The 144,179-nt window shown below is 42.8% G+C and overlaps 1 protein-coding gene across 1 annotated transcript; it reads right to left on the reverse strand.

Moving 5' to 3' along the window:
* Positions 1-16,993: 16,993 nt before the first annotated feature.
* On the reverse strand, positions 16,994-83,176 carry SYT14 (synaptotagmin 14). Its single transcript, XM_066623468.1, has 6 exons — positions 82,615-83,176; positions 80,662-80,880; positions 43,112-43,380; positions 41,885-42,328; positions 22,768-22,957; positions 16,994-17,307 (listed from the first exon to the last, which is right to left on the reverse strand). The coding sequence occupies exons 1-6, from the start codon at positions 83,174-83,176 to the stop codon at positions 16,994-16,996; spliced, it is 1,998 nt and encodes a 665-aa protein (XP_066479565.1).
* Positions 83,177-144,179: the final 61,003 nt, after the last annotated feature.

Raw genomic sequence — 144,179 nt, forward strand, 5'->3', positions numbered from 1 at the left:
AATTGCTCGGCTTCAGCTTGTCAGCTGCTCAAAGATCGCACGGTGCCGGTGGCCTCGAACTGGCGACCTTGTGGATGTTATCTTCAGGCAGACGGAGGCTCTACCCTCTAGACCAGGCCCTCCTGGCCCTCCTGTGAAGAAGGCCAATTCTATGCTTGAAATAATTAAAAAGGGGATTGAGAATAAAATGGCCAATATTATAATTCTATTGTACGAATCGACGGTATCTGGAGTATTGCATACAGTTCTGGTCACTATATCTTTAAAAGGTGGAATTGGAAAAGATGCAGAAGAGAGTGACCAAAATGATTACTGTGCTGGGGAATCTCCCTTATGAGGAAAGACTACAGTGTTTGGGGCTCTTAAGTCTAGAACAGGGCGCTTCATACCCTGTCCTGAGGGCCAGATCTGGTACAGCCGAATCTGTCCCCCAAGTGAGCAGAACACTCCATAGCACTGGGACATCTCCATACCATGCTGCCAGTCTCTCCCAAACTGCATGCTGGCCAGCTGCTTCTGGGGTCAGTCACCCCGGCAGGCTTTGCACGTGGAATTCTGGGCAGACGTAGCTGGCCCGTATGCAGTTTTGGGGGAGACCAGCAGTATGGTAAGGAGGCTCCCTGGCAGAATGGAATATTGTACTGGGGAAGCCTATTTCAGAATGCAGCGGTCTCCAGTTTGGAAACCACTGGTCTAGAAAAAAAGGTTCCTGAGTGGGAACATGATTGAGGGCACAATCCTAACCCTTTATGTCAGTGCTTTCCAGCACTGACATAAGGGCAATGCAGCTCTGCTGTAAGGGAACAAACATTTCCTTACTTTGAGGAGGCCTCCGTGAATGACACCCAACTGCAGGTTGCAGCACATGTCCCATTGGCACCGTTGTGCCAGTGCTGGAAGGCACTAACATAAGGGGTTAGGATTGTGCCCTGAGATGTATAAAATTATGTAGGGGATGGATAGAACTGATAGAGTGATTTCTTATCTCTCTTAACACCAGAACAAGGGATCATCACCTAAAATTGAATATCAGGAGAGTTAGAACAGACAAAAAAATATTTCTTTACTCAGCATGTAATTAATCTGTGAAACTCCTTGCTACATGATGTGGTAAGGCACCTGGTCTAAATGCCTTTAAAAGGGGATTGGACAATTTTATGGGGAAAAATTCCATCACAAGCCATGATGATGAAAATTCCATGTTACAAGCCAAGATGGGTATATCACCTGGTTCTAGAAATCGGCTATATCTGAAGGCCAGATGCAAAGGAATCACAGCAGGTTGCGGGTATATTGTTGTCTTGTGTGTTCCCTGAGGCATCTGGTTGCTCACTGTGGGATACAGAAAGCTGGACCAGATGGGCCTTTGGCTTGATCCAGTGGGGCTCTTATGTTCTTATGACAGAGGCCACATACAGATAGCTGTATGTGGAATTTTTGTTTCTATACAGCAATCGTTCCTACAATATCCATATTCATTTCTTCACTCCAGCCATCTCTGGTCACACCAGTGCTGCAGTTTAACAAGAATGCCTTAAGGGGTATCTGGAGAAGCCTAAACTAGCTTCCAGCTGTCTAAGCAGTGCTGCTGCAAAAGCAGTACATGTGGCTGCCACAGATACTTATCTGATACTGCCCAAGAGACTGTGATGAGCATACTCTCCCCACCGCATACCTGGAGCATTTATATGAAGTGTTTACTGCAGTAAATGACATGTTGATATCCATTATTATATTGCAGTCTCTTAAAATAAAGAAAAAAATAGTGCCCCAATATCCCTGATGATATCATCTTCTATCCCAATTTCAAGTTTACCCCCAAATGTTATCCATATGTAAAGGATATGTGGATATTCACTATCCATCATGCAGGCCTTAAAAAACAAAGGTCTAGGTTACCTGCTATAAGTCAGTAATAAAACTCATGTTTTTAAACAAAAAAGCTTAGATTCATTCCTTGACATCTCCAGTTAAAAGGATCAGGTGACAGGTGTCTGAAAAAGAGCTTTGTGGGAGGGCCAAACTACACATTCTGTTACTAGCATGATGGACCCTAATGTACTTGATGTTTCTTCCCTAAATAGCAGCCATTGCTGGGTGGGGAGGAATCCAGATTGGAATCACAGCATGGGGAACAAGAGTTTTAACCCCTTGCCTCTGCTGTAGCCTTGATCTGGATTGCCTTGAAAATACACACACACCATGGTTCCTACTAGGGGGAGAAAATGTGTCATTTGGTTCTGAGATTTTGGAAAGTAGTCAAAATTGGTACATATCAATGGACTGGCTCAATGTAAAGGCAGCATCATATGTTCATCAGCAATGCCCCACAATTTCAAGAACTATGCAATTTCTTTCAGTTCTTGTGAACTCTTCGCTAACACATTCAGAAATATTTTCTTTCAAATTTCCTGGCATTGGGTAGGCCAGAAGCAGTTTCACTGAGCCAGGCTGGAGACAGGACGTTTCTGGCAGTGTGCTCATGGTGTATATACACTTATCCCACTTGTGCCTCTAGGAAGTCTTTGTATTGTTTCAAAAATCTACAAAACCTGTTTGTCCTCAGGTGATAGTGGGATAAAAGAAGCATGTACTCCATGAGAAGCAAACTCTCTCTTAAAAAAAAGAACTCTTCCATTAGAAAACAAAAAAAACAAACTAACCATTGGCTATGTCTAGCTTTACCGCCCAATCTTATACTTACCACAGGTCCTTGGTGAGGATCTTCTTTTGGTGCTGGCTGCTGTGAAGATCTAGGATGCAGTTCACACAATCTGAATGATTCGAATCATATAAGCCAGTTAGGAATTCTTAACCATTTGTCAATCCTAATCTGCAGACCTGTCTACTCTTATGCACCTGCACACATTCCCCCCCCCCCTTTGGTCAATGGGCCAACACAAATGTTTGCACGCTCCCCCTTTGGAAGTGCACAGATGCAAAGTAGGAGTTGAGCAGTTCCACTTTCTCTCTGCCACCAGTCAACATTTCACCATCCTTACTAAGCAGCTATCATACCACTTCGTTTTTCTTTCTCTTCCTATTAATTTCACCCCTCTGTGAAATTTCATCCTTCGTTTGTACTTGTGTGGGATGAAGGACAGCAGTTGCTATGAGGAATTATGAACAAGAATTTTCCCCTGCAGTGAAGTTCTCTTCACCCATTACATTTGTACAATTATCAAGCTATTGGATAAGGGCTTGTTTCATCCTAGCAGAAAGGTGGGAGATGCTTTCAATGCTCGACTGAAATTATTGTCTGTATACAGCCTCTGGTGGTATTTGAATGTTACACTTAAAAAAAATCCATCCACTACTTATATAAAGGCTTACACCTTTTTCTCCATCAAAGCGCTCTGTAGGTCCTTTTTCCTGGTGTTCCTGGATATGTGCTTTGTAATTGCCACTGCCTCTCTTCACAGCTTTTGTTCTTTTTGATTGCAGCATTTACGTTGCATCTAATTTAGATTGCCTGGAATGACAGCGTACCATTGAAATGTATTCTGCACTTCACACTCTTGTAACAGATCCCGGGCAGCATGTGCATTCTTCTGAGAAAACTTCCAGAAATATATTACCTTAGAAAAGGTGGGATTTACATCAAGAGAAGATAACAATACTCTTGAAATGTTTATGCTTGCAGAGACTCTTGCCCTGATCAGCACCAGGTCTGGAAACAGACACTCAACTACTTGCCAGTGTTGACTGTGATTCACCTTCAGGCAACCCCACAAGACGTTTTCTAAATGTAAAGAGAGTTGATTCTTCCTTTCAGGCTGTTAACATGCCACAAATTATTTAATGCAGTGCTTTTCAAGCTTTTTCCAGCTATGATCCCAATAAATGAAATAAAGTATGAGACTGGGAACCCACCATCAATCCTGCCGCCCTCCTGGAACCCAGCCCCCAACCTGTTTACCCCTACCTCTTGTGTCTTCACTACAACACTGTGAAGTAGCAGACTGAGCAGGGCCGACCTTAGGAGCTGTGGGGCAAGACAGCATGAAGAGGATGTGAAGGATTATATCAAGAACTCAGTTTTGATAAGGCAGTACCATTTCTGGACTGGATCCAAGCCCTATCTTGAACAGACTTTGGAAGGTGGCTGCAACCCCCTGAATGAGGCTTCACAACCCCACTGGGGTCTAACCCACATGTTGAAGAACACCGGTTTAATGTGTTTGGGCAGGCATGCTAGTACAAATTTTGGTACCATAATAACTACTGGAGATTCAATTTCAAGGTTGATCATCTTCACATAAATGAATTTGGGAGAATATAGGAAAAGAAACATGGGAAAAAGTGTCTTATGTCCAAATTCTAACCAATTTTCCCACACTGATACAACTGTGCCAATGGGGCATGTGCAGGCCTATGGGCAGACGTAGCCTGGGAGGGGGATAGAGCCAGGATTCAGCACTAAGGCCAGATCCTAGACCCCTTCCCAAACTGCTTAGATCTGCACTACCTCTTTAGGTGGCGCAGATCAAAGTAGCTGCATTTGGGCCGCTGCCTCATTACTCAGGGTAAGGGGAATCAATTCCCCTAGCCCCAGGTTATGCCGCAACCAGCCCCAACCCTGCATTGGATACAGCACAGGTTAGGATCAGGCTGCCCATTTCATAAGTGCCATAATGGGCACTTTTGAAAATGTATTTTTGTTTACATATTAATACTAAATCACCTTTGGTTAATGCCCAATCCTATGGTGCCTTCCACAGATGGGACTAGTGTTCCATCAGTGGAAGGCTTTCTCCGTCAGCATTGCAGATGCAGCAACCATGTACACAACGGAGCCACCAGCATGAATGACTGATCAATAAGATCATTAAAAAACAAAAAAACAAACTAACCATTGGTTATACTTAACCACAGGTCCTTGGTGAGGATCTTCTTTTTGTGCTGACTGCTGTGAAGATCTAGGATGCAGTTCACGCAGTCTGAATGATTTGAATCATATAAGCCAGTTAGAAATTCTTAACCATTTTTCAATCCTAATCTGCAGACCTGCAGAAAGATCTGCAGATCTGCAGAATGATCAATAAGTCACCGGGCCCTGATGGCATCCACCCAAGAGTTATTAAGGAATTGAAGAGTGAAGTTGCTGATCTCTTGACTAAAATATGCATCTTGTCCCTCAAAACGGCCACGGTGCCAGAGGATTGGAGGATAGCAAATGTCACGCCAATTTTTAAAAAGGGAAGGAGAGGGGACCCAGGTAATTATAGGCCAGTCAGCCTAACATCTATTCCAGGTAAGATGGTGGAAGGCCTCATCAAAGATAGACTCTCAAAACACATAGACGAACAAGCCTTGCTGAGGGAAAATCAGCATGGCTTCTAAGTCTTGCCTCATGAACCTTATAGAATTCTTTGAAAAGGTCAACAGCCCTGTAGATGCGGGAGAACCTGTGGACATTATATATCTGGACTTTCAGAAGGCGTTCGACATGGTCCCTCACCAAAGGCTACTGAAAAAACTCCACACTCAGGGAATTAGAGGACAGGTCCTCTCATGGATTGAGAACTGTTTGAAGACCAGGAAACAGAGAGTGGGTGTCAATGGGCAATTTTCACAATGGAGAGAGGTGAAAAGCAGTGTGCCCCAAGGATCTGTCCTGGGACCGGTGCTTTTCAACCTCTTCATAAATGACCTGGAGACAGGGTTGAGCAGTGAGGTTGCTAAGTTTGCAGACGACACCAAACTTTTCCGAGTGGTGAAGACCAGAAGTGATTGTGAGGCGCTCCAGAAGGATCTCTCCAAACTGGCAGAATGGGCAGCAAAATGGCAGATGGACTTCAATGTAAGTAAGCATTGTATTGGCAACCTTCAGTCTCGAAAGACTATGGTATCGCGCTCTGAAAGGTGGTTCTGGCACAGCGTCTAGTGTGGCTGAAAAGGCCAATCCGGGAGTGACAATCCCTTCCACACCGGGAGCAAGTGCAGTCTGTCCCTGGTCTGTCTCCCTGGCTATGGGCCTTCCTTCTTTGCCTCTTTGCCTCAGACTGTTGGCAAAGTGTCTCTTCAAACTGGGAAAGGCCATGCTGCACAGCCTGCCTCCAAGCGGGCCGCTCAGAGGCCAGGGTTTCCCACTTGTTGAGGTCCATCCCTAAGGCCTTCAGATCCCTCTTGCAGATGTCCTTGTATCGCAGCTGTGGTCTACCTGTAGGGCGCTTTCCTTGCACGAGTTCTCCATAGAGGAGATCCTTTGGGATCCGGCCATCATCCATTCTCACGACATGACCAAGCCAACGCAGGCGTCTCTGTTTCAGCAGTGAATACATGCTAGGGATTCCAGCACGTTCCAGGACTGTGTTGTTTGGAACTTTGTCCTGCCAGGTGATGCCGAGGATGCGTCGGAGGCAGCGCATGTGGAAAGCGCTCAGTTTCCTCTCCTGTTGTGAGCGAAGAGTCCATGACTCGCTGCAGTACAGAAGTGTACTCAGGACGCAAGCTCTGTAGACCTGGATCTTGGTATGTTCCGTCAGCTTCTTGTTGGACCAGACTCTCTTTGTGAGTCTGGAAAACGTGGTAGCTGCTTTACCGATGCGCTTGTTTAGCTCGGTATCGAGAAAATGAGTGTCGGAGATCGTTGAGCCAAGGTACACAAAGTCATGGACAACCTCCAGTTCATGCGCAGAGATTGTAATGCAGGGAGGTGAGTCCACATCCTGAACCATGACCTGTGTTTTCTTCAGGCTGATTGTCAGTCCAAAATCTTGGCAGGCCTTGCTAAAACGATCCATGAGCTGCTGGAGATCTTTGGCAGAGTGGGTAGTGAGCATAAAGCATAAAGTAAGCATAAAGTCATGCATATTGGGGCAAAAAATCAAAACTTCACATATAGGCTAATGGGTTCTGAGCTGTCTGTGACAGATCAGGAGAGAGATCTTGGGGTGGTGGTGGACAGGTCAATGAAAGTGTCAATCCAATGTGCGGCGGCCGTAAAGAAGGCCAATTCTATACTTGGGACCATTAGAAAAGGTATTGAGAACAAAACTGCTAATATTATAATGCCGTTGTACAAATCAATGGTAAGGCCACACCTGGAGTATTGCGTCCAGTTCTGGTTGCCACATCTCAAAAAGGACATAGTGGAAATGGAAAACGTGCAAAAGAGAGTGATTGAGATGACTGCTGGGCTGGGGCACCTTCCTTATGAGGAAAGGCTATGGCGTTTGGGCCTCTTCAGCCTAGAAAAGAGACGCCTGAGGGGAGACATGATTGAGACATACAAAATTATGCACGGGAAGGATAAAGTGGATAGAGAGATGCTCTTTACACTCTCACCTAACACCAGAACCAGGGGACATCCACTAAAATTGAGTGTTGGGAGGGTTAGGACAGACAAAAGAAAATATTTCTTTACTCAGCATGTTGTCGGTCTGTGGAACTCCTTGCCGCAGGATATGGTGATGGCATCTAGCCTAGATGCCTTTAAAAGGGAACTGGACAAGTTTATGGAGGAAAAATCCATTATGGGTTACAAGCCATGACATGTATGTGCAACCTCCTGATTTTAGAAATGGGCTATGTCAGATGCAAGGTAGGGCACCAGGATGCAGGTCTCTTGTTATCAGGTGTGCTCTCTGAGGCATTTGGTGGGATACAGGAAGCTGGACTAGATGGGCCTATGGCCTAATCCAGTGGGGCTGTTCTTATGTTCTTATGACTGTGTGTGTGTGTGCCACCAGAGCACCTAGCTGCTGCTGAAGGAGATATGCTGGTGGTCCGGGAGAGTAATGGATTGTTTCAAGGAGGAACCAGGGGATATGTTGGGGGAGGAAGGGAATGAATCTGGCACCAGTCACACGCACCAGATCTTATCCTGATTTTTCTGACTGCCTCACTCCCAGACTCTCCTCACACTTATGCCAGCTATATAGCTGGTGTGTAGGCCATCAGGAGGCCTTTGCAAAGGTAAGAGAAAAATATTTTCCTTTACCTCGGGGAAATATTTTCCCTAAAGCAAATGGCTGCATGCTTCAGTATGGTGGGCGGATAGGACTGGGCAGTGAACAAGCTACACAAATCCTTGGCACAACTGTCACAACCCTGTGATAATGTGAGGTGTACAGTTTAATCCCTGCACTTGTTTACTGTACTTGGAAAACCCACTGAGTTCACTGAGACATCTTCTAAAGTAAGTGTGCATAGGACTGGAGCCCTTAATGATACACTCTTCTGTAATGTAAAACGTTAGCTAACACTACACAATTTGAGTCCTGATAAGGAGATCTTCGGAACTGCTGCTGGCACATCCAGTTAAAATGCTAGACAAAAAGAAAGGCATTTCTTTCAAGGATAACAACATACAAGAAGATCCTGACTGGGTAGTAAATCATGTAAACAAGTGTGTGTTAAAAATAGAGAACAAGTTTATTTATAGAAAATGCTGATTTATATTTATTCAACTGAAAGTACAATAACAGCATAAGGGAAATTAGTTGGGAGAAGCAGTAAGAATGCATAAAGTCATTAGCAGGAATCAGTTACACGATCCATGCTTTCTAATGGATATCAAAGTTTTAAAAGGAAGAGTTCCTTATGTTTCCACTCTAACCATCATCAGAAAAAGTATATCAAGGGAAAAGAAACATTAACTGGACATTGATGATTCATGTCAACAAAGTTATTAATCAGGAAGGCTTCTGGTCCACTCATGGATATTTATGGACTTAAAGGCTGTTGGTGACTTGGTCATAACATCTGTATTTTAATCTGTGAATATTACAGTCCAATATATATATATGTGTGTGTGTGTGTGTGTGTGTGTGTGTGTGTGTGTGTTCATGTGCAGCATACATTTTCCAGAATATTTTAAACCTTATTCTGTTAACACAAATTTTTATCAAGGATGCATAAGCAATTGCAGGGAAGCTGAGAAACAGAACATCAAAAAAAACCCTGTAACTCTTCAGATTAATTTTTTTTTGAATGAACACAACTGATGATTTTTTACAAGTTGAAATGTAAACATGTGTTCTGCAGATATATTATTTTTATTCATACGAAATGTACTTAATAAAATAACCATTCACTGTAAATGTAAACACACGGGACTCTATCCAATCCACCACAGTTGTGTGGCCATAGGTGGAAGGATCTCTTAAGGCATAACAGAGCTCTCAATCTGACATACATACATGCACAATACCACACACAGTACAGAAAATATGGGTTTGTTACACATCCTGGAATATATTTCCATTCAAACTACCTCCTTCACTTGGTCAAGGATGTGATCTCAGAGCTTGGATTGTTTGACTCAGTGAAGTGAGGGGCTGGATGGATATGGGAGATATAGTCAGGCCTTTCCTTCCCACGATCTCCTGCAATGCTGAGTGCTCTTGTGCTAGGCTGGGGGGACCTGGGCTCTGTTATGTTCTCTGGGGATCCCTCCACATGGAGGCACTGCACCTGTGGATTTAGCCTATACAGATAAAAGAGTATTTGAATGTGTTTAAACGGCTTCTCAAATTTGAATGCCTCTGATAAGGGGAAATATATTTCTCTATTCATATTATATTTCTGGTTGTCTTGGGCAGGTTTGAGCAATAATATATATAATTATTTTGCTATTAACACATTATGGTACAACCAGCCAATAAAATATTTTTTGACACATCCAATTTATATTGTAAAATTTGATCATATGAAAGGCAAGATTAAAACATTGCTTTTCCAATAAGTGAGGAAGAGGGCTGGCTCTTTGGTTAACATCATGTGACAATTATACATAACTAAACTGAAATTAGGATAGAAAATGTTCCTGGAAAGCACACCAAAAAGGGAACAACTTCCATCAAAAATGCACTGCGAATTACATTAAAAAGAACAAGCCATGAAAAACCTTCTGTGCCAGCCATAATTGCAAGTTACAATGACATTGATCATGTAGAATAACATCAGATTTTCCCCAAATTACTTTTCTAAAAAAGAAAGAAGGCACCGAGTGTATCGGTGGTATGTAAGCAGTAGAAAAGTAGATGAATAATATGCAACATATTAAGTCTTTAATACACACATTTGAACATCTGGTGGACATGTGCTTTCTCCACATAACCTATTGCATCACAGACCCATATTTATCTTTTAATACAATAAAAAATTACTACAAAGTGAAAAGAACACATTGATAACCTTGCTTATAACACCACAGTTTAATTTGTGAATGCTCTAAGATCACTTATTAGTTTATAGTCACCAATAAACAAGTTTGAAATAGCTGAAGATCAAAGGAATTATAATCTAAGAGCTAATCTAGAAATCCAGAAAAAGCACCCAATACAGTTCTCCTGAGACCACCACTTCAGAATATGTGGGGGAAATCACATTATTCAATGCATACCATAGCAAAAATTCCCTGCACATAGAAAATGTCAGTGAAATCACTAGGTTAGAACCCTTCCTGACATGCTACCCTACTGTGGGTAGAAAATGTTTGATGCTTCCTCTGTATTACATGATTTTTTCTGAACATGTAGATATGTGTCTTCTTGGTCATATTAATCCCTACATACATTTTAATAGCTGATCCAAACTTCCACTGAGCATTCCCTTTGGCTTCAGTGGAAAATGGATTTGGTCCTGTTATTGGGTGCAATTCTCCATTTACAGTATGGTGATGTGCACTCTGTGCATGGATTCTCATGGAAACCAATCAAACCCATATACAGTTTGGCATGAATAAACCCTGCAGAATCAAACTCTGAGTAAGGACAATGGGTTGGGTCAGGACAGGACCAGTATGGTATGGTATTGCTCATAGAGCATTTAACCTCATCTTGTTAGATCAACTTTATAAAAATAGGTAAGAAAGCTCTTTAGGAAAGTTCATAAGTTGTATAACGAGAAACTTTGCATTAAGGAAAAAAGAAGGAAAGAAAATAATGCTTCACTCATTGCAGTTTATCATTCAAATTATATTTTAGAACTAATGAATGTCTACAGGACAACAGCCTTGTAAGCAGTAGCTTGCATTGCCAATTAATTTACTCTGAAACATCTGAAGAGGTTAGAAATTTGCTTAAAATACTATAAACGAGTGCCAAGTAGATTAATCTGGACTGTCTGAGGCCACATACCTGCGCATCTATCAGCTGCTGGAGAACAAATGTACAGACCAACCAACAGTGTGAAAGCATCAGGTTGTTGTTGGCAACCTTCAGTCTCGAAAGACTATGGTACCGCGCTCTGAAAGGTGGTTCTGGAACAGCGTCTAGCGTGGCTGAAAAGACCAATTCGGGAGTGACAATCCCTTCCACGCTGGGAGCAAGTGCAGTCTGTCCCTGGTCTGTCTCCCTGGCTATGGGCCTTCCTTCTTTGCCTCTTTGCCTCAGACTGTTGGCCAAGTGTCTCTTCAAACTGGGAAAGACCATGCTGCACAGCCTGCCTCCAAGCGGGCCGCTCAGAGGCCAGGGTTTCCCACTTGTTGAGGTCCACTCCTAAGGCCTTCAGACATGAAGCATCAGGTATAGGAATCTTAAAATGCTGCCATGGGTAGGGTGGGAATAATGTGATGATTAATCTTTTAGATGTTGTAAAAAGTAACTGGAAAATAGTTTAACTTGCTAGAAGCCAACCTCTGCTTGCAAACACTCTGGATGCATACCAAAGAAATGACACTGTAAAGACCTTAATTTGGTTTGCTGTGTTCACATACTTTACCAACACTTTAATACTTGGTGTGGCTATGAATGTGTTATCATTTATTGTCCTGAACTATACATAAAATTTCTTGTGCCATGAAATGTTACAAATTCCACAACACTTTTACCTAAAAGTAGCCTTCCAAATGTAGTCATATTACAATTGTGGCCCCTGAGCACAAGTTGCAGCCGGTGAGGTGCTCAATACACTCCCTGCTTTTAACCCATTTTTGCTCACAAGTGTACAGATTTGGTCCCTATTGCGTATATGCAACGTTGGGCTGAAATTTAATGAACTGCAAAGCATTGATGTGCATCACGTATTGACTGGAGTCTTAGATTTGACAAGACTTGAACCAGGATATTAAATCTGATCATCAATACTGAGGACAAAATGCACAAGTACAAATCAATATAGGATACAGGTCTATTATTACTGATTCCAAATAACTCAAATATGAATTCCAAATAGTTTAAAATAAGCTGCCTAAGGATCTAGATTAACTGTCTTTCTAATCTAACTTGCTGGCGGCAAATCTTGAGCTAAGATCTTTAGGGTCTCAGAGAAAAGCCTTTCCTAGCCCTGTTTGCAGGGATCTATTAGGGCAGTGGATCTATTAGTGTGCATTGGGATCCAGGTGGGTCGTAAGCCCATTTCAGGTGGGTCCCCTTCATTTCAATATTTTATTTTTAATATATTAGACTTGAGGCTCCCATGGAGAAATGTTACAGACTGGTACTTTTAACAGACTACTATACTATGTATATGCTTTTAACAATGATAATCAATGGAACTTATTCCTGGTTGTGTGGGTAGGATTGCAGCCTAGGATTGTTAAAAATTTCCTGCTTGATTATGTCACTTCTGGTCATGACATCACTCCCTGTGGGTCCTGACAGATAAAAAGTGGGTCCCGGTGCTCAATGTGTGAGAACCACTGCCCTAGTATATCAGCACCACACATTCCTATACTGTAAAAAGAGGCTCAGAGCACAATTAACACATTCTAAGCTCGCTTTTTTATATTTTGCTTGTATTCTTCCTTACTTACGTTGGCTTGGATCCTAGCTTCCATACCATGAATTAATGGAAATGTTCCATCTTCCCATCCTTTTACAGAACACTGCCCTTCCTTGACATGAAGCATGACCTCAAGTATTTGACAATTTGTCACCTTGAGCACTTTGGAAGAGTTGGCATCTTTCAGTCTCGGAAGACTATAGTATTGAGCTCTGAAGAATGAAATAAAACTATATTACTGTATTATTATTATGAAGAATATTTATATACCACTGTTCAAGAGTACTATTCACAGTAAAATAAATCAAATGAAATAAAATAAATAAAATTATATATCTGTAACAGATAATATAATAAATAATTCTAAATAACAAAATAGTAAAAAGTTATCACACTGAAGGGTGTCCTAGAACTGGGATCTGATGTGATTTTTAAAATGCTTTTAAGGCCTTCCTACAATACAAGCCCAAATACATTTCAAAAAATGTTGTCCTGTGGTGCAAAAGGTAAAGCTGCAATTAATACAAGCAAAGTAATTCTGAAGCAAGGGGAAGGTTTTAATTTCTCTTACCCATCAAATAACTTACATGTATAAGGTAATTTCAAGACAAGGCAAGCTATGTGAACATTAGAGCAAGGTATTCTGGGGCAGACTGTTGCACAAAATCAAGATTCACATTAAAAATTCGGCTCACATCTACCTTGCCTTCCAACAGAAATATTTGTTGTTTTATTCTATGAGATTCTATAAAGAACAAAAAGTATACAAAACTAGAACTCTCATTAGGCAACTTTCTGTTTTAGAAATCTTCTAATTGCAAACATGACAATTCATTTTTTTTTAGTTAGGAACACTTCCATAAACCTATTGTTCATCTGCTCTTCCCCGTACAAATGCATAATCCAATTTTCAAGGCACTGTGACAGTGCAAGTCTTACAGCCCAATCCTAACAATGCTTACTCAGTTGTTTCATATAGGTTCCAATGAGTTCAACAGTGCTTTTCTCCTGCTAAGTATGCTGGAATTGCAAGCATGAAGTGCAATCCAATGGAAATCAACTTGGAAAATCCGACTGAGTTCATTGGTACATGTTGGAATAGAACAGAATCTTTAGATGTGCAAATAAATCCCAAGTGTTTCTATTTTAACTAAGAAAGTTGCTATGGAATTTTGAAACAATGCTTTATATAAGAAGATTGGTAAAAGGATGCACCATAAACTCAACAAGAAACAAAACTGGAAGAATATACCATATTGTAGTACTATTAACAATATTTCTGTTTGCAAAAGTTCCTGAATAGTTTGGTTTTAACAAAATTACATTTTTTGTGCCATAACCTCATGCAACACAGGAAGGAAAATTCATTTTGTAAATCTTTAAATTAATCAAGGCTGAAATCAATCAATTGAGCATCACATTATAGTTACAAATTTAAGTGGTAAAACATGAAAGGCACTGAATAACAATTTCAAGACAACAGCTGGAACTTTTAAAGGCGGTTGTTTAGAATTCTGAGACTGGGAACATTACACATCCTTCATATGTTGCACTTGTACTCGTTCATGCAATACTAGTAAGTCTTTTATCTCAAATATAGCAGCATTCCGAAATATTGGGAAGAAGTCAGTTTGATAAACATGTGCTTTCTCAATAGGCTCACCCTAAGTAAAGAAAGAAATGTTTGAATCCTCATTCTTTAAAATATATGTTTTTCTGTAGATTCACTTCATCCACAAATCTTAAGCAAGGATGTGAATATGAATTTTACTATGCTTTTCGGTTTGTATAATGCATACAAACAGATACAGATTCCATAGTCAGATATGCGAAACACAAGTTCTGGCGTTTATTTAAACTGTCGCATTTTTATCATGCTGCCAGCCTTATCCTTAGGGAAACCAAACAGTGTCTCGATCTTGAGGCTTCAGTGTCACCTACAATCCCTGAAAGCTATCAACAGATGAAACAATGCAATGAAACAATTTACTGCAAAAAATTTTGAGCTAGCAGACTCTGACTCTTATAAGCTTTCCTTGTGCTTCAATTCTCATAATTCTGCCTTTCCAAGACAAACAATTGTACTGCAACACACCGCTAGGGTTTAATAAATTGTTAGTAGTGTTAGCGGTTTATTCCCCAAAACATATGCCTAACCAAGTATTTGTCTCTAAACATTGTAATTCCCAGAATTTACCACTTGAAACTTCCACAAGTTTGCAAAACAGTTTTCCTGTTCATATAAAGATTCATTCAATTAGAAGAACATTTTAATAAACTTAAGAGTGGCAATCCTACACTGTTACCTTACTAAAATAACACTGGTATCAGTGAGAAACACCCAACATTTCCGCCATGCTCTAAACCAGGGGTGTCAAACATAAGGCCCAGGGGCCAGATGTGGCCTGCAGAAGCTTTTTATCTGGCCCTCGGGCTCTCAGCTGCTGAGTAGTGCTGAGGTGTTACTGCTAAAAGGGCAGACCACATGAAAATTGGACTCTCCTGTATCTTGACATATGATCAAGATTTGCATATTTTCTCTTCTGTCATTTGCAGCTAATGAGATCCTAAGTGAGAAAAAGTGTTTATTTTTGGTTATGACCTGTTTAATGACATCACTTCCTGCCTAATGACATCTCTTCCTGACATCACTTCTGGCCCTTAACAGGCATCATGAATGCTATTTGGCCCTCGGTATGAAATGAGTTTGACACCCCTGCTCTAAACTTCTGTAATATTGGGAGTAACAAGAACTGGAAGGCCAGGATCAAAAGACTTAGATGGGATTTAGGGCTTGAAACACTTTACCTTTTTCTTTTTAACTGCTGAACCTTGTTCTGTATCACAAACTGGTTTTGAAACTCCACATGGTTTCAAAACTGGCTTACCAGGCAATATTGGGGGCTGCTATTTGATAAACACAAGTCTGAAACTCCTTCAGATACAGTGTTTTCAACCTAACATGCCTGCAAAGGACTAGTAAAATGAAAAATGATCAGTACGTGGCATAGATATTATTCCTGTTGTGTCCTCTAGGAAAATTTGACCAATGCTAAAACTGAGACTTGATTTCACTAAGATCCAAGGAAGTTACACATGAATGTGAGGTGGACTCTCTAACTCGAAGGCAACTTTCTCACAGTCTGTGGGTTGGATCCAGAGAAGCTTATTCTGATGAAGGAAGCTTTCTCTTTCCTCTTGACCCAACACAACTAAATACAACTAATGAATTATCAGACCAGTGGTTCCCAATTTTTTTTGACAGGCGGCTCCTTTGACTCCATTGGCTATGGCTGTCCATTAGGGCTACAACCCTATACACTGCATAGGGCAGCGGGATTTTGGGGAGTATTCTGTGACTTCCTGGCTGGTTTCTGTACTTCCCCAAGGAGCCACAGCTTACAGTTTGGGAACCATGGGCTTAGACACTGGGCTAGATGCAGAGGATCTTCCTTTGTCTAAAACTTCCTCTTTTGTTGGAAGAAGCTCTTCTGGATCCAACCCTATACAAAGAATGGAGGCAGACAATAATCTTTAAGAGAAATGAAAGGGGAATCCACTTTGCATGGTGTATACACAGATCCCTTTCAAAACACTGTCACTTCTGCTTGATCAGGTCTTCCAGGTTTTTAAAACAATACACAAAACCTACTTAGCAGTATCTCTTTGAAAACCATTTCCATTTTCTGGGGGGGAAAAAATATTGCCTGCCTCCACCCTAAAGCAGGCACTGCAGAGGAGCTGTTTTATGTGTCTGGTTTAAAACAGCCAGCACACAGGACTGCTCTTGCATAGCAACACATGTATTCTTCAAAATTACACTTCCTGTCGGAAATATTAAACCCTTAAGGGAAAAAAAGTAATGCTCCTACTATTGCACGCCAAAATTATACATTTACTCTCTGATTGTTGTGCTTCGTTCCAGTGTTTGATCATTCCTCTCTGTCTCTCAACTTCTTGCTTCTTGATCATTCAGAGCACACCATAGCACCACTAAGGAAAACCCCAACAACAACTTCAGAGGACTTTGAAATAAAGGAGGATTTACAGAAAAATATCTATAAGTTAAACTGCAAACCTCAGTGTGAACCAAAATAATCCTGAAAGTGTTATGATCAGGTCTTGGGGTTGCAGTCTCTTCCGTGTTGGTACTTTACCTGAAGACAGTGATATTAAGTGAAGATGTGAACATTCTTCTGCTCCACAGCATTTTGTGCATTGTCAAAGTGGAATGTTGAATTTCTAACTTCTGCAGTGCCATCTCTTAGCAGTCCCTAAAGAGTAGTTGAATCCCAACATTTCATACAGTCATAACTACCCATTATGATTCTAACAATGAGTGCCATCTACATACTTGTTGTCCTTTTGATTCCTTCATCTCAGTCCAGTGGCTTAGTTCCTCTTCTCCAGAACTGTTCAAACCTAAAGAAATCCAGCCTATCATCTCCTTTCGCTTCATGCTACGTTTGTTATAGACGGACAATATAAGTGTCACATCAGAAAGCTGAAACAGTGCGACTTGAAAAATAAAGGTCTCTTTGTAGACTGGATTCGGCTGTCCTCTTCGGACTGATGTTTTGCATTTGGACATTTCTTGACCCATGGAATTTAGCAGCGTCAGTTTAACATACGTATCTGCAAAATAAACAATTTGAAACATGAGGTGTCTCTGAGAAGGAATTTCTACTACTGAAATATAGCAGAATGTCTTAAGGGTTATGGTGTATACCATAATGGATTTTGAATAGTTTATTTAATTCAGTAATGTAAGAAAAAGAAGAACATGTTCAATTGTATTTATCCTTTCAAAACATGTATATTTAAAGGTATACCTCATAATCCTTCTTCTACCCATTACCCCCTGCTTATTTGTATAAAGCAGACATGTAGCATTAACATTTAGCAAGCTACAACTGGCCACAACACTAAAAAGCGTTATCAGTTATCAGAGAATGTAAACAGGAGAACAAAATGTGAGATGAAAAAAATAAATTACAAGTTTTAAAAACATTGGGAGGTAGAGTGCATGGGAGCTTATGATGAAATGCTGGCTTTAAAACATCTCTGCATGGATGAGGTATTGTGTTCAAGATTTTGTGTTTGGTTTTTGACCACTGAAAATAACAAAATATAGTCATGCTCTGAATGATTGATGTTTACATCCGAATAAGGTTCTTTATGCCTAATTTTTTGCTCAAAGGTGTTTAAAGTATATGATATGATACATTATTTGTGCTTTAAAAAGTGCTATGTTAGAGCAATGGTTCAAATATTCAGGGCACAATGCAAAATCCTGCAAGTACAGGGGATTCCCATTCTCTTTTATAAGAGCCTAGAGCAGGGGTTGGCAACCTTCTTTCTCACAGGGGCCAGACATTGGGTCCATCAATAGTAAGAACGTATGTGCAAACCTCCTGATTAGGCCATAGGGCTAAGAAAACAGAGCTGAACACGGCACTGAGAGATGCATGCTCAGGCTGAGAATTATACTCAAAGGAAGCTTCTACCTTTGGTCTGCTTATATTGCAAGCCTTACAGAGATAGAATTACAGACTTCTTTTTTAAGACCACCATAGGCCAGGTGGGTATATCATTTTTGGGACTGTGGGCCAGATTATTTCAGCTGGCAGGATGAATCTGGCCAGCGGGCTGTAGGTTGCACCTAATCCTGCTGTAGAGAGTTCCACTGCTAATGAAAGAGAATAGGGAAGCTCCTGTCTGTATGGAGCTCCACACATTCACTGGAGCTACTGGATAATAAACAGGGATTCCTTAAATCAACAGCTGACATTAGCAACAGACCCTTCTAGCATCTGGGAAAAACATCCATCATGTTGCAGCCATCTTTTGTATTACACTCTATTAAGAAAGAGACAGTTTTTCTGCCTTTTTTCCTGGGTCTATGCAAAAAAATAGTAGTAAATTGTGTTCAGGTGGTTTGTACATCTTTGAAATACCATCATCCATAGTCAGAGATTAGGTCTATCTCCAGTATAAAAGTACAACAGTTAATTGATTTACGCTGTAGAAACCAACATGGTGAAAAGTGGTGAAGAGCTTTGCTGCTGGCAACTTTCTTTTGCATGAAAAAGACAACATCCAATTAGTCTCTACAAGAACTCACCTCGTATTATATAAACCTGTCCACCTATCAAGTGTTTTAGACAACAGAACAGTCCGTCTGACAACAGGGGGTGGAAAGCAGTAAAAGAAATAATGACCAGATGTCAATAGTTGGGTGAGAAAGGATCAAAGGTTAAAGTCAAAGAGGAAATATTATTCACCAGAGTGGAAGAAAACAAATCTTTAGCATTTCGGTTTCGAGAGAGGGACTGAACAAAAGGATTGGCAGGTACAATTAAATGAAATGATAATTTTGTAATGTCACTGCGTAATCTTTAACCCCCCCCCCCCAAAAAAAAAAAATTACACTGTTTCAGGTAATGGAATATATTACTATTAGCTTGCATTGGGTTTTAAACAAATAAGAACAAAGAGATCAACGCAAAAGATCAGGCTACAATACTATAAATCGTAGCATCATCTTTACCAGACCTCTCTCTTTTTCATGCAAACTCCAGCTTTTGAGTAAGAGGCAATTCAAAGACCTCAAACTGGGCAGTCTCCTTTGAGCTCAATGGGATTACAGTGAGGAAAGTGGTCAATGAATTGACCTGTGTATTACGAACAATACAATGAAAGATAACTGGAGGTTAATTTGGCCAATACATTCATCTTGATTTATCTACATATTTAATGCCCTTTTATTGCACCATTTGAGATAAAGTATTGAAACTAAGTCTTGGATTATCCTAAATATTATAAAAATTTAAGAGATCTATCCACAATGGCCCAGGTGCCCCTGTGTTGTTCCTTCTGAGCAGACATCTCCTATTCAAACTGCGGCATCAGGGCAATTCCAAGCCCACAGCGGAGATCAGTGCACAGAGCTGACCCCAAACACTGCACTGAACATGCACAAGACCTTCAGGTATGCATCACAGTACCATGTGAAAAGACAACCTGAATCAAGGCATAAGAGCTTCTGAACTCAGGATTGTAATACAGTATATGTATCCATTTCAAATAACTTCCAAAAATAAACAAACTGAAGAGAGGGCCGTTTTTATAGCACTGCTTTCAATAGGAAGGCACATCTAAGTCATTTTTTTTAATGTTCTCAGCGACAACCTAGCTCACCCTGGTACAAAAGATGACAATTTGGAATCCAAGATCCACTCACCCATTCCACAAGTCTGTGGTTCTCTTATCTACATGTGAAGCATCCTGTTTATCTAAGCTGCTTCAATGCGAGGGGGAACTCAATACAAGCAAGCATGTGCATGAAGTTTCCCTTTCCTTTGAAATGAATGGAGAAACTTGCAGGCAAGGAAGCTCCCTGCATGCTCTGGAATCCCCATAGCCATAGGTATCGCTCGATTTAGACATGGCTTTCTAGTAACTGGTTAGCAGTACTTACGTACCACCCACTTTGGTGATAGAGCAGAAGTAGGAAGCATTTTCCCCAGATGTTCATAAACTTCCCACTGATGACTAATTAATATTGCAAAGAACATGAAACCTGCATACTTGGGAGTTGGTGCCAAATTACATGATTGGATCTCCCTATGTTTTCAAACAAACTTAAAAGCAGCTGTATGAAGGGATGAGACTAAGATATTGACAGGTGAAAAAAGCCCATGGGGCGGGGGGGAATGTTACAGCCTCCAACCCAATACAGATACCAGACTTTTCCCCATTAGCAACTTTGGGAGCAGTTGATATTGATCAGGAAACAATGTGGAATGAAGTGTTAATTCTTCTCCCCTGATTGTCACTGCTCTGCTCCAATTGGCTCACCCACAGCTGCTTTTAAGTTTTTAGAAAAACATCAAGATATGGTAGCATCGATCTCCTGAACCAAATATCATTTTGTCCTTGTAGTACCCCTATAGCATCCTAAATCCTACTCACACACAGGAGATGTTATTAAAAATGGCTTGCTCCTGTCGTACTCTAACCCCTTTCCCCATAACAGCGAAGCCTCTTCAAGCCCAATCCGGAGTTCTTTAAGTGCCAGCGGTACAAGTGTACTGCCAGTGCTGGGTATTCCAAACATGCTCTGTAAGGCACGTCTGCAGTGCCAGGAGAGAAGGGGCCACCGGCACTACAGCAGCACCGGCCAGTGGTATCGGGTAGGGGAGTCAAGGGAAGTGGGTGGAAAGCGTGGGTAGAGGGAGGAACCAGGGAGGGAGGGGGTGGGACCAGAGGAGCTCTGCTTCACTGGATCCTGAACTCCTTGTTGGGCCAAAAGACCGGACACAGAGTCTCTCAACTCTGTGCTGGCAAAATTGCTGGTTGACTTGAGAAGCCCCACTGCAGGGCTTGGGGCTTTCCCTGCAGGAAGGGGATGAAAGTGCCCTTCCCTCAAGGAGACCTCCGGCAGCTGCCAAGGAGAAACAGGATATAGAGGAAGTTGCTTTGATGCCGCTGCATCCCGGGGCACCAATGCCTTTAGGATTAGGCTGCCCGTTTTCCTGCTCCCAGGGAAGGAGACTTGGATTGTGGGGAGCAAAGAATGACATGGGGTAAGTGTGACTAAACTTAAAGGGAAAGGAGGAGAACTTGGTATTTTGGACAGTGATTCCTTGTCAAGTGTCACACTTATTTTGTCTTTAACCTCTCTAGATTTTGACTGCTGCAGCATCTCCAAGTGATGACTTTTCTGCGCTAGATCATGTACACGCAGCTCCCAGTGTCTGGATTTGGCTTCCATAGCCATGTGATGTCCAAGTTTGGAGGGAGTATACTTTGGAATACCAACTACTGGGAAGCAACAGTCACAGATGGCTATTTGCCTGCATGTCTTGCTTCTGGGCTTCCCAGAAGCTTTCCAGAAACATCCAATGGGTACTGTGGGGAACAGGATGTTCACCTACATCAGGGGTGCCCAAACCCCGGCCCGGGGGGCACTTGTGGCCCTCAAGGCCTCTCAATGTGGCCCTCAGAGATCCCCCAGTCTCCAATGAGCCTCTGGCCCTCTGGAGATTTGTTGAAGCCCACACTGGCCCAACACAACTTCTCTCAGCATGAGGGCAACTGTTTGACCTCTCTTGTGAGCTGTGGGATGAAAGCTCCCTCCACTGCTTGCTCTTTCACATCTGTGATACAGCAGTGGCAGCAAAGGAAAGGCTAGCCTTGCTTTGTGCAAGGCCTTTTATAGGCATTGAGCTATTGCAAGACCTTCATTCGTTAATATAAGTTCATCATTAATATATTCATTTATGTAAACTTATGTAAACTTATTCAAATTTTAAATGTAAATTAATTCTTTTTTTCCCCCGGCCCCCGACACAGTGTCAGAGAGCTGATGTGGCCCTCCTGCCAAAAACTTTGGACACCCCTGACCTACATGAACACTTGTCTCATTCACTTGAGTCCTTAAGTTTGTGTACCTCTAGTGTCTAAAGGCATACATACAGGGACACTTGATTATGCCCATTATAAACACGTTCCTCTTTCAGTCTTTAGTTGTTCTTACCATATTTTTTGAGCACATTGTAGACAAGTATTTCAAGACAGTATCACATTTCTTCACACCGGGTATCAAGAATACATTTCTTTTTATTGCCACTGAGCATACCAAATCTGAATGCTACATATTGATATCATATATTTCATATACGGTCTCACACACTTATAAACTCTTCAACCAGTATCCCACAGCTGTACTGGCTTTGTGACATTTACATAAATATCCACTGGCACAGACTTTTAAAATGCATTATAAGTTTTTATATTGGCTCTGTGATGCAAGGCATTAACGGCTGAGCAATTAATCATTATGATAAAGGTAATTTATTAGTCAGTCAGTCATGAAAAATTAAAAGCGATCTTGTCAAATCACAACTAATATTTTGAATTTTAGATTTCTTCCATTTCCCCACTGACTAGAAATATAAAACATGAAACAGATTAGCTGATGATTGCACTATTTCAGTATGACTGGGTAAGACTAAATGATAGGATTGAAGTCCCCACCACTGAAATCCCCCCAAGAGTATAAGTATTAGGATAAAAAAAAATTCCACTCACTGGGTGGTCTATTTGCTGCCAAGTTTTTGAAGTGGCTGCCTTTTATCACTTCTGCTGCTAGTCTTCCAGTTGTGGCATTATAAAGCAGTCCAATGAGGATTTCTGGAGCTGAGCCATGTGCCAGAGACTGACAAGAGGAGGTACTTTCACTGCAGGACATTTCTGACATGCTCATTTGGGAGTCACAGCCCTGGAAGGAGAAGTAAAGCATTTGCAAGCGCTTTAAGTAACCACAATAACTGCAGAATCTGTTTTTAATGTATATTCCTTTCAATTGCGATTCCAATTCGATAGTAATGGCACATGGCAGCTTATTTAACAGAAACCCTGAAACAAAATCTGAAAAGAACAATACTTAACCACTGAAATGAGACTCCTCCAGAGCTAAACCCACCACCTCCTCCCTACCTTAGCATAACCAGTATCACTAGGGAAAAACTGGACTACCCAGACTTGCATTATTGAGGTCTGCTTATATTAGTTTTTTTGTTTCTATGTTTCCTGTGTTCCTAGGTATGGTCAGCATTGGCTAATCAATAGGCATGCCCCAAGGGCAAAAACTATGGCCACCAGATTCAGTGGCGTCACTAGGGTTCGCGTCAACCGATGCGGGATGCCAGCGTGTGGGCGGGGCAATATGCCAGGTGGTGAGCATGGTGATGTACTATCGCTCCCACTTTTTAGAATGACAATCTGTCCAAAACCCACCAGAAGTGATGTCATGGTGGAAGTGACATCATCAGGCAAATTTTAAAAAAATAAGTATAAATAATTAAAGTAAAACAAATAATTAAATAAGCAGAAGCCAGCCCTGGGCCATCAAGTGAATTTCCTCTGCAGTCTGCCTGCAATAACACCCCCCTCCAAAACCAGTAAGGTTTTCAGCCCTACCCAGAGCCCAATTCAATTGAAGAACTTCTGTTTAAACCAGATCACTGTCAGGATCCACCTGGCTTTGCAAGTCTCAAAAAAGTTCACCATCAGCTGAAGCCTCTGTTTTGACCCTTTTTAGTTGGGTGGGGGGGCTGCCTTCTGGAGCACTTGTTTAGCTCCTGGTGCATAGGATCAGGACCATTCTGGTAGCCTTGCATTCTCCTTCACCTGATCTTCCACACCAGCCAAGACACAATTGCTTACTCACGAGTAAACGCAACTGTGAGGCTTAGTTTCACTATCCGTAGGGCTCAATACGTTCATCTGCTTGGAGGGAGGAACTTCCTTCTCAAATGCATTCTTTGGATCAGGACCATTCTGGTGTCGTTGGATTCCTCTCAGCCTGCCCTTTCCGATGGTCTAAGGCACGTTTGCCTACTCATGAGTAAACACGTGATACGGCTCACTTTCACTTTCTAGAGGGATCCATGCATTTTTGTCTTCCGGTTTTTTGGCCATAACTTTTGATAGAAAGGGGATATTTCACTCTGGTTTTTTGCATTGCATTCCTCTCGAAATTCCACATTCAACGGTATATAACTTGATGGTATTACTTCTAACTACCGCAATTTTAGCATTTCACCCTCCCTGTGCGCGTCACCCGGTGTGGTCCACACCCCCGGCACCCCCCTAGCGACGCCACTGACCAGATTAGAGGAAGTCTCCTGTGCCATTCCCAGTGATTTGGGGGATGATGACCCATCAAACATTTCCTTGTAACTTAAATTTCAAAGAAATATTTGCCCACTTAACTCTTTCAGCTTTATTTCAACACCGCTCTATGAAGACTCTTGGATTTTTCTTTTTGGGATAACTTAGACCACTCTCCACTGCATGCAACAAAGTGAGCATTTGTATACCGCAAAAAATGTACTCTACCCTGAGTGGTGCAATCAAAGGGCTACATCCTTCAATCAGCTGTGTGCCATGAGGTGGCTAGCTGCTTCTATGATTCAGTAAAAAATAAAACAAATACTCTCTGGCAATAGCCTCACTATGTGCATCTGCTCAAGCTTTCATACAGGGGATGGCTTTGAGAAACCAACTTCCCACTCTCTATCTGATGGGCCATTGAAGTTTCCGAAAGTATGATGGGAGGAGTGGTAGTTTCCAACTCTGGGTCTTCTTCCACAGCTGACTTATAAGGACAAGAGGAGCTGTTGGGGTTGATGGGAGAATAACTACCACCTAGCTATCACCATCAGTATTGAAAAGGCCAGTAATGTCAAAATTGGCAGAACAATTGTTGATGACAACATCGTTGAAGGCAAAACAGCAACTATACTATGTTTGATAACAGACCCTAAGGAGGGGTTGAGGTGAGGGCTGGTTGCGGTCTCCATAGATGGCACAGATGCTATACTTAATGAAGGTATTTTTGGCCAATTCACTGCGGTATTCACATGATGACTAGATCCACTGCAGCAGCGATTAACCCTGTTCCAGGGCCAGCCCATCTGTGAGGGAAACTGAAGCCTGAGACATCAGACAGGGACTGCCCACTTCCATCTATCCACTTGCTTCGACTGGTCCTCCTCCTCCCCCAACTTCCTAGATTGGAAAAGGATGATGGGGGGGACGGGACGCAGAAGTGTGGAGGGAAGGAGAATGGTGAGCTAGAGTGTTGGAGAACCAGAGGCTGGCCCATCAACAGGTTGGGGTGAAGCATTTGTCATACTGTTTCAGTGTCAAGAGTGTCATGAATATGTACAGTTTAGGCCTGGTAGAATGTAAAGCCTGAACCAAAGTAACCCAGTGACAAAGAAGTGGCTTGCAGTCCTAGCTGCAAGGAATTTACAACCCAATGGAAGGTGATAATGTAGCACCTAAGCAGATAGAGAGGCGCCCATGGATTCCCAGTGGGGAGGAGAAGAACTAAGAGGGCTAGCATCCAGCCCCACTTTGGGAAGATTCTGGCCCTAAGGGTCTCTGATTGGACAGTTTAAATGAGTACAGGGTCACCTGAGTCCTGTTAGCATGTGAAGTATAAGAACAAAGCCCAAATTGGGGGGGGGGGTGTCTTGTGTCTTTTGGTGGGAAAGGGTGGGTGCAACATCCTGCAGGCCGAGAGCCAGGCCAGGGCCATGTGGCCTCATAGGTAACTTGGAGGAAAGATCTACAAAAGAAAGCTTACCCAGGTGAGAGTTAGGGAATAATAGAGATAGCCAGTTAGCTTAGTTATTTTAATGCTGATATGTTTCCTAGAAGTGTTATGCCTCTAGCATTTGCTGCCTTTTGTAACTTTATGTAACCCTATGTACTTAATAAAGTACGTAAAAATCCTTTTACTAAGTTGTTTCATTGTCTGTTGGGGACAAAGGTTCAAAATCCTGCCTAGCCGTTCAGCAAGCTACCAAATCCTCATTGAGGACTAGTAACTTGAGGACTGAGGCTTTAAGTAAAGAGAATGCTCAGTGCCTGCAAGGGATAGAATTAAGCCTCTAAAGGGCCTCAGTGTCCCTGAACTGAGACACTGGCACATACAGGGTGGTGACAGTACTATCGAACAGGGGTCCTTGAGGGCTCTAGGGTTCAAGAACCAAGAACTCTGAGCACCCCAAAACCCTGGGAGTGTAAGAAGTTTACGACAAAGAGGTCATAGTCCAGTCCTGCCGTTTCCCATTTCCATATTGAGCTATGCTGGCTCATATGAGTGCCTATGATGATGATATGAGTGGAGGGAGTGTAGATATTTATAGTGTAGGGAATGTAGGTGATAGCGAGTGTAGGTGTAAATATCTTGAAATCAAATCCCAGTCTTTTCTGGAGGAAAAGACCATCACAGGTTATAAGCCATGATGGGAATATGCAACCTGCTGGTTTTAGAAGTAGGCTACCCCAGAATGCCAGGTGCAAGAGAGTGGCACCAGGATGCAGGTACCTTGTTGTCTGGAGTGCTCCCTGAGGCACCTGCAGGACCACTGTGAGATACAGGAAACTTTTGCCCTGATCCAGTAGGGTTATGCAAATGTTCTTATGTTTATGTTCAGAGTGATGATGTGAGGCTCTTAGGCTACGGTAAAACCACTGACTTGGAGATAGCAAGATCATTTCAGGGTCAGATCACTGACAGGATCAGCCTCTGAGACTGGAGCCTTTGCCGATCAACGCATGACCAACTGAGGTGAAAGGCATTGATGTCAAGACCCCGGAAGGCTTTTCTGCAGAGTTGGCTTCTGAATGACATTTTGTCTACTTTTTAGGGAGACCCCCCCAGTACTAGTTGCCTACTCAGAGTGGGACTTATAGCATTTTCTATGCCTGTTGTGGACATTGTCTCAATCCTGACTGCTCTCTGAAGAGAGCTTTGTGCCATCTGATTTTCCTGGTTCAAGAGAGTCATTGCCATTAATGGAGAAAATTAATGCCATTAATGGGTTTGCAGGAGGTGCCCATATCACTGTCATGGGTGTGACGGCTGAGTTCCAGAGTGCAGACAACAAAGTTCCCTGTTCTTTCTTGACTGCCTGGAAATGTTTTGCAGTGGAGGCCGATGATGGGGGTGGGGATGGGGGACATTGCCTGACTATGGTGACACTACTTTAAGGGTACCAAGTAAAACATCGCTCATCATAAAATGAGGCAGGGATAGTTAACCTATTAACTACTAAAATATGTTAACTGTTTTTTATAAGAACTAACAAACTATGAACAATATCAAGAATAAAGAAGAATGTTAAGGTAATGTTAAGACTGAAATTTTTCTGAGAAGTGAAAGAGAAAGGGAAGCATTACTCATGATGCAGCTTCAACGTTGGTTGAAAGTGAATGGAGGGACTGGGCATTCTTCCTGCTTTTCAGGTATACAGTGTGCACCAGGTCAAGAGCAGGGAAAGAACACATGACACATCTCCGAATGTTATCCAAAGTTGGCTCTGCACATACATAGAACTCCATGACATGTGACTGCAGAGACCATGAAGAATAACTTCTGTCATGGGCAACAAACAATGATTAAAGTAAAATCAAATAAAAACATAATTTCTTCACTGAGTATAATCAAGAGACTGAACTCTAAAAGAATTATTGTGTACAGCTTTAATTTATTACCACAGAGTCTATAAAGTTCCATCAAATTTCCTTTCTGAAATCATAAATGATATTGAAAATATATGCATAGGCAAATTATTCTAAGAACAAAAGTATTGTGCTATTCACAGATCAGCTTTGTTCCCAAACTTAAGCTGCTGTGAATAATGTCTCAAAATGAAATGACAAAACAGAATTTATATGTTCTGGCGGATCAGTGTTCTAACTTCCTTAACAGTCATTTGGCAAGGTAAGAATGGGACCCCAGTGCCATTTCTCTCATTTTATGCATGGTGTGCAGTGTTTTAACAAGTCTTCTAATAAAAATTACACAGTACATTTTTGTGGAAAAAAAATAAGACAAATTATTTAATTTGTCTAGAGTGTGCTGTGACAAAGCTTTAAAATTGTTCTTAGACTTCCTCCATATACGCTGGGTCGATGTCTTAACAGTGTCACACTTAAGGCAACTTTCACTGACAACTTTATAGTTATAGACCAGCAGTTCTCAAACTGTCCGGGAGTTCCGGAGCCGCTGTAAGTCTTTGAGGGAAGGGGGGAATGCAGCAACGCCATCAGGATGATCACCAGGGGCTTCCAGTGGTATTTTACACTTACCTGAGCTCATGCTGGCTTCTGCAGGGCTCCCTAAGCCTAGCAAAATCTAAAAATAAAGATTGCGATCCACTTCTGGTTTTCAATCACGAAACCGGAAGTGGGTCGCAATCTTTGTTTTTAGATTTTACGAGGCTAGGGGAGCCCTGCGGGCATGAACAGAGGCTCCCCACACCCCTCAGAGGCCAGCATGAACTCAGGAAAGTGTAAAAATGCCCCTAAAGCTCCTGGCAGTGGCACAATTATCCCGGTTGCATCACTACATTCCCCCCTTCCCATCCTTTAAAGGGGCACAGGCAGAGCTTCTTTGGCTGGGGCGTTGTGATGCTCCCGTTTGAGAACCTCTGGCTATAGATTAAAAGTAGTCATGATTTGAAGGAAAACTTTTCAAACTGCTTAAATGTATCCAAAAATAGAGATAAACTTCCTTTATTACAGTGTGGTTCTATACATGCTACGCATGCCTACTCCATTACATCAAATGAGCCTGCGACATGAGCGGAGGAGGGACGATCAGCGGCAGGTTTGAGAGTGGGAGCTGCTGCTGAATCCTAGCCTTTCTGCAACCTGATCCTGTGGCATGCATCCATACGGACCTGTGCCAGCCAATGGCGTCACTAGGATTCGCGTCACCCGGTGTGGGAGGCATGCGCATCACCCCATGCAGTGGGCGGGGCAAAGCCCCATGTGGTGGGCATGGTGATGTACCATCGCCCCACCCCCACTGGTTTTTTGGCTGTACCTTTTGTTAGAACACAGATATTTCAATGTGGTTTGTTTCATTGCTTTCTGCATGAAATTACGCATTGATTGAAATAACATGATGGTCTTATTCCTCCAAACTCTGATTTTAGTGATTTTGAAAATTTGTAGAGTCACACCCCCCCCCTCCGTGTCAACTTACTAACACCTTATTGCAGCAGTTCTCAAACTTTTTTAGCACCGGGACCCACTTTTTAGAATGACAATCTGTCCAGGACCCATTGGGAGTGATGTCATGCCAGAAGTGACATCATCAAGCAAATTAAAATAATTATAAATAATTAAATAAGGGGGAACCAGTCCTGTTCCACCAAGTGAATCTACCCTGAAGTAAGTCCTATTGTGGTCAATGGGGCTTACTCTTAGGATAGTGTGGGTAGGAGTGCAGCCTGTGAGCCCAAGCCTATGCATGTCAACTCAGAAGTAAGTCCCACAGTGGTCAATGGAGCGTACTCTGTAGTCTGCCTGCAAGTACAACCCCCCAAAAAGAATCAGTGAGATTTCCAGCCCTCCCCAGTGCCCAGTTTAAAGTTCTTCTATTTCAGGCATATCAAGATAAAGACCCACCTGGCTTTGCAAGTGCAAAATAGAAAACATGCCCCTTACCAGTTCAAGCCTCTTTTTGTGTCCTTTTGGGGGGGGGGGGGGAAGGCTGCCTTCTGGAGCATTTGTTGCACTCCAGCTCCATCGGATGGGGACCATTCTGGTGTCCTCACATTCCCCTTTGCCTGGCCTGACCACCAGCGAAGGCACTTCTGCCTACTCACGAGTAATGCGACCGTGAGGCTGCTTTGCTTTCCATAGGTCTCAATAGACTCGCAGCTGGACAGACCAATTAGCCTTCTTTCCTTCATAGGGAAGCTTTACTCTAAATACTTACTCACCAGATTATCATCTTGGGCTCTTTCCAAAGCCCTCCCGGGGAAGAGAACAAATCGGCTTCCACCCAGGTGCTTCTACTGTCGATCACGCCTTTCTGCTTTCCTACTTGGCCGAGAAATATTCTGTCCACCATGGTGCCAAACGCTTTGTGGCTTTTATAGATTTCCACAGAGCGTTTGATTCTATTAACAGGGCCATACTGTGGAACAAACTGGCCAGCTGTGGGATAGATCCCCGTCTACTTTTTTTAATTTGCCGTCTCCACTCATCTAATTTTTGTAGGGTTCGTCTTGATGGCCTGGGTACCACCTCCGACAAAATCCCCATCAAGAAAGGAGTTCGCCAAGGCTGTATACTCGCTCCTCTCCTTTTCAACTTATTTTTGGCAGATTTACCCCTTCACCTCTCCAGTGGTCAGAATTCCCCTCCCTTTCTCAATGGTGTTCCTCTCCCCATTCTTCTCTATGCAGATGACGCAATCCTCTTGTCTGTCACAAGACTGGGCCTACGCCGCTTATTGTTTTCCTTCCAAGACTATTGCCTATCTAATGATTTAACAATCAATTCTGAGAAAACCAAAATCTTGGTTTTCGCTAAATCCTGGACCTCGCTCCCTTGGAAGATGGGCAATCTTTCTTTTCAACAGGTTCAAACTTTTAAATATTTGGAGATTACCTTTCACTTTCGTCACAGTTGGCTCCCTCACAGGAAATCTGCTATCTCCTTATCCTCACTTCATTTAAATGCTATTGCTTGTTTTCATTATTCTAGTGGCAACCAATACGTCCCCACTGCTCTCCACGTATTTAAAACTAAATCTTTCCCAACTGTTGTATGGTGCCCCCATCTGGATTGAGGCTGCGAACCAAGATCTGGACCTAGTGGCAGCCTCTTTCCTCAGACGAATTCTGGGGGTTCCCAACCTAATTAGATTATCTACCCTTGTGCTTGAACTAGGGATCCATCTTCCTTCCACCATCGCGTGGTCCCTCACTTTCAAGTTCTGGCTTCGCCTACACTTAAACATTCCTTCTGAGTCCCTCTTAAAAGATCTACTAAAGGACTCTTATCTTTCTAAGTGGTTCAAACTCATCGATCTCAAGCTATTATCATTAGGTTTGTCCCCTAAATCCCTTGCAGATATTAACTTCCATAGGGCCCATTCAATCATTAAATCCAAACTGTGGGAATCTGAACTTAACCAACTCTCTTCCACTCTTAACCCCACCTGTTTTCCTCAGTTTTTTGGTCTCCTCCCCTCACTTGGTCACCCTTTCAATTATTTCAGTAATCTAATTAACCCTATCAAGAGGAGAGCGTTCATGCTCGCGAGATTTAACATCTTTCCCTCAGCTGTTCATTCTGGCAGATTCTCCAATATCCCGCGTGACCACAGATTATGCCCTTTCTGTTCCCTAGAACCGGACATAGTGGACCACATATTACTTTGTTGCCCGGCTCATCAATCCCTCCGAGATACACACCTGAAACCCTTCTTGTCTACTTTTTCTGGTATTTCTACCAAACCTTTACTTGTCCTTCTGGGTGACAACTCTGTGGCTACCACCAATGCAGTAGCAGAGTTTTTTTCCATAGTTTCCAAGTTAAAACCCCCACCTTAATCCATGTCCCTCCCTTGTTTCCTCCCTTTTTTTCCTTATTAGTCCCTTGTTGTGACTTTCTCTTTGGTATCATAGCCACTGTGTTGGCCACCGTTATTTATTGTTTTTAATGCCAATAAAGGTTTATGGATGGACTCGCAGCTGGGAGGGAGGGACCTCCTTCTCAGGTGCATTCATTGGATCAGGACCATTCTGACATTGTTTGGAGTCCTCTCTGCCTGCCTTTTCTGACAGACTAAGGCAAGTTCGCCTACTCATGAGTAAATGTGGCCATGTGGCTTTGTTTCGGGCAGCTGGGAGGGGGAACCTTCTCAGGTGTTTTTTGGGGGCTGCATTAATTGGATTGGGACCATTCTGGTGTCGTTGGATTCCTCTCTGCCTGCCCTTTTTGACAGACTATGGCAATTACGCAAATAAACGTGCGATACAGCTCACTTTCACTTTCCATAGGGATCCATTCATTTTTTCTTTCCGCTTTTTGGCCATAGATTTTGAAGGGAAGGAGCGATTTCAATTCTGTTTTTTGCATTGCACTCTGCTGGACATTTCGCATCCAAGGGTGTATGCCATGATGGAGTAGCTCCTAATGCCGCAATTTTAGCGCATCACCTCCCGAGCGCGTCACCCCCCCGGCGCGCCACCCAGTGTGGCCCACACCCCCTGCACTCCCCTAGCGACACCACTGGTGCCAGCTGTTTGCTAATGCAGGCCTGGGTAGACCCCTCCATGCTGTGAAAGCTTACATTCGTTCCCTTATGCAGGGGAGACCTTTGTGACTGCCCCCCCACAGGATATAGAGCAAGCCCTTTTGGTGTTCTGCAGTGTGGGGGAAGAGGAGGATACAATTAGGCCTTGAATTTCAGATCTCCAGCTTCTTCAATTTTCACTTGAGTGAGAATTGTATACTGTGAGTTGTTCAGATAAGTCACTGGTATTATTCTAGAGATCTCATACAGTGAGCCAATGTAGCAATACAGGTGGAGCCTTATTATTCACGTGGGTTCCATTCCAAGCATTCACGTGGATGGCAAATCAATTTGAAAAACAAAGTTTCTTTGCTCTGGTGATTTAAAAACAGCCTTGCTGACTTTTGTGATGTAAGATAAAAGTCATTAAGAAGACAATCCATCAATCAGACCCCTTCACTCAGCCCCTCCCTTTACCAATGCAAAATGATCATTTTTCTTTCAGGTGCTCAGGGGGAAGGGAGGGGTTGCCTGGAGAGAGAAGGACTGATGGATTGTCAGCCAGCTGCCCCCCCCCTCTCATCAAGGAGGCTATTGTTAAAGGGCTGTTCAGTTTTAAACTGATTTTAAAGGGAAGCATTTTTCCCCTTCTCCAGGGATCAGCACATTCCTTCTCATTTGCAGAGGCCATTCGCGTTGAGTCAAATCTGTGTATAAAAAATCTGTGTATAAATAGGCTGGACCTGTACTCCAAATTGCAGTTGTTCTCATTATTCGCTAGGGTTAGATTCCTGGAAACTGTAGCAGATAGCGAATTTGCAGATAACAAACCATTGATCCTATGGGATCCATGGGGATAGGGGTACCTTCCCTGCCATTAGAAGAATCTAATAGAGACCCTCAGGAAGCCAGCAGAGTGCAGCAGGAATTGCCAACATATCTCTGAATGCTGCAGGGACCTTCAGAATGGCACCTGCAACCAGCGCAGACCTTTTAAAAATACCAGTGGAAGCTTCCGCCAGCCATTTTTAAGGGGTCCACGCTGGTCACAGGTGCAATTCTGAAGGTCCCTGCAGCCTCTGGAAGGTCTCTACATAGCAGATAACAAGAACAGAGGTGTGGATAATGAGAGAAGGTAGCGATTCTGCCCCTTGCAGATAAGCAAATTCACAGTTAGTGAATGCGCATATAAAGAGAACTGACTGTACATAGATGTTGTTTATGTCTGTGGCCATTGAATACACAACAGAATATAAAATGATGCAAAATATAGCATCATGTTCATATTTTGGGTCTGGTAAGGGTTAATTATCCAAGATTTGACACTTACTGAAAGTAACTCCTCAGATGACAGTGATGTTTTTGACCTAGTTGTACAAATACATTAATCAAAGTTTTTAACATTATTTCTCACTCTGTCTTTAGCCATATAGCTGGCTTCAAGTCCTAAAAAGAACAAACACCAGAGCTCTGAGGAAGATGTTCCCAGCAGAGATGGAATACGGTGACTAGGCTGAGTTTGCTTTAAGAATGCAGTCGGCAAAATGGAACTCTACCGCTAAGCAATTAAGTCCTCATTAAGCACCTGAAGGGTCTGCTTCTTAACTGCCCTTTCTGGCTTTTTCTCTAGCAACGTGTCCTCTCAAGGCTTGTTTTCCTGATGAAGTTCTGGAAAAGTCACAGAATGAAACATTGGGTTTCTTAACAGCATGGATTTTAATCCTTTGACACAATCATGGTCTTGTGATATGATAAACTATTGGACTACCCATATTCCTGGCAAGTTACATGAGATGTCTCAGGTATTAAGATCTGGTCAAAACTACTCAGAGGAGATGCTTGAGTGCAGCTTGCATTCACCATGGCATGAGATTTAAGTGGCTTGGAGAACCATTTCAGTAGAAACATATTACATTAATATAGTCAGTGAACACAATTGAACTATGTCACTGTTATTCAGTTGGATGGAAGGGCTGAGGCTGCTGGAAGGCTCTTACAATAACAACAGCTGGCCTGCAATATTCCTTTACCTATTTTACTGTCCATTAAACAATATTGACTCATATCAGTGTTACTGTAGTTTCTAAAGTGCTTAAGGCTACAAACCTATACACATACTTACTCCTGAGTAGACTTGCATAGCTAAGGGCCCAATCCTATCAAACTTTCCAGCACCAATGCAGTTGCAATGCAGCCCCAAGGTAAGGGAACAAACGTTGTCTTACTTAGAGAAGGTCTCCGTGAATACCTCCCCGCCCCCACTGCAGGATGCAGCACATATCCCACTGGCATGGCTGCATCAGCTCTGGAAAGTTGGATAGGATTGGGCCCTAAATGTCCTTTTTGTATCTGCATTTTGTGTGTCTCCACTGAATACAACCTTTGGTATCTCTATGTTTGTAATCCCATTTCAATGTACTATGTAATTTTCACCTGCTGCTGGGATCTGACATCCTCTGGTCACATCTGCATTTTTGAACTGTGACTGTATTTCAAACGTGCCCCTTATGTGATGTGCCTTGCACACCTGGATCTTCATTAGAAATGTTTCTCTTGACTGTGTGCTAGGAAGAGGCACAGCAGGATGCACTCCGAACCCTTTCACATAGCGGTTTTACACAGTAACACACTACGTAATACAGAAACCCCTGGAACCCCTTTTACAGCGCAATAACCAAATTAACATGCTTACCCCTAGAGTTGCACGTCAGCAGCACATCAAAAACCTCTTAACTACTTGCAACAACTCCTGTGTGTGTTGCATGAAATAACAGTTTCCAAAGCTGCTTGGAACCCTCCGGACCCCTGCAAGGCTTTCCTCAAACCATGTTGAACACAGGCTGCTATAAACACACTTTGAAAAAAATTTTCTCTGTGCAGCTTCCTCCCTCTGTCTCACCCCTTCTAAACCTTCTTCCCCCCAAATCCTTCCCTGTTTTCATTTCTTTGGTACGCCAAACACACTTTGCATACATTTCTATCCATCATGAATCAGGCACGTTTACACATATTGTGGTGAGGATTTGATAGATTATACTATACCTTTCCCTTGTTACAACCTTTTCACTGAATAATTTCTTTGAAGATGCTCCCTTACCAGTCTCTTGAACTGATTCTTTCTGAAGCTGGTATTTGCACATAGCCCAAAAGATCTGTTGTTTTACTGGCTCTACCAACAGGGAAGGTCAAGGCTGGAGAGGCCTGAACTAACCCAATCCTGTGGAAGCCATTCCTGCATTCTTTACATCCGCCAAATAATTTGAGTACTGACAGTAATAAAGATTGTATCACTTGTCAGCACACCTGACCCATGTGACAAGGTTTCTCAGATCTAATCAGATGATCTCCAGAATTTTTAATAATAGAACGATCTATTGTAACTCTTGCTGTGATGAAATAATTAATTATTAATTAAATTACAAATTAATGCAATTAATAATTGCATTAACTGCAAATAAATTAATGCAAATAAATTACAGGAAAAAAGTGATGAATTGGAGATAACCCACATTTTCTACAGAACTCCTGCCAAATAATTAAGCACAGCCAAAAAAAAGACAGGCATTCTAATGGAAACCATGAAGCTTAAGTCAGAATTAGTTAGACTGAAGAACTGACTGACAAATAACTAAACAGTTAAGACTTTACTAACAGATTATATGTCATCTTTTTCTGAATGGCACTTGAGAGATGGACATGCTTATCTTAATTCATAGAAGGACTGTAAGCAGAATAAAGGAAAAAGAGTCAAACACATTCATAGCAATAAAAATTTTATGCTACTCCAGTATCCTGGAGTAGGTTGGAAGCTTTGGAATGACCAAGGAGGTGTGAAACTGAGGTTGCAATCCTAACCACACTTTCCTGAGAGTACCGTTGGCAACCTTCAGTCCCGAAAGACTATGGTATCGCGCTGGGAGCAAGTGCAGTCTGTCCCTGGTCTGTCTCCCTGGCTAAGGGCCTTCCTTCTTTGCCTCTTTGCCTCAGACTGTTGGCCGTGTCTCTTCAAACCGGGAAAGGCCATGCTGCACAGCCTGCCTCCAAGCGGGCCGCTAAGGGCCAGGGTTTCCCACTTGTTGAGGTCCACTCCTAAGGCCTTCAGATCCCTCTTGCAGATGTCCTTGTATCGCAGCTGTGGTCTACCTGCAGGGCGCTTTCCTTGCACGAGTTCTCCATAGAGTAAGCCCCATTTAACAAAATAGGACTTATTTCTGAGTAGACCTGGTTAAGATTGTGCCCTCAATCACTGAGCCAAGCTTGGCAACCTGGAAACCAGTGATATCATTGGCGAACGTCTGGAGGTGGCATTGCAATGAGTCATGATGCTGCTCAGCTGCAGAAAGGGTTTGTGCACTGGTGAAGACCCCTTAGAAGACACAGTATCCGTCAACACCCAGGTGTTGATGGTATCCTCTCACACTGGAAGGAAGCTTTACAATCTGTGCAATGTTAGCAGACGACACCAAACTTTTCTGAGTGGTGAAGACCAGAAGTGATTGTGAGGAGCTCCAGAAGGATCTCTCCAAACTGGCAGAATCGGCAGCAAAATGGCAGATGCGTTCCAATGAAAGTAAGTGTAAAGTCATGCATATTGGGGCAAAAAATCAAAACTTCACATATAGGCTAATGGGTTCTGAGCTGCCTGTGACAGATCAGGAGAGAGATCTTGAGGTGGTGGTTGACAAGTCAATGAAAGTGTCGACCCAATGTGTGGCAGAAGTAAAGAAGGCCAATTCTATGCTTGGGATCATTAGAAAAAGTATTGAGAACAAAACGGCTAATATTATAATGCCGTTGTACAAATCGATGGTAAGGCCACACCTGGAGTATTGCATCCAGTTCTGGTCAGCACATCTCAAAAAGGATATAGTGGAAATGTAAAAGGTGCAAAAGAGAGTGACTGAGATGACTGCTGGGCTGGGGCACCTTCCTTATGAGGAAAGGCTACAGCGTTTGGGCCTCTTTAGCCTAGAAAAGAGACGCCTGAGGGGGGACATGATTGAGACATACAAAATTATGCATGGGAAGGATAGAGTGGATCGAGAGATGCTCTTTACACTCTCATATAACACCAGAACCAGGGGACATCCACTAAAATTGAGTGTTGGGAGGGTTAGGACAAACAAAGGAAAATATTTCTTTACTCAGCCTGTGGTTGGTCTGTGGAACTCCTTGCCACAGGATATGGTGATGGCATCTGGCCTGGATGCCTTTAAAAGGGAATTGGACAAGTTTCTGGAGGAAAAATCCATTACGGGTTACATGATGTGTATGAGCAACCTCCTGATTTTAGAAATGGGCTATGTCAGATGCAAGGGAGGGCACCAGGATGAGGTCTCTTGTTATCTGGTGTGTTCCCTGGGGCATTTGGCTCCCTGCTGTGAGATACAGGAAGCTGGACTAGATGGGCCTATGGCCTGATCCAGTGGGGCTGTTCTTATGTGTCCAAAAAGAATGGTTAGATCCTGATGAAAAAAGTGGAACGGGCTATCAGGAAGTACCAGCATCTTTAGAAGTCAGTGGCTGTGATTTGCACAACATTCTCTTTGAGATAATTTTTTTTCTCAAAATAAAATCTGTGGGATAGAGCCTGTATTAGAATATTTGTCAAACTATTTCTCATAACAGTCACATTACTCTCTGAGTGTGCAGTGATCACTGAAAAGGATGATCTCTGGGAGATGACTATTGGATAGTATGTACGTGGATATCTACAATAGCATTGGTCACAGGGCTTCCATTCCATTGAATGGTCATGGTCACAATCTTGAGGATAAAAACATTCATGTTACTAAGAAGGAACAGAATCACAATAAGGAAGAACAGCTGGTATTGATGTGTCATCCTCAATTTCCTCATCAGATACAGATCTAAAATGGAAACATCTGACATGGTGCTGAAAGCTGGAGATAAACTGTGTTGCACATGAAGAAGTTGCTCCAGACACTTCACCACACATTTGGGCTGAAGCTGGGCTGAGTACTGTGGTGATTATTCAGTCTGGCATACTATTTGAATCCGCAGAAGCTTGTGGTGCAGCATCAAGCAGCGAGATTGGGAGGAAGGCTGTTGCAACAATGACTTTCTTGGTAGTCATTCCCTCTGGACTGTGCAGGTTCTTATCCTCTTCAAGGAGGAATAGGACAAGAACCAGCACAGTCCCGAGGGAATGCCTACCATGAAGTCAATCTTGCAACAGCCTTCATCACAACCTCTTCCACAATGGTAATTTCCCATTTCTAGTGGCCCTTGGTGCTTGATGCTGCACAGCAAGCCTCTGCAGACTGCTGTTTTGTAAACCTCTGGCACTAAAACCGACATTCCATGTTTTGTTCCTCAGTTCGGCAGATAAAGATTGTGGCCATCAGAAGTGGTCCTGTTAGCACCACAGCCACTCTGGCTAAATAACAGGCAAGTAGACAAACTAATATTTTTCCTCTAGAAAAAGTAAAGATGGTGGGTGGAAACTTTCTATATTCTAGGAAAACAAAGAAAGAAACCAAAAGAGCAACTAACAAAGACCAGGAGAGCTCTGAGAGAAAAATGAATGACAAACATTGTCTCTGACCCTGCTTGCACAGTTTTCAGAAGAGTAATCAGGCAGAAAGGTGCTCTCCCTACTCCTCAGGGCATACACAGAGAGGCACTATTCTAATTTATTCTCTAATTCTCTAATTCTAACTATTCTCTCTATTCAAAGGAGAGGAACAGGAGCACAAGCTCCTTGACTAGAGCTCTAGAAGATTCTAGAGATGTTCTGAACAGATACAGAACCTGGTTGAGAATTGCTCATAGATCATGCAGAAGAAACATACTATACCCATTTAGAAAATTAACACCAGTAGCCTGATTCTAAAATGAGTTGGAGTAGCTTCTGTGTGCTTAAGATGGAACATGCAAACTACTTTAGCAAATGAGACCCAAAATGATATTATATCTGCACTGCAGGCAGATAATGCCAGCATAAATATACAGGTCAGGATCTAAAACATCAAAAGCATAACAGAGGAAATTTAAAGTTGAACCTGTTTCAAAAATTGGGAAAGGCTTGCCACCTGCAAATTGCCACCTGCTTACTTTGGACAAGTAGCAATTGAAAAATGCAAAACTGTATTACCACCTACTTGCCCATTCATTTCTTCCTGACCGGGCTCTTTCAAGCTAGGCAAAAGTATGCTGCTGCAGTACTGTGGATATATGAACTGTCTTCCATGGGGTCTTTAGGGCCAAGAAAGACTACACATGCAGCTGTCATAGCACTATGATCAGGCTGACCCGATGTGATAATCGAAAAAGAAGACAAGGCACCCTAAAATGTAGGACATTGCAATATAAAAGCTAAAAAACACTTGTGTATGGATTTCATGTGGTTAATTTAAACAAAATATTACTCATTATTAAATTAAAACTATATTACATGCAAGTTATTACATATAATTTATTAGTTAAAAGAAGGCTATGCGCTGCCTGCAGGGGCCTGCTCAATGGGAAAAGGAGGACAATTAAGTACTTTTCCAGGACATAAGGCTAAAAAAAAAAAAAAAAGAGGACATGTCCTAGGGAAAGAGGGGGTCTGGTCACTCTGACTACAATGCTCTTTCTCTTGGCAGGAAATAAAAGTATGATGTTCTTCTGACTGTATGTCTGAGGGCCCAAACCTATACTTCTCCCCACTGGTGCGGGCATAGCTGTGCCAAAAAAAAGTGTGCACTGTATGAGGGGGGGGAAAGAGAGTGGGAGGCTTCAAAGGTGAGCCTTCAAAGGTGAAAGGGGATTTAAATCCCCTTATACCTACATAAGTCTCCCACTCTGCAGTGGGTCTCCTCAGACCTTCACCAATGAAATTGCTAGTGCACGTCCAAAGAGAGAAAGAGGTTGGGGAAGCTGCAGAAGAGGGGAATAGGACACTGTCACAAGCATGCTGTCACTGCCAGATTCACCACCTCCTGCAATCTCCATGCTCCATTATGCCCTTACACCCCTCCCCATTCCATTTGCCCCTCCCTGCACCTGCACCTGCCTTATTTGCTCCAATGCGTGGCTTTGCATGGCAGAGTTCCCAAAATGGCAGCTGTGCGCTTCGTCAGAAGCCATTTTGTGACAGCAGAACTTGCTTCCGCCGCTGCAAAAGGCTACATATGACAGCACAATCCTCAATAAGATTGGGCTGTGAAATACGCGTAACTGAAAAACAGGGCACAAAAAAAAGAGAAGGCACTGATGGACAGGAAACACACAAAATAAAAAAAGCATGATGAACCACAAGCATGTCTGTGAAGATGTATTTTTGTTAAAATAGACTGGCTGACAAAGAGGACATTCATGTATTATTATTTACTTTTCTATCCCACCCTTTTTCCAAGGAGCAAAGTTTGGTGTATACTGCCCTCGCCATCCCCACTTTATCCTCGCAATAACCTGTAAGATAAGAGATAGTGTGATTTGCGCTCACCATGACTGGAGATTGGAATCTGGGTCTCCTTGCTCCTGGTCTGACACTCTACCTACTGTCATTATAGAGCTCACTGGCATAGCTAGTGATCGTAGCCCGGTGCCAGGCTCAAAATGATGCCCCGGAAGTGATGTCACGCCCAGGTTCTTAAAAAGTGGAAACCGAGGGAAAACATGTTACCTCCCTCTAGAAGCTTGCCACCCACTTGCTCTGTCACGTCCCCTGAGCCAGTGGCATAGCTAAGGCATCTGTCTGCTACCTGGGGTCAAAGAAGATTTTTTAGCCCACCCCCACAAAAAAATCAAATTTAATTAAGCAAATAAATACAAAGTGTGCCCCTTATTGGTTAGAGACACTGTTCTGGGGTGAAGAGGGACAGTTATTCTCCCCCTGCTAAATATAAGAGGAGCACCACTTGAAAAAGTGTCTCTTTACTCAGTTAGCAGGGGTAATTGTATTATGATGCATGGAAAATTAGCACCTTATTGGCTTGATGCTGTATTATAATAACATCTCAATGGCTCTCAAAACAATCAGTCTTATGGAACAGTTTTGAGCTAAGGAAATCCACTTTTTGTTCCATGAGGTAGTTGTGTTTTCATTTTCTGGTTAATTGGTCATAACGTTTGATAGAATAGAGGTATTCCAATGGGGCTTATTGCACTGCATTCCTCATTAAATTACCTTTCCAATGATATATAACATGATGGTATTGTACATACATACCAATTTTTTTCACTTTTTTGGCCACTAGTGTCAAGCTCAGCTTGTTGCCTCTCTAAAGTTTGTTGCATGGTGCAACCACTACCCCCTGCACCCCCTTAGCTACGCCACTGATATAGTACACAGTTGCTGATAACATTTCCATAGCAAAACTCCTCAAGCCAATATATATTCAATATGGGCATTTTAAAACAAAATTTCAACAGACATAGGAAAGAGTTACATGTGAAAAATGCACGTTGTTTGAAAGGAAACTTGGTTAAAGAATCTAAAACTGAAGGGATCAAACCTTATGCCCTCTTGCAACTATCATTCAAAGGAGCCAGAATGTTACTCATTAATGATATAAATAACTGTTCAATTCAGAATCATTTGAATCCAGGCACACTTATTCTGATTGGTTTGATACTCACGGAAATACTGTATGCTGGCTCAAGGATCACTGGTATTGACATCTTCCCTTGAAGATTAAGTTTGGTTAAGTAAAATATCTTTTCTCCCAGAATCTTCTCCCTTTTCACCCGGCGTATACTATAAAGTCTAAAGCGTACTGCATAATTTGCAATCATCTCAGACTCAATATGAGTAAATCTAAATGTCTCAGTGAAGACAGGGCAGGGTCCCCTTTGGATGCAGGTTTTTGCTCTCTGTTTCTTGATGGGAAGAAGTACCAGGTGCACTTGCCATGCACTTGTCCTGGTATAATTTGGAATGTCTGTGACAGCTGTCACTGTAACCAGAAGCTTCTGTTCCTGCAAGTCATAGTCAAAAGTCACATCCAATGTGCCATATTTAGCTTCTGGTTCAGGATCAAAAGATTTCGGGAGCTGGGATGATGATCCTCGAGCTGACAGATCCTAAGTGAAAAAGAAAACAGAGGATTTTACTCTATGAGCATCCATTTATATCTGTATAATTATACTGATACATTTTGTGAAAAAGTCAAATGTATATTATATATGTATGTGTGTGTGCATATATATTTTTGTGTTTTTATTAATATACCTGTATTATCAAAAATTGTTCTCCTAGGCAGTGAAATGTTTTGGGTTTGTTTTTTTTTTCCATTTTACACACAAGGTGATTACATATTCATGGAGGGACATGATGACAGCCAGCCATGAGGAGAAAGATGGTTTTATGCTTACAACAAGGAAAGGTCATACAGAAAAGAGTGGGCAAGCAAGAATAAAGGCTCAAACCATTAAAATACAAAATCTTAATCAGGAGCAGCATTTATAAAACCTTGAAACTGCAAAGAAAGTGTGGAATGGAAAGAGAACGGAAAAATAAGCTAATTTGCTCATTACACATGCAGAACTTATGTTTCTAACAGCCCAATCCTAGCCATTCCACACACACACACACCCCCACCTTGATGCAGCAGTGCCAAAATGGTCCAGGTCTCCTCTGGGTAAGGGAACATTTGTTCCCTTACTTGGGAGTAAGCCTTCATGGCATGAAGGAGGGGGGAGTTCTATTTAGCTGTCACAGGTCTGCCTAGACCAGTGCCACAAGACTGGGTCCAGGAAAGAGTTTAAGATGCCACCCCTTCCCAACCATGTCACAAAAATAATAGACCAATGCTGTTTATTATATTCTGAACAGTTTCAGTACAATTGGAAGACTGTTTTATTTACCTCTGGGCTAAGGACAGCAGTACTATCACTGGGTACATCTTCTTCATATCCTTTGTTATGGAAGCTTTCTATTTCATGCCCAGTGCTTCCTTCACTTGGGCACTTATATGAACATCTTGGACTGTTGCTACACTGAGAAAATTCACACTTGCTGTCACCGACTTCAGAGGGCGTACACGAGAGGTGTGGAGAGCCACTATCATCTTGGTATGGTGGAGGCTGCAATTCATCGAGAGGAGGTGTCTGTCTCATTCTCTGAATGCAGTTTGCTGCAAATAAAAGACAGTTCTGATTTAGACATTTACTCTGTAAGTAATCTGCCTGGAACAGGAAAATATTATTTGATTGTTTAGCAATCTGATACTTTGTATCACGGGACTGAATCCAAATCTGTTTCATCCTGATTCAAACAGGTGTGTGAATAATAAGTTTGGCAGATAAAGGGTCTACAAAATCACTCCTGGATGTGTCCTCCTATGTTGCTGCTGCCTCACTGGATCCAGATATTTTTCTTCTGCCCTGATCTGGCTCCCCAGATTCACCAAGCTGTCCAGCAGAAATCTGGTTCTGATTCTTACCTCATTCCCTGCCTAATAATGTAGCACCTGCTTCAATTCTACCTTGGTTATGCAGCTCAGGTTACTCAGTGGCTTCTTGTATTAGCTCACTTCTTAGGTGTAATCCTCTTTCCTTGATAAAATGCTGTTTGTTTGCCTGATTTTCCTGTCTTGATACCTTGGTCTGAATAATAACCTGGATTCTATCACTTTGTGGAATGCTTCATTGCTGTAGCTGTGTTCATCTCTGGATCATGGTTTGGAGAGTCTTACCCTATATACCAGCCCTGTCAGATCCTGAAAAGATCAAGAACCCCATTCCTTTACAGACAGTGGGTGGCTTTAAAAGGTGGTCATGAATAGAGAGAATGTAGGGATCCACTATTAAGTTCATTAATCAGCGAGAGTAATAAATTAAAACCTTCACATTGATTTAAAAAGGATCCGCAATTAATCAGGCAGCATATTAAAAAATATTTGTTATATAAACATTTATGAAAACTGAAATTGGTGGGCACCATCTTAGAAATAGTGCTGTACCTTCTATCCCACACAGAAGAGAATGTCGCTTCTATGTTGGTGTCAGCTGTGACACACACTTGCAGGAAGTATTATTTTTCAAAGGAGTGTCTTATTCATAGACAAATTTGTGCCAATGTCAATCAATCAGTCAGTTTAAAAATCTCATACAGTCAATTAACTAAGGTTCCTTTAACTGGATGACAGTCTTTATATAGTACAATGCAGATGAAAAGTGCACACAGAAGACACTCTAAGGCAGTGATTTTCAACCTTTTTCATCTCACGGCACACTGAAAAGCACTAAAATTGTCAAGATACACTATCAGATTTTTGACAATTGACAAGGCACACCATGCTGCCAATGGGAGACTCACATCCCCATTGGCCTACTAATAAATCACCCCCAAATTCCTGTGGCACACCTGTGGACCACTCATGGCACACCAATGTGCCACAGCACAATGGTAGAAAATGGCTGCTCTAACACGAAATAGTTAAGTTCAATCACATGTAGAAATGAATCCAAAAACAAAAAACCATGCATCTGACCAAAAATAGACAAAGAACAGAAACAATTAGGGTCTCACTAGCAAGGATTACATAATCTGAGTTTAAAAACAAAATACTTAGGGATATTGAGCCCTTCGAAAAGTTGAACAACAGTGCAATCTTAGGCAGGTTTACTTGGAAGTAAGCCCCACTGTATTCAATGTCCCATTTAGCTTAGTAGATCTGAGTACAAAAGCATAGGATTATGCTTTAGATCAGGGATGCCCAAACTCCTCGGGGAGCCCCCAGTCTCCAGTGAGCCTCTGGCCCTCTGGAGACTTGCTGGAGCCCGTGCTGGCCCTACACAACTGCTCTCAGCATGTGGGCGACTGTTCAACCTCTTGCATGAGCTGTGGGATGAGAGCTCCCTCCACTGCTTGTTGTTTCACATCTCTGATGTCGCAGCGGCAGCTATGGAAAGGCCAGCCTTGCTTTGTGCAAGGCCTTTTATGGGCCTCTATATTGCAAGACTTTCATTTATTCATATAAGCTCCACCTCTAATATATTCATTTATGTAAATTTATTCAAAATTGAAATGTAAATTAATTCTTTTTTTCCTGGCCCCCGACACAATGTCAGAGAGATGATGTGGCCCTCCTGCCAAAAAGTTTGGACACCCCTGCTTTAGATAATGTATCAAAGGAAGGCATATAGATAAGAGAGAGAGAGAGAGAGAGAGCAATAGTCCTACTAACCAATTTCACTGGATTTCGCTCTAGATCCTGTAGGGGAAAACAGATGGCATCCTTAATATTAACTACTGTACTGCCACTACTGTTTCACCTCCAACCTCCACTGCTATTTTTTCTCTTGCATCACCATCATTGTTTTGGTATTTCTCTCGCTATTTTGGCTCCTTGACTTCTTTATTAGTTCCTGTATTTACTGGCGACCTTGCTGTTTCCCACAGGTCTTCATCATCTCCGCAATTCTAGCTTTGCATTCCATGTTGCCAAACCAGGGTGCCGTTACAGTCTCATTTAACACCAGGAAACAGCTGCCTTGTCTTTGTGGCTCCAAACTCTCAGCTAAAGAGAGCAGTTCAACCAACCCACGTTTTGCACACCAGCTTTGAGCTCCTCTTGCACCTGTTTAAAGATTCATAATGGTCTAGAAACATGTATTGTTACCAATGATCTATCTGGTTCCAATGTCCTTGTAGGGATTATTATACAGCTTGATAATTTTTTTGCAAGTAATGCTTTGCAGCCATCATGACTGTTTTCATTCTCGGTGGTATACCCCCGCATGCTCTCGTGCCATTCCTCTACATGCAGCATTCTTCATGTTTATTTTTAATCTAACCTAAGTTTCAAAAGTTTTAATCTGTTGGGAGCTGCTAGGCAAATGTTAAAACAATTTAAATAAAACATAAAATGAAATACATGTTTAAAAATTAAAGAAACTCTTCTATTCTGAATGATTAAATACCCACAGAGGTTTCTGTTATGCTGCTCCATCAAGTGCAAATGGAATTTTCATGTTTTAATATTTTCAAGCTAAGAAAAGTTCATCTTGCCAACTAACCCTATACCACAAGAAGAGTATAGAAAATAAATAATAAATATTTAATGGAGACCCAGGACTTTTTAAAAAAACAACACAAAAATTACATGAATGTACATTGTTATTTTACATTTTAGTGGGTTATCTCAACTTCTTGCTACCATCACTCATGATTCTGACCATATTAGGCCCGCCTGGTCAGGAAACAAGCTCCTGATCCTTACCTTCAAAGCCGTACCTTCCCTTCGAGAGAAGCTACAATGAGGGAACCAGAGGTTTGATCAATGGTTACAAATTGGATAGGCCTTTAAAACATCTTCTGATCATAAGGTGGGATAAACCAATGGTATTGTTTATAGTTAAATGGAAGGCAAAATTAACTCTTAGAGAAGGGTTTGCCAATCGAATTAATTTGAGATGGATGCCATATCATTCACTGTCCTGGATAGAGGCATCCCCTCATTACATTATTAGATGCTGTATTGATACAGAAGTGTTTCCACTTCACCAAATGGATTTTGCTTGTCAGGGTTTTTTGAAATGCTTCTTTCTAGGGAGGTTCCCAGTGCTGACCACTCAAACCCAGCTTGGGAGTTATGGGACTTACCATGCCCCTTGTGAGCATCTGCTTGTGGTGGTGGAGGAGATATGATGGCAACTGACACCAACATGGCTATTGTGAGAATGAAGGCCCCTGTCCCAAAATGCAGGCTTGAGGCAAAGATCCTACTTCTTCCTTGTCTGCCTGGAGAACATTTTCAAATGGCTCTCTCCCAAACAGGGAAGACAAAGAAGAAGCATTCTTGCCAAATATTGAAAAGGAACTAAAGGGTTGGGCATTCTACCAGAGTTTGCGGCACAGTTATGCATGAGGTTTCCCCACTCAAGCATAAAGACAGAACATGCAACAAAGCTCTGGAAGCTTCCAAGATCAATTCTGCACATGCCCAGAACTCTACTATGTGCAACTGCAGAAACAACAAGGAAGAACCATGGTTCATTTGGCTAAAACTTGGCATTGTAATGTTACGCCTGAACCAGAACCTGCCCTCAAACCAGAGTTTGTTTGGGCCTGACAAACCAGAATTTGAATTTGGTTGATTTAAAAACTTCAGTTTGTGCTAACTATAGTTTCTCATTATTATATCTGATTTCACAAAAAATTGAGAAACAACGTTTAGGGCCACAGTTCCAGAGACAAGTGCATAATGGAGATGGGAGTGAACTTATGAAGCTGAGTTCTGAGCTGAAAGGAACAAAACCAGATAAGCCATTCTAAATCACTGCAGTAGTGTCACTATGGGGATATGGGCCGCACCAGATGACCGGCATGGGGGGGGGGTGACTCCACTATTAGCCCAAATTTTTTTAAATCTTGGTATTTTTGAATAAGACCATCATGTAATATATCACCTGATGCATAATTTCATGCAGAAAGCAATGAAACAAACCACATTGAAATACTTCTTTTCTAACAAAAGTCATAGCCAAAAAACATATAGGAGTGGGGCAATGGTGTATCACCACACCCACTGCTGGGGCATTGCCCCACCTACTGCATAGGAGGAGGTCCATCATGGGGGTGACATACTGGTCTCCCACACAGGTGACACAAACCCTAGTGATGCCACTGAATCATTGTTTATTGTACATTTGAAAGTTATGGTTTGATGGTACATTTGAACCTAGTCTCTATCTTATTGTTTGCTTCTCACACAGGGTGAGCAGAGTGAATTCCGTTCCATTATTCTTCTGAAATGAACTGCCACCTTCTGTTTTGATTCGTTGAACATGAGGTTGTGAATAGGGGCTTAACAGCAATCAGTTGTAACCAATTTTCAGTGTAGGTGTTCACAACTCTGGCTGATCTTCACATTTTCTGGAAATACTCAAGATGCAAAATGCTTGTACTTGGAGGAAAAGTTAAAGTGGAGGCGGACTGGTAGGTGAAATGCTTCTTTGAATTGTGTCAACTTTTCAAAAGAATTGCAAAAGGACAACAAATACAGCACATCTTAAGAAGCACACTTGTTTTGTTTTTCTTACATCTAACTAAATAAACTAAAATTGAAATTCTTTTTGAAAAGAAAAAACCTTTACCCACTGAGAACCTAGAAACTCCAGAAATCTTAACTTATTAAAGAGACATGTCACAACAATATGTTCCATCAGTTACCAGCGCTATACGTGAAAGAAGCAGAAGAAAAAGACAGAGTGACAGAATGAATGAACAAGGTGGAAAGAAGAAAGGATGGGGGAGTGGCACTTAGATTCATGCAAAGACAGTTCTGCTTTCTTGCTCAAACACTGAAATAAGCGTTAATCAGGTACCCCAGTTCTGGTTCATGACTTAGAGTCTCTTCCTTTCAACTGATTGCTATTGCTTGTGTTTGTGTGTGTGGGGGGGGGGGGAGAATAATAAATATTAGCAGTGTAGGTCCAAATACCATTTTGCAAGAAGGTGGGTGAGTCTTTCATTTAAAACAAAAACAAAGGCAACTTAATCTGACTGCAAATCTGAGCAGCAGAAGGGTGGTAGGCAGAGGCTGCTCACACCTCCCTAGTTTCTCAGTCCAAAACTGTTTTTCAATTTGTGAAGTGCTACAAGGCACCCAGTACCTACAGAGGTGGGGTGACATGCATTGCATGCAGGAAATCTTGATCAAAGCCAGACCAAAGCAGACTGTGAGCCAGATTCCAGCTGCTTTTCCCTAATGTTGCTTCCAATATCCTTCCCCCACCGCTGCCTTTGTTATCATATAAGGTCTGACTAGGAGCCAGTATGTTAATTGCCCCACAGCTGCTGTAATTTTCAGAGCACACCCTCTGTGTGTGTGAGTGCCTGATCAACCCTTAAGCTATTCAATGACGGAAGTAAAAAAACCAGGTCATTTGGTACCACAGTAGAATAATGGACTCAAAGTAATGATCTCCCCTCCCAAACCCTTGGCTGAATTTTCCCTACTCTTATCAAGCACAGTACTCAGTGCCTTCTTGTGAAGTAGATTACCAATTGCTTCAGCTTTAACCCAGTTATCTATACTGAAAGGCCAGCAAGCCCATCTTTAAGGAACTGTGAGTAAACAAGAGACCTAACCAGCAGTCCAACAGCTAGAGTAAGCTTCAGGAAAAATAACAAAACTACATGTTAGTCCCTGGCAAGATGCCCTACAAAAGATCTGGCCAAGAAGCCACTATTTGGAATTCCATTCTGCAACCTACAGTTGAACTGCTTCATCATGAAATGCTGCAGCACCCCAAACACATAGTCTTTCAAGGCAGTGCTCCTTGTCAACCAGGATGGTGAGTTCTTCTTCTTTACCCATTGTACAGCCCAATCCTATGCACGTAAGTCCTCTTAGAATCAATAGGGCTTACTCCCAGGAAAGTATGGATAGGATTGGACGGTTACTTTGCTTATTCCTTCTCTGTCCCCCACTCTCTTCCTCAAAGAACCACCCATGATCCTGATATCCCACTTCTCTCTCTAGAACCAACCAAATCTTCCTGTGAACACCATCTTGCCACTCTTCAACCTCTAATTCCCTACAGCAGTGATAAATCTGAAGTCAATATAAAGTTGAAATCACACACAGTTGTAAGTCCTGTGTGCTTGTTTGGTCCTTTTTCTCTACAGCCTGTTTTTCTCTATCTATATATTTTGGATCACTGACCCTGAGCTTTACTTGGCTGTAACACAACTCAGATCTTCAGACATGTGCTGCCATTACAACAGAAAGCACACCAAAATGAGGATCAGAGAGTGGGGAACATTTTGGATCAGCAAACCAATAGAAAAGGTGGGTGAGGGAGAAGAATGGAAAAAAGCCCATCTCAATTGATGAACTTTTTGCAACACCTCACAGTTAATAACAATACAATGAAAGTTGCAAAACACATTTCTGTTTTATTGACTATTTACAGTTACACACTCTAAACATTTTTATGGTTATAAAATGTAAAATTTTAAATACCTAATTTGAAATTACTGTTTTATACAGCTTGTTAAACAACCCATTTGAAGGTGGCAGATAAGTAGCTAATTACTAACAAATCTGACAGCTAAAGCTGCAAAATGTTTGTATGGTAATTCCAAAATTGAAAATAGTTTATTGCAGATCCATTCAGAAACTACATGACTTATCTTGGACAAAAAACACACACATTCCAACATTTTTCTTTTTAACAGGGCTACAAACAAAATACAACTTTGATTTCCTCTTTGTGGAATGAATCATTGCATGTTGGAACCGTTTAGACACTAAAAAGTAAGGAAGCATAAACTGATTAATTCTTGGCCTCAACAACCGGCACAGCAACTTTGATCCTTCCTGACACATGAAAACTGTTTCCATAGTCAATCCAATAAAACAAACCATTCATAAACCGGACACTATATCTGAGATTCACAGTTTATTAAATAAAAATCTTGAACATATATGGAAGCCTCTATATGCTTGAGGTTCAAAATGGCTCAACAGAAGCTGGTTTCTTTCCCTGCCCCCAACCCCGATGCATTCCCACTAGAGCAGTGTTTCTTAAACTGTGGGTCGGGACCCACTAGGTGAGACATGAACCAATTTCAGGTGGGTCCCCATTCATTTCAATATTTTATTTTTAAAATATCAGACTTGATGCTATCATAGTATGTGACTGAATTTGGGGAAATGTTACAAATCTGTCCTTTTAACAGGCTACTATGTATATGGTTTGAACAATGCTAGTCAATAGGACTTACTCCTGGGTAAGTGGGGGTAGAATTGCGGCCTAGGATTGTTAAAAATTTCCTACTTGATGATGTCCAATCATGACATCACTTCTGGTGGGTCCTGACAGATTCTCATTCTAAAAAGTGGGTCCTGATGCTAAAAGTTTGAGAACCACTGCACTAGAGTGTATGGGGAGTAGAAAGGCCTGAGTCTGCCTCCTGTGTCCTGATCCAGTCTATCATTTTTGAGCAGCATAAACTAGTCAAGCTCCAGAGATCAAAAAACTTGCATCATGAAGTCAGAGGGCTGGACAGACATATGGGAGACATAAAAAGGTCTCCCATTCCCCATAATTCCCTGCTTCACCGTTTCGAGGAAGACATGCAGGAACCCTGTAAGGATTACTCAGTGAAGAGATTTTGTACCTGCATGTGGCAGGATCTACTCCATAATGTATTTTCAATTTTTCCCAAGACACCACTAATATAAAATTTATCTGAATTAAATAAAAAATAGGTTGATATTCAATACATTTAGGGTTGGAACAGAAAAGGAAGAATTTCTGGTTTAGCTTTTCAGTGGCAGCCTCTTGGCGCTTTTAATGCAACTTGTGAGGGTTCCCTGACTTCCAGGAGTTTGTCAGGAGGGTAGGAGGTGGGAAAAACTCTGGTGCATGTGAGGAAAACTATGGCTGTGGCTTGCAGTCATAACTTGGAATCATCCAATGTTAGAGCTAGAAGGGGCTGTGGAGATCATCCAGTGTACACAATGACTACAGCATCCCTGGCAGGTGGCCATACAGTCTCTGCCTGGACTTTCAATGAGGGTAGCTATTACCGCCCAAGGCAAACAGCTCTTATACAGGCAAGAAATTCTTCCTCTTGTTTAGCCTAAATCTACTTCACTGTAGTTTCAACAGATTGGTTCTAGTCCTGCCCTCAGGAGAATAATGGCCCAATCCTATCTGAAAGTGCCCACTGACAGAACATGTGTTCTGCCGGTGGAAGCAGGCAGAAGTGCCTGGATCTGGAGCACACTGGCACTCACACTCACCAGCAGCAAACACATCGTCTGCTGGCACCCGGTTAGGCAACAGTGGGACAAGCGGTGGAAAGGATGGGTGAAGAAACTGGAGAAACAGGGGCATTTCGGGGTGGGGTGGGGTGGGGTGGGGAGGGACAACTGGTGCAGAATTAAGGAGGCCCATAGGGAAATGTGGAGGCCCAGGGTAAAGGAACAAAAGTTACCTTAACCTGAGGAGTCTTCTATAACTGCCCCCCCCATAGAATGCAGAGTGCTACTCTTTGGTGAGGGTGATTTGGATAGGTTTGGGGCCCAGGTCTGTTCCTTCTTCCACGTGATAGTCCTTCAGATATCTGAAGATAGCTATCATATATCCCATTATGTTTCTTTAAAAACTCTTTTGCTCGCATAGTATGCTGTCCAGTTTCTTTATGTTTTGGGCATCAAGTGTGTACTTCAGGGAACTAATTCCAAACAGTTGGTTAGAATCAGAGATGTCTGAGGAGAATTCTGTTTGTGCAATGAGGTTTTCTATCATGCCCTCTCCTGGTGCAGACCATGGGCTTCCCAAAAAGCCCGTTCACTCACCCCTTTTCACTTCCTGAAAAGCCCTGAAAAACACTCACCTCTGCTTCCACTAAACCGGCTGCCTCACACTGTTGCAAACATGCTGTAAAGCACGTTTGCGAGCCTCACCACCAGGCTGCCACCTGTGTTAGCCCAGCACCAGCACGGGATGGGCACCCAGCCTCTGCCACTCAGTGGTCTCATGGACCTCCGAGCCACAGCTTGGTAAGTGGGGTTGGGGAGGGGGGCAGGAAGGAGGCATTCCAGGGAGGGGGGAGTCGTGGGGAGAGTGGAGAGAGGGTGGGCGGGAAGTGTGACGGGGAGGTGGGAGATGGAGGGAGGGCAGGCGAGAGGCATGCCAGGGGAAGGAGCGTGGAGGCAGGAGGCATGTCCGGTGGAACCTGTCCATTCGTGGAGGGCTCCGCGCCCTACACGAACCTTTTGGTTGGCGGTATAGCCCCATTGTGGGGCTGCTTCCTTACCCGGGAGAAGGGGACAAAACTCCCCTTCTCCCGAGGCACAGCCTGCAGTAGCCCGAGGTGTGCAGGATCCGGTGGCAGCCGTTTTCTGTGCCGCGGAGGCTGGGCGCCCTGGGCAGCTCAGGATTGGGCTGTGAATGGTTAGTAAGTTGATTTCATACATGACTGGTTTGTTTATAGATTCATATATATGTTGAATCAAATTTGCAGTATGATCAAATATTTCAAAACTACCCTTCATTATAGACAATTGTTCAACAATGTATTACCTCCTTATAAAGCAAGGATTCCGCTTGCAAAGTATCATGTGCTTCTGTTTGTTGCCTACATTAAAAAAAAACACCCTTGCTTTCTTGTCACACAACTTGTAAAAGAAGTAAGTACAGTTTTCAGAAACATATGCAAAAAATTGCATTAACATTTTGGCCACTCAACAATTCTTGAATGATTAAGTGTGTGGTTCAACCAGATACGATACTGCAGTTTACTTACTCAAAGTAAGAAATGTGTGTTGTAACACAGGCTTGGGTAATTTTAGAATTTTGATAGGAGATCACAGCTGCACCAGAATTAGTTTCTATAGCAACCAAGAAGAAATAATGTAGTGAATTGCAATGTAATACACAAAGATGGGATCCTCGCAAACAGAATTATTTTGATAAAACTTTAACAATTTTTTTAAAATTAAAGCATTTCCTCCAAATAATCGTTCTTACACTCTCCCACCCTAAAAATGCTATTTGTTTGCTTCCCCCTGCACTGATATACATATTACATTGCAGTGTTTTTTCTGCAAATAAATTCAAGATATGCCCATTAAAAAAAGAGAGATTTCTAATCTAACCTGAGCTACCATTTTCAAAGATGCCTGTCAAATTTTTTTCTTCAAAAAAGGCATATATTAAAAGAGCACCTTTGAGTAATTCCTAACAATGCACCTTATGGACAACAATGTTACAACATAAAATCATCCTAAGAAACAGCATGATTGGCTTGGGAATTAACATTGATACCCAACTTTTAAAACCTTTGGACAAATGAGATCTAGAGAGGCTTTTATCTGTGTGTACTCTCCCATGGACTGAACATGATTAAACAAAACTATTAGTATTCAAGGTTCTTCACACCTTTAGGATATCCTGAATATTTTTTTTTAATCAATTTAAGCAGATCCTTAAGATCACAAATGTTACAATTTCTTGTAGTAAGATAAACTGTGACATTTTGTTTTAAGCTATTTATGGCAATTAATTCCAAGCATATGTCTGAACCTTTTATGCATTTTGCCCTCATAATGCAACCCATTACTGTGGCTCACTCTATCCCCCTGAGTTCCAAAGTATCTTTGGAGTTGCCATGGATACCAGCGACATGCTTTCTCCCACAACTGCTTTGTGTGTCTTATCAAACACCAGAAAACTGACACAGTAGGAATCTGAGCCATCTATACAGGATGAATTTCTAATCTCTTGGTACCACTCCTTGCATCCCCCACCCCCCCACAAATGAGCTCTACAATATCTACTTGAGTTCTAAATGAAATCCATCTGTAGACTACTTCAAAAAAGAAGAGGTAAGAGTTAAAAAATTTGTTGCAGAGGTGAAATTTAAACCAGGTGTATTTTTTTTAAGTGCCCTCTGAAAGATATGGGCTGATCTCCCAATGCTGCTCATTTGAGCAGAGATGATGTATAAGTTTCAGAAATAATGCCGAATGTTTCCATAAAAATACAACTAGCATCTGGTATAAGCTCCCAGCTCAAAAGCTGCATTGCAAGAAATTCTGATTTGCCTTTTTCACGTCCTTGCTGCTTCTATCTCTATCTTATTTTTAAGTGCTTTCTTTTGTCTAGTTTTTAAATTATGCCCACAATCTAGTAGCTCTGGCAAACTTCATGTGTGCTACATGAGTGAGTATGAGCCAAGCGTCTTCTGGCTATTGCCCTGACCATAGTTGTGAGTTGCTTGCGGGGGGGGGGGGGATTCCAAACACTGAAGCTGCTAGAGCAGTGTTTTCCAAACTGTGGGTCAGGACCTGATTATTGGTGGGTTGTGAAACTGAAACTGACAAGCTTATAGCTAACAAGGATAATGTACTGAGCATATGGAAAGTGAAACTGAGCTGCACATGTAGGTTTACCTGCAGGTAGGCAAACATTCCTCAGCTCCTCTCATAGGCCAGGTGAAACGGAATGCAAGGCCAAGAGAATGGTCCCAATCCAACAAATGCTCCAGTTTCAATTATAGATAGGGTTGGGGGGTCAGCCTGCGATCACCCCCTCTGCCCCAAATTGTTCCTCCCCAGAAGCCCATATGCGTTCTTGCAGAAAGAGGGGTTTGTATGCCGCTGCCTCTTATTCTCTGCTGGTGCCCAGCATGAGGGAGTGTTGCTGCACTTGACCCAAAATGTCCGCCCCATCCTGAAGGTGGAGGGAGGAAGGAAGAGGAGGCTTCAGCTGAGGTGCACAGAATAAGGCTCTCCGGTAGCAGCACTAAAAGTATGGGCCTTACCAGACCCTGCCATATTGGCCAGAGCAAGTGTGAGGTAGGTTAAGAGCAGTCTGACTTGCTCACAGCTTTACTGTTGCTGTAGAAGTGGAGTGAGATAAAGTTGATGAGCTGCCTCCGGAGCTACCAGCAATTGTAATGCTCTAGCTGGAAGAAGCAGAAGCGAGATAGCTTATCGCCATGTTGCAGAAATGCTTCTGCAAGCTGATCAGGAGGTTGCTGTTGGCATGCAAAGCACATGGGCAATCACTGGTGCAGTGCAGTGGCCTAAAGCCCCACCAGCAGTCGAGTGGTGAAGGCTCTTCCAAGCCAAGGTTGTGGCTGGTGCACAGAGACTTCTGAAAATATCCTCTTTCATTCCGTAGGCCCAAGCCCTAATAAAGAAGGGTGAAGGGGGCAAAGAAAAGGAGAACACAAAAGGGGGAAAATAAGGAAGAGAAGGAAAATGCTGAACTCCGAAGCTCAGAACTCTGCATCTTCATCTTAGCAGAGGGCAGAGGCATTCTGGGGGGCAGAATGCCCTCAGTAAGAGAAGGATACACCAAAAGTGTCCGGTCCTGCCTCCTGGAAGTGGGAGGGGCATTCTCCAAAGGGTCAGGAATGTCCCCGTTCCTCCACCAGAGAATAGAAAGTCCCACAGCACATGCTTTGGGTTGGCATTATACAGTGGGCTCTCCTTATCTGCAGGCTTGGTATCTGAGGATTTGAGAATCCATGGGTGCCAAGTCCACGCTACAGAATCAGGTCCTAGGAGGGGGCAGGATCAGTGCTGCCCGTGCTGCTGGCATTCTAACCCTCTTTCTGCGCCCAATCCTGGGGCATGTGTCAACATGGACCTGTGCCACCAAAGTAGCTGTCACAGGTCCGAGGAGACCCCCCTTTGCACTGTGGAGGCTTACCTCTGGGTAAGGGACCTGTTGTTCCCTTATCCAGTGGAGACCTCTGGTACTGCCCCCCCACCATAGGATGCAGTGGTTATCATTTTGGCAGAAAGGATAGGATTGGGCCCACAGTATTTCATTTTTTGGTGTATTCATTTTCTATTATCATCAGCTTATATAAATCCAAACTTTCAGGTCACCAAATCTAGGGTGAATATGAAAGATGAATGTGACAAATCGCATCTTAGTGATAACATAATGTATACAATCAATATCAGAAAAGATTATAGGGACAGCCCAATCCTATGCTTTCCACTGATGAAGCCACACCAAAAAGTCTCACACTTTATCCTGTGATGATGGCTGTCCAGAAGTTGTCCTCTGGGTAAGGGGACATCTGCCGGCCTGCCATGTGTACTTGGACCTGTGCCAACAATATCACTGGAACAAGTTCACATGATTCTGGCAAGGCAGACTAAGGCCAGGAAGGGGGTTAATTTTCAGTGTTTGTCACTGCTCCCAAAATTGCGCCTTCCCAGTCCTGATCCACCCTCTTCCCCACCTTGTTTCCCTGCCCACTCTATTCTGCCCACCTCCCTCCCATCCCATCTGTTGAATTACCTGGGCTAGTGGGTGTCTGGAGTCTGCTGGCTAGCGGAGCTGGCTACTTGTGGCAGCCAGGCTGTGTGCTCCAGTGTGTCACCTTTTGCGACAGCCAGAAAGCACCTAGCACTACCAGAACACTCATTCCAGAGGTGTTAGGCACCTTTAGGATTGTGTCTGAAGTCTGGCATATGAATTAGTCTAATTCTAATTAGTCAATTGGTGTATTATAATAGGTGTAGTACCCAGTATATTATCTATCTTTATGCTAACTTGTTTTGTTTTGTTTTATGCTCTGTTTAGTATTTTAATATAAGGATATTTTAATATCTGGTAAGATTAAAATCTGGATGGGCAATAACAAAACACATTGTAACCCAAACGATAGATGACTATTTAATATTATTATTATTTACATTACTTAAGAATAATCTAATACCTGTCCATAATGATTACCTATTCTTCTTCAGCTTGAAACCTTACTGTGGCATGCACATCTACTTCTGGTAGTTCATGTAATTGAGAAATATGTGACCCATTCAGCATAAATGGATGAAAAAAGTCTCTTTTATGGAACTCCTATTTGTTAATATCTGGATCAGAAGGTCTAAAGAGCACCTCAGAATGCAACTACAGGTTGAGCCTCATTATTCGCTTGGGTTCCCTTCCAAGCACTCCCTTGGTTGGCAAAAAAAAAAAAAAAGCACTATAGCAAATCAATTTAAAAAACAAAGTTTCTTTGCTCCAGTGATTTAAAAACAGCCTTGCTGACCTTTGTGATGTAAGATAAGAGTCATTAAGAAAACAATTCATCAATCAGTCATCCTCCGTTTTTTCATCCGTTTTGACGTGCACGTTGGGGGAAGAATACCAGGCAAATCTCTCACAAAAACCCTTGACTTCCGATGGGCGGACTTCCCTCAAATGAGGAGGCTGGTTAGAAGGAGGTTGAAAGGGAGGGTAAAAAGAGTCCAATCTCTCCAGAGTGCATGGAGGCTGCTTAAAACAACAGTAATAGAGGCCCAGCAGAGGTGTATACCGCAAAGAAAGAAGGGTTCCACTAAATCCAGGAGGGTGCCCGCATGGCTAACCAGCCAAGTTAGAGAGGTGTCAGCGTTACTGAGCCATTGGGAAACAGTGATCATGCTGTGATCCATTTCGACATGCACGTCGGGGGAAGAATACCGGGCAAATCTCTCACAAAAACCCTTGACTTCAGACGAGCGGACTTCCCTCAAATGAGGAGGCTGGTTAGAAGGAGTTTGAAAGGGAGGGTAAAAAGAGTCCAGTCTCTACAGAGAGCATGGAGGTTGCTCAAATCAACAGTAATAGAGGCCCAGCGGAAGAGTATACCACAAAGGAAGAAGGGCTCAACTAAGTCCAGGAAAGTGCCCGCATGGCTAACCAGCCCAGTTAGAAAGGCTGTAAAGGGCAAGGAAGCTTCCTTCCGTAAATGGAAGTCTTGCCCTAATGAGGAGAATAAAAAGGAACATAAACTGTGGCAAAAGAAATGTAAGAAGGTGATACTGGAGGCCAAGCGAGACTATGAGGAACGCATGGCCGGCAACATTAAGGGGAATAATAAAAGCTTCTTCAAATATGTTAGAAGCAGGAAACCTGCCAGAGAAGCGGTTGGCCCTCTGGATGGTGAGGGAGGGAAAGGGGAGATAAAAGGAGACTTAGAGATGGCAGAGAAATTAAATGAGTTCTTTGCATCTGTCTTCACGGCAGAAGACCTCGGGCAGATACCGCTTCCCGAACGGCCCCTCCTGACCGAGGAGTTAAGTCAGATAGAGGTTAAAAGAGAAGATGTTTCAGACCTCATTGATAAATTAAAGATCAATAAGTCACCGGGCCCTGATGGCATCCACCCAAGGGTTATAAAGGAATTGAAGAATGAAGTTGCAGATCTCTTGACTAAGGTATGTAACTTGTCCCTCAAAACGGCCATGGTGCCAGAAGATTGGAGGATAGCAAATGTCACGCCTATTTTTAAAAAGGGAAAGAGGGGGGACCCGGGAAACTATAGGCCGGTCAGCCTAACATCCATACCGGGTAAGATGGTGGAATGCCTCATCAAAGATAGGATCTCAAAACACATAGACGAACAGGCCTTGCTGAGGGAGAGTCAGCATGGCTTCTGTAAGGGTAAGTCTTGCCTCACAAACCTTATAGAATTCTTTGAAAAGTTCAACAGGCATGTGGATGCGGGAGAACCCATGGACATTATATATCTGGACTTTCAGAAGGCATTTGCACGGTCCCTCACCAAAGGCTACTGAAAAAACTCCACAGTCAGGGAATTAGAGGACAGGTTCTCTCATGGATTGAGAACTGGTTGGAGGCCAGGAAGCAGAGAGTGGGTGTCAATGGGCAATTTTCACAATGGAGAGAGGTGAAAAGCGGTGTGCCCCAAGGATCTGTCCTGGGACCGGTGCTTTTCAACCTCTTCATAAATGACCTGGAGACAGGGTTGAGCAGTGAAGTGGCTAAGTTTGCAGATGACACCAAACTTTTCCGAGTGGTAAAGACCAGAAGTGATTGTGAGGAGCTCCAGAAGGATCTCTCCAGACTGGCAGAATGGGCAGCAAAATGGCAGATGCGCTTCAATGTCAGTAAGTGTAAAGTCATGCACATTGGGGCAAAAAATCAAAACTTTAGATATAGGCTGATGGGTTCTGAGCTGTCTGTGACAGATCAGGAGAGAGATCTTGGGGTGGTGGTGGACAGGTCGATGAAAGTGTCGACCCAATGTGCGGCGGCAGTGAAGAAGGCCAATTCTATGCTTGGGATCATTAGGAAGGGTATTGAGAACAAAACGTCTAGTATTATAATGCCGTTGTACAAATCTATGGTAAGGCCATACCTGGAGTATTGTGTCCAGTTCTGGTCGCCGCAACTCAAAAAAGACATAGTGGAAATGGAAAAGGTGCAAAAGAGAGCGACTAAGATGATTACGGGGCTGGGGCACCTTCCTTATGAGGAAAGGCTACGGCGTTTGGGCCTCTTCAGCCTAGAAAAGAGACGCTTGAGGGGGGACATGATTGAGACATACAAAATTATGCAGGGAATGGACAGAGTGGATAGGGAGATGCTCTTTACACTCTCACATAATACCAGAACCAGGGGACATCCACTAAAATTGAGTGTTGGGCAGGTTAGGACAGACAAAAGAAAATATTTCTTTACTCAGCGTGTGGTCGGTCTGTGGAACTCCTTGCCACAGGATGTGGTGCTGGCGTCTAGCCTAGACGCCTTTAAAAGGGGATTGGACAAGTTTCTGGAGGAAAAATCCATTATGGGGTACAAGCCATGATGTGTATGCGCAACCTCCTGATTTTAGAAATGGGTTATGTTAGAATGCCAGATGCAGGGGAGGGCACCAGGATGAGGTCTCTTGTTATCTGGTGTGCTCCCTGGGGCATTTGGTGGGCCGCTGTGAGATACAGGAAGCTGGATTAGATGGGCCTATGGCCTGATCCAGTGGGGCTGTTCTTATGTTCTCCAAGAGCTTAGAAAGGTGCTTCACTCAGCCCCTCCCTTCACCAATGCAAAGTGATCACCTTTCTTCACACGCTCAAGGGGAAGGGAGGGGTTGCCTGGAGAGAGAAGGGTTGATGGATTGTCAGCCAGGTGCCCTCTCTCTCTCTCATTAACGAGGCTATTGTTAAAGGACTGTTAAGTTTTTTAAACTGATTTTAAAGGGATGCATTTTTCCCCTTCTCCAGGGATCAGCACATTCCTTCTCATTTTCAGGGGCCATTCGTGCTGAGACAAAAAAAGTGTTGTGTATAAAAAAATCCATATATAAATAGGCTGGATCTGTAGTTTCCTGAACATGGTCATATTTGCTTAGAGGCACTCGTGCATCCTGCTGGCAATCAATATCTTCCCAGTACAATATCTACGTATTGTGTTTGACATTTCAGAGGTAAAACTGGCAATGAGGAAGACAGAAAATCAATGTTACCTGAGACTATGGGTGGGCTGCATTTAGTTGGTATCATGATTAAAATTGCTTTGATGCAATCTGTTGTAATGATTCAAGATCAGTGCTTAATTCAAGCTTCCAAGTCTGTCAGCTTTGGAAGTTTCAACTTCCTGAGCCACTCATACATCTTACAGTGCAATCCTAATTTGAGCTGGAATGGGGAAGTCGGCATGTCTACCCCATATCCAATGCAAGTTTTGAGGGGAAACTGGCTCAGCCCAGGTCAAGGGGAATCGCTTCTCCTTACCTTGGGGAGAGCCGCTGGAGCTCCAATGCGTCTAATCTGAATCTGTGCCACAAAAATAGGTGGTACAGATCTAAGAAGAACAGAGCAACCTAATCTGGCATAAGTGCCAGATACTGGCCCCACCTCCTGCTCCCCGCCAGCCTGCCCAGGGGCCTGCACACCGCCCCCCTCCTCACACCATAAAACCTCCTTTCCACCCTCCCCACACACCCCAGACCCTGGCACTGGTCAAGGTCAGCCAGTACAGACCTGGCTGTATAGTACAAACCATTTCCCATTGGTGTGAAGGCTGGATCTGGCATCCCCTGGGCCGGCACACATCCCTGAGCTGGCCCAGCCAACACTTGAGGAGGTGCAAACATATTTTATGGTGTGTTTGGGACCCTCCCAGTCTGGCGCAAGTGACTTGCACCGCCCCAAGGCACAGTTAGGATTGTGCCTTTAGATATTTTAATGGAGGTACTTGCATCTCAAACTGAGAAATTAATCTCATTGGTTCAGAAGATGAAGCAAACTGACTATGCGAAAGTCAGTACTGAAGAAACTCCAATATCTACACCTACAAGAAGGCAGGTAATACTATTGCAGCTATAAACAGCATGGATTGGAGGATTACTTCATACCTGGTAATAAGTAAAAGCATCATACAAAATAAATATCACTGTGTTTTCTGAAGGATTCAGACTACAGCTGAAATAAGACCAATGCCCACTTTCTCAGATTCATGAAACACTATTCTTGTTTGTGATAAACACATATTCCTCCCTACATGGCTATTGGGGGGGGGGGGGATGTGTAAATGATGGCAACCAAAAGCCATGAAATACAAGGGGTAGCAGGTGTAACATTTCTATGTAGAGCCCAAACGCATACAAGAAATGAACAGAAAAACCTATTCACTTGTGATAATGCTGTTTTTCTCGCTAGGCTGTGCAGATTTAACACCTGTTATGGGCAAGAAACCCAGATGAAGTCCAAATGGGAAAAAAAAAATCAAATTTGCTTTTAAACTCAAGAGTAGCAATTTCATGCTGGAGCCTCCCTTTGGAATATTTTTCTTGAAGCACTGTTGCGCTGACATTAGTGGTAAATGGTTCTGATAGACAATATTCTCCCACTAAATTCTAGATGTTGTCATTATGTCAGATTTCTCCCTATTTACTGTCTTGTGCCAAGTCTGACCTTTATTGTTCCATGCAGGCAGGCAAGGTTTGTTGGCCCATCACAGCATCTACATCATGTTGGTGGATGACCAGGCCTTGATGGTGTGTCTGATGTTATCAGGTCCCTATCAGTACTGCCTGACTAGACTGAAAGAGTCGGCATCTGGGTGGTCGCAAGGCTAAATCCCTGTATTTGTGCTTCTGTTAGAGTGACCAGTGTGCTATTGGACAGATTTAAGTTAAGGGCCTGTCTTATTGGAGGCCTGGAGATAAATAAGGCCTGTGAGAGCTACGTTTCATTATCCAGGATAGACTGACGTTCAGATTATACACTGGAGTCATGGGGGGGGGGGGAGTGTTCAAAGATGACAACAAATGTTACTCTCTCATTTTTGTTGAGTTTCCCAGGTCCAGAGCCATGTAGCTTCAAGCTAAGTATGAACTGAGTTTTACAACGCTACTCATGGTAGCATTACCACCCTTATTTTCTATATTCCTGTTTGTGGGAAGGTGGTAGTATTCTGTTATACTATGTGGCCAGAGGCTACAGATGACCACTTTTCCATGCTGCTGTAATCACCATGCAGTAACTAATAATGGTCATGTGTTTCCATCCTAATTCAAGTTGTTGGGAGTGATCAGCTGTCTATTCTATGAAATTCACATCTTCCACATATGCACTCTTATTAGCTCTATTTTTAACCTGCCACTCATATAGTATACTTAAAATTCAGAACATGTTTACATTATCCAAACAGCAGGCTAATGGAACTGCAAACCAGACAGTCATGCATAATTCAAATCAGTATCCTAAGGCTTGCAACTTCAAGTCAAAGATGCCTCTAAATTAGATAGGGTGTGACTTGAACATGAAAAAAGTGTAGCTAATTTCTTTCTTTATCTGACAAATTGATGCGTTTTGCAAAGGAATGCCATTAATGTGCAGCATCCATATAATAGTGCATTTGTAAACTGCTGGTAAAAGGATGAACTATTACAAAATAAACTGGAGAACTGTAAAACAAAGTCAATGAACTTTAAATACTAAATATTTATTTATTTAAAATATTGATACCCTGCCTTTCCTCTCCCCATCAGAAGGTACACAAGGCAGCATATAGTATTCCTCCCCCCCCCCAGGTTCACAATATATTATAATAAAAATGGGAAATGCAAAATGCTTCTTTGATTTCTTTTTAATGAGGGAAAAAACAAGATTTCTGCCCACGCCACAAAGGAAACATACACTGAGGCTGTAGAGAAGGCCTCTACAAAAAAAGGAGAAAGAAAAATGGTTCAGAAAGTATCAGGTAAATCCAACTAAACCACACTCTTGAGTCTGAGTTCACATGGGGTTGAACATCTGTTGAAGCCTCATAACGTATATGCCATCACAATGCAGTTAATGCACCGGGTAATTTTGTAGGCCTAAAGACTAAGTAATGTTTGCCATGCTACAGCCTTAGTCCAACTCGAGAGGACCCAGCAGCTGCTTTTGGAAAAAGAAAAAAGATATACCAAATTCCAATCATGGAATATTCGCATCATGTCTCATTTAGCCCTTTTCTCAAGCTAAGAAACATTAGAAAGGAGGCCACGTATGACTGTTGCAGAGAGGAAAAACCATACTTCATTTAGATCTGTCTTCTAGCTAGGGCCCAAACTACATGTAAAAGAAGATGGTTTGGAGCTGCTAACTCCTGTTTCCCCATTAATGTGCAGGTGAAAAAACATGGGGTGTGACATCATTGCATTCACATTTTCCCAAAGTATAACAGGTATCCATGAAACAGAAATGGATTTACAATCTCCTGACAGAAGATGAGAATGTTCTTAGACATTAACCTAATTTTAAATTAATGGATGTTCTGATTTCTTGCTTCCAAGTCCAAGGAGAGGACTCAACCAATGATGAGGTGTGAGCTAAACCCAGCAGGGATCCTGGAAGGTTTGGGTTAAGGCTATTGTGTTCCTGGTGTTACCAGGTAGTCATGAGACTCCAATATACTTTTTATTCGGGGGGAATCTAGTCTGCATCCATCATCTGATTTGGTGTTGGCTTGGGCCCAAAGTATATTTTACTGGGAGACAATTGAAGAATATTGATATGCTTTATCCCAATGACACCCAATGACATGAAATTGAAAAACACTTGTGGAATCATTTTGTTAGTGGCTCTTCTTTCAGTCAGGGAAAGTTTTAGTTAAAATCTGTTTTTTTTATTATTCTGAACTTTGCCTCTCTACCTATAGAATTTGACTGTTTATCCCTCATTCCTGACTCACAATAAGCCTTTTCCTGTGTTAGTATTAAAACACACCTGCCTAGTTCTTTGACCTGAAGAACAATCATTTTCTTCCTATCTGTTGCCTTATTCATTCAGGCAGTACCCACTGATGCTTGAGTGTGTTGTGTGTTCGTATGGGGATATGTGGGCAAGAGGCAGAGAAGCGAAGCAAGGACATTGGTTGAGACACTCTCCTTCCTGTTGTTAGTGCACTGACATGCTCTAAAGGGGGAGAAACATTAGTTTGCAGAGGTGAACATGGTCTCTCTCAGTGCTACCTTGGAGACTGCCCCAAAGGCAGTCGTGAATAGCAGATCTGTGCTACAGAGACACCATTTTCAAATACTGCAGTAATTACTATGTGATGTTTGGCAGATCACCATACATGCACAAAGGAGATAGTTGCTGGAGATTCAGAAGCAAAGACAATACAGGCACTAAGGGAGAAGGAAGGAAGGAAGGAAGAGAAAGAGATGGGAAAACTGACTAAAGGGGAAAGTGTGGAAGGATGTGGGGTGGAGAATGACTGGAGTGAAGAGAGAGAGAATGAAAAAGAGACTGGAGAAAAATACCAAAGTTTTTTTCTTTCTTTTTTTGAAAACCTTTGCCACTAAATAACTCGGGTTTGGTCCTAGCACCAGGATAGTATGGTATTGTATTGGCAACCTTCAGTCTCGAAAGACTATGGTATCGCGCTCTGAAAGGTGGTTCTGGCACAGCGTCTAGTGTGGCTGAAAAGGCCAATCCGGGAGTGACAATCCCTTCCACACCGGGAGCAAGTGCAGTCTGTCCCTGGTCTGTCTCCCTGGCTATGGGCCTTCCTTCTTTGCCTCTTAGCCTCAGACTGTTGGCAAAGTGTCTCTTCAAACTGGGAAAGGCCATGCTGCACAGCCTGCCTCCAAGCGGGCCGCTCAGAGGCCAGGGTTTCCCACTTGTTGAGGTCCATCCCTAAGGCCTTCAGATCCCTCTTGCAGATGTCCTTGTATCGCAGCTGTGGTCTACCTGTAGGGCGCTTTCCTTGCACGAGTTCTCCATAGAGGAGATCCTTTGGGATCCGGCCATCATCCATTCTCACGACATGACCAAGCCAACGCAGGCGTCTCTGTTTCAGCAGTGAATACATGCTAGGGATTCCAGCACGTTCCAGGACTGTGTTGTTTGGAACTTTGTCCTGCCAGGTGATGCCGAGGATGCGTCGGAGGCAGCGCATGTGGAAAGCGCTCAGTTTCCTCTCCTGTTGTGAACGAAGAGTCCATGACTCGCTGCAGTACAGAAGTGTACTCAGGACGCAAGCTCTGTAGACCTGGATCTTGGTATGTTCCGTCAGCTTCTTGTTGGACCAGACTCTCTTTGTGAGTCTGGAAAACATGGTAGCTGCTTTACCGATGCGCTTGTTTAGCTCGGTATCGAGAGAATGAGTGTCGGAGATCGTTGAGCCAAGGTACACAAAGTCATGGACAACCTCCAGTTCATGCTCAGAGATTGTAATGCAGGGAGGTGAGTCCACATCCTGAACCATGACCTGTGTTTTCTTCAGGCTGATTGTCAGTCCAAAATCTTGGCAGGCCTTGCTAAAACGATCCATGAGCTGCTGGAGATCTTTGGCAGAGTGGGTAGTGACAGCTGCATCATCGGCAAAGAGGAAGTCACGCAGACATTTCAGCTGGAACAAGTATGGTAACAAGTACACTATGGAAATAGTATGGTAACAAGTACACTAATCCTATGAGCTGCTGACTCAGCTAAATAATCTGGGAAACTACATGTTGATTAACACCCTAATCCTATTGTTCCCTTACTCAGAGGAGACCTACACAACTCTTCTCCTCCACCACCACCCCAGCAGACTGCAGCAGTAGCCATTTTCCATGGCTGATCGTCAAGAGGGTGGGGGAGAATAGGACTGGGTCACAGGATGGTTAAGATGTGCTTGTCATCTTTGCCTATGAAGCAGGGGTGGGAGAGCCTACTTTCCTTCCAAAAGGAACACAAGGGGAAAGGAGTGAAACCCACCAGCTGCTTCCCTGGCATACCTTACTGATCTTGGCTACTTTAAACAGTTTTTGTCTCAACTGGCTTACTTTTGGTATCAGAACCAGGGTAGGGAATAACTACTTAAAACTCTCTGAGCAAGGCAAGGATAAGGATAGGGAGATATAGGTTTCACTTCTTTGCTCCATATAAACCTTTTAGTACAAAAAGTACTTTAGAGGCACTTTAACATGCCACTTTGGGGGCAAAAAGGGCAAGCATGCGTTTGACAAACATGCAGTTGCTCTTAACATCTAGTTTGGACCTCACTGCAGCAAAGACATGCAGCCACAAACGTGCTATCTCATGTGTAAGACCTACATGAACACCAGTACCTTCTTTCTTTCCGTGCAACCTCATCTTATATTTGACAATAATACAGGGTGTCTCAAAAAAAATGTACTCACTGTAATGAGCTTGAATTCATACATGTTTCATTGCAGAAAACCTGCAACAAAAATCTAAGGAAAGCAATTGTGGAGATGTGTGGAACCACCGCAGCACAGGCATTCGTGGGTGGCAGCAGATCCCTCAGTCAACCCTGTCAGTGGTCAGGGAAACATTTTGAGCACTTGGTCTAATTCATTAATTAATGGGGACAAGCAACAGCTTCTGTGCATGCTATATGTAGTGCACATGTGAATTATTTCATAATAAATTTGACACTATAAAGTGTGTGTATATTTTCTTGAGATGCCCTGTACATGGAGCAGAATAGAAGCAATAACTGTGTTTAGCTCCCGTCACACTGAACTTGAGTGGTAAAGTGCCTATTTGTTTAGAAGCTAAATAGGGCTCACACAAAAATAAGATTACGGTTTCTGCATATATGGGTGACTTTGTGGATATACACAAGTATATAAGTTTGTAAATTAAATGATTAGAAATCAAAACCCCATACAGCCCAATAATGATCTGTGAGCCTCCAGGACCTATAGATTATGAAGAACCACTGGGTCACAAAGTGTAGAGCTACAGTTCCCAAACAGGTGGGTCATGACCCACAAATCAGGGAAGCATTTGTCCAGGGAGGGGGGAAGGCAACAGCATGACCCCTGGGATTGCATTGCTGCCAGGGCAGAGTTTTTTTCCAACTTACCTAAAGGAGTGCCTGCCTCTGGAGAACATAGGGAGCCCTGCAGATGCCTTTGCAGGGTTCTCCATACCCCCTGGAGTTTGGCACTCCTTCAGGTAAGTTTAAAAAAAAAAAAAAGCCACTGCCCTGGCATCAGTACCATCCTGGGGATCACATTGCTGCCTTAGCCCCTCCCACACACACATGATGCTCCCAACTCCCTTGTAGGAGTTTGGGAAGCCCTACTGTAGAATATTCATTTAAAAAAAAAAAAAGAACAAAAGTACTGCATTCAAATTTAGGGGTGGCAGCCAACCCCAAAACTGAGGCTGTGATCCTTGTGACTAGCAGCCCAATCCAAACTAAATTCTCCACTGGCAAAATGCACATTCCACTGGCAAAGCTGACAGGATCCCTGCAGAAGTACCTGGATTCTGCTGGAAGTCATGTGATGTTGTTGTGTGTTCTGCTGCCACTGGGCAGGGTGCCAATCACTAGTGGCCATGCATGCAGGCCAGTGGCCAGGCCACCAACCATTGGTGCAAAGCAAAGCGGTGGAAGGAACGGAAGATGTAAAATGGGGGAGTTTCTGGGTTGGAGGGAAGTGGGGACAGAGGTAGAATGGAGGGGGCAGTTTCAGCAGCATGAGTGAACAATGGAATCCTACCCCTCTCCCTGTCTGTTGCCATTACGCAAAATTATGCAGGGGATGGACAGAGTGGATAGGGAGATCCTCTTTACACTCTCACATAATACCAGAACCAGGGGACATCCACTAAAATTGAGTGTTGGGCAGGTTAGGACAGACAAAAGAAAATATTTCTTTACTCAGTGTGTGGTCGGTCTATACAACTCCTTGCCACAGGATGTGGTGCTGGTGTCTAGCCTAGACGCCTTTAAAAGGGGATTGGACAAGTTTCTGGAGGAAAAATCCATTACGGGGTACAAACCATGATGTGTATGCGCAACCTCCTGATTTTAGAAATGGGTTATATCAGAATGCCAGATGCAGGGGAGGGCACCAGGATGAGGTCTCTTGTTATCTGGTGTGCTCCCTGGGGCATTTGGTGGGCCGCTGTGAGATACAGGAAGCTGGACTAGATGGGCCTATGGCCTGATCCAGTGGGGCTGTTCTTATGTTCTTATTACACATCTCGATCCTGCACCAGCAAAATCACTGGTGCAGAACTAAGGAGAGTTATATGCGGCAGTGGAAGCTTTTCCCAGGGCAAGTAAATAAAAGCCTCTCCAATGCTCCCCCACCATAGGATGGCACCTCATTGGCATGGCTGCATCGGAGGGGGGCACTTATTTTGGATCGGGCTGTGAGGATACCAGACATGACTAGGACGGCACTGTAATCCTTTAGTGCTGTATGGCAGTGGGACAGGCTTTAAAAAGGCTGGGAGGGTGTCCTTTCCCCTCCCCCACTGAAAGTGATCTCCAAAGTGCTACAATGCTGCAGTTCCAAGGTGGCTGGAACCCAAGCCAGGAACACTCCTGTTCAGGACTGGGATACATTACAACATTGTGTTGCACGTTCCCACAAGCTCACTTAATAGTAAAAAGAGGACACGAGAAAAAAGGTTTTAAACATTATGATCCTTCCCACAGGATTCCGCTCCCCACGACAGCATATGATGAACAGCTTGGATGGAGCATAATCCAACATGTAAGCCTATCTTCAGAACATTCAGATCAATTACAATCAATGTAAGTTTGGCCAGTGACTTGGATGGAATGTAGATCTGCCTTCAAAATGTGGTAGGAAAAATTTTAATGTTTGCTAACTATAAACACATTACAAACACAAGCCTCCTCCTGGAGCCTACAGTCTGCTGTTGCTTTTAACTTGGCAGCTTGTAGCTGGAAGATTCTGCTGCTGGACAGTTGGGGGTGTGGAGAGAAGCAGCTGGAAAGGCTTTGGCTTATCAGATATGATAGTGTTGGTTCCTTTTTTGTAAGCCAGCTTTCTCTTACTTTTAAACCTAAACTTTAATGAATGCTGCTTTAGGATGCTTGATATTTTTCATCCTCCCTTTTCATTTTCATTTCTATTAAAAAAATTAAATCTCTAATCAAGCTTGCTGGTCTTAAAGTCTATGTTATAGCAAAATCTGACAAAGTAATCTCTGAAAAGAAGTTCTTTAATTATATTTGTATCTATATGTTATTTTTCAAATGCTGCTTTTAAAAAGGCAATACAGGTGGGGCCTTGGTATCCATGGGGGATCCATTCTTGGACCCCTCCCCCCACAGATGCCGAATTACCCGTGAAATTTGGCATCTGAAGAGGGGTCCAAGAACAGAGAGCCCTGAAGGGCTTCCTCAGGCTTCAGAATGCCTCAGGAAACTGGAAGTAGTTTTTTGGTGGTTTTTTTTGCCAAAAAGGCTATTCTGAAGCCTGCAGAGCAGTGATCGGACATGTGCTATCTCTACAGGCTTCAGAAAGCCCTCTGGAGGTGACTAGAGTGCAGCTCCAGTCACCTCTGGAGGGCTTAGGTGGGGTCAGGTCTGGCTTTGAGCCAGATCCATGGATGAATAATCCGAAGAAATGGAGGCCCCACTTGTACAAGCAACGTACTAATTTGTAATGCAGCCTGTTAAACTGACTTCACTTAGGGATTCAAATGCAAACCAAATCGAGCAGAACACTCTTAGATTCATTCACTTGAATAGCACAACAGTAGAGCAATCTGACATAAAGTTACAATTCAGGTTGTGGAATACCTGGCTATACCAGCAGCAATCTCCAGTCAAACTGGATTATATCTGGAAAAACTTTACTAAAGAAGATTGAAGTTAGACAGTCACACTTATGCATTTTTTTAAAAAAAGTCATTTTCTTCCCTTAACTGTAGGGTCAAATTTGAACCCATGCCAAGAGAAAATTTGGCATTTTCTTTAACTGGGGGATTCCTAGCAGCAGATGTTCAAACTATACATGATGACAGAGATCCATTTGTTAGGAAAAAAAGGGGATGCAAGCGACAATGCTTAATCTGTCCCTATCCACAGCCCTTCTTCCTGCAGCCTAATGTCTCTTTTCTGATCTTTGAGACTGAAAGCAAGACTAACAAGGAGAAAAGAACTGAGAAGAAAAACTGCAGGGAGTTAAGTGGTGGCCCTACAGTGAGGGTACATAGAAGTGTAGTATCTTGGTATGCTAATAGATGCTTGAGGAAAGTAATGTCCAGTCCAGAAACCAGGGGTTTGATTTGTCATTCCCATATTAGAGAAATATTTTGAATTTATAGCCCACTCCTAAACTGTGCTGGCTCAGCAGCTTAGCAGGCAGCTGGGGGTAAGGGGATTTTCCCCCCTTACCCCCAAGTAAACCCTTAGCCACCTTATGGGGCTCCTTGGAAAGTTGGAAAGCCTGTGTGGGTTTGCCCAGCCCAGAAGCAGCAGTTAGGATATGGCAGAAGTGGCCTCTGCCTATCTGGCCAACCTCCTGGATTTGATCCTCCCCTGCCCCCCCCAAAAAAACCCATCTCCAAACTGCCCTGCTACCACCCTCTCCCAGCCTCTGCACTGCCCAACATGAACTTACCTGTGCTGGTCAGTACAAAGATTGGATTTGATGGGGCTAAGCCAGTAAGGGCCTTTGTGCTCGCCCTGCTGGCTCTTAAGTAGGCACAAGCATGCCTTACAGCACATTTGCGACACTGAGCCAGCGCAGGCTCAGATGCGCTGGCTCAACAATGCATTAGGATTGCAGTTAATATACTTCACTATTCACAGAGTGAAGTAAAATTAAATATGAATCCAAACATGGGAAACGAAAAGAAAAATTTACAGAAACGGTTACACAAAAATATCAATAAATGTTTAATAGTAGCTTGCTCTTCCTATACTGATACAGTATCATTTTTACTAACTAGGTAAAAAAAGGATTAATATGGCCACCTAGAGGTGAAGAAAATAACCAGAAAATAGGTCAGAATCTCTCTTATTTTTTCCACATTTTGAAGACATACGCGTATTTTTTCAATATCTTAACCTAATGAAATGAGTACCCAGCCCTAAAACCTTCAGCAGATGTGCCTGTCAAGGAACAACACAATAATAGCACTGCAGTGTATTGACAAGATTAGTTTTCTTCCCTAGTGTGGTTATTCCTGTACTCCAGTCTGATGTAAAGGCATTCAAATGTTTTGATGGGGTTGCCCAGCTATTAATATTTTTAAAAATCTGTTTAATGATGTACTAATAGTATCTGTGATTTTTCTATTCTCATATTCCAAGAGTTCAATGACCCAACCACTTTGACTTAATTCAGAATTCCATTTCCTCTGAGACATTCTTACTGTGGCTTAGAACAAATTATAATCACAGCCAAAAGTCAACAAAAGCTTTCAGAAATTACACTCTGCGTAGCATCCTAACTAGCATTTCAGCAATTAGGAGCTACTTTTGTAAACTGGCTGAGTGTTATGCTTGTGCAATGGTCTCTTCTGAGTGGGCCCCCCTGGGCAAGCAAAACACTCCTTTGGTTCAGAGGAAAGTTCCATTCAGACAGGGAGTTCCTGATGGTACGAGTATATCAGGATGTTGTTCTATAAAAATAATTATTGATAGAACATGTATGCATGTGTGTGTGTTGTTACATAAAGCACATTTTTATGTGCAAAGTGTTAAAGCAGTATATGGCAAGCACTTATATAATCAATTACAGATGGAAGGTGCTCCACAAAAGCTGATTCTCTACAATTGAGAGAATTCAGATTTAGTAGGTAGCACCATGCACATTTATTTTCAATTTCCTGAACTGATGCAGGTTGATTACAGACTCAAGGAAGTCTAGAGGCTATTCTGCACTTGTGTTTTCAGGGCATTTTATCAGACAGCGTCACAACACTGAATCTGAATGGTCAAAATCATCTTTGCAAATCATGTACTTTTATCAAAAAACAAGGTGCCCCCCCATGTGAAATTCAGTCCCTGTATAAATCCCTGGGGTTTATTGATAATCCTAGTATGCTTGCTGCAGTAGAATATGGTTAGGGTATTCAGTTTACAGAAGATAGGCATTCATTTTGCAGCAGAAACCCATTACCCTTACTTTGGGGATGCATTGTGTTTCACAGCCTATACCACTTTTCACAATAATGGTGCAGGCATGGTATAATGATGCAGTAGAAAAGACGCAATTATAAAGAAGCATCATGCTTTTCTCATCATTATTACTAATACCACAAGATAAACATGACACTGAAAGGCTACTGAGAACTAAAAATTGACAAATATTTGGGAAAACCTAAACTTCATTTATTTAGCTATCATCCAACAACTTTGTTACGTACACAATTTCTGCAGACAAGAGAAGTTCTCAGTTATATGTTTGCATTTATTGTGACAAATTTTCTACTTAAAACCTAAGTTGTAAGGTTGTAGTAATAGTTTTCTAATTCCCAAATGTATATTTCCACAAAATTTATGTTGGAAGACTAAAACATTCCTTGATGTTTTTCAATTTAGAGCTAGAAACTCCAATGGTTCAGCACAATACTGCTCTGAATAAACATGCTAGTAGTCCTTGTTAGCCTCCTTTATGGCATGCTGGTTCCTGCTTTCTCAGTCACTAAAGTCCTAGGATGTGGAGAATTCTTTCCTTCACGAACCACACGCAACCATGGAGGTTGTTCCTTACGTTTTCCTGCATTCAAAGCAAATTCGTTTTTGATACATTATAATAATACTTCATTATAATACTTTCATTTCAAAATACTTTAAAAGTAAGTATTAGGGCTGTAATGTTTAGGCACCAATCCTATACAGTGGGCATTCCTTATTTGCATGTTCAACACCTGCAGATCTGACTCTGCACAGGTGCCAGACCCAAGCTGGAGGACCTCATCTGACCTCCTGGACGTGAGGAGTTAGATTTTTCATCTAACTGGAAGTGCCTCTCAGAAATCTCCAAGAGGTCTTCTGAAGCACTTCCAATAGTGTCCAAAAATCTTTTAACGCCCCCCCCCCCAATTTAATTATCCATGGATTTCTGTATACATGGGGAATATGGCGAGGGGCAGGAAGTGGTGGATCCAGTGGCAACAGCTCACGTTGGATCCTATCCCCTCCTTTCTGAAGTTCCCCTCTTTTCTCTTCTCAGACATATGCTACCAAATGAGGTGGCATATGTCCAAAGAAACCCACATGCAGCCCCAGGACTTACCGGGAGATAAGTATAAATGTTCTATACATTCTCCCATTTGCGCTAGGTTGCCTCCCCCATACACTGGATGAAGCATGCCTTTTGGTGCAGCTGCATCAGTATAGGGGTAGAGGATAGGATTGGGTCCTTAGTTTCTCCAGCTTCAGAACCCTTAGCCAACCTAAGGTATTCTGCATCTTTGAATGATTCTGTCCTTTCTCCCTTGCTGCTCTTATGTCTACCACTGCCTCCCAGAATTGCTTACAGTGCTGCTCTCTTATTTCCTTTAAACTCGTCCTTAAAAAAAAAAATCATCACCAACTCTGTGACACCTTTGGCCCAACTACCTAGTCCTCATACCCTGTTGTAACCAAGCCTAAGAATGTGTAAACAAAATATAATTGCATGTTCTTCCTCACTTTGTGCCTCCCTCTATTTAGGGTGCACAGTTAAGCAGGTGAAGTTTCCATGCCTGTTATAGTGAAACTCCTGCCTTCCTTCTGTTACATTCTTCTTCTTTTTACCTAAAATGCCCACACATACCATTGCCATACCAGTCCTTCCAGCAAATATTTTGACAAAAATCTAAGCATGAGGCCTAGTATTGCAGACTGAGTAAAGTTATGTAAAACAGCATTTTCCAAAAGTGTATTAATAATTCATTTTTAACCAGGTATTTAGTTTTACATTCTATGCCATAAATCTTACAGCACAATCCCACAATAACCTTTAAACTAGTCCTTAAAATGTTTACTCAGAAATAAATCCCACTGTGATCAATGGAGTTTGCTCTCAGAAAAGTATACATATAGGATTGCAGCTTTAATTATGATTTCAGATCATATTCTCCACTTCAACCTACTAAAATTAACTTATTCAAACAGTGGCGTAGCTAATGGTCATGTAGCCAAGCTCAAAATGATGCGATGCCCCAGAAGTGATGTCACAACCAGACGTGATGTCATGCCCGGGCTTAATTTTTTTAAAGTGAGAATTGGGGGAAAACCCACCTCCAAATTCATAAGAGTTGACTCATATTAACACCTTAATGGTTCCATGCTGTAGCATAACAACATCTAATGGGCTCTCAGAATAACAAGTCTCACAGGTCAGTTCTGAGTTTTAAAAAATCCACTTTTTGTTCCATGAGGCACTTGTGTTTTCATTTTCTAGTTAATTGACCATACCTTCTGCCAGAATGAAGCTATTCCAATGTGGTTTGTTTCATTGCATTCTGCATTAAATTACATTTCCAATGGTATATAACATGATGGTATTATTCGTACATACCAAGCTTTTCACAATTTTGGCCACTAGTGTCAAGCTCAGATAGTTGCCCTCCTAAAGCTTGTTGCCAGGTGCAATTGCTACCCCATGCACCCCCTTAGCTACACCATTGATTCAAGAATGAAATGACATCATTTACACCACCATGAGATTCTGTTTGATATGAGTATATGTTATGTGCCATATCTATCTTCAACCTTTTTAACATTCAAAGGTTATTGACTTGATCTGTATGTTTACATGTCCATGGTTCAGAGAAATTTGCAAAACACATTTAATGCAAAATAATCTAAAATGATTATTATTAAATATATCAAGAGAAAGCACAACAAACTTTTCAAAGGTTTTAGAATTTCCCAGCATAATTTTACTAAACAAATTCCAGACAAAAAAGCCAGCTTAAAGAAGGTGTTAGAATGTTTCAAACAGACTCAAAATCAGTTTCATAAATAATGCGCTTCACATGCCTAAAGCAACCTGATATATAAGACAAAAGCCAGAAACTAAAATTAAACCACAGAGCCCTCTATTCTATGTCAGTCATTTAAAATAAACAGAGAAATGACTGTATAACATCCACACTGCCAAGAACTCAGTTTCAATGAACATCTCCTGGGGTTATACTAATGGCAGCCCAACTGTATCCCCCACCTATAAACTTTGGAGTCATACAAGCAAAGACCTGTACTACGAAAGCATTCTATGCAAGTCAAACATAACAGTTTGCTGTAGCTCCTAAGAACTGTGGGTGAGAATGGCACGCAAGGGACCCAGGGAACTCATAGCAGCCTCTCCATCAACAAAATAAAAAAAAAAATCAATCATTCTTGCACAAAACAAAAGTCTATTCCTTCTATTGAAGTACATGTTCAATCTGTTAGATGTGAATTTCTAAAAAGGGGACCCTACAGATATGAAGAATTGACATGGGGGAAAAACAACATTCTGCCAGGTGATGCTCTGCAAAGGGAATGAAGCAACAAGACAATCACATAGTGCCGTGAAAACTAAATATGCTGAAATAGATCCTTTTTGCCATGTCAAGAACAACCTACACTCTAGCACAAGGGTTCTTAAACTTTTTAAGATTACAGACTCAAAATGGATTGCTCAATGTGTCCCTATACCCTCTTGGTCAGATTGTAGAAATAATCCTCATCACCAGCATGACTTCAGATGTGACTATTAGGTACCAGTATGACTTCAAATATCAATAGCTTGGTTTTACTTTACATATGCATAGCTAGGAACAGAAGGCTTCAATTTGTACTAATAATGGTGACAGTTAATAATCTAATCTAACAACATTTTTTTAATTGTTCAGAGACTAAGTCCCATACCTCCATCATTTGGTTCCCATAACCCCACGGGGTATGGATACCCCAGTTAAGAATCCCCACTCCAAAAGTTCACCACTTTGTTGCCGACAGGAAACAGAGAACTGCACTAGTAAAGCAATTACATAACACTGAGCAAAGTGATTCAATATTATATTAAAGACTGGAAGTGGACCACACATGTATCTAGAACTTTAATTTGTATCAATGATAACAGGACAGAGAGCAGGAAGGACAGAGAACCCTAAGCATAATTTTAATAAAAATCCAACATCTAAGACAGGCTAGATCAGGGATGTCCAAACTTTTTGGCAGGAGGGTCACATCATCTCTGACACTGTGTCAGGGGCCGGGGGGAAAAAAGAATTTATATTTCAAATTTGAATAAATTTACATAAATGAATATATTAGAGATGGAACTTATATGAACCAATGAAGGTTTTGCAATAGCTCAAGTACTATATAAGGCCTTGTACAAACCATGGCCAGCCTTTCCTTTACTGTTGCTGCTGCATCACACATGTGAAACAGCAAGCAGTGGAGAGAGCCCTTGTCCCATAGGACATGTTGAACAGTTCGCCATCATGCTGAGAGCAGTTGCATCAGGCCAGCACAGTCTCCAACAAGTCTCTGGAGGGCCAGAGGATCATTGGAGTCTGGGGGCAGCGCGAGGGCCAGATTAGGAGTCCTCGAGGGCTGCAAGTGGCCCCAGGGCCGGGGTTTGGGCACCCCTGGGCTAGATAAGCAGCACTGATTTTTGCAACATATTATATTATTATTATTATTGCCTTCTTCAACAAATTAAGAATTTTGCTTCAAACTTTTGATTTTTCCTTTAAATATAATTTTATACTTGTGGTCTTCCAATTTTTTCTCCCATCTCTTTTCTTTTTTCATTTTTTTTGCTTGCCTTTCTTTATCTAGCATTTACTGACCAATCTCATTAGATACAATTAAGTAGCACAATCCTATACATATTTTTCAGAAGTGACAGCCCAATCCTGAGGCACCAAAATGGCAGATGAAGCATCCAACGCATCCTGGACAGCTGCTGCTGCTGCCTCCTCAGGAGGGGACTTTTGTCTGTAGAAGGAAAGTAGCCCTGCAATGGGGTTATTCGATTCTGCGCCTGCTGTAGAGCAGGTGCAGAGTCACGGAGTTCCATGTTGAGCTGAGAGGCTCAGCGTGGAGTTCTGGATTAGGTGGAGCCTAGCTCTATCAGTTCCATCCCCCTTCCTCCTCTCTTCCTCTACCCACCCTAGAATGCCTCCTCCCACACTCCCACTTACCTCTCCAACACCAGGTAGTTCGGGTGACTGCCAAGCAGCAGACCACTGGCTTTCCACCAGCGCTGGCCCAGCAAAGCTCGAGCTGGGCTAGCTCTGGTGCTGGGCTAGCGCTAAGCCCCGCAAACATGCCTTACAGCATGTTTGCGATAGTGTGTGCCAGCGGTAAGCCAGCGCACAGAGCTCAGGATTGGGCTCTAAGCCGAGAATGGCAACATATTTACCTGGGAGTAAATCTCACTGAACACTAGGGACTTACTTCTGAGCAGACATTCATTGGATTGCACTGTGACATATACTATTAATTTATCTTCAAAAATTTAGAACAAAATTAAAACCAACAATCAAATCACATAATAAAGAAACAAAAAATAAGCAGCAGCAGCAAAATGCTGAAACCAAAGCTCACAGAAACAGAACAGAGGAAGCAGCAAATAAACCAAGAGCCTTCTGAAACAGTTGGGTCTTTAGACTCTAGCAAAAAACTAGTAGGGGGGAGGGTCAGGTGCACACTAAGTGATTCAGAGTTTCAGAGGGTGAGGGTCAACACCAAAAAGGTCCTTCCATGTGTCCCTACAACAGCCCAATCCTATCCAGCATAGGAACAGCGGCTCTAAATGGCTACTGTTGGATCCTGTGCGGGATCACAGCAAGCTGGCAGTCTCCTCAGAAGAAGGAGACATTTGTTCTCTTACCCCAAATAAAGCTCCAGCTTGCACAATGGGGCTTCTTGAGTCTGCGCAAGCTATTTCACTGGTGCAGATTCGAGAAGCCCTGTATCGAGCTTCTGAACCAAGCGATACAATTCAGCGAAGAGCTTCCATCAATACCATTCCCCTTCTGAGCTGGTCGCTTCCCCCTTTCCATCCTTCCCCTTGCCCAGAAATGCTATTTGTCCTACTATATGAAATGAGTTTTATACACCTGTTCTAAGCCATAAAGAGCCTTGAAGCATAAACAACATCTTGGATTGCACCCAGAAACAAACTAGTGACTAGCACAGAGGTAAAGCATAATCTAGCACAGATCATAAAGAATCACCCCAGGCAAGGTTTGGGTAGCTGCACTTTGTACCAGTTGAAGTTTCCAAAGGATCTTCAAGGGCAACCCCATGTAAAGTATGTAAAGTAATCCAATTATGAGGTTACTAAGACATAGGTCTTCGTAGCCAGGTCTGACAGAAATAAGAGCCATTTCTATACCAGCCAAAGCTGAACAAAGATACACTGGGCTCCAGACATTACCTGGACATCCAGGAGAAAGGCAGGGTCCAAGACTACCCCTAAACTACAAACCTGCTTCTTCAAGGGCACTGCAACCCCATGAATAATAGGGTGGAGTATGATTGCCAAATCAGCACAACTTCTGGTCAGGAGAACCTCGGTTTTGTTCAAATTTATTTCACTTCATTCACCCCCCGTATAGCATTTAACTATTCTCCTTTGTGCTTCAAAATAACAGACACCCACTTTTCTTGATATTACAACCCCCTCCAGTTCCTTTCTCCTTTTCTTCTTTATGCAATAAATCATACCTCTTTCCCTTTCAGTGCAGGAAAATAAGTGGTGTCTGCCTTACAGTCTCACAAAATAGCGATTTACAAAAAGCTTACAGAAAACTATCTCAAAGGTGTCTGTAGGGAAAAGATGTAATAAATGTCCAAAAATAATATACTCTACTTGTGAGTTGATCAGGCTTTTTGTTAGAAAACTATACATTTGCAAAACACAATGTAAAACATTATCAATCAGCAGTGGACACAATGAGCATATGAAGCAGAAACAGTTGTGGCTGAGAAGTTGAGAAGTCTAAATGGATCAGAAAATATACTCAAGAATGATTTGACACACACTTACCCCTATTAACTGATCCAAAACTTTGGGTTTGTTTATCAGCTTTACATCTGATGATTCTCTACCCCATGCTTTTGACACAACAGAAAAAAATTAAGTGCTCTACTTCCTTCATAAAAGTGATTCAGGAGAGGAAGAAATAGTCCAAGGACGCATGCCACAGGTAATGCTGTAGTCACTCTTGAAGGTACAAGTCTTTTCTGGCTTTTACAGTATGATAGGGTGCCAACAGGGCATTTGTCCAATATTATGTGCCTCTCTCTAATTTGTCCAACTAAGTTACAAGTAATTGCTCCTTTCTGCTCTTACATATTGCTCTTAACAAACACACAAGGAAAAAGAACATGTAAAATGTTAGATTCCCTTCTAGTTCCACAGTTCAACCATACCATCAACCATCAACAGATTTCTTTACTGTGAATTTTCTATAATCCAGCCAACATACATAAACCTCAGGGAATATATTATCCAATACTAGAATACTAGAATAGTAGCAACTTAGAATAGTCAGTCCCTGACAACAGAGTCCCGAACAACTGGAACATGTGCTTCCAGAGCCAAACATCATATGCTGTATATGTCCTGTCTCATGTATCAGCCCATTTATTGTCAGAGAATTTTTACAGATCTAGAATTTCAAACAAAATTATGAAAATCTCAGATTTTTGTTTACAAAATTTATAATATTTTGGAATATGAAAGAAATGCTTGGAAATATTACTGCACCATATTATGCACTCAGAAAGCAAAAATAAAGGAACAGGCCAGTATTTTTCAAATGTGTAATTACATCAAGCAAGTTCATGGTTTTTTAATTTTACTAGCACTAGTGCAAGAGTTTTTGTCTAGCTACTGTAGCATTTTTATCTACAGCTCTTTTTGATAAAAAGTGAAAAAGATGAAATAAAACCTGCTTTCAGTCATGTCATACCTTCATCTATTGAGGCATCGCTACTGTATCCATCATACTCAGCAGACAGAGGGCTATATTTTTGTCTGGTTTCCCAAACATAGTTTTTCTGTTGTCTACTATCGCCTGCAGGTGGCCTTGAATTCTGTGTTCTGGTTAAGGCTTCATGGTATTTTCCTAGTGCCTCATCTTCACTTTCAGATGATGAACCATGCTGGTCCTTATTTATATATGAATTGTCTATTTTGAAATAAGATAAAAATGACAACAGATTATACTAAAGGGAATAGTGCTAAAATTATAATGATTAAGCATTTCAAATGTCAATACATTTTCCAAACAGTAGATAATATATCTCACTTCACTAGCTCAAACGTCAAAATAAGTGCATCATCATCAATACACACATTTCATTTTTCTGTTTTCCTAGAGCAAATGCAAAACTTTTAGTGAGAAACCATCAGGTTTTAAGAGAGACTTCTAGAGAGAGGTAGTTAGGAAACTGTGTAAAACAAAAAAGAGGACCTGAACAACTATAGTTCAACTTAACACTGAAAAAGGAAGAGATTTTGTCTGATATGCTGATGTGCTAAAGTCTGATAGGCGGCAGCCCAAACCTAACCTGTGCTGGAGCAGCCAGTCCACGTGGCCTAAGCTGTAACCAGAGCAGGCTAGGAGGCTGCTGGAGATCAGGAAGAAGTTACAAAACTGGGGTATTGCAGTGTCCTAGCCAGGGAAGCTCTGCAGCTGCCCCCTTAAGAAGCAGAGCAACAATGACTGCAGCAACACTATTGGGATGATTGTGCTGCTGCTAGAGAAGGAAGAGAGTTTTTCCAACTTACCTGGAGGTCACTATGGCTCTCTGGAGGGTCTGGGGAGCCTGTGACCCCCTCTGTAGTCCTCCCGGCTTACATCATGAAAACTGGAAGTGGTTTTTTCTTTTTCTTTTTACTGCGCTATGGGTTGCTGGGAGGGCTGCAGAGGGGGTTGCAGGCTTCCCAGACCCTCCAGAGAGCCATAGCGACCACCAGGTAAGTTGAAAAAATTCTTTCCCTCCCCAGCAGCAGAATAATCATCCTGTTTGGTCATAGAGCCCCACTGTGCATACTCTCCTTCCTCCTAACATCCAAAAGTTACTGTTGATGCTGCATCAAGCATCCCCACTCTTCACAGACCCAACAACCACTATGTCAGCCAGCAGCCAGGATAGGTATTACAGCACTGGTTTTCTTTTCAGACTTCTTTCCTTGCTTCCCTGTGCCTGCTTCCATCCATGTTTTGTATGTTCTTTTCCCTCTTTTATTGTTACCCCTGCCATCATGAACAACTGTGTCCAAAAAGTGCTCTGGATCCAAACTACAGGATTAGATCTAAAGAACCATAAACAGAAAGGGGAAAGCCACTAGCCCAGCTATGCAAATGCTGAAGAACTCATTCAGTGATATAATAGGTAGTTCTATATCAGTTCTTGTGCTATTAAAGGTTGCATAATCAGAACAACATTGTTTGATTTAGTTACACATTTTTTTTACAGTACTCTACCCATGAAGTGTTAAACAGGCCTTCTGCAAGTGGAAGACTTCTTTCAATAACAGAAGGGCATTTTTTATTCCAATGCATTATTTCGTGTCTTAAAAATACTGGAGTTTAATATAATCCACACAAAGATCTAGCAAAACTCAGAAAAAAAACTAGCAAAAAATGGAACAGGTAATTCTTTAATAGCTATTCAGAAATGAGCAGCCTCAATCAGGACAGAAAAATATTTAATCAGTTTTCAAAGGAGTACAGTATAAATAAAATTAGACAAAGGAAATTGCAGTGAAAATCGTATATATCATAAAGAGATTGCACTCAAAGAGATTGTTTTATAGATTGTTATATATGAAATCCATAAAACAGCTGGGAAAAGAAGTATGTAGTAAAAGATCCAGGAGAGGGCAAATGGATAAAGTATGATATAAGACACCTCACCTTTTTCTGGTGTCTTCTTACTACTCACTTCTTTTGAAAAACATCCTGACTCTTTATGCTTTTCTTTTGAATGAGTAGATGGTGCATTTTCCAAGTATTCATTTCCTGTATGTGTCTTGCATTTTTCATATTTCATTGAATTATTCACTTCCTTGCATACTTGGGTTTTATTAAGGTCATTCGGTTTGACAGCATTTAGCTGCATTTTCTTTATGTTATGATGGGGTTTCCTTCCATCAGTTGTACTTAAGTAATCAATCTTTTTATGTTTCTCTTCTGAATTACATCCTTTTTCTCCTATATATTTGTCTTTCTCATTGTTTAATATTGTTCTATTTTCCTCTAAACCTACTATAGATTTATCATCTTGTGCTGAAGCTATTTCATCTGTCCGAAGGCTGTTAATCATGCTGGTTACCTGCTCTGCCACCGAGTCAGCCACTGTATAGCTGACATCTCCAACAGCACTTGTTAGATCATCTACAGCACTACTTAGTGTGTTAACCAGAGAAGACACAGAAGGAAGATTCAGATTTTGTTGAAAATTTTTGAAAAATGCCATGTTTTGAATGTTTATTAATAAAAAAAGATTAGAGGATGAACTTCCTTTCACTTTATGAATATGTTACTTCTCAGATGCAGTGCTTCCTAGCATTGCTTCCTAGATTCAATCCTTCAGCCTGAGGATACAGTAAGTTACTTCTTCTCCTAATTTTTTTAACAGTTAAAATTCTTTTAACTGAAGCAAAAAGTCATCAGCGTTAAGCCAGAATCAATTTAATGTGTTTTTGCAATATATTTTAAAGTTCATCACCAACTAATCATAATATATCTGAATGTTTCAAAATTATATGGAAAGCTGGGCACTTTATACCTGCAAAGAAAAAGTTTAAACATATTTAAATATACTGTAAGTAAATGGCAACTGTGATACTACAAAATAATATCTACTCATATACATGCTCCCCACATTCTCTCTGTTATTAAGAAACTCCACAGCATGTCTCAGTACAGGTAGGTTACCCTTTATCCGGACGTCCAAAATCCATACTATTATGAAACCCCTACATTTTTGTCCAAGACTTAATCTGAAAACTTTCTGTAGAGTGAACACTAGAAGATTTTGTGTTCATTTCTATGTACAGTGCAGGTACAGACTGCAAGTTGCATTCTCTGCTCTGTTGTGTGCACCTGTACAGACATTGTTGATATATGTCAACGGCTATGGGTAACAGTGAAAAGAACAAGAGAACACATTATATTTATGCAATTATTCCAAAATCCAGACACCTTCCTGTCTCAAGCAATCTAGGGAAGGGATACTCAACCTGCGTAAGCTTGTTCTCAGCAATAAGTTTTTCCAGATTCTAACAATCCTACAGCCAAGGGCCTCAATAAGCATACGAGCCCACTGAAAACAATGAGTTTAAACATACTTCTGAAAGCTGGATTGGAATTGTGGAGTGCAATCCAGTTCCATTAAGACCATGGAAAGCTTATGCCTCCGTTGCACAAATTCTAGATAAAAGAGGTCCATCCACCCAAGTCCTCATTTCAGGAATACATAAGAATTATCTCTTATAATTGGGGAAATTCAATGTTGTGCATTCCTGATGCATATAATATATTTGAAAGAGGCTATCACCTAATTCTTTTTTTCTTCCTTAATTATGTTTGAGAAAGACCAAACCATTTATTTCTTTCCAAAATGAAAATCCTCAGACTTTGCATTATGTAAAACTGACCCCATTACAATAATATTCGAACTAAGCACCACAGACATATTTACCAAAACAATTAACAAAAATATTCTGAACTGTACTAGACATTTCCTTACTCAAGTCAAGTGTATATACTTACATTATTGATACGACAATAAACTAAGATCCTGCTTTATACACCATAATATTTGATACTTACAAAGTTTGTCTTGTGAATTTTTTCTGGCATTGTATCGTGAATTGAAGTCAGAGAAGCCTCCAACATGTTCAAAACACATCTTCTTGTTAATATACAGAAAAAGAATCAACAACAGGATAATAAACAGTCCAACTGCTGATAGAAATCCAACTGCCTCAGGTGATACTAGAAGAAACACAAACAGGGACCAAACAGGAAAGTCAACACATTTTATAGTATAAAACAGATAAACACACTCAGCCAAAAATTTTCAAAGCACATGATAAACTATAATAATAATTTAAAAGTATCAACCTCACCTGACTCCCATCAAGAAAAACTGGTCTACTACTCTAGAATTTCATTACATGCACTGCATATAAAATCTATCAAGAGAGAACTAAGTGAAACATATAAAAGAAGCTGTGAATTTTCATGCACAGAATCAGACAATTTTACTGCTCAATTTTGGTTTTAAAATTAAATGTTCTTTTATTAAAAACAGAAGCAATGAATCAGCAATCAAATGGCAGTTATCCTTAGCAGTTAGCAAAACCATTCAATACCAGGACTACTAAGAAAACTTTTCATTCAGTTATATAAAGAAGCAAACACTCTGTCTAGTATTCAGTTATATAAAGAAGCAAACATTCCATCTTAAACATTCTTAGTGTTTAAGAATATATTTAACTTATTCATGGAGCTATCTTTGGATGGAGGCATATAGAGGTATAACCTAATTATCTATGGATTTTTCACCTGCGGTTTTATCTCAACTCGATGAGAAAGGCACTTTAAATTAAAGGAAAACAGTTGTTTAACAATAGCCTTGTTAACATGAGAGGGCAGCCAGCTGACAATCCATCAATTTTTCTCTCTCCAGGCACCTCAAACAGCTTCACTCCAAGGCAAGTGACCCCTTCCTTCCCCGAGCATGGGAAAGAAAGATCATCACTTTACATTCTTTCTCAACACTGTGCTCTGGGTAAAGGGAAGAGTTGTTGGCTCGAAGTGAAACCTTTCTAAGTACCTGGAGAGAGACTGATAGATGAATTGTCTGCCTAATGCAGCCATTTTCAACCAGTGTGCCTTGGCACATTGATGTGCTGTGAATGGTCCCCAGGTGTGCTGCAGAGATTTGGAAGATAGTCATTTATTAGTAGGACCATTGGGGGATGTAAGCCCCCCTCTGGCAACACAGTGTGCCTTGTCAGTTGTCAAAAACAGATGGTGTGCCTTGACCATTTTAGTGACTTGTCAGTATGCCATGAGATGAAAAAGACTGAAAATCATGACTCTGTTTTACATCACAAAGGTAAGCAAGGCTGTTTTTAAATCACCAAGCAAAGGGACATTGTTTTTTAAATGGATTTGCTTTAATGTGGTTTTTGCCATGAATTCAGGAAATGGAACCCTCACAAATAATGAGACTCAACCTGTATAACAATCTCACAGTGCCGTGCCCTTGAAAAGTGCCCAGAAACAGCTGGTCTGCACAAACAGAATGTGTTCAAGCCTGTGTTATACAGGCTTTTAGAGACTGTAAAAAACATTTAATTATTGTGTGCTGTTTGAATTTGGAAACCACTGGCTCCTAGCTGGTTTCCAATTCCAATTCGAGGTGAATTTAAAGCCCTAAAATAAATTATCCAAGTCAAGTATCTCAAGGACTGTCTTCTGCCAGATGTGCCTTTGTGCAGTAACCTACTTGCACCCTGCTTTGCCTGAATGCTCTTAGGACTCCTCTTGTGGCCAGTCCCAGTCCCTTCCCTGGCAAAAAGGTTCACTCCAGATTATTAACTCACCATGGGGAGACTTATGTCTGTTACACATGACTGCTGTCTATTTTTCTTCTCTTTCTCTGCTGTGGTCAAAAAGTTACTCTTTGGATGCATGAGTGAGATGCATGAATGAGTAGGATGAGACAACCTGAAACCTGGGTGCAGGGGCTCCTAGCAGTTCTTTGCTTTTGCCCCTTTGCTGCTTGATGCCACTGTAGCTCCAGTAGGAGGTGGAGGTGCTGTGGCATCCTTGTGTCATGTTGCATGTGTGACTGTGAGTGTGTGATATCCATGGGACTCCTCCCTATGGTTAGCAGAGGTGCCTTGTTTTGTGCTGCTCCTTCCCAGAGATTCTCAGGGTGGTATCCCCCCAGTGTTGGCAACTCATTGGCCTTGCAACTGCTACCATCTCCTGCTCAGTTCACCCTGGCAGTGCTTCTGACTACCAGTGTTGGGTCTGATTGGATGCAGTGACTGGCTCCTTGGATATTACAGAGGATACATGGATCACACAATGACAACATACAGCTGTCACAAATATGGCATTTCAACTTCATGGCAATGACACACTGATGTCACAAAGACTTCACAACAATGACATATATCACATTGATGTGTCACAGGGACAGCAGGTCAATATTATATTGACAGCACAGATGTCACAGAGATGACACGCTGCTGTCAGATTATTGCGCCTTTGATAACAGGCTGGGATTGTCCATGGAAACACTGGGAAGGGCTGTGTCAAGGTTGTTGCCAGGTCAGGTTTGGCATTTGGCTCTTGTGCTGGCACAGGTGCAACACTGCTGTGGCAATGTTAGGTTAGGACAGATTTAGCATATGATGGACCATGCTGGTATCCGTGTGACATCTGCACAATGTCTAAATAGCACTGTTCCATAAACTTACTATGGAACAAAGCTACATGATAAGGATCTAGGAGCTACGCTAAGTGATTAAAAACAAGCTCAGTATAGACCTTTGCAGATATACTGTATCTGAGGACGTTTTGTGAGTTGGGACAACTGTGCAATTAATACCCTACTAAAGAATGAAACTTTAGCTTCAGCTAGACAAATTAATTATTCATGTACTTTAACACCAACACAAGTTTTTGGAAATTATCTATCTCATATCAATTTGCATACATGGACCTTTCTTTAAAGTACAATAAACAGCCTGAATTAGAGCCCATTCCTATCCAATTTTCCAGTGCCAGTGCAGTCATGCCAATCCTGTGGTGGGAAGGCAGTCAGAGTCCTCCTCAAGATAAGGAAATGTTTGTTCCTTTACCTCAGGGCTACATTGCAGCTCCACTGGTGCTGGAAAGTTGGATAGGATCAGGTCCTTCAGCTTTGTTCTGATAGCTTTATAAAATTTGTATCCCAATAAAAAAAAAGGTACTTAGTATTTCTATTACATTTTGGAGGGATCAAATACAATACGTTTTTCTGTGTAATTGCCACCTTACAGTATTAAACACTTCTCGTAAGTGAAATGCTAAGCAACATTAGTTCCTGGACAGAAAGGCTCTCTTCAAATTAAATGTATTGATCACATTACATTGTGATAGACAGATAATTCATTCTATTCAAAACATAGGTAAAGATAATTCTAATTAATGACCCAAGAGAACACTACTGAGTCCTGAAAAGTATTAAAATGGATATGAGACAAATTTCCTAAAGACTACATTCTTGGAATTATTTTTTAATTGGACACTTTTACTCAACATATTTGATGCATTCTAATTATAAGTGAATGTTCTATTTAGTGAGCTTTAATAATACAAGGCACATTATTTTTCATTTTTCACAGAAAATATGGGAAATACATTGAAATTAATATCATACAATATTGTTAACAGAACAACCCTAATACCTGACCAAAACATATATGACTTACGGATTCAATGGACAATGGATAATCTATACTATCAATAGCAATCTACATTTTATATGGGTGGCAATTTAGATTATTAAGATCTAAAGCTGTAAGTAATTAGAACCTTCGGCTTCATCCATGCCACACTATTAGAGGCATTTTTTTTCTTTCTAAAAATATATCCTTAATGTTGTTGTTTTTCTTTTCTTTTTTATTATATTTTTCTTTTTAACTATTATAAATGAAAAAACAAAATATAAAAAAGAGTAGCAACCTAAATTTGAAATAAAATAAATTAAACTTCTTTACATATTTAAAACTATAAATTCAAAATGACTACTATGACTACTTTAAAGCAGCTTTTCTGCACCAGAAAATCAAAAACAAATATAAAAATAATTCTATTATCTCCTCACAGAAAGTAGCATTAAACAACATTAAGACAACCTTTGTTTTTAATCACAAAAAGGACAATTGTTTTACCATAGCAGTAAACTTTTCCTAAGGTACTTACATAAGCCATTGCACTGATCAACAGCCCAGTGGTGTATGAAACTATATGACAGCGCATGTCAATGACAGTTTAATTATTTATGTTGTCAATGCAATTGTATCTGCCTTGCATACAAACTAAACTAGTACAGACTTATTCTGAAACCCATGGTAGTGACTGAAAGTATTCGTGTTTCAAAAATCAATTCATTATGAAAATTTATAGTTTGTCAATTGAAGAGGTTAGATATTGATATTTAAGAACAATACCAAGAACAATACAGACTGCAGAATTAAGCTACTGCATTTACTTCACAACAGCAAACATTTCAAAGATTGAAAGTAGTACAGCTAGAAAGTACTGAGTTTGATTGCAATCCTGTACACACACACTTAGGGTCAACAGCCCAATCCTGAGCTGCCCAGAGCACAGGGCTGCTGCGGTGCTGAAAATGGCTGCTGCGGAACCCTAAGAGCAACCATGCAGCTGACAGCAACTCCTCTGGGGAAGGGGATGTTTGTCCCTTTCCCCTGAGTAAGGAAAGTAGTGCAAACTCACTCTGGGCTAGCTCTGGTGCTAGGCTGACACTAAGCCCTGCAAACATGCCTTATGGCACATTTGTGACAATGCTAGTGCTTACTGTTGGCATGCAGAACTCAGGATTGGGCTCTCAGTCCTGTTAAACTCAATGAGACTTACAGCAGAATCCTATGCATATCTACTCAGAAGTAAATTCCACTGAGTTCAGTGGGACTTGCTCCCAGGTATGTACAAGATTGCAGCTTCTGAGTACACATGCATAGGATTGCTCAATAAATAATTTTTTAAAATCCAACAATTAGCCAAAGAAGCATCTAACAACCCTTTGCTTTTTAACCTACACCTTTTTCTTGCTTCATTCTCTACCACCTGCTACCTGCCCCTATATGGGCTTTGCTCTCACTGCTCCATGATATCCCATACTTCTCTCCCACTAATATGCTGTCCTGGATGCCTCTTCCTCTCAACTGGAGAAACAGATCAGTATGTTGATCATGAATGTAACATTTTTTTTGCCTTCTCAGCTTAAACTATCAGTAATAAGACAGGGAGTATTGAGTAATAAGGTCCCTTATTATAAGGATAATAAGTAGAGGTGCTTGAAAAATGGTGTTACTGAACACAATGGGCTTGCTTCTGCGTAAAATAAGTCTTAGGCTGTAATCCTATCTAACCCACTGAAAACAAACACCTCTAGTAATAAGGGAAATAGTAATAAGGGTATATGGTAACGGTAATAAGTAATTATTACAGTAATAAGCAGTAATAAGTATTAAGGGCGTAATAAGGGTATGCTGTACCTTTTTATTTATTATCCAACATTTATTTATTCACACACACACACACCAGCTTTCTCCAACACAAGGCAGCTTACATAACACATCAAAAACAATCCATACACAACAAGAAAAAACATGAAATCCAATAGCAGCAAAAACACCACATCAGCAAAAATAATCAGAGAAAGTAACAGAGATCAGAAATCAGGAGAACTATAGTGGGCCCTGCCCTCTCCATCTCCTCCAAGGGTGAGGGTAGGTCCACATCACAGAGTGTGGAGTATGACATAGTGGGATCAGAGTCACGAAGGAAGGGGTCCACAAACCAGTGGACCAGGGACACCCACTAGCACCAGTGCAGGCAACGAGAGGGAGGTGGGGGCAGGAAGGAGGGTGAATTGGGGACAGGAAGGGGGGTGATATTGGCAGCAGCAACATACACTAATATCCTATCCCCCTTCTCAGTGCCAATCCCGACACAGACCTGCACCAGCAGAAACAGGTCCAAGCAGATGCAGCTTTATCCCAAGGAGGCCTCCAGAGGCTGAAATTACCCCACAGGATACAGTGGGTGCCATGCTGGTTTGGTTGCATCACTGCATGGGAAGTTGTGTACAATTGGGTTGTAAGTCTGTCTGTCCATATTCACTGAGTAACACTGCTGGCCTTGGTCTGTCCAGAGGAAGAAGTTGGATATGATCTGCCTATGGCTTTTCACCTCTGAAAAATTCTCCAAAATACTTTTTGCCCTCTGACATCAGCACCCACTATAGTATTTAGTGCTGGACTGTTGTTTGGATTGAAGCTCAAGGAGGGACCAGGATCAACCAAATCATCACTGATGTGGCTCGCATCAGTGGCAGATGGCAGAGGTAAGGAGGCAACTGAATTGGGGTGCCCTTCACCCCAGCTATGCCATTGTCACCCTCCAGCCTGCTGCAGGCACAAACCACATCGATCCGCTTCATTTCTGCTAAAAGCAAGTATGATCATCCACTTCGCTATTCCCACCCCTAGTTCCCTCCTTATGTAATCACACCGCATGAAGAAGGAGTGAGGGGAGTGAATTGGCTCACCACAGCCTGCACTGAAGAAAGCATAAGGGCAGGAGCGATCCACTTCTCTACCCTTTGCCTCATACCATCTTCTCATGGTTTGTTTAAAGGGAACATGCAAGAAAAATTGGGGGAAACAGCTGCTTATTTGGCTCCTTCTTTGTTGTCCCTTTAAGTAAAACGGAAAGTGCAGCACAAGCTGGGAGTTCTAGCACAAGAATTTCCTGTTTTATCAAGAGAATCATATGGGAAGAAGTTTAGGAAAATATAAATTTTTTTTCTTGATGGGGGGGAAGTGGCATCAAACAACAGCATCAGGCAGCAGAATTGGTTTGGCCATACCTGGGAATGGCTCAGTGGTAGAGCTTAGTGGTACAGCACATGCTTTACATGCAGAAGACCCCAGGTTCAATCCCCAACATCTGCAGGTAGGCTAAAAAAATACCCTGCCTGAAATCCTTGAGAGCCACTACCAGTAAATGTAGAGAGCAATGACCTCATGGGATCAATGGTTTGACTTGGTATAAAGCAGGTTCATAAGTTTATAGATGTGATAGGAGTGAGGGATTGGTATAGTGACTAGGTCAGTGTTGTCTACACTTATCTACACTTACTGGTAGTGGCTCTCCGGGGTTTCAGACAAGGATCTTTCTCTGTCCTACCTAGAAATGCCAGACATTGAACTTGAGATCTTCTGCATACAAAACATATGTTCTACTGATGAGCTACGGCCCCATCCCTTTAACCTTTCACCCCATCCTGCTTGAAAGATATTTGCATAACTGCAACCTTCAGCTTCTGCAATTCCATGTCACTAAATCTAAAGTCTGACTGGCAACTAGCTAGCCTATACATCACACAATGTTTGCCTCACTGTGCAGAGAAAGGGCCTTGGGCAAGAGGCAATGACTGCCATGCTCAACAGGTAAGACAAATGGTCAAAATTACTTCAGATTGTGCTTTTGGTATAAAAATGTAGAATTTTCCCAAGGCTCATCAGCGATTTTCCAACTAGTACATAATGCTTACATCTTTTCCATGTAATTTGTTGCGGTGAGTTCAGACAGTGCCTGTGAAGGCATACTGTGGGGCATAGTGCAGTTGTCCAAAAGGCCTGCTCTTGACTAATTTATCTGTAATGAGCTATTTCCTTGTGATAAATCTGGCACTGCTTTGTTTCACAGCTGCACAGCTTGTGATTTTTTTTTTTTTAAACATATGCGATGAGGTGCCTGAATTTTCTCCAGCAGCCGTGTGCTTATTCTCTCCTGAACTGGAGCAACAATAATACCACATATGAAGAGGCTATTCTCCTACGGCAATGACATATCCCCACATATACAGGGTCATAATGGTCTCTGGGATTTTTTGAGCCATAATACTGTAACGGTAATACAGAAACACAGCACATAGTGATAGAAAGAGAAATTCTCCAAGTTTTGTATGCACTCATGCTAAGAAATTGTTTCATCCTTGGACAGTAGGGGTAGTTCCTGTCAGATGTCAAGATGGTGTCAGGTACAGAGAAGCTTATTGAATTTTGGAGTATGTAAAAAACAAGTCCATTAACACAGGTCAACTACACTTTTGTGCTCAATTTCCTCTGGGGCTATGTTAAGCCATTTCTGCCCAACACTGCATATACACAAGAGGGATCAAATGTGTACACCTGTAGACTGAGCAGAAGGTGTATGTGCTGCCCCTGCACAGAGATTTAATGGAATTAATATCATGGCTATCACTGGACCAGGCAACGCTGGTGCGACTATGGGTCAAATTGGATTACAGGATAGATATCTGCCATATCACAAAGGGTGGACACATCCAGGTGTTTGTAAGGTCTGTAAAAAACTCTGAACATTTCTCTTTCCATTACCATCAACTATAGGAACCTATTCCTTTCCGTTATGATGTAGTGGTACAGTAAAATCCCAAAGACCATTATGACTCACCCTGTATCATATGCGAGATATACGTATTTCTCCATCCCAATCTGTAACATGTGAACTGAAAATTGCCTTTTAGAAAAATAGTATTAAGGAAACACTGTTATTGAGAAAATTTTCCCATCTTTTTACAAACAGTAAACATATTCATTAACTGTGTTCACTGTTAATCACAGTTTGCATTAGTAGTACATGACACAATACAGAACTTTTTTACTTATCTAACAATGATAAACCCTCCCCCCCCCAATACAAAAAAAAAGCTTCCTATAATTCCTGGCCACTTCAGAGTACTCACCATCATTTTAAAAAGTATAGTATTCTCAAACTGATAAAGAACTGGTTTTGAAGAATCCCCAAACACTTCACTAGAATTGGCACCTCTGGTCAGTACAGTATTTACTTCAATTCACACTCAAGATGGAGAAATTAGGGAACTGAACAAAGCACCTTAAAAAGTACTAACTAACATGTAAAAGTTGTATTTATACACATTATTCATGATAATGTGTTAGATCAGGGGTGTCAAACATAAGGCCCAATGGCCAGATGTGGCCCCCAGAAGCAATTTCTCCAGCCCCCATTATAACTGGGCTCTCCCAGCATGATAATTAGACTCTCTCCTATCTTGAAAATATGAATAAGATTTGCACATTTTCTCTTCTGTCATTTGCAGCTAATGAGCTTCCATGTGAGAACAAAATGCTTACTTCTGGCCATCACCTGCTAAATGATGTCATTACTACTTAATGATGCCACTTTCAGCCCTCAGCAGGCCTCATGGATGCTAACTTTGGCCCTTTGCATGAAAGTTTGACACCCCGTGTTAGACCATAATATTAATGGTAATGTTTTTCAGTACATTTCATAAGTTAGCCATTAGGTGGCACTGTATGTCAACTATATAACATAGGCTCCAAGTCTAGGCTTTTAAAGGCTGAACTTCACTTTCTGCTGAAATACCATTAAATTAGTATCACAGATTTAGGGCACAATCCTAACCAGGTCTACTCAGAAGTAAGTTCTATTCTGTTCAATAGAGCTTACTCTCAGGAAAGTGTGGTTAGGATTGCAGCCTTAGTCTGATAGCACAAATACTGATCAGGCTCCAGCTAAAGTTAAATACTTTTAAATAATATTGATTTCAAAATAACAGATGTAAGAATGTGTTTAACTCCCCCACTGAAACCAATGGAACTTTAAAGTGCTTAATTTTGGTTCAATCAGGCCTGCGCTATAAGCAGTGAGCAGCTGCGTCTAAGCACCAGCAGCAGGAGGATACCCACTGGTTCTAGTAAGCCCGCACATAGGATGAGAAGGAGGTAGGGAGCAACAGGGTGTGGAAGAGAACAGATCAAGGCTAAAAAGGGGTGGTATAGATGGCAGCAGTATGCCAATATCCTGTCCCCCTTCCTGGCCCCGATCCCCCGACCAAGGTCCACACAGACTTGCACCAGTAATGTAGCTGGCATGGGTCCGAGTATACATAGCAGTCCAGCACAGGCTTACCCCAAATGTTCCTTTAACCCAAAGAGGCCCCCAGGGCCCAAAAATCCCCCATGAGATCACCATGTGGGGAGTTGCATTGGGCTGCTAATTATGAGAAAGTAGCTCCCATGTTGCAACAGTAATATATGAACCAGACTTCAGTTATGTCCTTTAATCCATAGCAGTTCATCCATTTCCATTCCAGTGAGATCACACTGGAATGGAAACCATTCACACATTAAAACTGGCTTAAATGCAAGTACTTCAGTATCTCCAGGCTATGGATAATTAGACAAATCAGATGTTTCATTTAAAAATCAGTTAATTCAAGAAAGTGAGCCATATCACAAAGAAAGATTCATAGCTGAGATTAGCAGCCCAAGCTTATGCATGTCTACTCAGAACTAAGTCCCACTGTGTTCAATTAGGCTTACTCTCAGGAAAGTACGGATAAGACTGCAGCCTAAACACCCTGTAACAAAAGGCCTCAATTTCTGGTCTATTGTTGTTGTTGGCATCCTTCAGTCTCGGAAGACTATGGTATCGCACTCTGAATAGTGGTTCTGGAACAGTGCCTTCTCCAGTGCGCGAAGCCTGGGTAAAGTAGATATGGAGGATAGACTGTTACCCATGCAGCAAATCCCCCCTCTCCACGTCGCTGAAATGGTCCAACGGAAAGGCAGAAGCCAATACGGTTGGTTCCAGCGGCGTCGCAGGAGTTGTCAGAACGTGACTGTGTTCAGCCATGAACTGCCTCAGGGACTCCGGCTCCGGATTTTGCTTCGAGGTTGACTGCTGAAGCCTTTTCCATAACTGGATGTAGCCACAAGGCAGTGGAGGCACACAAGGCAGTGGTCTATTGTAATTACATACAAACACACATACTCTATACAGGTCCTGCCTCCATATCTGTGGATTCGGGACATGCAGTTTTAACTAGCCACAGGTTATGAACCTGCAGTGGAAGCCTGTACCTAAGCTCCTGGATGTGACTGGAGATGTTCTCCGGTTGTGTCCGGGAGCCTTTCTGAGGCCTGCAGAGGCCTCAGAAAGGCCTCCACTGGTAACAGAAAGGCACTTCCGTTTTTCAGAGAAACCAGAAGAAACCTTTCTGAGGCCCACAGAGGCATCTGCTGACCTCAGAACACCTCCAGACCGCAACTAGAGAACCTCACCGGTAGTGTCCAGAGGTCCTATGGACCAGACCTACGGATTTGTTTATCTGCAGGTTTCAGTATCCATAGGGGACTTCTGGGAATGGGGGACCCCCACAGATACTGAGGTCCGACTATATTCTTATGCACACATACACATACGCATAACGTTGCTTTTATTCACCAAACTTTCTTAACACCATATAATTTCAAGTGGTTTTTTTGGTTTCAGGTAAAATATTCTTACCCATCCTTCAAAACTAAAAAATCTTAGCCATGTTCGTTCTTCATCTATGTAAGCCACAAACGCAATAGTAAAATTTGCTTTTTTTCTTTTGCGGCATGTTACCTATCTGAAAGATGGTTATATTGTTCGTTAGCATCCTTCGTATGTTCCCGTGGTCTAACTACAACCAGCAGAAGTTCTAAAAATTAGATGAAAAGGGGAAGAAGAAACGGGATTATTTTATTTTCATCAAATTTCAACAAAGACTTAGCAAAGATGTATACAAAAATCAATTGTGTAAAAATGGACATGTACAAAAACCACAGTGGGATACATTTTACATTGGTACATGAGTCAGTGGTGGGATATGTATTGATACTAAAATTGGCAGTAATGTGGGTTTTCTGAAACAAAATTAAAGGAAACTTTCTAAAAAATTTTCTGGTGCCCTAAATCAGCTTGGATCAGATTTAGCTCTAACTACAACCAGCAGAAGTTCTAAAAATTAGATGAAAAGGGGGAGAAGAACAGGGATGCAGAACATAAATTGAATGAATGAATGAATGAATGAATGAATGAATGAATGAATGAATGAACTGCAAGTCACAAAAGTTCATTATGTATTTATTTACTTATGCAATATTTATCCTTTCTTTTGCATAGCCCCAAGGTGGCTTACAAAGATTTAAAGACTTATTAAAGCACATATTAAGGTTTTTCTCTGGGAGCCATAGACTAAAATTTATTATATACTTACCCTTTATGAATTATTTGATAACCAACATCCTACATGAAAATGATTGGGAAAAGCCTCAGCGTCCAATATTTTTTAGCTAGAAATCACTAGAGCAACATCACTCCAGTAACATATTACAAATGAAAGTTCACCCATCCATGACAAAGTAATGAGTTTCACTATGGGTACAATCCTATCCTGCACTGGAACAGGCAAGCCAGGAGGCTTGTGCTGTATCCAGGGCAGGATAGGGGCCAAAAGCAACTCAGCCAGAGGCAAAGGGAAACTTTTTCCCTTACCTCTGGGAAAGGTGCCCCTTCGCCTATGGGTTTCCTCAGACTTGTGCCACCTCTTGAGGTGGCACAGGTCTGAGAAAAGCGGAGTGGCTTGAAGCCGCTCCAATCTCCCCGGGAACAGAGGTTAATATCCGGCACGACTGCCGGATCCCAGCCCCGCCTCCCACCCGCCCAGGAACACCTCCCTCCCGTCCCCATCCCCCGCTTACCTCAGAGCCTTGCCGGCCCAGCTGGGTAATTCTGGGTTTCAAAGCATCCGAACAAGTTAGTGATTATGACAATCCTTATACTTGATAATACTTAAACTATTTACTTATAGCCCAATCCTACCTAAATTCCTGTACAGTGATGCAGTGGCACCAGTACGATTTCCGTTCTATTTCCGTTGACATCATCGCTAGTTATTTCTGGGTTGGGAGACCAGATGTGATGCGACAAACACCAGTAAGAGGCTCAGGGGGGGATAGGAGGGTTTTTTTCGAGTGCAGAAAAGCATGCTTTGGAGCTCTGCCTGCCGAGCGGAGCCTACTGCTGCTGTTTGCTATGTTCCTGGTCTTGCTGCCAGGTGGCACAGGTCCAGGGGACATACGAGTACCACCAGACACCACCTGAAGTTCCACTGGTGGTACCCATACCACTGGCTGAGAAACTGGCATAGAGCCCTTGTGAGCTTATTTCTGTTGGTAGAGATAAACAGAAAGGCCCTCATCTGAAGTAAGCAGGCACAAGAGAGATAATTAAGGACAATTTTAAAGAACTGTTTCATTTCAACTACTACGGTGAGAGGTGTTTGAAAATGTGCTATTTTTCTCAGAAGTAAGCCCATTGTGTTTTATAAGACTCAGGGCCCAATCCTGAACTTCCTCAGTGCCAGTGCTAGCATGTCCATGGCACCCACAGAAGAGGGGCCGCAGGCACTGGGCCAGTGTCAGTCAGCTCTGAGCCTCAGCTCCACGTAGAGGGCTGGCCAGCATTAGAGCAGCACTGGCTGGCAGTAAGTAGTTTAAGGGTGGCAGGAAGTGGGGAATGGTTGGAACAGGTTGGGGGAGGGCAAGACCAGAGTGGGAGGGTTGTGGGACTGGTGGTGCTCTGCTCTGCCGGATCCTGAACTCTGTGTTGGGTTGGAAGGCCCAACGTGGAATCTCTCAAGTCTGCGCCGGCAAAATAGCCTTGGGCTTTTCACAGGGGAAGAGGACAAAAGTCCCCTTTACCCAAGAACACCTCCGACAGCCTTAGCAGTGCTGCTGGATGCAGTGGTAGCCATTTTGGTGCCACTGAACTCGGCGGATCAGCCAGCTTCAGGATTGGGATGCCCAGATGTAATCCTATCATACTCACCAGAAACAAACTTCTCTATGGCCTATGCAGAAGATCATCATGCATCAAGCAACTGCATTAAGGAGTTAGAAGAGCTAAGCAGTTATCCCTCAATAATTTTCACCTTTTGTACAGTTTTGTGATGATTGTCTATCATGACTTTGACATAGATTTAGCCTTTTTGCTCAGGGGAAGCATCAATAAATAAGATGGCAATCCTACTTTCACTTTTATCTGGGTATAAGTCTCACTGAATTTAATGGTGCTTACTTCTGAATAGACAAGGATATGATTGCACTGTCAATGATTTTACACCAAATATATATTTAAGGTTATTTTTAAATCAACGTGTTACTTCTGAAATGAAATACACTGAAAAACCTACACCAGCACATCCCAAACATACCCAGCTGGCAACACCCTTTCCCAGTGCTTGGAACCCAAAGTAAATGGCGATGACACATTTTGCATCATGTGATGACATCACCACCACTCACTTCCAGGTTCCGAGGCCTGTAGCTACCCTACAAACCTTAGTAAAACGTTCTGCACAGATGGGCTTTTCTAAGTACAGTAGATACTTGCCTATAAGGCAAGAAATTTCTACCAATAAATCAAGCATATATTGTCTTATCTGTTGGTCACTCAGGGGTCAGGGCTGTTCAGGCGTGTCACGGCAGCCTGGAAAAGCCAAGAGGAGCTTTAATGGTGCCTGCAGAGGGTCTGTGAAGTGTCTGAGGAACATTTTGAGTGATTGCAGACAGCTTACAAACATACAGCTTTGTTTACATTTTCGGAGCTCTGTTGCAGAGTCTTCTGAGCGTGCTCAACTCCAAACCCAGGAATGCCTCTTAAAACAACAGTGAACAGCATAAAACTTTGTCTGGCAGCAACTGAAGCAGGGTGTTGTGCTGAGGTAAGCTGTTTATGTTGCTTTATATTGGCGCTCTTTTGGTTTTTAAACTGCAAATGCTTTTCTGCTGTTTCAAGCCTGGATTTTTTTTTTTTTTTAGCAATTCAATGCAATGTTCAATTCTGTTGCTTTGGGGGGGGGGATGGCATACAGTACAACAAAAGCACCTTGTTAATGTTCTCAAAAACAGTGGAATGGCTCAGACTCTTTCCCCCCCCCCTTTCCATCAGGCTCCAGGGCAATCAGGTCCCAGGACAAGCTGCAGCTCCTCTTCACAAGCACTATTCCCCAAGTTTTATCCCCTGACTTATCCAGGGATTGTGGAACATGCCATAATTTTTTGCTAAAAACCTGCCCTTGCCTTATTTGTGAGATCGCCTTATAGGAAAGTGTGTGCGGTGCATGAAAACATGCATGGGAGGTCTGCCTGCTGCACTGAGCCGCATGCTGCTCTTTGCAGCGTCACATTGTGGTCCAGGTGCAGGCATCCTGTGTTGCCCCAGTGAGTGCACTGTGATTCCCCACAGCATTACAATGCATAATTTGGGAACCTCTGGCCTAGACAGACATTTTCACATATTTGAAATACGTTATATTTCCAGGATACTTTAATATAACCTTGAAACTAGAAACAAAGATGACTGTACATCTAAATTTTGACACAAATAGTCTACTACATGGAAGTGCTTTCAAATTGTGGGTCAGGATCTGATTGTTGATGGGTCATGAAACTAACAAGATAATAGCTGACAAAGAAAATATATCGGCCCCTACAGAGGTCTATACTGAGCACATGTGCATGTTTTCTTACGAGGACGCAAACAAGCCTCAGTCGACTTTAAGAGACAGGCCGAGAGGAATGCAACAGCACCATAATGATCCCAATCTGATGAATGCGGGCCCCCAAAAACACTCAGGAAAGAAGTTCACCCCCCCCCCCAAGTTTACAAGGAAAATGTATTAAGTCCTATGAGAAGCAAAACTGAGTCAGTCTTATAAACCTAAGTGGGTCCTGACAGAGCGTCATTTTAAAAAGTGGATCCTGATGCTAAGACATTTGGGAACCACTTGTCTATGGCAGAGGGTCCAGAGGGTCTTCTAAGACCCGCAGGGATCACACACATCCGCCTGTGGCCTCTGCGGGCCCCGAATTGTCGTTTAGGTAAAAAAAAGTCACTTTTTGTTTTTTTCGTAAAACTGGAAGTGCTGCTTTTAGGCCTTTAAAAGGTATTAGGAGGTATAAATACATTACTTCCGTTTTTACAAAAAACTGGAAGTGACAGGGTTTTTTTCTGAAATGCTGCAGATGCGTGTGGCTTCTGCGGGGCTCAGAAAACCCTCAGAAGCACAGCTCCCCTTGCCTCTGGAGGCTGCAGGGTTGCACAGGTGGGGGCATCCACAAGCACAGTTAACTGAAACTTCGGATACTGGATCCGTGGATACAGGGGCCCTCCTGTTCTTTTCGTTCAAGCTATGGATGTACTACAAATAACTACAAGTAGTTAGGCAGTCTAGTACAAATTGTTGTGGGCTAGTAACTTTTGCAGACTTATTTCCTATATCATCTATAAATAATCAAACTTTAAATAAAGGATTTAAAGCAGTTTTTTTACCTTTCCTAATGCAAATTAGTTCATGTACGCCACAGGTTCTTTCTCCACCTGTTATAAAATAAGAATTGAGGTGGAAAGTATATGAAATATATTCCGGTACTTATGAGTTCATTTTAACCCTTCTTTGAGCATGCTTTGACAGCTTCTTCACAGTATTTTTAATAAGTTAGAAGAACTTAAGAAACATATAAGCAACCTTCTTCTATAGACATTTTTACATGAGATACAATATATATAATATATAATGTATAATATATGCAATATATGACACCTTGGATTGATCCAGTTTCCCTTGGAATATGTGTTTTAGGCCCAAATCCTAACCCACTTTCCAGCACTGGCATAGCTGTGCCAATGGGACATGTGCAGTATCCTGCAGATTTGTGGCACTCACAGAGGCCTCTTCAAAGTAAGAGAATGCTTGTTCCCTTACCTCAGAACTGCATTGCCCTTATGTCGGTGCTGGAAAGTGGGTTAGGATTGCGCCCTTAGTTAAACAAAACCCTTTGTTGAACAGAATGAAATTCCCAGTTATTGAAAAGGAGTTAGCTGGCTCCATTAGCACATACACAATATTATGCAATATTATATAATTGTTATATATTACATGCATTGTATCTTTAACACACCTAGGCTGAGTAGTATTTCCAGAAATGTCATCTCTAAAATGGGTAGCCCAAACCGAACTAACTTCCCCAGTGCCAATGTAGTCACACCAAAGGAGCACACACTGCATGCTGTAGGAGAAGCATGGAGGCCTCCTAAAGGTAAGGGAACGTTGGTCCCTGCCCAGATTCCACCCCATTCTTCCCCTTCCCCTCCTGTTCCTTCCACCCACTGATGACAATGTTAGAGTCAGGGTGCTGGGCACCTGAGGCAAAGATTCTGACTAGGTCCCCCATGGTGTTTCCACTCATCCCTAATAGTACATTTGATGTACAAGTCACTGTGACTTGGAACTGAGACTGTGGAGGTCAGCACAGGTGGGCTGTCTGGTGGACATGGGTCCTCAGCCACTTTCTGGCCTGGCCAATCTTTGATACCACCTCTGATTAATTTGTACAGTTGAGAAATAAACTCAGATTCCTAGGTACAAACTCAGTACACACCAGCAAGTGGTATGCACAGTAACAAAATTATAGAATTATGTCATATTAATGATGATGATGATGATGATAAATATATTAAATAGTTGAGTAGAAATTTGTCAAAAAATCTCAAAGTATGATTGATATAAGAATTATAAAAGGAGACTATTTTCTTCAGCTGTGAAATGTCTCTTGTATTACAAGGAATCAGAGGGCACTGTCATCTGAGATTTGCTCAAAAATTTATCTCAAAACGTATATTCCATTTAAAAAGTATATTCTCTCAAAAAGTATATTCTATCTATGTTATATAATAAAATAATGAAATACTAAAAACACAATAAAAATATGTGAGATTATCAGAAAGTTTGGTTCTAATGGTAGTTAAAAGGCATTAAAAAAGAAGAAAAGCTAGGTGCTCAAATATATTACCAGCAATACCTTGATTTTCATTATTTGACTTTCATCACTTTGCTTTTTCAGTCATTTTCAATTATAACCACATTTCAAATTTCATCTATGTGCTTTCCTCTTTCATCCAACCTTCCACAACATTCATCAATGTTCTTATGTTTATTTTTCCTTTATTTCTGTTTAGGTTTTGCACATATTTACATGCATTAGTCACCAGCCAAATAGTTAGTTAGCTAGTTACTGTCACCAGCCAAAATAAATTTACAAGCTAAATAAGGCTAGACTTTGGCATTCATCCATTTTTTACTTTCATCCATGCTCTGGTCCCTAACCAGACAAAAGTGCAAGATATTACTTTAATGCATACGTCCTCTTATTCAACATTAAAGGTGCTGTATTATCAAAGTAATAATTAAAATATTTTTATTTTTTCATGTTTTCCACACATTTGCCAGAGAGTTTCTCTCATTTAAGAGAACTAAAATAAAGTGATGTATTCAAGAGAGCCAGGATGATGTAGTGGCTTGGGAGTTAGACCTAGGAGATCCAGGTTCAAATCCCTGTTCAGCCATGAAGCTTCCTGGGTGACCTAAGACCAGTCACTATCCTTCAGCATCATCTACCTCACAGGGTTGCTGTGAGGACAAAAGGAGGGGAGGAACTATGTACACCATCCTGAGCTCCTTGAAGAAAGGGCAGTAGAAAAATTTGAAGAATAAATAAAAATAAAATTATACTGACAAGAATAATGAAGTTTATTAATTCAGTGGATCAAGACCTACAACAACTTCCTGAGGCAAACCCATAATATGAAATAGCCTGCACCAGAAGGGGTCAACAGAGTCAGTACTACTCTGTACTAGAGTCCATATGCACTTCCTAAAAAATAAAAGTAGACTTTGGTTAGGTAGAGCATTAAAATCTGTCTCAGGCTTGTCTTCTCATATGTGGATAATAAATTAATGTTGTTTTTAAAACATTTATTCCAATTAACATTAGCAGACTTAAAAACTATTTTAAAAACTTTATAGAAGTCTTTTCTTCCCACTCAAAACATAAAAGCAGGAAAAATCTGGCTGCAGGTTATCTTCAGTGGCATTTTGTGAAAGCATAATTGTGTGTACATAACACACAATAATAATAATTATATGGCTACATATATACTGCTCCTCAGATGCACAAAGTGGTTCACATAGCAAAAGAAAAGATGGACATGATACACTATATATAAAAGGATACTGCACAAATCAACAAACTTTTTCTTAAAAGGTAACAAAAGGAGAGTTTTTAAAAGAGACATTTTCAGACAAACTTGCACTTCAGAGAGATAGCACAATTAAATGGATAAGAGTTGCCATTAGAACTGAGCTTTTCTCAAAGAACTGAATCAGACTTTGATGGGTCATTTTACAACTTGCCAGTAGCAGCTCCTTCTTTTATTCCAGCTTCCTGTGCTGTCAGCACCTGCTCTGAGTGTTCACTCTATCCCTACACTCTAGAAAAATTAGAAGATTGTATTTAAAAGCACTGAAAGGACAGTTATTCCTCTCTTTAGGATGTGGGAAAGGAGGTGGAGCTTCTTTTTGTAGATTTTTTACAGCATGTGATTCAATAACTGACATGCACCATCTCACTTTGGTTTTGCTTTTAAACTCTCCCCTCCTTCAACTGGTGCAGAAAGAACAAGCAACCTTAGAAACATTCCACACAACAGACTGTTTCTAGGGCTGAGCCAGGCAGCATCTTCAGGAGACTGAGTAAGCAAAGGGGGGGGGGAAGGCTAGAGCACACTGCCTCTTGCCAACCACCAAATACCTTGCTGAAGCCAACTGGGGGCTGGCAGGAAGAGGGACTTGGGTGACTGCATTTATGTACCCTGGCCATTTAAAGCAGCAAAACAAAGCCTTGCCACAAGATGGGGAGAAAAAACAAAGGGGGAAAAAGAGCAAGTGATTTATTTTTCTTCATTTGCCGCAGTTGTTTTTAATGCACTTCTGAGTGGCCGCCTGTGGAAGTACCAAGATGTAGTGCTGGTGGTGATATATTTAGCTAACTCTCATGAAATGGTAAAGGATACTGTTTCCAATGGGGCTTACTCTCAAAGAACACTGGGGGGGGGAGATTTGGGGCACAACCCTATGCTTGTCTACTCAGAAGTAAGTCCCATTATTTTCAATGGGGCTTACTCTCAAAGGACACTGGGGAAGAGATTTGGGGCACTACCCCATGCTTGTCTACTCAGAAGTTCCATTGTTTTCAATGGGGCTTACTCTCAAAGGACACTGAGGGGAGAGATTAGGGGCACAACCCTATACTTGTCTACTCAGAAGTCCCATTATTTTCAATGGGGCTTACGCTCAAAGGACACTGGGGGGAGAGATTTGGGGCTTGTCTACTCAGAATTCCCTACTTTCCCTACTAGTCAGGAAATTAGAGAGCAGGTGCTCTCCTGGACTGAGACCTGGTTGAAGACCAGGAAACAGAGAATGGGTGTCAATGGGCAATTTCCACAGTGGAGAGAGGTGAAAAGCGGTGTGCTCCAAGGATCTGTCCTGGGACAGGTGCTTTTCAACCTCTTCATAAATGATCTGGAGACAGGGGTGAGCAGTGAGGTGACTAAGTTTGCAGACGACACCAAACTTTTCCAAGTGGTAAAGACCAGAAGTGATTGTGAAGAGCTCCAGAAGGATCTCTCCAAACTGGCAGAATGGGCAACAAAATGGCAGATATGTTTCAGTGTAAGTAAGTGTAAAGTCATGCACATTGGGGCAAAAAATCAAAACTTCACATATAGGCTAATGGGTTCTGAGCTGTCTGTGACAGATCAGGAGAGAGATCTTGGAGTGGTGGTGGACAGGTCGATGAAAGTGTTGACCCAATGTGCGGTGGCAGTAAAGAAGGCCAATTCTATGCCTTAGAAAAGGTATTGAGAACAAAACGGCTAATATTATAATGCCATTGTACAAATTGATGGAAAGGCCACACTTGGAGTATTGTGTCCAGTTCTGGTCACCACATCTCAAAAAGTGACATAGTGGAAATGGAAAAGGTGCAAAAGAAAGTGACTAAGATGATTACTGGGCTGGGGCACCTTCCTTATGAGGAAAGGCTATGGTGTTTGGGCCTCTTCAGCCTAGAAAAGAGGCACCTGAGGGGGGACATGATTGCGACATACAAAATTATACATGGGAAGGATAAAGTGGATAGAGAGATGCCCTTTACACTCTCACATAACACCAGAACCAGCGGATATCGACTAAAATTGAGTGTTGGGAGGGTTAGGACAGACAAAAGAAAATATTTCTTTACTCAGCGTGTGGTCGGTCTGTGGAACTCCTTGCCACAGGATGTGGTGACAGCATCTGGCCTGGATGCCTTTAAAAGGGGATTGGACAAGTTTCTGGAGGAAAAATCCATTATGGATTAAAAGCCATGATGTGCATGTGCAACCTCCTCATTTTAGAAATGGGCTATGTCAGAATGCCAGATGCAAGGGAGGGCACCAGGATGAGGTCTCTTGTTATCTGGTGTGCTCCCTGGGGCATTTGGTGGGCCGCTGTGAGATACAGGAAGCTGGACTAGATGGGCCTATGGCCTGATCCAGTGGGGCTGTTCTTATGTTCTTAGAAGTCCCATTGTTTTCAATGGGGCTTACTCTCAAAGGACACTGGGGGGAGAGATTTGGGAAACAACCCCATGCTTGTCAATTCAGAAGTAAATCCCACCGTTTCCCATGGGGCTTACTCACAGGAATGTGTGCATAGGAGGACTGCAGCGCTGGTGGGGCAGCTCCTCTTCACTGTGATACTTACCTGAAAAGTTACCTGTTCAAGCCAGACAAGGAAACCAAAACAAAGCATAGGTGGGGGGAGCACCAGCTCCCCAGCCAGCCCCACAGAAGCGCACGGGTATCCTCGCCCCCCACTATTCTGTCTGTGTACTGGGGGGGTTGTGTCCCTCGCTCCCTGAGCCCAGAGCAGCTTAGTCCGGCGGGGTCGCTCCCGCTGGTGGGGCCGGGCGGCGCCAGGGAGAGCGCTGCCTGCGAGCCCCTCAGGAGCGACCCGCTCCAAGACACACACGCGCCACGCTTCGCTTGGCTTGTTTCCCCGGCCGCCCCCTGAGGGGCCCCGTGCTCGCCCCTCCCCCTTGCGCCCGCTGCCCAGGTGAGGGGAGGGGGAGGGGGGTTATTCCAGAGGAGAGCAGAGGAGCCCGTTATTGGCCTACTTACCATCAATCGCCATGATCTTCCAGGTGGGCCGTACCAAGTGGAACGCACGTAGGAGGCACGCGGACGGGAAGAAACCGCGGCGGAGGGAAAGAACGCGCCGGAGGGGGGGAGGAGGTAGCGCTGTGAGCAGTGGGGGAAGGGAGGGGGTGTCGAGTAGAGTAGAGCGTGCCGGAGCTGGGAAGCTGCGCGTGACTCCTCCCCCCCCACCCGGCTCCGCGCGCCCAGATTCGAATGTGCGATGGCTCTTCGGGCGGCGCGCGGCGACGGTTGACACCAACTGCCACGCCAACGGTCGCCGCCGCCTTGCCCACATTCTGCCTCCGTCAGTCCAAACGGCTCAGCGGTGATGCAGCCCGCCCCGCGCGACCCAAGCGTTGTCTCGAGCCCCGCGTGCCCTGAACCCCTCCGTCGCCCTGTGAGGTTTATGTAAACATGGTCTCCTCAGAAGAGTTCAGTGGGGCTTACTCCCAGGAAAGCATGCATAGGAGTGCACCCTGACAGCCCAAGCCTAGGCATGTCTACTCAGAAGTAAGTGCCATTAGAGTCGGTGGTGCTGACTCCCAGGAAAGTGTGGATAGGATGGGGCTGTCAGGCTGCAATCCTATAGACACTTTCTTCGGAGTAAGCCCATTGAACATAATGGTCTTACTTCTGAGTAAGGCATAGGATTGGGTTCTGAGTCAAGACCTTACCAGTGACAAAGGTGGGAGGGGAGACATCTTGCCTTCTCCACACTATGGAGAATGTAAGATGTCTCCCCTCCCACCCTTACCAGTGTGTAGAAAGCAGGGACATGTGTTGGGTGGGGAGGCAGGTGAGGCACAGCCTCCCCACCGGAGTCCTTTGAAAAGTGTGAGGCACCCAAGCACCCACATCCCCTGCGCTCTGCACTCTCTCCCTCCTCGCATGGATTGTGGGTGCTTGGGTGCCTCACAGGGCAGCGGTGCTTTTCAAAGGACTCCAGTAGGGAGGCTCTGCCTCACCTGCCTTTCCACCCACCACATGTCCCTAACAAAAAGTTTCCTCCCTTTACATAAGAAGAGCTCCACTGGATCAGACACAAGGCCCATCTAGTCCAGCCTCCTGTACCTCACAGTGGCCCACCAGATACCTCAGGGAGCACACAAAGGCTCCCTTGAGGGGAGTCCCTCAAGGGAGAAGTTCCCACTCTGGCCCTGCAATAGTTCTTTTCCCCTACTGCACTCCCTCCTTTAGTTCTCCTGTTCTCCTGAGGTAAATACATAAACTAGGCTGGGATTTTTTTTTTTACACATTACCAGCAACCAACAGGAACTTGGTGGCTGATGTGGCGACTTGGTGGCAACACTGCAACTTGGATGATGATCCATTGGTCGACCATAGTCTACCTTCTGCCCGCCATGTGTACTAAGAATATGAATGACACCGTTCCTGTGTAGAAGGCTTAAAAGGAATCTACATTGGTGCAACAAAATTACAGGGAGGGAAGAGGTCAGGTTCAAAAAATATGTAGTAATTTGGAGTAGGACAGAATCATTTTTCCCCCAAGATTTTTTACAGGCACAGTCCAGATTTTGTCTGAGAAATCATGTTGGTCACAGATATTGAAACCAGAGTGGTCAGATCATGTATGTTTGCACAGGATCAGTAGGCTAGGCATACAAGGTGTTAAGACCTTGGGAAATGCAAATTAGTTCCATAGACATTTAGGTTAGTGCCAAGCTCCACTCTGGAGGTACATAAGTTAACATTTCTCCAGGTTGTAAGTCAAATGGGAGGTTGAAAGTGTTATCACAGTGCCCATTTTTCAGTGCCACACAATTAATTCCAATTAGCAGTCTCCTTAGTCAGGACGTTGTTCCAGTCTTATAATTAAAGGGGGTAACTTCAGGTCAAGAAAGTGGTAAGTTGGCAGAACTCTCTGAGGAAGCAGATACACAATGTGCCAGTCCTATGGTTGGCTGAATGTTTTCATCTGATAATCCATATTAAAGCTTCATGTCATCTCTCTTTTCTGGAAGCATTTGCTCTCTGAACCAATATACATGAATATATCTATGAATATATTTTAAAATGTATTGCCCACCTTTATTCATTAAACCAGCTAGGTTAACAAGAAAGAAAAAATAAACAGATTTTTTCGTGGCAGCCATTTTCGGCGACACCACAGCTGCATGCCCCAGGCAGCTCAGGATTTTGCTGTAATTCTGCAGCAGCTCCAGAGCTGCCATATAATTGAGTAGCCCCATTGTGGAGCTGCTTCCCTTACCTGGGGGAAGGGGACAAAAGTCCTCTTCATCTGAGGAGCTGCCGGTGGCTGCCTGGTTCTGTGCTGGAAACTTCAGCAGCCATTTTGGCACCACAGCAGCCCTGCACACCAGGCAGCTAAGAAATGGGCTGAAACTAAATAAGCTCTCATGAAGTTCCCAAGTTGGGAAATCATAGTGCAATCCAATATATGTCTACACATAAATTCCATTTATTTCAGTGGAACTTGCTCCTAGGTAAGTATGCATAGGATTGCTGTCTCAGTGTATTTTTGATATTTTATAACCCCTGCTAACTGGTTAAGAGGCACTTTTTCAAGTGGGTGCTCCTCTTATTTAGCAGGGGCAGAGTAACTGGCCCACTTCACCCCAGCAGTGTCTTTTCTAGTGGCTGTCTGCTGGTGTTGCATCTTTTTAGATTGTGAGCCCTTTTGGGACAGGGAGCCATTAGTTATTTGATTTTTTTCTGTAAACCGCTTTGTGAACTTTTTGTTGAAAAGCGGTATATAAATACTGTTAATAATAATAATAATAATAATATTTCAGTGCCCAGAACATATTGCAGCAGAGTATATATTAGTGGGTGTAAACCACTGGTTGATGGGAAATATTAAAAATAATAACCATACTATGAGCCAATCAAGATACAGTGGTGCCTCACAAGACGAAATTAATTCGTTCCGCAAGTAGTTTCGTATTGCGAAATTTTCGTCTTGCGAAGCGTGATTTAAAACAAACCAAAAAAAAAAAAGCAAAAAAATTCGTCTTGCAAAGCATGGCCATAGAAAAATTCGTCTTGCGAGTCACCAAAAAAATCACAAAACGCTTTCGACTTGCGAGTTTTTCGTTGCACGAGGCATTCGTCTTGTGAGGCATCACTGTATCTAGAATTGTACTAGAGCTCTGTGGTTGAGTGCTAAACATTTTATATGAAAAAGGTCCCAAGTTCAATCCTTGCCACCTCCAAGTAGGAAGGAACCCTATTATAAAGACTTGAAAGCGATTACCAATCAGTGTAGGAAATATGGAGCTACTGTACATGGACCAATATGTTTTACCAACTCACAGCCCAATCCTAATCTGCACTGATGCAGCAGGGCTACATGGCCTCCACTGTATCTGATGCAGTTTAGGAGCAGGCTGGAGGTATCCTCAAGGTGATATTTTTCCCTTTATTCTGAGTAATACCTCAGCCTGCCCAATGGGATCCAGGCCTGGGAGAGAGGATAGGATATGGCGGAGGCCTGCTCCACTGATCCTGCCCCTTCACGGACCTGATCTGCCCATTTCACACCATTACACCCCCTCCCTGCCTCTGGAACTCCCTCCTGCTGCCCTCTCCCAGTCCCTGCGCTGCTTGGTGCTTCATATAGCTCCACCAGTAGTCAGGGGTGCAGATTCCGCTCCAGCGAACCAGCACAGGCCTTTCTGCTAGCACTGCATACACTAGAGTAGTCACAAATGTGCTTTATGGCATATTTGCAACAATATACACTGGCGCAGCAGCAGCGGCACCAGTGGACAGCATAGCTAGGATTGTACTATCAGTGCCAGATAGCTTCAGTTGTTAAAGCTAAAATCCATGTTGGGCATGTTGTCTAGAAACTTTGTCCACAGGAATCTTATAAATCCAGCAAATGAAGAAAGGCTGAAATCTGTTAAAATGCAGTATGATGACAGTAATTTCATATCTAAGTTTAGTCTTTCCTACATTTTTTGACCATGATAGCAGCACTTCCAAATAAATTACAGTCTATTCTGAATAGTTTTTCATGAAAAATGCTTCTCATTTGAATTTATTCTTAAACTTTATATAGAACTGCTGGATTTTTCATTGATGTTAAGGCATCTCCAGTCCACACCAAATATAGACCTGATACATTTGGTTAGCGAAATCAGCCTTTGTCAGCCATGATGCTTGACATATTACTCATGTACTGTACCAGCCAGCTGGAGGCACTCACCGTGGTTAGAACCTGATCAAGAGTACTCTAACAGAAGTCACTGGGTGTCAGGCAGCAGGAGTAAGATTCCCAGAAGAAAGATTCAGGAACAACCCTACTTGTTCAGTACGTCGGAGAGCTCCCAATGAGCTCCCCAAGCAAAATGAACCTTGCTTGAACTGATCTGACCTCAGCTGAGCATCTGAAAATCAAAGCAGGACTGTGAAGAGTCCATATAAGGATGAATGTAAAAGGACTGAACTGAGGTTTACAGCTGTGTGTTTTATATCCCTAGATTGCCTCTAGGTATATATGTTTTTGGCCAGAAGCTTAGAATGGAGAGAAGATTTTGGCATTTAGTGCAGTGGTGTAGTTGCAAATTCTGATTACCAGTTTCAAAAGTCTGAATTCTTGGCCTCATAGGTGTCAGAGAACCACATCAAGCCCTCTTCTTTTATATGGCCTTTGGATTGCTGTTCCTCAGCTTGGCTCCAGGAAGGCATTCTCATTCTCTTTAAAGCCATCTAAGCTAGTGGTCATTACCACGTCTTAGCAAATTACAGTTCTGCTTTCATAAAATAGTTTTTGGTGGCACATGCAATTTGCTGCCAGTGACCATTTTAGGAGCACTGCTACAAATGACAGCAGTACTGGAGGCTCTCCACCAGACCTAAAAAGGTAAGTCTGATGATGGTGGCAGCAGGGATTGGTGGAATGGGGAAAAGAGGGGCAGAATATGGAAGAGACATGGTGGGAAAAGCATAATATTAGTGGCAGTTGCACCACCATAATCCTATGCCCCGCCTCAGCCTTGATCTGCCTTCTTGGGTCCACTTGGACTTACGTGAGCAAAGTAGCTGGTGCAGATCCAAGTAGACCCAGCAGAGCAGTGAGGATTTATCCCCAGGCAAGGGAGCAAATGTTCCCTTACCCAGAGAAGACCTGCATGGCCTGAAACCCCCCTGAAGAATGCAACTTGTACCTCATTGGTACAGCTTCATCAGTGCAGGGGGCATTAGGTAGGATTGGGCTGCTCAGCCCCAATCCTATTGGCAGTGACCCATGGTTGTAAATCTCTTAACAATAGAGCAAATGTTGTGCTGCCATCATGTGCTATTCTGCTGCCAGCAGAAATGGCCAGCAGCTCCATGTGCATGCCACAACTACCCACATGCTCTGCCAGTGCAGGTAATGTGGTAGAGTAGGCAGTTCATAGGCAGTTCAGGGTGGGGTATGGGCTGTACCAGAGGGCAGCTCAAGGGTGGGAGGGGGTGGGTCTCAGGGGGGGATGATAGTCACACATATTAGATCCTAGCCCTCTTTCCCAGCCTAGACCCACCTTCCTCCTCTCCTTGGACTTATGCCAGCAAAATAGCACGTGTATAGTTGAGAAGTCCCATTATGATTCTCCCCATCATAGCATGCAGCACACACTCCATTGATGGTACTGCATGCTGGATGGGATTGGGTAGTTACTCCTAGGGCAAGTGTGTATAGGATGGCAACTTGTTTCACTGAGAAGTCTTCCATCAAAGATCATCATGTGTCAAATGAACCTGCTGTCAACAGTTGTGGGCAAAGCATGCTTTTAAACTGTAATTATTTTCCCTTCTAAAGCCCACTGAGATTTGTTGTTGGCAACCTTCAGTCTCGAAAGACTATGGTATCACGCTCTGAATGGTGGTTCTGGAACAGCGTCTAGTGTGTCTGAAAAGGCCAATTCGGGAGTGACAATCCCTTCCACACTGGGAGCAAGTGCAGTCTCTCCCTGGCTATGGGCCTTCCTTCGTTGCCTCTTTGCCTCAGTCTGTTGGCCAAGTGTCTCTTCAAACTGGGAAAGGCCATGTTGCACAGCCTGCCTCCAAGCGGGCCGCTCAGAGGCCAGGGTTTCCCACTTGTTGAGGTCCACTCTTAAGGCCTTCAGATCCCTCTTGCAGATGTCCTTATATCGCAGCTGTGGTCTACCTGTAGGGCGCTTTCCCTGCACGAGTTCTCCATAGAGAAGATCCTTTGGGATCCAGCCATCATCCATTCTCACAACATGACCGAGCCAACGCAGGCGTCTCTGTTTCAGCAGTGCATACATGCTAGGGATTCCAGCACATTCCAGGACTGTGTTGTTTGGAACTTTGTCCTGCCAAGTGATGCCGAGAATGCGTCAGAGGCAGTGCATGTGGAAAGCGTTCAGTTTCCTCTCCTGTTGTAAGCGAAGCATCCATGACTCGCTGCAGTACAGAAGTGTACTCAGGACGCAAGCTCTGTAGACCTGGATCTTGGTATGTTCCATCAGCTTCTTGTTGGACCAGACTCTCTTTGTGAGTCTGGAAAACGTCAATCTAATGATGCAATAACATAAATTAGGTATTAAAATTTGTGGCAGAATTTGATTCAGACAAATGGATATTGATTTCTTTAAGCCAGCATTTTTTACAAATATTGTTTGAAAAAGCTGGTGTTTGAGAGTATACCCTTTTTAAAAAATGGATTTTAAATTAATTGCACCTCCAGAATTTCTGGTAAGGAAACACTAAGCTGCTCAAATTGCCCAGACACAGCTCCCTACATTTTTGGGGGGTTTGTTGCTTATTTGTTCTGTGTTATTTTCAAGAAGGCAACTTTAGGGATGCACAAAAGGATATTGATTGCATCCAAACAAAAGATCCATCTTTCAGCCAAAGGGAAAAGTCAAAGACATGGCTGGAACAAGCACTCTCTCAAGCCTTCCTATATGTTCCTATATGGTTCTCAAAAAATTTCTCTTGTACACATTAGGTTGAAAAATTCTCGAGCAGGTTAAAGTACAGAACTTGTGGGTAGAATGATATTATAGTAACTCTATAGGGGATCAATGCTGGTGCTTTAAAGTCGCAAGTTCCCATTAGGCCCCCTTTACATCCCACTTCAACCCTTAATTTAGTCACGGAAAGGAAAAATATGAAAAGGCTGGCGGGTGGAGGGGAGGATGATGGGGGTGAGTTTGCTATTGAAAATGTCATAGAGTGGCAGTAACTGAATATTTTCTAGGAGTATTTTTATATTAAGGAAAAAACACCAAAATCCTTTTTGTCTTGAACAGCAGTGGCCAAAACAGCAATCAAGTAATTACACCTGCAGCATTATTGGTAAGGAACCCCTCAACCATGCAAGTTGCCAAGGAACAGCTTCCTTTGTTGCCTGCCTTGAGCCTCTTTCATCATCTGTATTATGTTCAAGAAGGCAACTGTTCTTAAGGATAGAATTGGCAATGTTTTTTTAAAAGCACTCAGTGTCATATGAGCACATCAAATATTACTTTTTGAAAAATTACCATGTCTTTTAACTGATTATAATATATAACTCAAGATCACGTAAGTGTCTAGACTGTACTTTGGGTAATGAGAATGCTGAAATCTTATTTTCATCATACTAAAGGTCTCTTGGAAATGGTGCACTTGTCTTCATTATATCAACAACTTCCAGAGAATATTAGGAAAAAGGATTCTGTTTTCAAGTAGTCCACTCAATTCTTTTATAATGTTAACAGAAGAGCCCTGGTAGATAAGGCCAGAGGTCCATACAGTCCAGCATCCCATTTGAAAGAAGGGCTGTTCATCCTGATGCCATTGGGAAACCCCTGAGAAGGCCATACTAGGGAGAGGTGACCTTGTGGTTTATTCCTGAGAAAATAGATTTCAGAGGTATCTCAGCTGAAGGCCACTGACAAGAGTGACTTACAACAAAATGTTTCATCTCCCTCCTAATGTCCAGTTGCCTCAAGAAGACCACATTCTTCTTCCTACCTGCCCCATCATGTTCTGCTGATTTTCTCTAATCAACACCTCACTGTTCTGTGGTTCTTGAAGACCACTAAGCACACTCAGTTTTCATCTTTTTTCCTTTTCTTTTAATTTGCAAGCTTATCTACTTCTGCATACCTGGGAGCCCCCTGACCAAGAAGAAAATGCTATTTTATCTGAGGATGGCCCAGTCAACCACCTATGGGCCTAATCCTATCCAACTTTTCAATGCCAGTGCAGCTGCAATGCAGCCCTAAGGCAAGGGAACAAATGTTCCCTTACCTTGTGGAGGCCTCCGTAACTACCCTCCCACCACAGGTTATAGCACACACCCCACTGGCACTACTACACCAGGGCTGGAAAGATGGATGGGATTTGGCTCTAAGAGTCTATAGATATACAGTTATCTATTCTCTATCCTCCATTAATCCTTTTCAATCTCTTTTGAAGCCATCTGAGCTGAGTGGTCATCACCACATTGTGTCTCAGCAAATTTCATAAACTAATCATATGTTATACAAAGATGTAATATTCCTTTATTGCTACAAATCAATCTGTTGTGTAGTGTCAAATTTTGACTGTCAGTTGTATAGTGGCAAATTTTGAATAAATGAACTGATTATGACACACACACACACCCCATGGCTAATGCAATTGGGGAGAAGTGAATACAGAGCTTGACTATGCTCATTTTGACCCCCAAAAAAGCTATTTACCAGATACATAATCTCCAGACACTTTGGTTCATCTGTGTAACCATGAACCATTTTAACTCTTGAACATTGTCCCCTTCCTTTCTCAGGCAGATGTCACAGCCTAGTGTTTCTATCTCCAATGGTTATGTTGAGGAGTTTGTTCCCCAGTTTTCTAAGATTCTGTAACCAGTTTCATACACACACAGACACACTCCAATAACCTTTTCAGTACTTCCTAGATATTTTATATCCAGGGATAGCAATATCCCACTGTTTCTCTGTTTCTACCAGTTTCTGAATTGGTGTGTTCAATTTCTGTGTTCTCTCTTTGTACCAAACACTCCAGTTCCAGCATTAGCCTATAAGCACCTATACAGCGTGTCCCTCTCCAACAACATCATTAGAGAAACTAACATTTTTATAGCAAAAGAAATAGAAAACATATCTTCTCTTAACGTTTTTATAAGAGGGTTGAACTATGCAAATAGGTGACAGCTTTTTACTCATACAGATAGGTTTAGAGTAGCCATTTTCAACCACTGTGCTGTGGCACACTGGTGTGCCGTGAGTGGTTTACAAGTGTGCCACAGGAATTTGGGGGAAGGTCAATTATTAGTAGGGCCAATGGGAGACGTGAGCCCCCCCCCCCCCGCACACACACACACACTGGCAGCATGGTGTGTCTTGTCGATTGTCAAATACCTGCTGGTGTGCCTTGACCATTTTAGTGCCTTGTCAGTGTGCCCTGAGGTAGTAAAGGCTGAAAATCACTCGTTTAGAGAGTGACAATCCTATCCTATGCTTACATGGCAGTAAGTTCTAGGACGCAACCCTGGGCTAGCACAGGTCCCTTGCGCCGGCTAAGAGGATTGCAAATGTGCCGTAAAGCATGTTTTCGCCTCCTTGTGAGAAGGTTGGGTCAGTGCAGGGATGCGCGCCGGCCTGCAGAGGCTGAATCCAGCCTCCGCGCCAACTCTGCTGTGGGTCCTTGTGTCAGCCTAGCTCGGCCGATGCAAGGCTCTGGGGTAGACAGGGAGGAGGTGGAGAGGAGGCAGGAGGGAGGCATTCGGGGGGGGGTAGGGCAGGTGGAGAGCATTCCTGGGGGTGGGCGGGCGGGGAGTGGGAGGTAGAATTGGGACCCGGCTCTTGTGCCAGACCCCAGTCCCCATTTCCAAGCAGTATTGAGTGGCTTCGAGCCTCAGGAGGTGGCACAAGTCCAAGGAGACCCATAGGGGCTGCAGTGGTTTACCCAGGGGTAAGGGGAAGAGTTTCCCCGTGCCTTTGGCTCAGCCAATTTGGCACCCTATCTTGCACTGGGTATAGCACAGGCCTCCTGGCCTGCCTGTTCCAGCACAATATAAAATTGTGCTGCTAGTGTTTTAAATGAAGCTGATTCCCAAATAAATTGATACTAGAATTACCAACCAACCAAAAAAACAAAGAAACTCATCTCCTACTATGTCCCCTTGCACTGACAAGAATACAGGCCTAGTGAATCTACAATAATGTAGCAGCATTATTGTTCCAGATGTAGTCTGTCACTTCAGATCAGAGGTCTACAGCTCTGCACCATTGTTATATTACCTACTAGTGCCTCAACTGAGGGACTAGCTGTTTTATCCATTACTACATTATTGTTGCCTTATCAATTACCTATTTTAAATAATCACAACAATTATCTATTGTACCTATTACAGTTAATACAATAATCTATATTAATTGTTAAGGCTATTAATCATTGCTTTAATTCAGGGGTGTCCAAAGTTTTTGGCAGGAGGGCCACATCATCTCTTTGACACTGTGTCGGGGATCAGGGAAAAAAATTAATTTACATTTAAAATTTGAACAAATTTACATAAGTTTACATAAATGAATATATTAAAGATGAACTTATATGAATGAATAAAGGTCTTGCAATAGCTCAAGGCCTATAAAAGGCCTGGCATAAAGCAAGGCCAGCCTTTCCTTCGCTGCTGCTACTGCATCACAGATATGAAACAGCAAGCAGTGGAGGGAGCCCTCATCCCACAGCTCACTCAAGAGGTCAAACAGTCACCCTCAAGCTGAAAGCAGTTGCATCAGACCTGTGCGGGCTCTGGAGGGCCAGAGGCTCATTGAAGAGTGGGGACTCCCCAAAGGCCACATTGGGAGTCCTCGAGGGCCACAAGTGGCCCCAGGGCCAGAGTTTGGGCACCCCTGCTTTAATTTATTGTTGTATTGCTGATTATTGCTTCAATCAAAGCATATTGGCTATTTTAGATATGTTTGAATGTGTGGAATGAGTGAAAATTGCTTCCATTGGGTCTGCTTTCAGAAGGTCGAACTACAGAGAACTATGTGCATCCCTGGAGAGATGACAGCTGAGCTATGATGACTGAAGAGCCTCAAAACAATCTGAAAGAAGAGTTTGTGTTGCTTGATAAAGAATAGTTGGGATTATGATATCTTTAAATATTCAGATGTTGACATGCATGAAACTTTGGGCGCAATCCTAGAATGGACTTTGGCCAGCACAAGTCTTTTGTGTGAGCCTGGGAGTATGGCAAACATGCTGTAAAGCACGTTTGCCTCTCCTCAAGAGGAAGCCGGGCAGGCACTCCAAGATGCGCCGGCCTGCGGAGACTGACATAAGCCTCTGCGCCGGCTTCCCCTCAGATGCTTGCATCAGCCCAGCAGAAAAGGTGGGCAAAGAGGAGGCGGGAAGGAGGTGTTCCTGGGCAGGGAGGGCAGTGGGCAAACGGGAAGAGGGAGGCAGGGATCAGATGCCCCTTTTAATTTGAATGCAGGATAGGATTGTAGTCTTTGCTTTTGTGCAAGCCCCTGTAATAGTGAGCAGAGAAGGAGGGCCAGCTGAGTAAAGAGATAAGCATTAGGACAGTCAGAGAAGTCACTACCCAATGCTAGGGGGAAAACCCCTATTCCAAAAATGCTGTCAAGAGGGCTATAAAAATAGAAAACAAGATCCAAGCCAGGGGAAGAAGTCTACCATCACCAACAAAGAGAGAGGCCACATTATACCAGCAACTTCTCCAGCCATCCAGTACACCTTCCATCAACTCAAGTTGGCCGTTCAAGCATATGCAAAAGAGAGTGTGTGAGTATAATAGTAGGGATTGTTTAGACTGGGGTTCTTGCTTTTTTTTTTTGACTTAACCATTTCACCTTACCCATTTCATATACCTACACTTCACAAAAGTTTAATAAAATCAATCATTTTGCTTGAAATCACACTGTTCCCAAGATGTGATTTCTATGCCCTTAACAATCCCTTTGTTGAACGCTTAACAGAAAAGGAATGGAGCCTGAGAAGCGTGAATCAGACACAGAAGGAACATGTCAGGGCTCCGTTCTGCTCCAGACATTGCAAGTGCAAGTTTTTTGCTGGGAGCTCTCCAAGGTCCTGAAACAGCAGTATTACCTTCGGTATGCTCTCTGCTCCACGTGCACATAGCTAGGAGTTTCTGCTTGGAGCTGAACAGGGTACAAGGTCTATTGGAAATAACTAGCAGGCCTGGCAATCAGCCAAAAGAGCATTGGGGAAGATGTAACTCAATGCTATAAAGGGGGCTTGACAAAATGAAAAGTATCAATTACCTGAATGAGTCTTATGATTCATACTCCAATTGGTTTGATTCTGTACCATCTCAGATGTGCGTTTCTCATGCCAGTCTTTCTCCTGGACTATCATAGCCAGTGAGTAAACCTGGGGCCTCTCGTATGCTAATTTTTTGCTGTTCTACTGAATAGCACTTCTGCATATGCGGAAGTGAACTATGTAACACTGATACTGAGCTGTATGGATAGAATCCTTGCATTCCATGCATATGGCTGGATGAAGGAAAAATGTGAGTTTATCATGGTGGGTTGCTGGGCTTTATCCAGAATAAGGAGACAAATGTGCCCTTACCCCCAAATGGCCCCACACCCCAGGGAGAACTCCAGCAACCTCTATTCCTGTGCTGGATGTAGCAGAGGCTGCACCAGCCCTGATGGATTGCAGCACAGGACTGTTGTTAGGATTGGGCTGTAAGTCAAATAAGAAGTTCTCCATTTACCACTTAGCTAAGACCCCTTAAAAGCTTTTTAATATCTGAGCACATAACCAATATTGAATTTCCAGGAAATCTCACTTAAAGCAAGAAAGAACAGTCCCCTTCAGAATTTATGATAACAGTTGATGAAGACAAGGGTAATTGTGAGTTTTGATAGCCCCTAAGGTTCTGTTTATTTTGTGAGAGTCACTACTTCATTTTCACTCTCATGTTCTTTTCTTTGCAATCTTCTCTGCCCTCTGGAGAGGGAATCTCTCAATTCCCTCTACCATTCTGCATGGTTGCTCAGCCTTAGCAGTCATCATCTGGCTCCTTTACTTTTGATTACTAATCTAAGAAATGGTCCACATAAAAAACTGTATTCCAGCCATTCTGTGTTGCATACCTACAAACCTTGTCATATGTACTCAAAATTATTTCTTTTGCTCTTGCATCCCTGGTAGCTTAAGAATTTATTTCTAGAAACTAAAAGTTTTAGTTTTAGTTTTTATTTTCATGTTCAATAAACAGATTTTGTGCCAGGAAGATAGGAAGGCAATGAGGCAGTTGCCTGCTTTATTTGTTCTGAGTTTAAGTCTGACCCAAAAAAAGGAAGAGAAATTGGTAAAAATGCATGAAAACTTCAAGCAGTTTGTCCATGGAAGTTATTGTGAGCTGTTTGAAATAATCCCAAGAACAGGCAAGACTTCAAAAGAAAGGATTTCAGCAATCGTAGAACACTAGAAGGAAAAGTCTCACAAATGGCAGGAACTGTACTAAAAATCCATACAGGAAGGTTGACATAGAATTGCGATAGAGACACAATCACAAGCTGTTTGGATTAAGAAAGTATAAGACAAACTTGCTAGAGAACATGCTGGTTGAATAAGGAAATGGATGGTTATCTCGAAAATACAAAGGGAAAATACAAGGAGATTGAAAGAAGGGACCATTACTGCCGACTTGTAAATTTGAACCATTTCCATATGTCATTTGAGTACCGAGAATGTTGTAACTATTTTTTTTAATGGGGGGAGCCATAAACCATTTGAAATTAGTCCCCAGCTATGAAAATGGAGCAGTGTATTGAATCAATATGAAACGTGCCTTAAGGCACTTTTGAGAAGTTCATAGGATTTTGTAAAGAGTTCCAGCTTCGACTATATTTTAAAATTACATTTACATCCATGATGCCTGCAGAGAAGGGCCTGAAGACATGATGTCAAAAATGCTGAAGAGTAACAGCCCAACCCTGTCCCTCACCATTGGCAATGATGCAGCCATGCTACCTTGGCATGCACTGCATCCAATGGTGGGGACAATCTGGAGGCCTGGGAGAGGTAAGAAAAAATATCTGTGGACAGGGCTCCTTGTGGCCTATGGGTCTCCTTGAAACTATGCCAGCTATATAGCTGGCATAAATCTGAAATGACCCAGGGGTGGGGTAGTGTGGGCTAAAACATAGGGGATAGGATCCTGGCACAGTTTGCTGCCACCGATATCCACCTCTCCGTTCCCTGAACTGCCCCCTTAATATTCTAGTGCTATATTTCAGCAAGTTTGGCCAGGGAGGGAAATTCCATTTTACTGGTATAATAAACCTGCAGGATTCATCACAGCTAGGTATTTTCATTGCCACAGTCAGAAATCCATTCTATTCGATGTGGCTAATATGAGCAAGTCTAGACAGAAAGCATTAAAGTGGAATTTTTCACTGGAATTATACTATATTAAAGCAAGGTCACGGCTTGCATTCTGGCAAAATGATGGATACCACACTAGCTATAATCATTTGAGGAAGTAACAATTTTTGAATGTCACAGCAGTGGGCAATTCTGTAGCAATGTATGTATAATAAAAAAGATTTCGGCCATTCTATTAGTTGATGTCTGAACTATTATGCTGTAATTAGTTGCTTGTTGAAAATATTACTTGGTCCAGATAATAGTTGCTGCACTGGTCCCAGAAAAACGTTATTAAACTATGAAAGGTAATATCTTTTCTTAGCTTGACTGCTACTAGTGTAGGTATATACAAGCTTTCATCAGTCATGAACAGAACAGAAATGTTCAACAGTCAAAATGTAACAGTGGGTAATTTTCAACTTCAGAGAGAGCAGCATTGTACAGAAGAGCAACATGTTCAGGTACATAATTACACATGAAATAGCATTTTCCCCTTACATTTTTGCCTGATACATTTATACACATGTTCATGGTACTGGGTGCATGCTAGGCAAGCATGACTAAGGCAGTCTTGTGTTGTTTTGCTGTGCTGATGGCAAAGAAGCATCAGGTCTGATAGGCCTTAGGGAAAAGCCCAAACATTGGTTCATTAGAGCAGCTGCTTGCTGCTCTTGCTGGTTAGCTTAAGCTAGCCTAGTCTTCTGGAAAGTTCCATGACCAAACTTCAAACTTTTGACAAGGCCACATTCTGGAAGCCTCCTAATTTTGAGGTAAACAAACTACTAGTGGTAGCAGAAGAAGTGCCTTCAACTTTGAGTCAATCAAACCTTCAACACCATCGTCAATGCAAATTCAACCATGAGTTGTATGTTAACTGAGATATAAGCCTACAGAGTAACCAAGGAGTCCCCTGCCACATTCTCCTCAGAGTGCAAAACAAGAGGATAACTATTCCCAACTGGGATTGGACCATCAAGGGCCATCAAGACACAAAAGAACAGTCCTTGATGACCTCACTCCATAATAGCATCTATATTGTCTTATGAGGATTTTGGCTATAAAAAGTTGGATCACAAACCCTTCACATTTCTAGTGCTGTGTTCCTCCTGTTGCCATCCATTCTGTGCTGCACTGTTACTATTGCTGTTTCAACTTGCTGTTGTGGGTTGCTTGGGTACCCACTGGTGCTGCAACAAGTGCCCCATTCTCTCCACTGCCCCAGGAACATTGTGCCATCCAGGACAGATACCAAACTGTTCTCTTTCTAGAATTTTTTTCCCTTCCAACACCTTGCCTCTAAGCACTACATGAGACTGAAGCTCAACTGCAGCTCAACTGACCCACCCTCCAAGAAATTGTCTCCTGAGAAAGCAAGCCCCACTCCCTTGCTTTGCTTTCCTCCTTGAAACTAGCTAAGGGCTCAATCCTAACCCTTTATATCAGTGCTTTCTAGCACTGACATAAGGGCAATGCAGCTCTGATGTAAGGCAACAAACATTCCCTTACTTTGAGGAGGCCTCTATGAGTGACACCCAACTGCAGGATGCAGCACAAGTCCCATTGGCACCGCTATGCCAGTGCTGGAAAGCACTGACATAAGAGGTTAGGATTGCACCCTTAGTCTACTGCCAAGTGTTCCTGGGTTTGCTTTTCAAATCCTTTTCTTCACTCTACTTTTGAATCAGAATATGTGCCTTGGAAAATTAGCCCCATGATCCCTGCATCAGTGCAAGCCCTATCTCAGCAGATATGGATGTGTAATCTTGGCCTTTGGTACCCTTGACCACTGACCTCCAAACTCACCTATCTTCTGTTTCTCATTTGCAGTCAAACTTATCGCATGTTCAATGTTCTTATCCCTTCCTCCTTTAGTCTGGTGTAATGTTGGAGTTCAGGACTCGTTGATCTATCTCCTATTACTTAAGAAGGAGGCCTAGAGATTAGCCCCAAGTATCCAACACACAGTTCCCCTTAACTAATCAAAGACTCTGAAAACAGGAATTGCTAATACCACTTGATTTTACATCTTGGTGGTTTGAGCTAACAGTCAAGAATAACTGAGTAGTGGGAAAGACAAAGATCCCCACTGCAAGAGAGTGAAGTGGATAGAGTTTGCTGAAATCTATGGTTTTGGGTGCCCTCAATAGTAGCAAGAACCTATCCTCCATGGATATGGAGGGACACCCTGTAAAAGGCAGCTTCATAAGGCAGCTCCATAGATGGGGTCTTCCAGAAGATGTATATAACTTGTTCCATATAATGCAATAAGTGGGCATGATCATAAGCAGGAGTAGCTAAGCTTGTTGTGTTGTAGCAGAAAGAAGCCTTTCCCTCTCTTCTCTTGCATTCAGTCTTACTTAGAAATCAATTATCATTAATCAGGCAATTTTCTACTTAATGGTCAGTTTTAAAAGTTACAATAATGTTATGAGTTTGGCAGCTTCATCTCTGTAAACGGATGGTCAGGGACTTGACAAAATAGCATTAATGCATCTTAATGCTGATGGATGGTTTCCTAAATGAGCAATTCATTTGCAGGAGGTGGGGTCAGAGATGCGTACATTGGCATGTTGTCCACAAGAGAGAAGCAGGGGGTTGCAGGCAGAGTCTGAGAGAGAGTTGTGAGGTTTTAGATGCCGCTTATCAAAGCACAGGTGGAGCTTTGAACAGCTGACTCTCTGGGAATCTGATGCAGAGGCATAATACTGGAATTGTACTCTGCTTGTATGTTTGTAAATAAATCATATTACCAGGACACCAGAAGTCTGCAGTGCTCTCTCATCCACAAAAAATCAAACCCAGCAGCATTGTCCCCCAGAACTTCACCACCACATAGGAAGTGAGGTACACATAAAAATAACAGAACCTAATACTTGGAGCCAATTAAAAACAGCTTACCCTTCCTCTCCATTCTGCTGTGGCTGGTGTGAAGGCACTACTGGGGATGCTTGCACATTAGCCCTTCTCTCTGAAATTGTCATTCTTTGTTCATTCACATGACTATTTCCAAATGGATGACTTTCAAAGTTTTCTGCACTCCCCCATCTAGGGTGGGTGTTTGTTTTTGTCTTGTTCGGGATTTTTGCAGACTTGATTTTTGATGTTTATTTTTTTTTAGCTTATCCTGTGGACAACGCATGATTAATGTCTTCTAGAGCTCATATGCCTTTAAGTTACACACTTTTGTCTTTGCAGAGTTAGCCCATCTTATCACTTCCACTGATCCTGGATGAGTAATTGTGCCTTCAAAAACCTCCCAGTGAATTGCCCCATGTCAGTGGCAGAATGAGGTGGGGGATCTGATGGCAGAATCCTGAGATTGCAGAATTGACTGTACAATAGTTCCTCAGAATCCGCAGGGGATTTTAATAGTTCCCAGACCAACCTGTGGATATGGATATCTGCAGATACTGGGGTCCATGTTAAAGTTTTTAAAAGTTTTAAAAACTTTTTTTTTTTTAAGTGTTCCTTACCTTAGCACCACAACTGCACCAGTATCAGGGCAGTCTTTGGCACTTCTGGAAGCCACTACTGGGTCCTGCCAAGGCCCACAACTCCTTCCCTTGGGCCTGGCCACCTCAGAATGAATTGGGGAAGACTGCCTTGCAGCTGGCACAGTTTGCGACACTAAGGTTAGGAAGATGAAAAAGGTTTCAAGATATTTTTAAGAAGCACTTGTGGTGGTATTCAAAAAATGGGTTCATTGGTTTAGTATTGTAACATTTTGTGATTACTTCATGAAGGGAATGGAATGCTGTCAGAATAGTAGTTTGGTGGCAGCTGTTATTGTTATTGTCAGAAAAAAAGCGGATTGTATTGCAAGCATGTAAGGATCTCTGAGCTAGACAATGTCTTTCACCCAACCTGAAGAAGTGGACCTGCACCCTTGGAATGAGGGGATGAGCAGGGCACACGCCACTCAGAAAGGGAACAATCTGGTGGGAACCTCTCCAGGATACCTGCGATTTTTATTTCATTATCTTTCCCTACTCTTGTCCCTGTCTTATTTTGCTGAACTTCAAACAAATCAAGCTGTAGTAGGATAAGGATAACAAGAAGATTATACGTGTGAAGCAATTTGAACAGGTGAAAGCACCACACAAACGCTAAGTGCTAATATTTTGCTTAGAATTCCCAAATATCCAACACCAGCTGTGCTCTATCATTCTGTAGTGCTTCTTCACCAGAAAAAAATGCTAAAAGATATTAGTTCCTCAAAACCTTCCAAATTTTTGTCTACTAAGTCCAGCCTAGGCAATCTGTGTGAACCACTAAGCCTAATGCAGGCCAGCATCCTGGATGTAAGCTCACCAAGAAGTCAATAATATTTCTGGTTTTGCTGCATAACTAACATAACATTATGTTATGGGACTAACATAAACAAAGGAATTATCAAACATCTAGCTAGCTGATATACTTGACTAGAAGGCTGTGTATGGCGTGGATTGTGCCTGAAAAAAGACTTCAGGATGAAAAGACCATATGAGAAAACAAACAGTTTCAGTTTTGTACCAGAAGCCTATGCGAATTATTGAGTCTGTGTTACCTTCTCAATGGCCTGAATGGTCCTAAGTCCAGATAGGCTACCAAGAAGTTGTGCTTGAATGTTTATTTTTCCAACAGTCTTATGATTTATGCCCTGGCTTTTTCCAGTGGAGTTGTTAGCAATAAATACTTGCATTATTAGAACCGATCTGCTGTGCTCCCTTGTTCTCATAGATATCCAATAGAGCAAGCCTCTTTTAAGCTGTGTACATAATTACAAGGTGGGGCAGTTGTATTGGAGAACATGCTTTTCTCTCAATTTTTCTCACCAGTGGGTGTAACTGCTGGGATATGGAATTAGGAACATATGAGTCAAACCAGATATTTTTCTCTTCCACTGCTCCTGATATGTTCCCCGCTTCAGAGTGCCACCTTGGTGCTAAAACCCTGCTGCCAAAGACATCTGTTTATAAACCAAGGCTCCGCTTCCTTATTTAGAGAATTCTGTTTCCTACAAAGCTAATTTGGTTCTGAGTAGGAAGCCAAAAAGTCTCCTTTTCGTATGCTAAGCAGAATAAGCAGTCTGTTGAACCACTTGCTGCAGGCAAAGGTGAGAGCAGAGTGGGTGGATTTATATGCTAAGAAGCTGAAATAAATGGTAGCTCTGTATATAGGTATAAATTATTAGAAAACATCAAAAGGCTATTACGAGGTCTTAGCCTTTTCCCTGACATAGCGTCTGTGTACAGGGGCTATGGGGAAGCTTTTAAAGCAACCCAGTGAACCTGCATTTTGAAATGGTACAGTCGAGGTGCAGTTTTACCATGTGATCTACTGCTTAGGTAGGTCATCCAGTGTAAGGTCTCTCATATGCATATGAGAATTGAGGCTAAATATCTATACGAAGGGCAATGTGACACAATATTGTATCTTTACACACAAGACAAAATCTCATTAAACAACATACAATGAAAGGAGGCACAATATCTTTGGCACTCTAGTACATAGATATACATTTATTCACATTTGTTCAGTGCTGCGTTATCTTAGACAGCGTAGTCTAAGTTTGCAAAGTGAATGGGACAGTATGCTGGAGGCTCAGGTGGGTGGGGGTGTTCTCTACAGCTATTTTTGCCCCAACCGGGGTGATCGACTATGCTCACATCACCCATCTCCACATAGCAGCACTAATAACAGCAGAGAGAGGGGGCTTCCTTGCACCTCTCTCTGCTGATCAGTGGCATAGCTACAAGGGGTGATATGGTAAGTACTGCAGGTGTCACAATATGCTGTGTAAGCAGCCCCTCCCACTTGCCATCAGAGCTATTCTGGGCAGTGACGGCAACACACAGTGTTGGCTTGGACAGTGAGTGGGAGGGGGGCCCCTTACACAGCGTGTTGCTGGGCCTACAGTACTTACTGCACCACTTCCCTGAAGCTGTGCCACTGCTGCTGGTAAAGGTGGATTTCAGGCTGATTCCCTTCTCTAGTGGAAAAGAGTGTATTGTGTGTGGGGGTGGGGGTGATAGAGGTAGAGAAGAGAAGGGAGAGTAGATAGCGAATAGATAGTGGAGAAGGGAGAGGGATCCCTAACCCAATTAGTTACAAAGTATGTTAAACATGCCTAAAGTCATCCCTGCTTCAAGGGAGAAAGGGAAAATTGCTGAGGAATGTGGGATGTTCTTTTCCATGACTTTCCTGGAGCGTCGGGCTTATGGTACTACTGTGCAAGAAAGAAGAAACCTGCAAAAAGAGGCTGTGGCTAGAATTTTTCCTTCCCCTACTGTGTATGCTAGTTGTGAACAAACAAAAAAATGAGAATGTCACAGCTATGAGACAAAGGGCTTGATTTGATAATTTGGTAATGCTGAGACCAGCCTCCAGAGCAATAGAGCCAAGAACTATATATATATATGTTTGGCAGCTACATAGCCTCTCGCATAACACAAACAAATAAAAGAGAATTAATTTCAAAATGTACTTGCAGCATAGAGCTCTCTAAATAATGATCTGTTATATTCACCGGAATGTAGCAGAAATTACTGTTTGGGGATGAGTAGCTTATCTGTGCCATGCCAAGAAGCCGATGAAATGCACACTTAACAATTCAGAGAAGGATAAAGAAAAATCATTCAACCTATGGATAGATGAAATGCTTCCCCAAAATAATCAAATGTCCATGGGATCACTTAAAGCACTCTTTCAATTTATATTTCCTGTAGCCATCTACTCCCAAATCTAAGCTATAAAGGAAGAAAAGAAAAAAACAACAACATACAACCTATGGATTATTTGAACATTCTCCTTAGGAAAGCCTGAACTATGTCACCAGACATGCAAGAATTTTCCTTCTCCCTCTTCACAGCAAATAATTGAATTTGAAGTGTGTGATTAAATTTAATATATGAGAACATTAATCACACTTTGTTCTAACACACTTTATCTAATTAGTGACCTAGCTGATTCTTCATCAACAAGACTACTGCAACCAGTATTTGTCTAATGGAGAAGAATCTAGAAGACAAATATGCTTATCATCTTTTGAACAGAAGAGAAAGATGTCTAGTCATTTTAGCCCTAAGGTGTTAGATTTATAGAATAGCAGACAAGATATCAGATTGGTTCAATCCATTAATAATAATAATAATAATAATAATAATAATAATAATAATAATAATAATAATAAACAACTTTATTTATATCCTGCCCTTCTCCCCGGAAGGGACCCAGGGCAGCTTACAACATGTTAAAAACAGATTAAAAACATAATTTAACAGCGAATAAAAACGTATTAAAACACATTAACAGATACCATAAAAACAGTAGTCAGATAAAAAGTCAGATAAAAAGAGCAAAACACAGCAAATCATAGAGGAATCAGGCCTGTAAAAATACTAAAAGATATAAAAAAAGATGTTAAAAAGGCCATGAACTCAGAAGGCTTGTTTAAACAAAAAGGTCTTCAGGCCTCGCCGAAAAGTCTCAAGAGAGGGAGCCATTCTCAAGTCAAGGGGAAGGGAGTTCCATAACGTTGGTGCCACTACTGAGAATGCCCTATTTCTTGCCGCCGCCCCACGTACCTCCTTAGGCGGCGGCACTTGTAAAAAGGCCTTCTCTGATTACCTAAGAGGATGAGCCGGATTGTACGGAAGAAGGCGATCTCTAAGATACCCTGGCCCAGAGCAGTATAGGGCTTTAAAGGTCAAAACCAGCACCTTGAATTGGGCCCGGAAACGAATGGGCAGCCAATGCAGCCCCCGGAGAAGCGGGCTGACAGGGTCAAACCGCCTACCTCCAGTGACCACACGGGCCGCCGCATTCTGCACTAATTGCAGTTTCCGAACCGTCTTCAGGGACAGCCCCACATAAAGCATGTTACAATAATCTAACCTTGATGTCACCGTGGCATGGATCACCGTGGCCAGGTCTGCACGATTCAAGTACGGCCGCAGCTGACGCACCAGCCGAAGCTGAGCGAAGGCCCCCCTAGCCACAACCGCCACCTGGGAATCCAGGAGCAGCTGCGAGTCCAGGTGGACCCCCAAGCTGCAGACCTGCTCCTTCAGAGGGAGTGCAACCCCATTCAGAGCAAGCCGATAGTCCAATACCTGCATCGAGGATTTCCGAACCAGGAAAGCCTCTGTCTTATCCGGATTTAATTTCAGCTTATTAGCCCCCATCCAGATCCTCACTGCTTCCAGACAGTGCTCCAGGCCCTCAACCGCCACCCTGGAGTCTGGAGGAAAGGAGAGATAGAACTGGGTGTCATCAGCATATTGATGACACCCTACTCCAAACCCCCGGATGACCTCTCCCAGCGGTTTCATGCAGATATTAAATAGCATGGGGGACAGAATTGAACCCTGCGGCACCCCGCACCTCAAAGGCATTATATATTTGTTGAGCTCTTCAGGTGTTTGAAGACTTCCGGGCTAGATAGTACTCACTGCATAACATTGTGTTTGCTATAGTTTGCTGTGCTGTTCAGAGAACAAAAGGGAAATAAAACTGAGAGAAGCACAAGTCCTTTATATACTTACTGGTCTGCCAAATACCCCACTCTTCCCCATCAGTGCTGGCATCAGGTTGCTGGGGCCCCTAGGGCAAATCTCTGTGTTGGGCCACCCTGCAACAGTGTTACATGAACACCCCCCCTTTTGTCTTTTAGCTTTGATTTTCTCTTTCTATACCTGGTTATGCTCTATTATGAATTCTAATGGTGCATTGGGGCATTACAGCTACCAACAGTACTGAGGGTTCATAGGTCACCCTGGCCAGGCAGGCCCTCTGATGAGCATGGACTGTCAGGATCCTCCTGCAACTTGCAATTTGAAGGCTTTGCACATCATGACCCTATTTCCCACCATTTCTTTTGTGCAGGAAGGATCATGCACATTAGACCATGTGTTCAAAGTCCTCACTTCATACCATTTACATGGTGCAGGAGGTTCCTTTACCACGGGAAGGGACTTTGTGGGCTGTGTGAATGTATAGTGTTACTTAAATCACAAAATGATTTCCTTCCTTTAGCTCCTCCTTTCACCTTGGCTTCAGCAGACCTCATACAGAGCACAAAGAGCAGCCTAAGGGGGGAAGGGCGGCAGGAAACTGTCTACACCCCTTGCCATTCAAAACATACAAAGATATTATTGGGAAGAGGTTCTGGTTGGTTGATATTAGAGACTGAATATGTATACAGGTTAAGAGGTAATCTCTAACGTATGTGGAGGGTTACTACACGTTGCATTAATATTCAGCCTCTGAACATTCCTCAAAAACAGCACTGGACTGAGGATACAACTGCTATGAATGGGGGTTCTAGATTCAGATTAAGGGGAAGGGATCCTAGTACTCATAACCACTGCCAAAAACAGACAAACTGGACCAAAGAACTGAAGAGCATACTTTACTAGGGGACAGGCCCAAGAGCAAAACTGACCTTTTGAAACCGAGTCACTGGATGGTTCATCCAGACATGCAGGCTGTCATAACTTCAGTTTTGTTTACATTTGGTTTAATCTTTAGCTTCTCTAAGAACTACAAACTGAGTCAAATGAGAGCTAGAGCACATTGCAATTAAAATATTTATGATAGAACACATATGCATTCTCTTCTAGTAACTATACTCTCACAGCCTAATCCTAACTAACTTTCCAGTGCCAATACAGCCATGCAACAGGGCACGTGGTGGAGGTGGTGGGAGGCAGACACAGAGCCCCCCTGAAGGTAAGGGAACATTTGTTCTCATAGCTCAGGGATGCACAGAGGTTGCATCCATGTTGGAAATAGGTTAGGTTAGGATTGGGCTGATATTCAACAACGAACGTGTTGAGTGCCTTATTTATTCCTGTCCTTTCTCCTCATTATCCGTAGCACTTTGTTAGCTGTTTCAGTGCTAGGTATCTTCCTCTAACATTCTGAAATTGTATTTGAGAATATTATCCCCTGGTGTTATGAAAGGTCAGGATGAGTGATGCATGCACCAATCTTCCTATCATCATCCAGCTTTCAGTAAGGCAGTTTTTCTCACTTAACAAACTTTGCACAGTGAGTGCCAACAAAATAACCTCAGATCCTGAGCTATTAGGAGTCCAGTGGCTGCATAACTACCTACATACATAGGTATTTATATACTACCTTTCTCTGTTTTTTAGACAGCATTCAAGGTGGTTTACATGGGCAGGCTAGTCTAAAGCTAAAAAATAGAAACAGTTTTTCAATTTGATTTTTACAATTCAGTATTTTATGTGAAGAGTCACAGACCCCTCAGAACCCAATCCTGAGGTCCTTGGCACGGCTCCGCGCTGCGGTCCTCAGCTGCAAACGTGCCATAAGGCACGTTTGCAAGGCTCACCACCGGGCTCCCGCTGGAGCTGATGCTGGGCTAGTGCACGGCAGTCGCCCAGGGTCCGTAGCTCCGCGGTCTCCCGGACCGCCAGGCTGTGGAACAGGAGGCGGGGGCGTGGCTGGGGCATGGGGGAGGCATTCTGGGGAGGGGGAGGCGTGGCTGGGGGCATGGGGGAGGTGTGTCGGGGGAGAGGCGGATCTGCAGAGCTGAGCTCCGCAGGATCCAAGGCACTCGTGGAGGGCTGCACACCCTACACAAGTGAGTAGCCCCATTGCAGGGCTGCTTCCCTTACTCAGGGGAAGGGGATGAATGTCCCCTTCTCCTGAGGAGCCTTCTGCGGTAGCACGGTAGGTGCAGGATCCAGTGGGAGCCCTCCATGGAGCCGCCATGCCTTGGAGCTCCAGGCAGCTCAGGATTGGGCTGTCAGTCACTGGATGTTGTCTTCACAGTGTACTTATCTTTTCTGGCCACATGCATTCAGAGTGGACTTCATGCTGCTTGCAGTAGCAGCCAGGCCACAAGCTTCAACATGTCACTTTTTGCAACAGCCAGAAAGCATCTAGTGCCACCAGAAAACTTGTTAGCTGCTGATAGGATTGGGCCATGTTATTGGGACTTTGGCCCAAGCTACACATTACAATCAACATGTCATTGGTCCATGCATATTTGGATGCTGTTTCCTAAATAGTAACCAGAGGTAAGGACAGGGACAACCAATAATCATACCATACTGCTAACCTTGATCACACATACACTGTCTATGGCTGTTATTTAGAAAACAAAATTAAACCCAAGCATGTCAGGGCCAATGGCATGCTTAGCATAATCTGCTCTTTGGCCTTTAGTGACAAATATGGATGAGGAGTAAGTGGTGGATTTTAAAGAGGAAAAGAGGGGACTATATAGTTATTTAGGAAGGAAGGTTGTAATAATGTATCTATAAGGCACAGTTTTCTGATGTGTACATAGCTATGTGGTTCTCAGGAAATACTGCATAATACAAATGGAAACAACACTGTCAAAATGTGTGGGAGGTAAAGGGGGAACAATAAATGTAGCATTAGAAATGCACAATATTCTAATATGGTCCACATTCATTCATTGGGGGAGGAGATCTGATTTTCCCCACTAATGAGTCCCAGACCAGGTTATTTAATAATGTGTCTATGTTTTAGTGTTCTATTATGTGCAGTTTGGACATCCCTGCCTATGAAATTTTTCTGAGTGATTTAAGCATTATTAAAAGTGCTTATTTATGAGACAGAGTGAACAACATGCCAACTTATGCAACGGACACATCCATTTATTTGCCATTCATTCCACTATTCTAAATTTATCATGGTGGTATCTCAATTCGTCTAAACAAATGTCAGATGTACTCTGATTTGAAGATAGCTTCTTGTAAGTGCTTATGAAAAGTCAATAAATAATCATGCTATACCTGAAGACTGAGATTAAAAATCTTGGGAACAGATGTCTTAAATTGCAGAAGCACAGAAGCGCGCAGAAGCTCTCTGCAGAAGCGTGCATGGCCTCTGGGACACCAAGTGCCTCAGGAACAAAGTGCCAGGTAAGGCACCGCGAGTTTAGCATCTGTGCGAGGAGAAGGGGAAGGCAAGTGGACCTCTGAGTTTTGGAGAAGGAGAGGGAAGACTCCCTGAGTTGTGAAGAGGAGAGGAGGAAGAGAAGGAGAAGGTAAGTGTACTCTTTCTAACTCTTTGTCTTCTAACCTTAAATCAACCTTAGATCAACATTGAAATTTAGCTTTACCTTTAGCTTAGCTTTACCTAAGCTTTACCTAAGTTAGCACCTAATCTAACCTGAGGGAGGGATTCTAAGGTCTAGCAAGCTGGGGCACAGGAGCTAAGTGAGGGCAATAAAAATACGTAAGTGTGTACAGAGGTCTACTCTGAGCAGGAGTAGAGTCCTACTTGTGAGTAAGAGCCCAAGGTACAGGCACTTGGAAAAATAAATAAAACAGAGGAGGATAAAGTGGAAAGCAAGTTTCTCTACTTGGTTTAAATTAACCCTATACTTAACCCAAGTTAAACTTAATCTAAGTTAGAACATAATCTAAAGGTTCAGTAAATTAGGACACAGGATCTAGGTGAGAGCAATAAATAAATAAATAAATAAATAAATAAATAAATAAATAAATAAATAAAGGTGCACACTTAATAAAAGCAGGATTTTAGCAGGGCTAAACAGGATTTAAACCTTAGTGTGTAAATTCTGCCAAGCCAAAAAACTCTTAAACCAGTGCAGTTTAAACTCAAATAAAAAACCAGCTTGAGGTTACAAAACAGTCCAGCCTCTGAGAACTGAAGTAGGAGGGTAAGAACCTAGGAAGGGCCAGTTCCCACCCAGCCAGGGCAATTTAGCATAGTCATTGTCCTTTAGGTCATAGCAATTGACCTTTAGGAGTTGATAAGAGCCCCATTAGGCAAATCCAAGCACCCCATTCAGGGAAATCTCACTTGGGAAGACCAGCCCCTTTTCAATCAGCAAGTAGGGAGGGAGGAGGAGCTAGCTAGGAGTATAAAGCTAGTGCCTGCCAGCGAGTGAGCCTCTCTGCAGAAGCGCGCGTGGCCTCTGGGAACCCAGTGCCTCATGAACAAAGTGCCTGGTAAGGCACCGCAAGTTTAACATCTGTCCGAGTTCAGCATCAGGGCGAGGACGCCAGGGACCCAGATACTGCCCTTTCTCTTTCCTTGAGAAGAGGGGTGCTAACCAGTGTAGGGTTTTTAAGTACCCCTAAACAAAAACAAACAAAATTAGAAAAGCTATGCAGTCAGACAGCCAGCAGCAGGGTGGGGGCTATCCAGTGTTTTGCATTGGGTGCCACTTGTATGACTATATGCCTCTGGGGCATAAGTCACGGGTGTGTCCTCGGTGCAAAGAGCTCGAGAGACTCAGGGAATGCGTCCACTCCCTTGAAGCCTTGGTGGCCGACCTGGAGAAGCAGAGGAAGGCAGAGAAGGACCGTGAGGAGACTTCCGGGGATGATCAGGCTTCGTCCCAACCTCAGGCATGCAGCTCCGCAGCTGCCCGGGTGGGAAGTCTTGGGGCTGGAGGACGTCATCCTGGAGAGGAGGGAAACAATCCCCTAGGGGGGACCCCTTCTCCAGGGGATGGGCCCGTATCCGAATGCACTCAGGATACTCCTCGACGGGAGGGGGGTCGGGGGCTTCTTGTAGTGGGGAATTCGATTATTAGAAACATAGAGAGGGGGGTTTGTGATGGATGTGAGGACCGCATGACAACTTGCCTGCCTGGTGCGAAGGTTGGGGACATCACTTCTCATCTAGACAAGCTGGTAGACAGTGCTGGGGAGGAGGTAGTGGTTGTGGTGCATGTCGGCACCAACGACATGGGCATGTGTAGCCGGGAGGTCCTGGAGGCCAAATTTAGGCTATTAGGTAGGAAACTGAAAGCCAGGACCTCAAAGGTAGCGTTCTCTGAAGTGCTACCTGTTCCACTCGCAGGGCTAGCTAGGCAGGCGGAGATCAGGGGTCTCAATGCATGGATGAGATGGTGGTGTAGGGAGGAGGGGTTTAGATTCGTTCGGCACTGGGGAATGTTTTGGGACAAGCAGGGCCTGTACAAGAGGGATGGGCTTCACTTGAACCAGAATGGAACCAGACGGCTAGCGCATAACATTAAAAAGGTGGCAGAGCAGCTTTTAAACTGATTCCTGGGGGAAGGCCTACAGGAGCCAAGGTGCATTTGGTTCGGGACCCCTCATCCCTAAGGGACAAGGATGGGGAGGTTAAAGAACAACAAGGTAAAGGCAGAGTAGGAGAAGAAATTGGGAATGGTAGCTTGATTGGATGTGATAGACGATTTGGCACAATGAGAGGATTCAGGGATAAAGGAGCGAATAAGCAGCCCATCCTGAGGCATTCCATGTACAAATGCTTTTATGCAATTGCCCAAAGTCTCCAAGCAAAGATGGGAGAACTGGAATGTCTGGTGACAAGGGAAAACATTGACATAGTGGGCATAACGGAAACCTGGTGGAATGCGGAGAATCAGTGGGATACCGCAATCCTGGGCTATAAACTCTACAGGAGGGCCAGGGAGGGGCGCGTTGGAGGTGGAGTGGCCATTTATGTTAAGGAAGGAATAGAATCCAGCAAAGTAGAGATTGAAGGTGGGTCCGACTCCATAGAATCTCTATGGGTTAAATTACCAGGCCTGAGGAGTAATGTAATACTGGGGGCGTGCTATCATCCTCCAGACCAGAAACCGGAAGGGGACCTTGAAATGAGGAAACAGATCAGGGAAGTGACAAGGAGGGACAGGGTTGTAATCATGGGGGACTTCAATTATCCTCATATTGACTGGGTCAATTTGTGTTCTGGTCACAAAAAGGAGACGGGATTCCTTGACATGCTAAATGACTGTGCCTTAGAGCAGCTAGTCATGGAGCCCACCAGAGGACAGGTGACTCTGGATTTAATATTGTGCAGTACTCAGGACCTGGTTAGAGATGTCAGTGTTACTGAGCCATTGGGAAACAGTGATCATGCTGTGATCCATTTCGACATGAACGTCGGGGGAAGAATACCGGGCAAATCTCTCACAAAAATCCTTGACTTCAGATGAGCGGACTTCCCTCAAATGAGGAGGCTGGTTAGAAGGAGTTTGAAAGGGAGGGTAAAAAGAGTCCAGTCTCTACAGAGAGCATGGAGGTTGCTCAAATCAACAGTAATAGAGGCCCAGCGGAAGAGTATACCACAAAGGAAGAAGGGCTCAACTAAGTCCAGGAAAGTGCCCGCATGGCTAACCAGCCCAGTTAGAAAGGCTGTAAAGGGCAAGGAAGCTTCCTTCCGTAAATGGAAGTCTTGCCCTAATGAGGAGAATAAAAAGGAACATAAATTGTGGCAAAAGAAATGTAAGAAGGTGATACGGGAGGCCAAGAGAGACTGTGAGGAACACATGGCCAGCAGCATTAAGGGGAATAAAAAAAGCTTCTTCAAATATGTTAGAAGCAGTAAACCCGCCAGAGAAGCAGTTGGCCCTGTAGATGGTGAGGGAGGGAAAGGGGAGATAAAAGGAGACTTAGAGATGGCAGAGAAATTGAATGAGTTCTTTGCATCTGTCTTCACGGCAGAAGACCACGGGCAGATACCCCTGCCTGATTGGCCCCTCCTGACCAAGGAATTAAGTCAGATAGAGGTTAAAAGAGAAGATGTTTCAGACCTCATTGATAAATTAAAGATCAATAAGTCGCTGGGCCCTGTTTTAGACCTCATTGATAAATTAAAGATCAATAAGTCACTGGGCCCTGATGGCATCCACCCTAGAGTTATTAAGGAATTGAAGAATAAAGTTGCTGATCTCTTGACTAAAATATGCAACTTGTCCCTCAAAACGGCCATGGTGCCAGAGAATGGGAGGATAGCAAATGTCACGCCGATCTTTAAAAAGGGAAAGAGGGGGGACCCGGGAAACTATAGGCCAGTCAGCCTAACATCCATACCGGGTAAGATGGTGGAATGCCTCATCAAAGATAGGATCTCAAAGCACATAGACGAACAAGCCTTGCTGAGGGAGAATCAGCATGGCTTCTGTAAGGTTAAGTCTTGCCTCACGAACCTTATAGAATTCTTTGAAAAGGTCAACAGGCATGTGGATGCGGGAGAACCTGTGGACATTATATATCTGGACTTTCAGAAGGCGTTCAACACGTTCCGTCACCAAAGGCTACTGAAAAAACTCCACAGTCAGGGAATTAGAGGGCAGGTCCTCTCCTGGATTGAGAACTGGTTGAAGACCAGGAAACAGAGAGTGGGTGTCAATGGGCAATTTTCACAAGGGAGAGAGATGAAAAGCGGTGAGCCCCAAGGATCTGTCCTGGGACTGGTGCTTTTCAACCTCTTCATAAATGACCTGGAGACAGGGGTGAGCAGTGAGGTGGATAGGTTTGCAGATGACACAAAACTTTTCTGATTGGTGAAGACCAGACATGATTGTGAGGCGCTCCAGAAGGCTCTCTCCAAACTGGCAGAATGGGCAGCAAAATGGCAGGTGCGTTTCAATATAAATAAGTGTAAAGTCATCAACATTGGGGCAAAAAATCAAAACTTCACATATAGGCTAATGGGTCCTGAGCTGTCTGTGACAGATCAGGAGAGAGATCTTGGGGTGCTTGTGGACAGCTCGATGAAAGTGTCGACCCAATGTGCGGCGGCAGTAAAGAAGCCCAATTCTATGCTTGGGATCATTAGAAAAGGTATTGAAAACCAAACGGCTAATATTATAATGCCCTTGTACAAATCGATGGCAAGGCCACACCTGGGGTATTGCATCCAGTTCTGGTCATCGCATCTCAAAAAGGACATAGTGGAAATGGAAAAGGTGCAAAAGAGAGCACCTAAGATGATTACTGGGCTGGGGCACCTTCCTTATGAGGAAAGGCTATGGCGTTTGGGCCTCTTCAGTCTAGAAAAGAGACCCCTGAGGGGGAACATGATTGAGACATACAAAATTATGCATGGGAAGGATAAAGTGGATAGAGAGATGCTCTTTACACTCTCACATAACACCAGAACCAGGGGACATCCACTAAAGTTGAGTGTTGGGAGGGTTAGGACAGACAAAAGAAATATTTCTTTACTCAGCGTGTGGTTGGTCTGTGGAACTCCTTGACACATCTGGCCTGGATGCCTTTAAAAGGGGATTGGACAAGTTTCTGGAGGAAAAATCCATTATGGGTTACAAGCCATGATGTGTATGTGCAACCTCCTGATTTTAGAAATGGGCTATGTCAGATGCAAGGGAGGGCACCAGGATGAGGTCTCTTGTTATCTGGTGTGCTCCCTGGGCCATTTGGTGGGGCCGATGTGAGATACAGGAAGCTGGACTATGGCCTGATCCAGTTGGGCTGTTCTTATGTTTTAATGTTCTTATGCATCTGTCTTCAGTATCAGAAATTACACAGATTCAATTTTGTTGCTTATTTGGACTTCCACAGCTGCTGAAATTAAAGAAAAATTCGTGCTTTAGAAGGAATGTCATCTTGTCAACCAGACTCTTTTGTTTATTAAAGATTCAGGTTTAGTTTTTTGTTTTTTTTAATACTGACAGCCCAATCCTAAGGATCAGGAGATGTTATGTAGATTTAGACTGTTATGTTAGACACCTTTATTAGGAAGTAAGTCCTGCTGAGCACAATGGGACTTACTTCTGAGTCAATATGCATAGGAATGCACTGCATATTTCTTATTTATGTATTTAAAGTATTTTTGTCTTACACCTTCTAGCCCCAAAGGAATGGCTAATGGCACAGGAGCACTAAAATTCAACATAGTTAGATGCAAAGGGTATTTTACCTGCATTTTGTTGTCTACAACTGTGATAAGTACTTCAGTATTCATGCTGGTATATTTAAAAATTAAGTTAAACCGGGCACACTAGTGTAGAATGGAGAAAAATACCTCTTTGTTATATTTAATTGCAATATCATTTGGGAATTTTAGAATGGTTTCTTTTCATTAATGTCAATGGGAAACAATTTTACTCAAGGCACTTAGAGAAGCTATTTGTTGATGGAGGGGGGGAAAAGCAGTGGTTTAAATGAGTCTCTGTTTTGGAAAAATCCCAGACCAATATCACTGCATATATAAATTCACCTTGGAGTCAACATCTCATTGTTCAGCAGTTTTGGTCACGGATGGTATATCTCAACAATGGCACAGTGCATCATCTGTATTCCTTATATACTTTTTATTGCCTTCATAAATCAGAAGAACTGGAACTGGGAGCCAGATGCACCAATTTGAAAATATGTCCCTCACAAGTTGAGACAGATGAATAGAGGAGGAGCCCTACCTCCTCTCTCAGAGGCAATGGTGTTTCCCTGGGAAGAGGTCCAGCTTTGACAATGCTTTCTCCTCTTCTTGGCCTGACAGGGCACTCGTGGCTTCTGAGCACACATAAAAATTATAAATTTGAATCAGTTCATGCATTTTTCTGTCCCACAGTATCGGCCCTTAAGATTAGTTAACACTGAACAGATTCACATATAGCCCCCAAAACACTACTTTTAACAAAATTATGAACAGAGGCAAAGCAGCCATTCCCTTTTGGCCCAATTCTATATTCCCCCTCCCCCGCCACTGGTGCAGCCATGCCAAAAAGATGCACACTGTATTCGGTGGAAGGTGGGGCAGGAGCCTTCAGAAGGGAAAGGGGATTTCTCTCCCTTTCTCCTCCTGCCCTGCAATGGGTCTCCTCAGATCTGTGCCCGCTCTTTAGCTGGCACAAGTCTGATGATAGAAAGGAGGCGGGGAGGCTACGGCAAAGGAGAATAGAATCCAGCCAGATTTACACCTCCCCGAGGCTTCCCTGTCCCATTCCTCCCCTTCCCTGCCCATTTTTGCCCCCTCCCCACCCTGCTCTGCTCTCCCCCACCCCTCCTGCCTCCCTTGCTGGCTGCCTTCTCCAGCAGCAGACAACAACACATGCAGAAACAGTGTGCACTGAAATAAATTCCCTGTCTGTGAATCCTGAAAAAGCCCTCTCTGGATCCCTCTATTTTGAGACCTCTATTCAGTCAGTCTCAAACCTCCCATTTCTGGGCAAAGTGATCGAGTGGGTGGTGACATCTCAACTCCATAGGATCCTGGATGAAGTGGATCATCTGGATCCCTTTCAATCTGGCTTCAGGCCTGAATTCGGGACAGAGATTGCCTTGGTTGATGACCTACACCAAGGGCTGGATGGAGGGAGTCCTTGCTAGTCATAAGAACATAAGAACATAAGAACAGCCCCACTGGATCAAGCCATAGGCCCATCTAGTCCAGCTTCCTGTATCTCACAGCGGCCCACCAAATGCCCTTTTTTGGACCTCTCAGTGGCTTTCAACACCATTGACCATAGTGTCCTTCTGGGACGGTTGGCCAAGGTGGGGATCAGAGGCACTGTTTTGCAGTGGTTCCGATTCTTCTTGGCCAACAGGTTCCAGATGGTGGTACTGGGGGACTCCTGCTTGGCACCCTGGCTCTTGAGGTGTGGGGTGCTGCAGGGTTCTATATTGTCCCCCATGTTGTTTAATATCTACATGAAACCACTGGAAGAGGTAATCCGGGGATTTGGAGTTGGGTGCCATCTGTATGTGGATGACACTCAGCTTTATCTCTCCTTTCCACTGGACTCCAGAGTGGCTGTCTCTGTCCTGGAGTGCTGCCTGGAGGCAGTTGGAATCTGGATGAGAGTGAACAACCTGAAATTAAATCTGGACAAGACAGAGGTCCTCCTGGTGCAGAAATCCACGATGCGGGTGCTGGACTATCACCCTGCTCTGAATGGGGTTGCACTCCCCTTGAAAGAGCAGTTTTGCAGCTTGGGGGTTCTCCTGGACTCGCAGCTGCTCCTGGATGCCCAGGTGTTGGCTGTGGCCAGGGGTACCTTTGCCCAGCTTCAACTGGTGTGCCAGCTGCAGCCGTACCTGTCTCAGGTGGATCTGGCCACGGTGGTCCATGCCATGGTGACACCAAGATTAGATTATTGTAATGCGCTCTACATGGGGCTGCCCCTAAAGATGGTCTGGAAGCTACATCTAGTGCAGAATGTGGCAGCTCGTGTAGTTGCTAGAGGTTGGTGGTTTGACTCTGTCACACCGCTGCTCTGGCGACTGCACCAGCTGCTGGTTCATTTCCAGGCTGAATTCAAGGTGCTGGTTTTTGACCTTTAAAACCCTAAACGGCTTGGGACCAGTGTATTTGAGAGACCACCTTCTTCCATATAGTTTGGTCTATTCTCTGAGGTCATCAGAGGGGGCCCTGTTGGTTGTGTTGCCATTAAGAGAGATGAAGGGGATGGTGGCCAGAAGTAGGGCTTTCTGTGGTGGCACCTACATTATGGAATTCCCTCCCCTTTGAATTGAGGACAGCTTCCTCATTACTAACTTTCCAGTGGGGCCTAAAGACGTTTTTATTTAGGAAAGCCTTTGAGGCCTTATAAGGGCTGTTTTATAAATTAATGTTTTTACTGTACGTTTTTTTTAACTGCTGATTGCTCTGTATTTTTATCTTGTTTTTAATCATCTTTACTTTTAATGTGTATTTGTTTTTATTCTGTATTTTAATGTATTTTAATCTTTTTATTGTTAGCTGCCTTGGGTGCCCTTTGGGCAGAAAGGCGGAATACAAATTGAACAAATAAATAAATAAATAATCATGGTGAGTTCCTTCTTGCCTAAGCATGGTGAATGCCCCCCCCCCCTGGAGTGAGCAGTGCATATCCTTTACCGACCTTTGAGATGTGGAACTACCCCACGGAAGGAGGTGAAGTATGGGGAGCACATTACAGCCAGCATGCATGGTTATCCCCTCCCCCATTTTATCCTCAAAACAACCTTGTCAGGCTCAGAGAGAGTGCCCAAGAATTTGGGAGAGAGCTAGTTCATCTAATGAATTTCATGGCCAAGTGCAAATCTGGACTTGGCAATCACTGGTCCTAGTTCAATGCTCTGGCAACTATGCCATGTGGACTCTCCCATGTATCTACAACTCAATCCTAACTAACGTTCCAGTGCTGATGCAAGTCCCGCAAGGCTCTTTGTGGAGGAACAACCCTTCTTCACCTCAAAGGGTGCCTGTGCTCAGTGGTGGCAGGGCCAGAGCCGCACTGGTGACACCAACCCTAGGGACACCACTGGATCTCCAAGCACATGTCAAGGTTCTGATTATTATATCACAGATAGGTTGCGGCAAAAGTGTCCCTTCTGTATCAGAAGAAGAAGAAAAACAGTCCATTTTAAACAGCCTTATGATAGTTTAGCAAGCGGATTCCATCATACTTGAATATTCATGGCACAGAAAAACAATCATACTGAATATTTATTACAGTACATCTAAATCTGGCAAGGTGTGGAGAACTATACCTTACATAAGCCTGTGTAGTCTACATTTTGTGAGGACTCGCTTGGTGTCTAACCCACCCACGCCCATCTATAAGGCCATAGTGTTGTTTGCTTCACAACATTGACTGTTTTTATGATGAATATGTGCATTTTTTTTCTCAACATGAGTTCTTCCCTTTCCCCAAACTATGAAAAATCATTAAAGCAGTGCATTTCAACCAGTATGCTGTGGCACATTGGTGGGCCACAAATGATCACCTGCTGCAGCAGATGTGCTGCATTAGTTTGGGGGAGGGTCATTTATTCGTACCCAATGGGTATTTAATTAGAACCCAGTGGGATGTTCTTTCAGGAACTGAGATCCAGAAAGTAAGTATTTTTAAATGCATATGCAGATTGAAGGGCATTCTTGCAAATTTAATGTCAATTAAAGCTCATTACAGCGTTTGCATCCCTCATGGGGTGAGGTAGTGAGGTACTCCACCTTCTCTCCAGCAGAGACAGAGGATTTCATGCAGCTCAGTGACGGATGATCTCTTTGCAGCACTTTAGGACTTCAGCAGGGATGCTGTCTTTTCCAGGTGCCTTGCCAAAGGCAAGGGAGTCCAGGGCCACGTGAAGTTCTTCTAGGGTTGGTTCACTGTCAAGCTCCTCCAACACAGGCAGGCACTCAATGTTGTTTGGCACTTCTTCGGTGACTACATTTTCTCTGGAACATAGCTCAGAGTAGTGCTGCACCCAGCGTTCCATCTGCTGCGCCCGATCCTGGATGACCTCGCCTGTGGCAGACTTCAGAGGGGCAATTTTCTTCTGTGTTGGACCTAGGGCCTGCTTGATACCATCATACATCCCCTTGATGTTGCCCGTGTCAGCTGCTTGCTGTATCTGGGAGCAGAGCTGAAGCCAGTAGTCGTTAGTACATCTCCTGGCAGTCTGCTGGACTTTGCTGCAAGCAGCTCGGAGGACCTGCAGGTTGCACTTACTGGGACAGGCCTTGTATGCTGCTTGAGCTCTCCTCTTTTCCTCAATGACTGGTGTCAACTCCTCAGAGTGGGCTTCAAACCAGTCTGCCGTCTTGTTGGTCTTCTTGCCAAATATGGACAAGGCGTTGCTGTAAACGGCATTCTTGAAATGTTCCCATCTGTTGGATGCGTTTGCATCGACCGGGCCTGGAAGAGATTCATTATGTTTTTCATAATTTATTTGCTTTTGCTTTTAAACCCATCCACAAGGGTTAACAGATTTATAGATCAGACTTGCAAAGGGCACACTGATTTAGATCTCAGACATAAAAATGTTGAGGGAACCTAGATCCTAGGGGAAATTCAAACATATGAGGCATGATTAACTTCTAGAAAGAATTCAGAGGGCTCCTCACCTCACCTAATCTTACAGAACAAGGACTAAGAAAAAGTACTAAGACCTTTACAATTATTGTTGCCCTTTCATGGAGGAACTTGCTAACATTTTGAAAAGGGTAACACATTACCCACATTAATATTTGTTACTTAAAATGGGAAACAAATTTTTCTTGCCACAACATCCTTTGGAATAGTTACAAGTAGCCACTGTTTAGAGCGCCATCTAGTGTTTCGCTGTCTCCAGAGCACTTTCAGGAATTCTTAAAGCAGGTCTACATTGGATGATTGCTGCAAAAACCTTAGATGATTGCTGCAGAAACATTTGGAATCTAATTAAGTGTAGATGTTATGCATGCATGTCTACAGGTGCTTAAAAGGTGTGGCTGGGAATCTGGACTAGACCAGATCTTCACAGTAGATTAAAGATGTACATATACAGTATGTTTTCACTTGTGTAACATAGCAACTATTAATATGTATTAAAAGAGTTTGCCCTTATCTAGTTAAATGTTCAATCATAAGAACAGCCCCACTGGATCAGGCTATAGGCCCATCTAGTCCAGCTTCCTGTATCTCACAGCGGCCCACCAAATGCCCCAGAGAGCACACCAGATAACAAGAGACCTCATCCTGGTGCCCTCCCTTGCATCAGACATAGCCCATTTCTAAAATCAGGAGGTTGCACATACACATCATGGCTTGTAACCCATAATGGATTTTTCCTCCAGAAACTTGTCCAATCCCCTTTTAAAGGCATCCAGGCCAGATGCTGTCA

The sequence above is a fragment of the Tiliqua scincoides genome, chromosome 1 (genome assembly GCF_035046505.1).
Source record: "Tiliqua scincoides isolate rTilSci1 chromosome 1, rTilSci1.hap2, whole genome shotgun sequence".
Lineage (NCBI taxonomy): Eukaryota > Metazoa > Chordata > Lepidosauria > Squamata > Scincidae > Tiliqua > Tiliqua scincoides.

Coding starts and splice junctions, on each gene's coding strand:
- SYT14 (XM_066623468.1), bottom strand. CDS start 83,176: ATGGCATTTTTCAAAAATTTTCAACAAAATCTGAATCTTCCTTCTGTG. Junction 43,381..80,661: donor CGATGCCTCAATAGATGAAG/GTATGACATGAC, acceptor TTTTATTTGCAG/CAAACTGCATTCAGAGAATG. Junction 22,958..41,884: donor AGCCAGCATACAGTATTTCC/GTGAGTATCAAA, acceptor TTCTCCTTCCAG/GGCTGTGACTCCCAAATGAG.